The 137,706-nt window shown below is 48.3% G+C and overlaps 3 protein-coding genes and 1 long non-coding RNA gene across 6 annotated transcripts in view; 2 read left to right on the forward strand and 2 right to left on the reverse strand.

The window, feature by feature from the left end:
- LOC140420812 (uncharacterized) overlaps window positions 1-2,666 on the forward strand; it is a 20,894-nt gene extending 18,228 nt beyond the window's left edge. Inside the window, exon 3 of the long non-coding RNA XR_011946595.1 lies at window positions 2,413-2,666. This is a non-coding gene — a long non-coding RNA (uncharacterized lncRNA). The remainder of the gene's footprint in view (window positions 1-2,412) is intronic.
- A 5,184-nt stretch (window positions 2,667-7,850) lies between these two features.
- LOC140418085 (uncharacterized) lies at window positions 7,851-85,330 on the reverse strand. The gene is made up of 2 exons (XM_072501507.1): window positions 84,124-85,330; window positions 7,851-9,209 (listed from the first exon to the last, which is right to left on the reverse strand). Exons 1-2 carry the CDS (start codon window positions 85,295-85,297, stop codon window positions 8,389-8,391), a joined length of 1,995 nt encoding a protein of 664 aa, XP_072357608.1. The 5' UTR covers window positions 85,298-85,330; the 3' UTR covers window positions 7,851-8,388.
- Window positions 37,986-42,406, forward strand: LOC140420810 (uncharacterized). Of its 2 annotated transcripts, none has more exons than XM_072504862.1 (2): window positions 37,986-38,045; window positions 39,718-42,406. In XM_072504862.1, the coding sequence occupies exon 2, from the start codon at window positions 40,035-40,037 to the stop codon at window positions 40,791-40,793; it is 759 nt and encodes a 252-aa protein (XP_072360963.1). In that variant the 5' UTR covers window positions 37,986-38,045; window positions 39,718-40,034; the 3' UTR covers window positions 40,794-42,406. The 2 variants fall into 2 exon arrangements, with proteins under 2 accessions (XP_072360963.1, XP_072360964.1); XM_072504863.1 differs by lacking the exon at window positions 37,986-38,045 and adding an exon at window positions 38,455-38,577.
- A 31,938-nt stretch (window positions 85,331-117,268) lies between the features above and the next one.
- Window positions 117,269-130,603, reverse strand: LOC140420813 (uncharacterized). Of its 2 annotated transcripts, none has more exons than XM_072504866.1 (2): window positions 130,055-130,603; window positions 117,269-119,095 (listed from the first exon to the last, which is right to left on the reverse strand). In XM_072504866.1, the coding sequence occupies exon 2, from the start codon at window positions 118,989-118,991 to the stop codon at window positions 117,525-117,527; it is 1,467 nt and encodes a 488-aa protein (XP_072360967.1). In that variant the 5' UTR covers window positions 118,992-119,095; window positions 130,055-130,603; the 3' UTR covers window positions 117,269-117,524. The 2 variants fall into 2 exon arrangements, with proteins under 2 accessions (XP_072360967.1, XP_072360966.1); XM_072504865.1 differs by having other exon boundaries at window positions 130,043-130,603.
- Between the last annotated feature and the right edge of the window lie 7,103 nt (window positions 130,604-137,706).

Below are 137,706 nucleotides of genomic sequence, written 5' to 3' on the forward strand. Positions count from 1 at the left end.
CCACGCAGACACGGGGAGAATGTGCAAACGCCACACAGACAGTGACCCGGGACCGGGATCGAACCTGGGTCCTCAGCACCGTGAGGTAGCAGTGCTAACCACCGTGCCGTCCTTGAAGGAGCATTTGGATGAGCACTTGAAATGCCACAGCATACAAGGCTATGGAACAAGTGCTGTGGAAAATGGGATTAGAATAGATAGGTGCTTGATGACCGGTGCAGACTTGATGGGCCGAAGTGCCTTTCTGTGCTATAAAACTCTATGATTGTGAGGCTGGAGGAAATTACAGAGACGGGGGCGTGAGACCATGGAGGGATGTGTGAGTAGGAGAAATGTAAACATTTTATACTTCTTAACCCAGAACCTTTGGAGATCAGTGAGCATAGGGGTGAGGGTGAACAAGACTTGATGAGAGCTTTGGATGACCTCAAGGTTACAGGGACTTGGATTTGGATTTTGTTTATTGTCACGTGTACCTAGGTACAGTGAAAAGTATTTTTCTGCGAGCAGCTCAACAGATCATTAAGGACATGTAAAGAAAATAAAATAAAATAAAATACATAATAGGGCAACACAGGGCACACATTGTAACTACATAAACACCGGCATCGGATGAAGCATACAGGGGTGTAGTGTTAATGAGGTCAGTCCATAAGAGGGGTCATTTAGGAGTCTGGTAACAGCGGGGAAGAAGCTGTTTCTGAGTCTGTTCGTGCGTGTTCTCAGACTTTTGTGTCTCCTGCCCGATGGAAGAAATTGGAAGAGTGAGTAAACTGAGTGGGAGGGCTCTTTGATTATGCTGCCCGCTTTCCCCAGGCAGCAGGAGGTGTAGATGGAGTCACTGGATGGGAGGCAGGTTCATGTGATGGACTGGGCTGTGTTTACGACTCTGAAGTTTCTTGCGGTTTTGGGCCGAGCAGTTGCCATACCAGGCTGTGATGCAGCCAGATAGGATGCTTTCTATGATGCATCTGAAAAGGTTGGTAAGGGTTATTGTGGACATGCCAAATTTCCTTAGTTTCCTGAGGAAGTCTAGGCGCTGTTGGGCTTTCTTGATGGTTGCGTCGACATGGGTGGACCAGGACAGATTTTTGGAGATGTGTACCCCATGAAATTTGAAGCTGCTAACCGTCTCCACCTCGGCCCCGTTGATGCTGACAGGGGTGTGTACAGTAATTTGCTTCCTGAAGTCAATGACCAGCTTTTTAGTTTTGCTGGCATTGAGGGATAGATTTAAAAAAAAAAAATTTAGAGTACCCAATTAATTTTTTCCAATTCTGGGGCAATTTAGAGTGGCCAATCCACCTACCTTGCTCATCTTTGGGTTGTGGGGGTGAAACCCACGGAAACACAGGGAGAATGTGTAAACTCCACATGGACAGTGACCCAGAGCCGGGATCGAACCTGGGACCTCAGCGCCGTGAGGCAGCAATGCTAACCACTGCGACACCGTACTGCCTTGCATTGAGGGGTAGATTGTGTCGCTGCACCACTCCACTCGGTTCCCTATCTCCCTCCTATATTCTGACTCGTCGTTATTCGAGATCCAGCCCACTTTGTCGTATCATCAGCAGACGTTTAGATGGAGTTGGAACCACATTTTGCCACGCAGTCGTGTGTGTACAGAGAGTATAATAGGGGGCTAAGTACGCAGCCTTGCGGGAGGTTGAATGTGGTAGGCCGGCCAGGAATGCGATAGGATAGTTCAGTCTAGAGGTAAGAAAAGAACAGGTGAGTATTTCAGCAGCAGATGAACCGAGACTGGGATGGAGTCGGGCGAAGTTAATAAGGTGGAAATAGGCGGACTTGATGATGTGGATATGTGGTTGGAAGCTCATCTTGTGAAATATTTCACCATTAATTGGTGCAGGCTGGGAGGGCCGAAGGGTCTGTTCCTGTGCTGTAATTTTCTTTGTTCTTATAGTTGTGAACATCTGGTTCAGCCCCATACAGTTGTCAGGGAGAGGAATTGAGTCAGTGTCCAGGGAGTGGAGTTTGTAGCAGAGACAGGACCGTGGCTTCAGTCTTCCCAATATTTAAATAGGGGAAATTTCTACCTGAGTCAGGATGTTATGTGACCTCGAGAGGAACTTGGAGGTGGTGGTGTTCATGTCCACCTGCTACCCTGGTCCTTCTAGGTGGTAGAGTTTGAGGAATTTGAATATTCTGGCCAAGCTGAAGTTATATAAAATCCCTCTACTCCTTCACCTCTCTGTCCTGTGAAAAGACACAGAGCCTTGCATAGATCCAGACCGGGTGACACGCTACCTTCCCTAAAGGACATTAGTGACTCAGTTGCTTTTTTAAAACCGCAATCCAGCAGCTTTCATGGTCACTTTTTCAAAGTGCCTGCCCCACAAATTACCAGATTCGTTCAACTCAATTTCACAACCTGCCTTTTTTCTGTTTCAGTCAGTTTCACAGGGTGTAGAAGGGGAGGATTTGCAGTCAGGAAACTGAAACCAAACATCACATCGAGATCTGACAGAGCCCCATTTCTCGTGAACTGAATATCATCAGATTTTGAACACGGAAGGAAAAAGCACCGTTCACAGTGGGGAGAAACCGTACACGTGTTCTGTGTGTGGACGAAGCTTCAGCCAATCATCTGGCCTGTCGAAACACAGGTGCAGCCACAATGGGGAGAAACCGTGGAAATGTGGGGACTGTGGGAAGGGATTCAGTTACCCATCTGAACTGGAAACTCATCGGCGCCGTCACGCTGGGGAGAGGCCGTTCACTTGCTCTACATGTGGGAAAGGATTTACTGATTCCTCAAATCTCCTTAAACACCAACAAGGTCACACTGGGGAGAGACCATTCACCTGCTCTGAGTGTACGAAAAAATTTACAGAACTGTCCCGCCTGCTGACACACCAGTGAGTTCACACTGGGGAGAAGCCATTCACCTGCTCAGTGTGGGAAGGGATTCACTCAGTTATCCCATCTGCTGAGACACCAGCGAGTTCACACTGGGGAGAAACCGTTCAGCTGTTCCACGTGATAAAGGATTCACTCGGTCATCTGACCTTCTGAGACACCAGCGAGTTCACACTGGGGAGAGACCATTCATCTGCACTGAGTGTGGGAAGGGGCTGACAACCTCATCCACCCTGCTGAGACATCAGCAACTTCACAAGTAACTAGTGATTGGAATTTGCTGTTAATAACATCCAGGACTGAACCATGTTCATTGGGGCCTGCTTATGTGATGTTAATAATGTCCAACTCAGTTATAGGTGTTAAAATTATGAATAAAGTCAGATAAATCAGCCTTCTCTTAGGAAGCTGTGTGTTGAGTCTTTTTAATATTAGACACAAATTAGTTCCTTTTGAAGGGCTCCCCCTCTCCCGTCTCCTCCGTCCTCACCTGCAACAAGTGTGAGAAGCTTATGAAGCTTCTTTTTCCCTCCCTTTCAATAGCCCACTGGGACAAAATGTCTGTGAAGTTCCCTTGTCCAAGCACTGAACCCACATCTTTCTACAGTTTCTCTCCCATCTCCCCTCATGCCCTCTCAATTCATCTTGTCCATGAGACCCACTTCCTGCTCCATTGACTCTATTCCCACTAAACTGCCAACTTCCCCATGTTCACTGATATTGTTAACAGTTCTCTTGTTGAGATTTTTGGTTTGTGTTTCCTGTCTGCAAATCATCTCCCTCTAATCCGCTGTACACAGAGTTTATCAAAGTATTCCCTGTCAGTACAGGATAGAATTTAGAACAGATATTCCATTTTTTTATGGAACGTTCTTTCTCCTTTAATTCCCCAAATCTATAAATCCCTGTCCCACACACTGCTCCCCCTCTCTGCTCATTGTTCCAGATTCTTTGATCTCCTACTAATTTTCTCATCACCAAACTCTCTCTATTCTTGTCCTTAAAGTGATGACCCAGGTTGTGGTGACTCCAACTTCACTCTCATGATAGATAATAATTCTTTTCACAACAAATCAGCTTTAATTACTTTTAGTCATTGTGAATGTTTGGAAAGAATCATCTTTTCACAGTTGTGGAGAACAGAAATCTAGTGGTTAGTTCAGAGCTTCCTTCTCCCCATGTCTGTTCCAACAAGTCAGAGTCTGAATAAGATTTATACAGACTCACTCACTCAGTAAGGGATCAGTTCTCACTGAACTCTGACACAAACTGTGTCTGTCTGAGTTACATTTATACAAACTACTCAGTAAGTGGTCAGATCTCACTGAACTAAAACAAGTTATATTTGTAGAAGTTTAACATAATAAATTGCCCCACACGTTTCACAGAAGCAGAAGGACATATTCAGTCAGCCGACCAAACGTTTGGTCAAAGATGTCGGTTATGAGGAGTGGCTTAATCGCGGAAATTAAAGTGAAAAGTTAGAGAGGTTTCGGGAGGAGTTTCCGGAGCTTAGGCTCCAGGCGGTTGAAGGCACAGCCACCAATGGTGTAGTGTTTATAATTGGGGATGCAGAACATCCAGCAATGATGCTCCGTGTGTGTGGGCCCCATTGCTCAGGCTCAAGGCCCAAATCTGAACTTTCGGACAGTTTTACATCCCTGGTCACAAAAAAACCCAATTCTCCAGATAAACAACTTGAATGATCTTTGTTCATTACCCAAAATAGTTAGTAACAGTTCAGTCCTCCTGTGTACTCCATGGAGATTGATTTTAACAGAGTTAAAATCCTGGTTTTTAGTGTTATAACAAGAATATAAATCTGAATTAGAATTCATGCAGTGCAAGAGGCCCTTCGGGTCTCCAAAAGAGCACCCAACTGGGCCCAATCCCTCACCGTAGACTGGTAACCCCAACTAACCATTGGACACTTTGGGGAAATTAATCATAGGCAATCCACCTAACCTGCACATCTTTGGACTGGAAGGAAACCGGAGTTCCCGGAGGAAACCCACGCAGTCATGGGGAGAATGTGCAAACTCCACACAGTCACCCAAGGTTGGAATTGAACCCGGGTTCCAGACACTGTGAGGCAGCAGTGCTAACCCCTGTGCCAGGGCCATTTCAGTTGAGAATGAAATGAAAATCGCATATTGTCACAAGTAAGCTTCAATGAAGTTACTGTGAAAAGCCCCTAGTCGCCACATTCCGGCGCCTGTTCGGGGAGGCTGTACGGGAATTGAACAGTGCTGCTGGCCTGCCTTGGTCTGCTTTCAAAGCCAGCGATATTATAAAATATAGAAATACTGGCAAACTGAAAAGAACAAACATGGGGAAATATACAGCAGGTCAATCATCATTAGAAAGTGATAAATCAATGGTCACTGTTTGAGGTGGGACTCCTTCAGAATGAATACTTCCCACCACCAGCACCATCCCTCCCACTCCTCCCTGTGAACTGAACATTCCACTGACCACTCATCCACCCATTGCACCCAGTTCTGTTCATAGATCATTAATTTATTTGTCTTTCTTGATGTACAGACCCAGTTCACTTCGTACATTAATCTGCCTTTCATTGGCAGGCCTAAAAAAGGGGACTTCTCGCTATAAAACGTTCTCAGGGATATTGGGGCCGGCGTGGTTGAGAATGTTCAATGAGGCAAGGGAAAGAGGGGTGTTGTCCCCGACGATGTCACAGGCAACAATTTCGCTGATCCTTAAGCGGGACAAAACCCGGAGCTGTGTGGGTCCTACAGGCCGATCTCCCTGTTGCATGTAGATGCCAAGTTGATGGCCAAAATCTTGTCCTCCAGGATTGAGGATTGTGTTCCGGGCGTTATTGGGGAAGACCAAATGGGGTTTGTTAAGGGTAGGCAGTTAGTGGCCAATGTAAGAAGTATGTTAAATGTGATCATGATGCCCCCGGAAGGTAGGGAGGTGGAGGTAGTGATCGTAATGGATGCTGAAAAGGCTTCTGAGCGGGTAGAATATTATTATCTGTGGGAGGTACTGGGACGGTTCGGATTCGGGCGGGGCTTTGGTGACTGGGTCAGGTTAATGTATCAGGCTCTTGTGGCAAGTGTACGGACAAATAGGACAACTTCGGACTATTTTAGACTGCACCGGGGGACGAGACAGCGATGCCCCCTCTCCCCACTGTTGTTTGCGCTGGCTATAGAGCCATTGGCAATTGCTGAGAGCCTCAGGGTTTCGCTCTATGCGGATGATCTGCTTCTGTACGTTTCGGACCCAGTAGAGGGGATGGATTAAATCATGAAGATTCTCTGGGAATTCGGGTGGTTTTCTGGGTATGAGCTAAATATGGAAAAGAGTGAGATGTTTGTGGTCCAGGCGAGGAGACAGGAGAGGCAACTGGGAGAGCTGCCGTTTAGGTCAGTAGGGGGAAGTTTTAGGTACCTGGGCATCCAAGTGGTGCGGGAATGGGACCGACTGCATAAATTGAATCTGGCCCAGCTAGTGGACCAAATGAAGGACGATTTTCGGAGATGGGACGCGTTTCCGTTGTCTCTGGCCGGGAGGGGGCAAACGGTGAAAATGGCGGTCCTCCCGAGATTCCTATTTGTATTTCAGTGTCTCCCTATCTTTATTCTGCGGTCCTTTTTTAAGCGGATCAACAGAGTGATCACGGGCTTCGTCTGGGCGGGAAAGACCCCGTGGGTAAGGAAGGTAATGCTTTACCAGAGTCGGTGAGAGGGTGGGCTAGCGCAGCCACATTTTAGCAACTATTACTGGGTGGCTAATGTAGCCATGATCAGGAAGTGGGTGGTTGGGGGGGGGGTTCGTCATGGGTGCGTATGGAGGCGGCTTCTTGTAAGGGCACCAGTCTGGGGGCGTTGGTAACTGCGCCTCTGCCGCTCCCGCTGGCATGGTACTCCACAAGTCCAGTGGTGGTGGCGACCCTGAGAGTTTGGGGCCAATGGAGGAGGCATGTGGGAGCATCGGTCTGGTCCGAAATTTGTGATAATCACCGGTTTGTCCCGGGGAGTATGGATGGGGGGGTTCCGGTTATGGTGGAGAGTGGGGTTTGAGAGGATGGGGGATGTGTTCATAGAGGGGAGCTTTCCGAGTATGAGGGCGTTAGAGAAGTTTGGGCTGGCGAGGGGAAACAAATTCAGGTATCTGCAGGTGTGAGACTTCCTTCGTAAACAGGTGTCAACCTTCCCGCTCTTACCGCTGAGGGGGATTCAGGGCAGGGTAATTTCCAGAGGGTAGGTAGGGGAGGGGAGCGTCTCGGACATCTATAAGGAGCTTATGGGGTCGGAGGAGACGCAGACCAAGGAGCTGAAGCGTATGTGGGAGGAGAGCTGGGAGGTGAGGTAGAAGATGGTTTATGGACGGACGCGTTGAATAAGAGTCAACGCGTCCACAACATGTGCCAGGCTCAGCCTGATACAATTTAAGGTTGTTCACCGGGCTCACATGAGTGGCCCGGATGACAGATTTTTTGGGGTGGAGGACAGTGCACAAAATGCGTGGGAGGACCAGCGAATCATGTCCACATGTTTTGGACATGTCCAAAGCTTAGGGGATTTTGGAAGGGTTTGCGGACGTCATGTCCAAGGTTTTAAAAACAAGAGTGGCGCTGAGTCCAGAGGTGACGATTTTCGGGGTGTCGGAAGACCCGGGAATCCAGGGATAGAAAGAGGCAGATGTTCTGGCCTTTGCTTGCCTGGTAGCCCGGAGATGGATACTATTGGCGTGGAGGGACTCAAAGCCCCGAAGTCGGAGACCTGGCTTTCGGACATGGCTAGCTTTCTCTGTACGGAGAAAATTAAGTTTGCCTTGAGAGGTTCACTGTGAGGGTTCAGCCGGAGGTGGCAACCGTTCGTCGACTTCTTTGCGGAAAATTAATCGTCAGCAGACGGGCGGGGGAGAGTAGTTTGGGTTAGAGTAGGGGGGTAATAAGGGTGGGACCTGTACAAAAGGTAAACGGCTTTTGCACTATGTTTATGGTTTCATGTATATTGTTTATTTTGTTGTTGTTACTATACCAAAAACACCTCAATAAAATGATTATTAAAAAAAAAATCTGCCTTTCATTGTCTGTCTGCTTCAAATAGGCCCTGTCCTGTATGTGTTTAGCAAGGACCACTCCCGCCGTGGTAGATCACATTCATTCGACACGTGGGTCTGTCACAAGCAGCTTTTTAGAGACTTCCCGTGTCTCCAATTCCTTGGTCCAGAGGATGTTTGCTGGTAGACCTTGTTCAGGGAGATTACTTCATATGGATCACATTAACAGCCAGTAACAGGACATCAATCAATCTCCTCTCATCTTAGAGAAATCAGCACTTGTACACTGTGATGACACAAAGCGGATGCAGTTAAATCTTGTCAAAAATATTGAATTCCACTCCAGCTGTCATAATGAATATGGTTCAGTCCTGGATGTGATTAACAACAGCAACTACAACAGCAGACTACAACCCCTGCAGTCACGTGAACTCACTGGTGTGCAGGATGGAAGAGTGTGAATCTCTCCCCTCACATGGAGCAGGGGAAGGGACTCTCCCTCGTGTGAATTCGTTGGTGTTTCAGCCGGATGGATGGGTGAATGAATCCCTTCCCACATACAGAGCAGGTGAAAGGCCTTTCCCCAGTGTGAATTCGCTGGTGTGTCAACAGGTCCATTTTGCATTTATAACTTTTCTCACAGTCCGAACATTTAAAAGGTTTGCTGTCAGAGTGAACCCGTTGATGTGAAGTGAGCTGGGTTCGTTGAGTGAATCCTTTCCCACACTCGGAGCAGGTGAACGGTTTCTCCCCGGTGTGAACTCGCCGGTGTGTCATCAGAACCTTTTTGCTTTTAAAGCACTTGTCACATTCGAAACATTTAAAAGGTCGCTTGTCAGAGTGAACAAGTTGATGTGAAATGAGGGTGCTTATTTGACTGAATCCCTTCCCACACTCTGAGCAGCTGAACGGCCTTTCCCCGGTGTGAACTCGCTGGTGTCTCAGCAGGTTGGGTAACTGAGTAAATCCCATCCCACACTCTGAGCAGTTGAATGGTTTTTCCCCAGTGTGAACTCGTTGATGTGTCAGTAAATTCTTTTTGCTTTTAAAGCTCTTGTCACATTTGGAACAGTTAAAAGGTCTCATGTCTGAGTGAACCAGTTGGTGTGAAGTGAGGTGTGTTAGTAGTGTGAATCCCTTCCCACACTCGGAGCAGGTGAACGGTCTCTCCCCTGTGTGAATTCGTCGATGACTTTCCAACTCAGATGGGGATCTGAATCCCTTCACACAATACCCACATTTCCATGGTTTCTCCATGGGGCCGGTGTCTTTGTGTCTCTCCAGATTTGTTGATCAGTTGAATCCTCATCCACACACAGAACAAGTGTTCATATTCTCCTGCTGTGAATGTTGTGAGGTTATTTTAGGCTGTGTGCCTGGTTCAAGCTCTTTTCACAATCAGTTAATAATCTTTATTGTCACATTAACACTGCAATGAAGTTACTGTGAAAAGCCCCAAGTCGCCTCATTCCGGGAGTGCCTGCCTGGGTAAACAGAGGGAAAATTCAGAATGTCCAGCATGTTGGGACTTGTGGTTGGAAACTGCAGCATCCGGAGGAAACCCACACAGACACGGGAGAACGCGCAAACTCCGCACAGACAGTGACCCAAGCCGGGAATTGAACCTGGAGCTGTGAAGCAACAGTGCTACCCACTGTGCTACACTGGAACACTCACTTAGGTGTGTGTGCGTGTCGCTATGCCGATCATAGTCAGGTTTGATGAATCATGTGACTGTCAGACTTTGATGTTTATGTTTCCTGTCTGCAAATCTGTCCCTTCAAATACCCTGCAAAAATAAATTACAAAGTCATCAATGTCAGTACACAATAGAAATTCAGAGCGGGCAATTTTAGTTTCCATGGGGATTTCTTTTCCCTCTCCAAACATGTTTGCTTTATTAATTTACAGGATGTGGGCAACGCTGGCTAGTCCAATATTTATGCTCATCATTAATTATCCTTAAGAAGGTGGTGATGAGCTGCTTTTTTGAAATACAGCAGCCCCTGTGATGCAGGTGCACCCACAGTGCTATGAGGGAGTTCCAAACATTTGGTCTGATCAAACTAAAATAAGCAAAAATCAGCAATCAAGTGCCAATAAAAACGGAACCATTATATTGTTCCCAGTGTCTCTGAGACACTCTGTACCCTGAGGTACCCACCGGTTGTGGAAGGTACCAAGCATACCAGACAGTGAACACCTCATGCTACCTCTCCAGGGGCATGGACAAGACAACGGACAAGAGGTCGGCAGCCAGTGTAATCACCTCCATGTGTCCCATCCTGGATCTACACAATCCTGATTTAACCAGGTCCAGGAACAATTTCAGGAGCAGTTTCTCTAATATATCCACACAGCCTCCACATTGGAGAGACAAAGATTAGGAGCATTGGGCTGAACTGTAAACAGACATTGTGGATCAGCCTTGTCAGGTAACTGTACAGGGGCTGTAGCCTCTCACCCTGAATATATACATGGCTCATGTCTCCCTCTGGGCTGCAAACATCAGCTGCAGCCTGGGACTGGGTGAAACTGCAGAAAAACCTGTTGCCCAGGAAGCTGGACAGACTAGGACTTTTTTCCCTGGATTGTAGGAGACTCAGGGTGATCTTATAGAGGTCTATCAAATAATGAGGGGCAGAATCATAGAATTTACAGTGCAGAAGGAGGCCATTCGGCCCATCGAGTCTGCACCGGCTCTTGGAAAGAGCACCCTACCCAAAGTCCACACTTCTATCCCATCCCCATAACCCAGTAACCCCACCCAACACTAAGGGCAATTTTGGACACTAAGGGCAATTTAGCTTGGCCAATCCACCTAATCTGTATATCTTTGGACTGTGGTTGGAAACTGGAGCACCCGGAGGAAACCCACGCACACACAGGGAGAACGTGTAGACTCCGCACAGACAGTGACCCAAGCCGGGAATCGAACCTGGGACCCTGGAGCTGCGAAGCAATTGTGCTAACCACAATGCTACCGTGCTCCCCAGAGATAAGATAGATAGCCAACGGGCTGGATTCTCCGATTTTGGGGCTATGTCGATGGCCTGCAGCGGTTGTGCCGCACCCATGGCGCTGGCCGCGCACGGATCTGACATGCAAAATAATGCACCCCTGGACACCCCCTGGCCCCCCACTAGTCCCCACAGCCCTCACCGAAACCCCCCGCCTGCCAGCTGCACGGCTCCCACCCAACTGTTGGCGGCGCTGAACAGTCTGCAACCTCCATGCCGGGTTCCCGACCGCTGAGACCACCCGCCCACGGGGGTGGGAACTCAGCCCATCAGGGGCGGAGCATCGGGAGAGGGCCTTAAGGTAATGTCCTGAGGCCGTCCCAATGGTGTGCTCCTCGATGACACTGTTTTGGAGGGGGCAGAGCATCTGGAAATAGGCGCTGCCCCCAATTTCATCATAAAAAGGGATTCTCTGCCCGATCACGAAATCACTGTTGGGAAACGGAGAATCTCACCCAACATCTCTTACCAAAGATAGGGGAGACTAAAACTAGAGGGCGCAGGTTTAAGGTGAGAGGAGATACAAAAGGGTCCCGAGGCACATTGTTTCTCACAGCGGGAGTTGAGTGTCTGGAACGAGCTGCTAGATGTAGTAGTAGAGGTGGGTACAATTTTTGTTAATAATAATAATCTTTATTATTGTCACAAGTAGACTTACATTAATACTGCAATGAAGTTACTGTGAAAATAATAATAATAATCACTTATTGTCATAAGTAGGCTTCAATGAAGTTACTGTGAAAAGCATCTCTGGCGCTTGTTCAGGTACACTTCGGGAGAATTTCGAATGTCCAATTCACCTACCAGCAGGGGTGGGATTCTCCGACCCTCTGCGCCGAAATAGCGCTTGACGCGGGGGCGGAGAACTACCCAAAATAGGCTCCCAGCACGCGATTCTTTGGCGACCGGAGAATCGCCGCCAGTCGCGCGTGCGCAATCGACACAGCACCGGTCGGGGGCCATTGAAAGCCACCCCCGCGGCGATTCTCTGCGCTCGACGGGCTGAGTGCCCGCTGAGTTCCACCGACGTGGTTCATATTTACTTTTTCCACAGTAACTTCATTTGAAGCATACTTGTGACAATAAGCAATTTTCATTCATTTTCATGTGGTCCCAGCCGGCGGGACCTCGGCGTTCTGGATGCGGGGGAAGTCCTGATGGGGGGGCGGGCAGGGGGATCCGACTCCAGAGCGGGCCTCCACGGTGGCCAAGCCTGCCATCGGTGGCTCCGTGCCAGGCCCCTGTAGAGCGACGCATGTTGCGTGGGGGCCGACGCGAAGACGGCCGGCGCGAGCATGCGTACACCCGCGACCGTAACTGCAGGGCCCCGCCGACAGCCGGAGCCTTGAAGACTGAGAATCACCCCAGACTTTCTAGGAAAAAGTCTGGAGTGATTCCTGCCCGTTTTCCGGCGGGCGTGGGGACTTAATCCGCAGAAGGGAGAATCCCGCCCCACTTCTTTCAGGACTTGTGGGAGGAAACCCATACAGACATTTAAAAAAAAATTTAGAGTACTCAATTATTTTTTTTCCCAATCATGGGGAAATTTAGCGTGGCCAATCCACCTGCACATCTTTGGGTTGTGGGGGTGAAACCCACGCATACATGGGGAAAATGTGCAAACTCCACATAGACAGTGACCCAGGGCCAGGATCTGAAACCCATGTCGACATGGGGAGAATGTGCAGGCGCCGCAGAGACAGTGGCGCAAGCAGGAATCGAAACTGGGACTGTGAAGCAGTAGTGCTGACCACTGTGCTACCGTGCCGTCCATTTTTAGAAGCATTTAGACAAGTTATATTGGAAAGCTGGGTATAGAGGGTTATGGGCCAAATGCGGACAATTGGGACTAGCGTAGTGGTAAAAACTGGGCGGCATGGACAAGTTGGGCCGAAGGGCTGTTTTCATGCTGTAAACCTCTATGACTGGATTAGCCTCACCTCCCGGGCACTGGGACCCGGTTGGGAACAAGAACCTGAAGTCTGGTGCACGACCTTTGGTGTCATCAAGATTCGTGCGCATGCGCACTGTCCCCGCTGGTCGAACATGGCGGCTGGTAGCCAGGGCCTGTTCCCAGTTAAAATCCCCGAAGCTGCAAACCCGGGACCTGCAGGGTATGATTCGGGGTCTGAGGCTTTCAGCAGGTGTTCAGAAACCCTCCTCGTCCAGCTGCCCCCGCCATCGCTCCCGCCGTGTTACCAGATCCTTGCCCGCAGATGAGACAAAGCAACCTCTTACCCCATCACCATACCGGCACTGCGCATGCTCTAAACTGCCCGGCACTACGCATGCGCACTGCTCTCCATTCACATCCATTCGGAATACTCGGTGACAATCCCGCCATTGGATGTCCAAAGCAGTGAATTGTCGTTTGGTTTGTTGTGGAGATTGGGGCACTGAGCAAATCAATAAACTTCTGACTCAAATGCTGCAGACACGTCAATGTGCAGACCATTCATTATCCTCCAGAAAGGAGAGTTAGAATTGCCTATCTAAGTATTGAAAATCGAAGATTAATCATAGAATCCCGACAGTGCGGGAGGCCATTCGGCCCGTCGAGTCTTGGAAATAGGTCCCAAACCATCTATGCCTGTAACCCAGTTAACCTTTTGGAAACTAAGGGACAGTTTAGCTCGGCCAATCCACCTAACCTGCACATCTTTGGGCTGTGGGAGGAAACCAATCTGGAGGGGAAATCAATCTGTGTCTTCAACGCACATCGCCATGCAAGGGGTAAATGAATTACCGTGAAACACTTCGTCAAGCTGGCACAGAAGTGTCTTAAACAGATAATATTACTTCCAGGAAACAATATGTTAAACTATATTTTCGACAATATGCGTTTTTAAGATATAAATTGTTGAGCAGAGGTTAAGCGAAATTTTAACCAGCAGGGAATGCTGGGTAACAGTCCTGACACTGAATGGCTGCAATTTAAGAAGGAAGTGAAGCCATGGCAGAGGGTCCAGCAAAGGTTCATGAGAATGGTTCCCCTTCAAAGAGACACAAACCCAACATCTGTGATGGAACTATAGAATTCCTACAGCGCAAAAGGGGGCAATTTGGCCCACTGAGCTTGTACTGATCCTTTGGAAGTGCATCCTACCCAGGCCCACTCCTCCAACCAATCCCCATAACCCCACCCAACATGCACATCCTTGGATACCAAGGGGCAATTTTATCATGACCAATTCACCAGTCCATCTTTAGACTGGAAGGGAGCCAAAGCACCCAGAGGAAGCCCATGCAGGCATGGGGTGAAAGTGGAGACTCCACACAAGGTTATAGACACAAATATAAACTATGTTTCTCTCTCCACGCACACAGATCTGTGGAGCATTTTCAGAATTTTCTGTATTTCAGATATCCAGCATCTACAATATTTTGTTTTTATTTACTTTGGAGAGTTCTGAGAATGTGGAACTCGTTGTTAGAATGTTTGTGATTCCAGTCTGAGCTGGAAACCCATGAGGAAATCCCTTCTTATAAAGACAATTCATTGGCAAAGAGGAATGCTCGGTTCTCCAATTTACTGACACAGCGACAGGATCACATCACATGGAGAGCATTCAAATATTTGACATGTGCGAAGTGATTTTATCAGTTCTCTCAGCTGTTAAAAATCTAATTTTTAAATTTCAAATGGTTTGATCCACAGTCAGCACAATTGTATGGCAAGACACAGTTTAAATGTTTGGTTTATGGGGAAAAAATAATCATTTGGTCACACCCGCCTACTGAGAGTTCAGTAGATTTAACTTTAATCGCAGAGGATTGTTCTGCCTTTAATAACACCCGTGCAGAAATATGGTGGAGGGATATGTGCATTTGGTTGAATTGATTCAGTAAGCATTGAAACCATTGAATCACTACAGTGCAGAAGGAGGCCATTTGGCCCATCGAGTCTGCATCGATTCTTGGAAGGAGCACCCAAACTCAGGCATTGTCAAACTCGGGGGCGTGTCACGCGGGTGGATCACGGAGTCGTCCGTTGCGGCGCTCCCAATCACACAAATCTGCGCGCAACAGCCGCAGCAGCCGGCTTTTAACTATGCCGGCTGCAAGCGGCCTTCAAAAAAAAAATTCAGCCACACTGCGCATGCGTGCCCTATCATCGGTGCGCACGCACAAAACTGCGCATGCGCACTGATGATCGGGAACGCATGCGCAGTGTGGCCGCATTTTTCTTTATATGGTCGCAGCCTTTTTTTTTACAAGTTTGAGGGGCCAAAGGGACCATGGGGCCAAAGGGACCCAAAACCATTTCCTCCATTTTTGTCAGCAACAAACAAGGTAAGAGAAAATGGTGGGTCGCGCAGGTCAGCCGGTGTAGGCTGCAAAGGTCGGCCAGCGTGGGCAGCAAAGGTTGGCCGGCGTGGGTCGCGAATGTTGGCCGGCGTGGGTCGCAAAGGTCACGGGGAGAATGTGCAAACTCCACACGGACAGTGACCCAGAGCCGGGATCGAACCTGGGACCCTGGTGCCGTGAGGCAGCAATGCTAACTACTGAGCCACTGTGCTGCCCTCCAACCTGCCTTTGTGTTTTTGTAGGCTCTCATTCATTTTTTTCCTGTTTTAAATCAATTTCACAGGGTATCAGAAGGAGAGGATTTGCAGTCGGGAAACTGAAACCAAACCTCACATCAGGATCTTCAGGAATTTCTCAATTTATCATTACCTGAATATTATTGGATTATGAACATGGAAATAAAAGCACCGTTCGCAGTGGGGAGAAACTATACATGTGTTCTGTGTGTGGACGAGGCTTCTGCCGGTCATCTGGCTGATTGAAATGCAAACAAAGTTGCACTACAGGGGGAACTGGAAATGTGAGGACTATGGAAAGAATTCAAATACCCATACCAGCTGCAAATGTTTTGGCACAGTCACACTGGGAGAGTGTGGGAAGGGATTCAGTCCATTATCCCAGCTGCTGACAACCAGCGAATTCACACTGGGGAGCGACTATTCTCCTGCTCTGTGTGTATAAAGGAATTTTCTGTTTTACTGACCCTACTGAAACACCAGTAAAGTCACACAACTGAGAGACCGTCTGTTGTGTTCTGTGGTGTGACCTTTGTAACGATGTGCACAGAACATATAATTGATTAACTATCAAGGTGATTTATTAATAAACATGTGGAGAAGATAACTAAGTAAATTCTATACAGACAATGGCTACGAAATGAATTCAGTGAATTCTCCTGGAGCTACTCTTAAGTGCTTCTGTCTTTTTGTACATCTTAGGACCAACGACTGGATGTCTTGAGTCATGTGAAGGGGTTGGTTTAGCACATTGGGCTAAATCGCTGGCTTTTAAAGCAGACCAAGGCAGGTCAGCAGCACGGTTCAATTCCCGTACCAGCCTTCCCGAACAGGCGCCGGAATGTGGCGACTAGGGGCTTTTCACAGTAACTTAATTTGAAGCCTACTTGTGACAATAAGCGATTTTCATTTCATTGCATTTCATAGATCTCTATCGCCACCAGCTGGTTGAAGGTCGCATTACTAACTATATGCAGAACTGTGCACAGACACATCACTACACTGTTCACCTACTGTGTGAGAAGCAACTCATTGAGTCACCCTTCCTGCTGAAACACCAGCGAGTTCCAAAGTTACTGAATGTTGGTAGTTTCCAAATCACTAATTTCAGCGTGGCTACAATTTTGGAGCCTGAATTAATGTTTTAAAAAAAATTTAAAGTATCCAATCATTTTATTTCCAATTAAAGGGCAATTTAGTGTAACCAATCCACCTAGCCTGCACACCTTTTGGGTTGTGGGGGTGAGATGCAGACACGGGGAGAATGTGTAAACTCCACACAGAGAGTGACCCAGAGCCAGGATCGAACCTGGGACCTTGGCGCCGTAAGCCAGAATCAATGTTACTTTGTATAGTAAACTAACATGGTCAGAACAAATCCAGACAACATTTAAAAACAAAGCCAATTACTGTATTATCAGACACCATCCAGATTATTCAAATAAAGAGCCTTAATTGTGATGCAATTAAAGAATAAATATTTGATCAATAAATAGTAGTAGTAAGATGGGCCGGCTACAGGCAGTAAAGATTAATAGCTTACTGCGATTCTTGATTTTGTTTCAGTGCCTGCTGGTCTTTTTGCCCAAGGCATTTTTCAGGGGGGTGGACAGACTGATCTCCTCGTTTGTCTGGCAGGGAAGGTGACAAGGATAAGGAAAGTGGTACTGCAGAGGGGAAGGCAGGCGGAAGGGGGGACTAGGTCTCCCGAATTTGAAGTATTATTACTGGGCAGTGAATGCAGAGAAGGTTCAGGGATGGAATAGGGGGGGGGGGGGGGGGGCTTTGTGGGTGAGGATGTAGGCGGGTTCATGTAGGGGGTCGGGGTTCCGGGCGCTGGCAACAGCACCGCTCCCAATGGCCCCAGGGAAGTATTTGATGAATTCAGTGGTGGTGGTGATGCTGAAGAATTGGGTAAATGTTTTTAAACGAACAAACATAGAATCTTTGCACTTAAGAAGGAGGCCATTCGGTCCATTGACACTAATAAAGATTATTATTATTACCTCGGCATGGCTTCAAAGAATGTGGTCCAAAATCCGACCAGTTTTGGAGAGGACCAGGCTGTGTGGGTGTGGTTAGCTGGGCCCCTCTTGTATCGCTCACAGCTGTCTTCCACTTTCGGGAAGAACCCACTCATGCGTGTCCTGGTCAGGTGTGACCTGTGCACTACCTTCAGTTGCATCACAAGATGGTGGAGTTTACTTTGTATAAGATCTCACTCCAGAGTCCTCACCCCAGCCAGAGGCCTAGTTCCTCTTCTCACCTCTCTCTTGTTTCATCCAGTGGAGTCCATACTTCCTCGAGCAGTTGTCCGTATATGTCTGCACATGTTCCCTCCCCTGACTCATCCTGTGACATCAGTCTGTCTAGCAGGGTGTGCCTGGGTAACTAGGGTAATGACGGGGCCACCTTGCAGAAGAAATCTCATATCTGGAGGTATCAGAGCTCACTCCTTTTTGGGAGTTGGAACTTCTCTGATAGTTCCTCCAAGGTTGCCACTCTGCCATCCACTTACATGTCCTTGAACCTGAACACCCCATCTTCCCTTCTCCAAGCCTTGAATGTGGCGTCCATTCTGGCTGGGATGAATCTATAATTATTACAAATGGGAGCTGAGACCTACATGTCTTTCAGCTTGTAATGGTGCCTGAGGTGGTTCCAGGCTTTCAGTGATGCTACTACCACCAGCCTTGTCTAGTGTTTGCCGGGGAGAACGGGAGTGGGGCAGTGACCAATGCCTGCAGGGACGTCCCTACACACGAAGCTTCTTCGATCTGTACCCACTCCGACCCCCAATCAATTCATTCAAAGACTTTCTCTGCATCCAGGGAGATGATTGCCTCTGGTGCCTCCTCCCTGGATGGGGACATGACCACATTTAGCAGGTGTCTGAAGTTCGCTATCAGCTGTTTGCCTTTGACAAATTTGGTTTGATTTTCGGTGATCACTTCTGGGAAGCAACTCTTCAGTCGTCTTGCCAAAACGTTCGGCAGAACTTTTAGGTCTGTGTTCAGGAGTGAGACCCTCGCTGTCAAGGAGAGTCCTGCTGCACACACTGGAACAGACTTTGAGCTCACTGATTCCGTGACCCACCTATGCTGGGTCTTTGTCTTTCTTTGGAATCAGTGAGCTCAAAGCCTATGAGGAATTGAACAAATGAATGTGATATAAAATAGTTAGTTCAAATATTAGTTACAATAATGTAGATGTGAGCCAGCCTGATAGTAGTAAGTTCACAGTACGAAGTCTTACAACACCAGGTTAAAGTCCAACAGGTTTGTTTCGATGTCACTAGCTTTCGGAGCGCTGCTCCTTCCTCAGGTGAATGAAGAGGTCTGTTCCAGAAACACATATATAGACAAATTCAAAGAGGCCAAACAATGTTAGGAATGCGACCATTAGCAGGTGATTAAATCCTTACAGATCCAGAGATGGGGTAACCCCAGGTTAAAGAGGTGTGAATTGTATCAAGCCAGGACAGTTGGTAGGATTTTGCAGGCCAGATGGTGGGGGATGAATGTAATGCGACATGAATCCCAGGTCTCGGTTGAGGCCGCACTCATGTGTGCGGAACTTGGCTATAAGTTTCTGCTCGGCGATTCTGCGTTGTCGCGGGTCCTGAAGGCCGCCTTGGAGAACGCTTACCCGGAGATCAGATTGTTTGAGTTCACAAACAAAGGACAAAGGGATTGCGAAAGCATGGCAAGGATGGGGAAAAGAATGCCATCTAATAAGAGACCCAGGGTTAAGGAATGCGAAGTTAGCCAATCAGGATATATGGCCAGGTCAGGAGGTGTATAGGATGACGTATGAGAATCTTGTATGTGAAACTTGATGCCATTTGAATGAGGTTTGCAGAGATTTCTTTGTCTCCGATCTCACTCGGTTCTGGAGCTCCAGGAGACCGCTTGTGTGTTCTGAATCTCTGTGGTGCGAGTCAGCCTTGCAAGTTGGTTAAAAATAAAGAATACTATACCTACAAATTCATCTCGAGTTTTATTGAGACCAGACTGATGGGTAAAGAATTCAATATTGTCATTTGGTGCCGAAACCCGGAATTTCTCCAGACGGTCACCGGCCAGCTGCGAAATCAGAATTAGACTGATGTTGGACAAGGAAAGTGGAAATGGGCCCACAATGTGTGTAGCTGGAAAATGACCACATTGATTTTCCCGTCTTCTCATGGTCTGATTGGTCTGGTCACTCGCGGTTGGTACGGAAAGATTGTCTCGACGAAATCAAAGGTCAGTCTGGGGATTAGAAAATTAAAAATTCAGTCGATGTAGGTGCGACTGAGGGTTAAAAAAAAACTGATGGGATATCATAAGATTGATAGTTCAGTTTTGAGTTGATTGTGGAATTGATGGGACGTCAAAAAGATGGTTTACTTCCACGTGTGTTTTGGAACTGATGGGACGTTGGAAAGATCGTTTAGTTCCATGAGTGTTTTGGAAACTATAGTTGATTAAGCTAAAATTATATCCTTGGACTGTTGTGGCGAACAACGCAGTCTTGAGGACGAGTTCGAGATTATGGGGAATTGCTTGGATAACACGAGTGATCCAGGCAGTTCATTGCAAATATTATGTGATATTTATCCAGATCAAGCGAGGGATTTTAGAAAAATGTCAGCAACTTTAAGGAAGACATTGGGTGACGAATGGCCACTAGGGGGCACTAAAGATCTGGACATCATTAAGAAAATTCAGGGTGAAATCTGGAAAAAGAGCCGAAGTATGAAAGCAAAAGAGTTAATTGGATTATGGAGACAATATTGTCAAGAGGAGAGGGATAAGATCATGTTATCAAGTTGGCAAGAAAATGCCCTTAAAACGGGGATTCCAATTATAGAACATAGAACATAGAACAATACAGCGCAGTACAGGCCCTTCGGCCCACGATGTTGCACCGAAACAAAAGCCATCTAACCTACACTATGCCATTATCATCCATTTGTTTATCCAATAAACTTTTAAATGCCCTCAATGTTGGCGAGTTCACTACTGTAGCAGGTAGGGCATTCCACGGCCTCACTACTCTTTGCGTAAAGAACCTATCTCTGACCTCTGTCCTATATCTATTACCCCTCAGTTTAAAGTTATGTCCCCTCGTGCCAGCCATATCCATCCGCGGGAGAAGGCTCTCACTGTCCACCCTATCCAACCCCCTGATCATTTTGTATGCCTCTATTAAGTCTCCTCTTAACCTTCTTCTCTCCAACGAAAACAACCTCAAGTCCATCAGCCTTTCCTCATAAGATGTTCCCTCCATACCAGGCAACATCCTGGTAAATCTCCTCTGCACCCGCTCCAAAGCCTCCACGTCCTTCCTATAATGCGGTGACCAGAACTGTACGAAATACTCCAAATGCGGCCGTACCAGAGTTCTGTACAGCTGCAACATGACCTCCCGACTCCGGAACTCAATCCCGCTACCAATAAAGGCCAACACTCCATAGGCCTTCTTCACAACCCTATCAACCTGGGTGGCAACTTTCAGGGATCTATGTACATGGACACCTAGATCCCTCTGCTCATCCACACTTTCAAGAACTTTACCATTAGCCAAATATTCCGCATTCCTGTTATTCCTTCCAAAGTGAATCACCTCACACTTCTCTACATTAAACTCCATTTGCCACCTCTCAGCCCAGCTCTGCAGCTTATCTATATCCCTCTGTAACCTGCTACATCCTTCCACACTATCGACAACACCACCGACTTTAGTATCGTCTGCAAATTTACTCACCCACCCTTCTGCGCCTTCCTCTAGGTCATTGATAAAAATGACAAACAGCAATGGCCCCAGAACAGATCCTTGTGGTACTCCACTTGTGACTGTACTCCATTCTGAACATTTCTCATCAACCACCACCCTCTGTCTTCTTTCAGCTAGCCAATTTCTGATCCACATCTCTAAATCACCCTCAATCCCCAGCCTCCGTATTTTTTGCAATAGCCTACCGTGGGGAACCTTATCAAACGCTTTGCTGAAATCCATATACACCACATCAACTGCTCTACCCTCGTCTACCTGTTCAGTCACCTTCTCAAAGAACTCAATAAGGTTTGTGAGGCATGACCTACCCTTCACAAAGCCATGCTGACTATCCCTGATCATATTATTCCTTACTAGATGATTATAAATCTTGTCTCTTATAATCCCCTCCAAGACTTTACCCACTACAATTAGTGAAGGGGGGAACCAGAAAACTCTGGAGATTTTGAAAAAGGAGTGTGCATTCAAAAAACGCGCAAGTAAAGAGAGGGAGACACCTAGCGGGGCAGACTCGAGTAAAAAAATGGGCTATGTAGTTCAATGGCTGGCCTTGCATTGACAGAGGCAGATGGTGACCTAGAGAATTGGACCATGTCGGGTAGAGTCCCAACTGCACCAGTAGCATTGTCTGCACTAATTCCAGAACCACCAGGGTATCATAATTTATATTCAGTCACTGCTCCCCAGATTCAAATCATGCCAGCCTCTCAGTCCCTTCGGTTGATAGTTTGAGTCCTATTTCTGTACCTTCACCGTCTGTTAGAGAAGGGGAGCTCTGTTCCACAAGCCCAGTTAGCTCTAGGACCCGACCTCGGACAATGAGAGAGGGGCCTGATCCTATCCAGAAACAATTACGCATACCACCTAGATCCCTTAAGACCGATATGGTAGGACAGAAACGTATGAGAACAAAGAAAGAGGACGGGAATAGTTCTGAGGAGCCGGAGCTTCCCCTATTGGAAGGGAAGGACGTTGAAGTCTTTGAAGAGCCAGAGGAATCCGCTAAAGCGCCCCCTAGTGAGACTCTGAGACAGTTGCCGATTAGGAAAATACCCAACCCTGATGCTGCAACAGCAGCAGCCCAGCCCACGATAGACGTTTATTTCCCATAGAGACCCAGTGAGATGATGGCTATTCTGGCTGCAATCCCAGACAGGAAGAAATCTCCTGCTGCTTTCGTGGACTATCTGAGAACTACCATCTCAGTTTATCAAGCTGATTAAAGGGACCTCTGGACCCTAGTCCAGCAGGTTTTAACGCCAGCAGAGTACCACAGTCAGCTCAACCACTTGAATTATGCTAGCCACGCCGCACTTCAGCAAGCCCATGCTTTGGACGATGATAGACGGGCACAAATCCTGAATGCGTTGAATGTCACATTTCAAAAGCACATAAACATCTCTGCTATCTTAAACCTCAAACCTAAAAAGACTGAGGAGCCAGAGAAATTTCTGGAACGTTTTAATTAAATCTACTGTGGGCAGTCAGGCGACTTGCTGTACCAAAATGGTCAGAATTCTCCATAATATTGTGCTATGTCAATGCATTGCCTACCACCTTCCGTGGTTACTGCCGTGAAATGTAATAACATGAATTGGACTGAGAACGATCCTTCCCAGATGGCCCGGGCAGTCAGATTTTATTGAAAGGAAGGTGCAGGCCAGGAAGGAGGTTCAGTTACAAAGATTAAGACTGAGTATGTAATGAAAAATGATGATCTGAGACCCCAACCAGCGGCAGATACAGTGGCGTACCACTGGAACCCCAATATTGTGACCTTGGGTGGGTGGATCAACACGGGGGAGGATATCAAACCCACCTAAATGGATTCTCAGCCCCTCTTTATGGCCCACCGTATGCACCAACAGCTTTACAACTGCCGCCCCCTCTGAGGGGCCATTGGTCTACTGGGAAAAGAGGACGGGACAGATATAGAGGGAACAATACATGTTTTAATTGTGGCCGTACAGATCACTGGCATCAGGAATGCCCCTTTAAAAGACGGGCAGCAGAAGGAGACTACCCGACCCAAAGGAGGGGGTACCCAGCAAGGGGAGGACAGACGAGGTACACTGACTTCTCCCAGGCAAACCCTTTCCCAACACAAGATTGACTAGCTAATTTAGTCATAAGGACTCTCCAATCGGACAGGGAGCCTATTATCTCCCTGCAGATAGGAGATCAACATTACCCATTTGTAATCGACACTGGAGCAGCCATGTCTTTGGTGCATTCAGAACTTCGACTACCACTATCCGACCACACCCAGCATTTGTCGGGGTTCCAAGGACAGGTGTGTGAGTATCCTATTTCTGAACCTGTGACAGTCACTTATGAGAATAAGTCAGTTTGTGGTGACTACTGGATTGGACTGTAACTTGTTGGCCCAAGATTTACTGTGTATCTTCCAGCTACAGCTAGAGTGTGGAGACGAAGAGGTAACGGTTCAATCATGGAGGACGAGACAACAATGCTATATTTCTATCACATCCCAGTGGTGGACGTTAGACATTGAACATTCACTGCCCCACGCTACCCTGGCCTATGACAGAACCGGACAGAACAGGGAGTTGGAGGACAAATACCGGCCGTTAATTGGGACCGAATGGCCAGCCAAGATTACAGCCACAGTCATGGGAAAAGAAGGTACAGCCGATTTTGTAACAATACCACCACATTTATGGCTACAGTCAGCTTCTGTAGGCCCTCATATTACACGTCAGGTCCACGACCAGTACCATGCCAAGGATCTGGGGCCTATGGTAAGGAGGGCAGTGGATCATTCAGATCCAACAGAGTACGCACTTCAGATCGCCGGGTAAATATTTATACTGACGATACGCCTTCGGGGTAGTCCAAGACTTCGGACAGCTCTGGAAGAATAGGGGATTCCATACCTTGGCCGGCACGGAAATATCCCACCAGGGTTTAGTTAATGACCTACTACAGGCCCTCCTTATGCCCGCGCAGGTTTCCATCATTAAATGTACTGCCCATACAAACGGTAAGACCCCAGTTGACGTTGGTAATGAACGAGCAGATTGTGCAGCGCGGACAGCCGCGCAAATTCAGCAAGTGATGGTGCCTAGAATTTTAAGTCAGACTAAACGTTCTGCTATAAATAGGTCTGCCTCTGACAAGCCAGTGCCAACCATCCAAGACGTCATAAGGTTACAGGAGGACGCTCCTGAGCGTGATAAACAAATGTGGAAACGGTTAGGTTGTACATATGATTCTGTTTCTTCTTTATGGACCACGCCAGCACATCAGACTTGTATGTCTGATGTACTGGCTTTATGGGTCATCGAATGTGTACACTTTGCAACTCATTGTGGGGCTCAGGGGACTAGTGATTTGTTGCTGGACACTTGGTGGCACCCTAAAATGCAGGGTCTGGCCCAGAGTATCAGTAATCGGTGTTTGATTTGTCAGCAATATAACACCGGCAAAGGCATCTCTTGTGGTATGGGGCAAACCCCGTTGCCCAGTGGTCCCTTTGAGACGCTCCAAATGGATTACATTGAGTTGGAAAGGTGTCAATGTTATAAATATGTTTTGGTCATTGTGGATGTGTTCAGCAGATGGGTTGAGGCGTATCCGACTACCGATAATAAAGCTGCTACTTTGGTTAAAGTTCTGATGCGGGAAATCATTCCCCGGTACGGCATACCAGCTCAGTTAAGTTCTGATAACAGGCCTCATTTTATTGGACAGATTAACAAGGAGTTCTGCTCCCAGTTGGGCATACACCAGCAGTAACACTGTGCGTACAGACCGCAGGCGGCCGGGTTGGTTGAGAGACACAATCAGACCCTCAAAACTAAATTGGCTAAATTAAGAGCAGACACGGGACTGACATGGCTTAAGTTGCTCCCCGTTGCCCTCTTCCAGCTGCAGGTTACACCTGTGGGAGCGGCCCGGCTCTCTCCTGCCGGGATCCTTTATGGCGCACCCCTTAGAACTCCGTGGAACCTGCATGTTCCCAGACTGGTTCAGTTTCACCATATGACTGAAGAAATGACTACCTATCTTCTAGCCCTCACTAAGGTCCTCAAGGAGCTTCATGGCCAGGTCCACGTGGCTCACCCGTCACCGTCCCCATGACATAGCTCGCTTTCAGTGCAGCCTGGTAGTTATGTCATGGTCAAAAATTGGACTCGGAAAGGGTCAGAGCCACGAAGGGAGGGGCACTTCCAAGTTCTCCTTACCACCCCCACTGCAGTTAAAGTGGAGGGGGGGGGGGAAGTGTTTGGGTCCACCTCCACCACTGTAAAAAGGTCGGTCACTAACCTGCCTCCCTTCCCCAGCGCTGTTTTACAGGTGTGGAGCATGATGGGGTGGCAACGCTTCACCTGTGTAATCTTCGGCCTCGCCTCGCTTGGAGTGACATCGGCGACGGAAATGGAAAAGGGAAATATCATCTACATCTGTAACCCCAACCAAACTACAAGGACATTTCACTTATGCAGAGGTGACGTTCTTCGCTGCCCCCATATACGAGGACATGGTATCAACTCATGGAAGGTCATCAGGTTAACGGATAATGCAGGACTCATGAAGCAATTGCACTGGTCCCGTCGATGGGAAAGGAACATTGCATGGACATTGCCTTGTTTTTGGAGTACATGTAAATTTGATTTTGGATGTGTTAATTTGGTGCCATAAAGGTAAAGTCAGACCGTGCGGAGAGGGTAGGAAGAGGTTGGGAGAGAGAGAGGGGGACTAGAGAGAGGACGGAGCGTGTGAGAAGGGGAGTACAACTAGAACGTAGGTTATCAGGAGATATACTTAATTCATTTAGGACCCAGAATGAGGGAAACCTGGGCAGTATGAATCTTTTCCAGCAGATCTACCACCGCTTGTATGGCCAGGGACGGGTTGTCTGCTACCCGAACCCCGCATCGGTGTCTAGGTTATTTTCTGTTTCACTGCTTTGGGGCACTCCCCAAACGGTGGTTCATTGTCAGCGTTCCGAGCCAACGCCCGAGCAAGTCCTTACGATCCGGGTTCAGCACCACCGGCTATTTGCCTTCCCCTTCCTCGGGATAATTCCCACTCACAGTATGATAAACTGCAACAGTGGAGGGCGTACATACCTAGCCACTTCGCTCCCAATAGAGACTGCCGGTCGTACGAGAATTGTTTCAGCAGTGACAGGTATGGGTGTTTGCTGGTAGCGGTGGAAACGAATATAACATGTCCGTTCCCCACCTGTAGAACCTTGAATTGTATCAGGCTGAGCCTGGCACACGAGGACGAAGAGTTTACCCTACTTAGGGCATCTGCCCACAGCCCCTCCTCAATCTCTTCCCCCAGCTCCTCCTCCCATTTTCCCTTCAGCTCCTCTACCATCGTCTCCCCCTCGTCTCTCATTTCCCTATATATATCTGACACCCTACCATCACCCACCCATGCCCCCGAAATCACTCTGTCCTGGATCTCTTGCGCCGGGAGCTGCGGAAATTCCCTCACCTGTTGCCTCACAAATGCCCTCACTTGCATATAGCGAAATGCATTCCCAGGTGGCAACCCATATTTTTCTGTCAGTGCTCCCAGACTCGCGAATGTCCCGTCTAAGAACAAGTCCTTCAATTTCGCAATTCCTGCTCGCTGCCAAGATTTAAATCCCCCATCTATCCTTCCCGGGACGAACCTATGATTGTTCCTTATCGGGGACCACACTGACGCACCCGTCACTCCCTTATGTCGTCTCCACTGCCCCCAAATTTTCAGAGTTGCCACCACCACTGGGTTTGTGGTGTATTTCTTCGGGGAGAATGGTAACGGCGCCGTCGCCAGTGCTTTTAGACTAGTTCCCCTACAGGACGCCATCTCCAGTCTTTTCCACGCCGCTCCTTCCCCTTCCCTCATCCACTTACATATCGTTGACACGTTGGCGGCCCAATAATAATCACTTAGACTCGGCAGTGCCAGTCCCCCTCTGTCCCTACTGCGCTGCAGGAACCCCCTCTTTACTCTTGGGGTCTTTCTGGAACACGAAACAAAACCTCGGAAGGACCACCATTTTAACCGCCTGCACCCTGCCCGCCAACGACAGGGGCACCATGTCCCACCTCCTAAAGTCCTCTTCCATCTGCTCTACCAGTCGTGCCAAGTTAAGCTTATGCAAGGTTCCCCAGTTCCTGGCCACCTGGATCCCTAAATACCGGAAATCCCTTGTTACCCTCAACGGTAAATCGTCTATTCCCCTGCCCTGTTCCCCGGGGTGCATCACAAACAGTTCACTCTTCCCCATATTCAATTTATATCCTGAAAATTCTCCAAACTCCCTGAGTGTCTGCATTATCTCAGGCATCCCCTCCACTGGGTCCGCGACATACAACAACAAATCATCCGTGTATAATGACACCCGATGCTCTTCTCCTCCTCTAAGTACCCCCCTCCACTTCCTAGAGCCCCTCAGCGCTATGGCCAGTGGCTCAATTGCCAACGCAAACAGTAACGGGGACAGGGGACATCCCTGTCTTGTACCCCTATATAGTCGGAAGTGGTCAGATCGTTGCCTATTTGTAATCACACTTGCCACCGGGGCCCTGTACAGGAGCTGAACCCATCTAATGAACCCCTCTCCAAATCCAAATCTCCTCAGTACTTCCCACAGGTAGTCCCACTCCACTCTATCAAATGCTTTCTCTGCATCCATCGTCACCACTATCTCCGCCTCCCCCTCCGGTGGGGGCATCATCATCACCCCCAGCAGCCTCCGTATATTAGCATTCAATTGCCTCCCTTTAACAAACCCCGTTTGATCATCATGCACCACCCCAGGGACACAGTCCTCTATCCTCGTCGCCATCACCTTGGCCAAAAGCTTGGCATCTACGTTCAAGAGGGAAATAGGCCTGTATGACCCGCACTGCAACGGGTCTTTGTCTTTTTTCAGGATCAGCGATATCGTCGCCTCCGACATCGTCGGGGGTAGTGTCCCCCTTTCCCTAGCCTCATTAAAGGTTCTCGTCAGAAGTGGGGCCAGCAGGTCCACGTATTTCCTATAGAACTCCACCGGGAACCCATCCGGTCCCGGGGCCTTCCCTGCCTGCATGTTCCCAATTCCTTTTACCACCTCCTCCACCTCAATCTGCGCTCCCAGTCCTGTCATCTGCTGTTCCTCAACCTTCGGGAACTCCAGCTGGTCTAGGAAACGCATCATTCCCTCTTTCCCTTCCGGGGGTTGAGCCTTATATAGCCTCTCGTAAAATACCTTAAACACCCCGTTCACCCTCTCCGCTCCCCGTTCCATTTTCCCCTACTTGTCTCTAACCCCTCCGATCTCTCTCTTCCTAAGTTGTTGGGCCAGCAGCCGGCTCGCCTTCTCTCCATATTCATACTGCACTCCCTGTGCCTTCCTCCATTGTGCCTCCGCCTTACCCGTGGTCAACAAGTCAAAGTCCGTGTGCAATCTCCGTCTTTCCCTGTATAGCCCTTCATCTGGAGCCTCCGCATATTGCCTATCCACCCTCAAAATCTCCCTCAACAATCTCTCCCTTTCTTTACCCTCTTGTTTCCCCTTATGGGCCCTTATGGAGATCAGCTCCCCTCTAACCACCGCCTTCAGCGCCTCCCAGACCACTCCCACCTGGACCTCTCCGTCATCATTAATCTCTAGGTACCTTTCAATACATCCCCTCACCCTTACACATACCCCCTCGTCCGCCAACAGTCCCATATCTAATCTCCAGAGTGGGCGCTGTTCCTTTTCCTCTCCTACTTCCAGACCAGATCTACCCAATGTGGGGCATGATCTGAAATGGCTATAGCCGAATACTCCGTTCCTGCCACCTTCGGGATCAGCGCCCTTCCCAGGACAAAGAAGTCTATCCGGGAGCACACTTTGTGGACATGGGAGAAGAAGGAAAACTCTTTACTCCTTGGCCTAGTAAATCTCCAGGGATCCACTCCTCCCACCTGCTCCATAAAGCCCTTAAGCACCTTGGCCGCTGCCGGCCTCCTCCCGGTCCTAGATCTGGACCAGTCCAGCCCTGGGTCCAGCACCGTGTTGAAGTCCCCCCCCATTACCAACTTTCCCATCTCCAGGTCCGGGATGCGCCCCAACATATGCTTCATAAAGTTCGCGTCATCCCAGTTCGGGGCATTTACATTCACCAGCATCACCGCCTCACCTTGCAATCTGCCACTCACCATCACGTATCTACCCCCACTGTACGCCACTATGGTCTTCGCCTCAAACAATACCCGTTTCCCCACCAGTATTGCCACCCCTCTATTTTTTGCATCCAAGCCCGAGTGGAATACCTGTCCCACCCATCCTTTTCTTAATCTGACCTGATCCGCCAGTTTCAGGTGCATCTCCTGAAGCATGACCACGTCTGCCTTTAGCTTCTTTAGGTGCGCAAGTACCCTTGCCCTCTTAATCGGCCCATTCAACCCTCTCACGTTCCACGTGATCAACCGGGTTGGGGGGCTCTTTACCCCTCCCCCCCTCGTCGACTAGCCAGCCCCTTTTTTTGACCAGCTCCTCACCCGGTTCCCACGCACCCGCTTATCTCCCCGACGGTGCCCTCCCGTCCTAACCATCCCATCCCGTAACAGCTCCCCTTTCCCCTTAGCAGCAGCAACCCAGTTACCACCCCCCCCCCCCTCCCCCCCGCTAGATCCCTCTCTAGCTTAGTTGCTCCCCCATATTGCTTCCGGAAGTCAGCAAACTCTGGCTGACCTCGGCTTCCCCCGTTTATCCTTAGCCTCTCATTATGTGAGGCCCACTCCTTCCTGCGCCCCCTTTTCCCGCCACAATTTCCATAGCGCAGGAACAAAGCCCGCGCTTCCCTCTCGGCCCCGCCCCTGATGGCGCAGCTCCCTCTCTCCTTCCCCCTCCCCTTCCCCACCGGCGCCCACATTTCTTCGTGTGTCCCCCCTTCGAGGGGAAAGAAAATTTTCCCCCATCTGATTCACAGTCCCTTACCACCACCTCACTACTTCATTTCAAACACTCTTTCTCCAATCTAGTCCAACTTCTCCTCGTCAATAAATGTCCACGCCTCTTCTGCCGTCTCGAAGTAGTGGTGTTTACCCTGGTATGTAACCCACAGTCTTGCCGGCTGCAACATTCCGAACTTCACTTTCCTCTTGTGGAGTACCGCCTTGGCCCGATTGAAACTCGCCCTTCTTCTCGCCACCTCCGCACTCCAATCCTGATACACGCGGATCACCGCGTTCTCCCACCTGCTGCTCCGTGTCTTTTTCGCCCATCTCAGGACCATCTCCCTGTCCTTGTAGCGGTGGAACCTCACCACTATTGCTCGAGGTATTTCTCCTGCCTTAGGTCTTCTCACGAGGACTCGATACGCTCCCTCCACTTCCAGGGGGCCCGTCGGGGCCTCAGCTCCCATTAAGGTATGAAGCATCGTGCTCACATACGCCCCAACGTCGGCTCCCTCTGCCCCTTCGGGAAGACCCAAGATTCTTTAGTTCTTCCTCCTCGAGCTATTTTCCAGGGCTTCCAGTCTCTCCATACACCTCTTATGCAGTGCCACGTGCATCTCTGTCTTCACCACCAAGCCCTGTATCTCGTCCTCATTTTCGGCAGCTTTTGCCTTCACTCCACGGAGCTCCATCTCTTGGGTCTTCTGCGCCTCCTTTAACCCCTCAATCGCCTGCAGCATCGGCGCCAGCACCTCCTTCTTGAGCTCCTCCACACATCGCCGGAGGAACTCCTGCTGTTCCAGGGCCCATACCAACTGGCCTCCCTCCGCCGCCATCTTGCTTCTCACTTCCCTTCTTTGCCGCTGCTCCAGAGGATGCTCCGCAATCTGGCCACTATTATCTCTTCTGTCCATTCACATCCGGGTGGACTCCCTTCTCTGTCGCCTCACAGTGGGTTTAGCCTTCGGAAATTGCCATTGGGGCTCCCGATAAGAGCCCAAAGGTCCGTTAAAACGGGAGGTGCCGAAACGTGCGACTTAGCTGGTCATCGCCGCACCCAGAAGTCCCTGTTTTTCTAATTAAGGGTCAATTTAGGGACATGTCACAAGATGGCGCCGGAGCGAGGCGACTCTCTGCGAGCTCTCCCCAACAGATCCACTTTTTACGTAACTTATACTCGTTCTAATCTTTTAAAAATTAATTATTATGTATTTTATTTTATTCCCTTTTTTCCCCATGTACTTAATGATCTTTTGAGCTGCTCGCAGAAAAATACTTTTCACTGTATCTCGGTACACGTGACAATAAACTAATCCAATCCAATCCAATTTAGCGTGACCAATTCACCAATCCAGCACATCATTTTGGGTTGTGGGGGTGAGACCCAAGCAAACATAGGTAGAACATGCAAACTCCACATGGATAATGACCCGGGGTCAGGATCGAACCCGGGCCCACTGCACAGTGAAGTAGCAGTGCTAACCATTCCTCCCCCACAATTGGGATGACCAGCCCATCCCAGAAATGTTTCATTTTTGAGCTCCCCTTCGGGGATTTCCTGCCCCACTTTGTGTCTGATCTGTGCAGTCTCTCGTGCAGCCATCTTCTTCCTCAACTAGTGGGCCAGAAAGCGACTGGCTTTGTCCCCATATTTGTTGAAGGTCCCCCGTGTCTGGAAGAGCTGGCTCACTGCTTTCCCGGTTGAGATCAGCTCAAACTCCATTTGTAATCTTTTCCTCTCTGCTGATCGACTTCCAATACGGAGTCGACCGCTGCCTGGCTGCCCACTTCACCCAATCCCAATGTGCCCTATATGCTATTATCTCCCCCCTTACCACTTCCTTCAGCGCCTCCCACAATGTAGAAGAGAACTCCCCGTTCTGGTTACAGCTCATGTACTTGTTGATGGCTAGTACCATCCTTTCACAAAAATTCTTGTCGGCGACGAGGGCCGTGTCCAGCCTCCATGGGGACACTGAGCACAACTTGTCTCCAATCTCACATCCATATAATGTGGTGCGTGGTCCGAGATCACTATTGCTGAGCATTCTGCCCCTTGAAGCACCTATTTCCCCACCACAAAGAAGTATTTTCGGGAGCAGGCCTTGTGGACGTGCAAGAAGAAGAAGAACTTCTTCTCCCTCAGGCGGCTGAACATCCAAGAGTCTACCCCCCATATCTGATTCATGAGTTTCTTTGACATTCATGACCTTGCACATGTTTTGGGACTTGACCTGTCTACATTTGGGTCCAGGACACAGGTAAAGTCTCCCCCCATGATCAGTTGGTGGGAGTCGAGGTCGGGGATGTCTGCCATGTCTTCTTGATGAACTCTGTGTCATCCCAGTTCAGGGTGTACACATTTACCAGCACCACCGGGACCCTTTCCGGAACCCCACTCACCATTATGGACCTTCCTCAGGGTTCGTCACTGCGTTGGTCGCCGTGAAGGCTACCCTCTTGTTAAGTAGGATTGCTACCCCCCTCACCCTCGTGTCGAAGCTTGCTTGTTATGATTGTCCCATCCAGCTCTTCCTTACCCACGTTTGGTCTTTGGCTCTCAGGTGCGTCTCCTGCATAAAGATTATGTAGACCTTCAGGCTTTTCAGGTGGGTAAAGATTCGGAATCTTTAACCTGGTGGTTAAGTTCCTTCACGTTCCAGCTGACTATCCTGACGGGGGGGGGTGGTTTCTGTGTTCCCCCCCCCCCCCCTCCCGCTCCTTGGTCTACCCAATACCTCCCCAGTCCCTTTCAATCGAGCCATTTACCCCCTACTTTACCAGAGCCCTCCCCCCCCAACCCCCCCCCCCCCGCCCTACCAACCCCACCCGGACCCTCAGCCCAGTAACTTACCTTGCACCTTAATCTGCTTTGATCTAAAAGCAGGTGGGGGGGAGTCAACTCAGGCCAATTTGAAAGAGCAACTTGTCACTCACATCCAGTGAGTTCTCCCAGTGAGCCAGAGAAGACACAGCCAGCGTGAGGCACAACCAAGAGTGAGTTTGGGAATTTGAAGTTCGATGGGAATTTGAAGCTGGGTGGGGAGGAGGTGCTTTTTAACCCTGGTAAGTGACTGGTAAGTAGTTTTTCTTTTCATTGTCTTATTTATTTATTTTTTCTTTTGTTTTTTGGAATTGTAGTTGTAAAAGTTAACTTAAAGTTTAAGACATGGCAGGGGATCCCAGACCCGTGTCATGCTCCTCGTGTGCGATGTGGGAGCTCAGGGACAAGTCCACTGTCCCTGGCTCCTTCACATGCAAGAAGTGTGTCCAGTTGCAGAGACCGCCTGATGGCTCTGGAGTTGCGGATGGACTCACTTTGGAGCATCCGCGATGCTGAGGACATCGTGGATTGCACGTTTAGCGAGTTGGTCACACCACAGGTGAAAGTTACTGAGGGAGATAGAAAATGGGTGACCAAAAGACAGAGCAAGAGTAGGAAGGCAGTGCAGGTATCCCCTGCGGTCATCTCCCTGCAAAACAGATATACCGCTTTGGATACTGTTGAGAGAGATGGCTCACCAGGGGAAGGCAGCAGCAGCCAGGTTCATGGCACCATGGCTGGCTCTGCTGTGCAGCAGGGCAGGAAGAAGAATGGCAGGGCTATAGTGATAGGGGACTCAATCGTAAGGGGAATAGACAGGCGGTTCTGCGCACGCAATCGAGACTCCAGGATGGTATGTTGCCTCCCTGGTGCAAGGGTCAAGGATGTCTCGGAGCGGCTGCAGGACATTCTGAGGGGGGAGGGTGAACAGCCAGTTGTCGTGGTGCACATAGGCACCAACAATGTAGGTAAAAAACGGGACGAGGTCCTACAAGCTGAATTCAGGGAGTTAGGAGTTAAACTAAAAAGTAGGACCTCAAAGGTAGTAATCTCAGGATTGCTACCAGTGCCACCAGCTAGTCAGAGTAGGAATGTCAGGATAGAGAGGATGAATGCGTGGCTTGAGAGATGGTGCAAGAGGGAGGGATTCAAATTCCTGGGACATTGGAACCGGTTCTGGGGGAGGTGGGACCAGTACAAACCGGACGATCTGTACCTGGGCAGGACTGCAACTGATGTCCTAGGCGGTGGGGGGGGGGGGGGGTTTGCTAGAGCTGTTGGGGAGGGTTTACACTAATGTGGCAGGGGGATGGGAACTGATACAGGAAGTTGGAAGGTAGTAAAACAGGGACAGAAACAAAAGGCAGTAAGGGGGAAAGTGTAAGGCAGAGAAGCCATTGTCAAAAATCAAAAAGGGCGACAGTACAGGGTACAGTGACTGAGGGGAGCTCAGTGAATTGGCCCAGTAATACTAAAAAGAATAAACCGGGAAGTAAAAACATAAATGGTAAGCGACGCGGCAGGTTGGTACATGAAGATATGGGTTCAACGACAAGGAAAATTAGGAGAAAAGTTGAGAGGAAATATAAGTTAGGAGAGGTTACTGATCGACCTGTTAAGATTTAAAACAGAGGTTTAAAAGCCAACATGAGTATACTTTACCTGAATGCTCATAGTATTCGGAATAAGGTAAATAAGTTGATGGCGCAAATCATCGTGAATGACTATGATTTAGAGGCCATTACTGAAACATGGTTAAAGGATGGTCACGAATGGGAGTTAAATATCCGAGGGTATCAAACTATTCGGAAGGACAGAGTGAGTGGATGGTAAGGTGTAGCTCTGTTATTTAAGGATGACATCCGGGCAATAGTAAGGGATGACATCGGTGCGATGGAAGATAAGGTTGAATCCATTTGGGTGGAAATCAGGAACAGTAAGGCAAAAAAGTCACTGATAGGAGTAGTCTATAGGCCACCAAATAGTAACATTATGGTGGGGCAGGCAAAAAACAAAGAAATAACTAATGCATGTAGATATGGTACAGCAGTTATCATGGGGGATTTTAATCTACATGTCGATTGGTTTAACCAGGTCGGTCAAGGCAGCCTTGAGAAGGAGTTTATAGAATATATCCGCGATAGTTTCTGGAACAGTATGTAATGGAACCTATACGGGAACAAGCGGTCCTAGATCTGGTCCTGTGTAATGAGACATGATTGATTAATGATCTCATAGTTAGGAAGGAGCGAACACAATATGGTGGAATTTAAAATACAGATGGAGGGTAAAATCAAACACTAGTGTTTTGTGCTTAAACAAAGGAGATTACAATGGGATGAGAGAAGAGCTAGCTGAGAGAGACTGGGAGCAAAGACTTTATGGTGAAACAGTTAAGGAACAGTGGAGACCCTTCCAAGCGATTTTTCACAGTGCTCAGCAAAGGTTTATACCAACAAAAAGGACGGTAGAAAGAGAGAAAATCGACCGTGGATATCTAAGGAAATAAGGGAGAGTATCAAATTGAAGGAAAAAGCATACAAAGTGGCAAGGATAAGTGGGAGACTAGAGGACTGGGAAATCTTTAGTGGGCAACAGAAAGCTACTAAAAAAGCTATAAAGAAGAGTAAGATAGATTATGAGAGTAAACTTGCTCAGAATATAAAAACAGATAGTAAAAGTTTCTACAAATATACAAACAAAAAAGAGTGGCTAAGGTAAATATTGGTCCTTTAGAGGACGAGAAGGGAGATTTAATAATGGGAGATGAGGAAATGGCTGAGGAACTGAACAGGTTTTTTGGGTCTGTCTTCACAGTGGAAGACACAAATAACATGCCAATGACTGATAGAAATGAGGCTATGACAGGTGAGAACCTTGAGATGATTGTTATCACTAAGGAGGGCAAGCTAATCATCATAGATTATCATAGAATTTACAGTGCAGAAGGAGGACATTCGGCCCATCGAGTCTGCACCAGCTCTTGGAAAGAGTACCCTACCCAAGGTCAACACCTCCACTCTATCCCCATAACCCAGAAACCCCACCCAACACTAAGGGCAATTCTGGACACTAAGGGCAATTTATCATGGCCAATTCACCTAACCTGCACATCTTTGGACTGTGGGAGGAAACCGGAGCACCCGGAGGAAACCCACGCACACACGGGGTCCCGGATGTGCAGACTCCGCACAGACAGTGACCCAAGCCGGAATCGAACCTAGGACCCTGGAGCTGTGAAGCAATTGTGCTATCCACAATGCTACCGTGCTGCAGTTTTGATCTCCTTACCTGAAAAAGGACGTACTGGCGCTGGAGGGTGTGCAGAGGAGATTCACTAGGTTAATCCCAGAGCTGAACGGGTTGGATTACGAGGAGAGGTTGAGTAGACTGGGACTGTACTCGTTGGAATTTAGAAGGATGAGGGGGATCTTATAGAAACATATAAAATTATGAAGGGAATAGATAGGATAGATGTGGGCAGGTTTTTTCTACTGGTGAGTGAAAGCAGAACTAGGGCCATAGCCTCAAAATAAGGGGAAGTAGATTTAGGACTGAGTTTAGGTGCAACCTCTTCACCCAAAGGGTTGTGAATCAAATGGAATTCCTTGCCCAGTGAAGTAGTTGAGGCTCCTTCATTAAATGTTTTTAAGATAAAGATAGATAGTTTTTTGAAGAATAAAGGGATTAAGGGTTATGGTGTTCGGGCCGGAAAGTGGAGCTGAGTCCACAAAAGATCAGCCATGATCTCATTGAATGGCGGAGCAGGCTCGAGGGGCCAGATGGCCTACTCCTGCTCCTAATTCTTATGTTCTTACCCCTTTTTTCTCGCTCTCAGAAGACCCGGCGCCCCCCCCCCCCCGCCTCCCTTTGCTCCCGTTTACCAGCATGTTCGCAAGCATGGTAGCCAGATTCCTCCTCGCCAACCAACTTCCCAAGCATCTTTGATATGTACTCGCTTGGGCCCTCTGGTAGCCTGGTGATCCGGAGGTTCTGACGGCGGGACCTCTTTTCCTCCTCATCTATTCTGGCGTTCCAGAGTCCTTTGGGTCGCTGCCAATCTCGTTATTACAACGTCAAACTGAGGTAACCACCTTCTTCACCTCATGGATTGTAACACCATGGGCCTCCAGCCGTCATGCCACCCTGTCCATCAGCCCATGTATGGGGCCTGCACGGCCTCGATTCCGCTCTCCATGGCCGACTTTAGGTCCTCCTTTACTGCCTCTCGGAGCTGTTGGAGTTCAATTGAGATGAACTCCATCAGCCTCTCCATTGAACATGAAAGGGTCATCTGGACTCGAAACGTTCGCTCTTTTCTCTCCTTACAGATGCTGCCAGACCTGCTGAGATTTTCCGGCATTTACTCCTTTAGTCTGTGATATCTCTTCTCTCTCAGCTGATGTGCTGCTGAACCACCTCATTCCTGCCTTTCTCTCTCCAACTATTCCGGGAATATCATACCTTGCTGTAATAGCAGGGGAACGTTGTAAATGATGAAGATGAACAACATCTACACACCTTGTGGTCTTGAACCCACATTCCTCTCGCTGGGGCTGGAGAGCCCCCCATCTACAGACCTTGTGGTCTTGTACCCGCATTCATAGAACATAGAGTGCAGATGGAGGCCATTCGGCACATCAAGTCTGCACCGGCCCACCTAAGCCCTCACTTCCACCCTATCCCCCTAACCCCTCCTAACCTTTTTGGACATTAAGGTCAATTTAGCGTGGCCAATCCACCAAACCTGCACATCTTTGGACTGCGGGAGGAAACCGGAGCACTCGGAGGAAACCCACGCAGACATGGGGAGAACGTGCAGACTCCGCACAGTGTGGAGGGATCGAACCTGGGACCCTGGTTCTGTGAGGCCACAGTGCTAACCACTATGCTACCGTGCTGCCCAGCTACCCGCATTTCTCTCGCTGGGGCTGGACAGCCAACCCCACCCAATGCCAGATCTTTTCAGTGGGGAATAGTGCGCGTGCGCAGCTCCTCCCAGTGTTGGTATATGCGCAGTGCGGGGCCGTGCTGCTTGTTTGCTGCTCTCTGCAGTCGGTAAGTTTATTTGGTGTCGGAAAGGGAGCGGTGGATGCAATGGGCGGGTGGGAAGGCTTCATAAGCACGCAGCGTCGGCCCTAAACATCGAATATGGAGGCAGCGGCCCCGTTTCTTAAAAAGTGGGTTGCCAGCTGTGGGTCTTCTCCCGATCGGAAACCCAGGTTAACGGTCGCCATCTTTACAGGAGGCAGAGTGCGACAGGGTGCATGCGCAGCCAGCCTGGCCTGGGGAACCAATCAGAGAGAGCTTGGAGAAGCCCCACCTCTTCATTCACTCTGATTGGTTGGCGGACCAGCCGCCCGCTGTCAGTCATCCAGACCCGCACCATCTATTGGTCCTGATTTGAGGGGGCAATAATGAGGTTGTGAACTTTGATCTCTGGGATGGAATTAAGCCCTGGGAGGTGGGCGGGGAGGATGCAGAAACAGCCGTGATGGCCTCAAACCCCCAATCAGAAGTTGCAGCTCCCGTGGTTCCACATCCGGAGATTTCCGCTTAATGTGCGGCCATCTTGGTGAAGTAACGGCAGGTGGGTCTTAAAGGTCCCAGTGACCAAGGGAGAACATTTAAAAAATATATTTTTTTATTGGTGTATGGTGTATTGCTAAGGTGTGCTCTGTGCACTACTTTGAGCTGCACCAGGCTGAGCCCGGTTCAGAAGGAGGTGGAGTTGATTCTGTGCTGCGCCTTGATCCAGAGTGCCCCCCCCCCCCCCATCTCAATGCCCATTTCCTCCCCCCCCCTATCTCCATGCCCATTTCCTCCCCCCCCCCCCCCCCATCTCCATGCCCATTTCCTGCCCCTATCTCCATGCCCATTTCCTCCCCCAGTTTCCGTCTGGTGACCAGGAGAGAACATGATTGATTCACTGGCAGCTGCAAGGTTTGTTTATACAGGCTCAAACCCGGATTGACAACTCGTAGCAGGGACCAAAGGATATCAGAGATTGGTGTGAAATCAAAGGATTGTTGTAAAACAGAAACAACAATAACTATTATTTATATAGTGCTTTCGCAGAAAGCATGCCAGTGACCTACCAGGAAAATTATAAAACAAGATGTGACATAAGGAGATTTGCAGGCTGGTGACCAAAATCTTGGGGAAATGGGTAGGCTTTCAGGAGAATCTTAAATGAGGAAAGTTGAGGTGGAAAAAGGGAATTCTAGAATTGGGACCGTAGACACTGAAGACATGGCTGCCAGTGGTGTTATAGGGAATGCTCAGAAGGCCAGATTTAGAGCAGTGCAGATACCTCGGGGTATGTTTGGGTTGGACGAGATTACAGAAATAGAAAGGGATGTGGCCATGGAGGGATTTGTAAACAAGGATGAGAATTTTAAAATCAAGACTCGGAGACAAGCATATCAGGGAGCACAGGGATAAAGGGGGAATGGTACTTGCTGCGAGTAAAGAGAAGTCAGCAAACATTGGATGGTTTCTTGAATCTGAGAGATAAGACCTTGCTATCTCTAGTTGTACAAGGTATTTAAAAACATAGAAATAATCCAACACTTAATTTGTATTTCAGCACAGGGAGAGTGTGTTGTAAGGGCATTTTCACCTTTCTCGGAACAAGAGGGGAAAAAAATGTTCCATAGAAACTTGAATTGTCTGTTCAAAATTTCAATCTTGTACTGACAGTGATGTCATTTGTTAACCTCTTTTACAGGATATTGAAACAAAGCTTCACATGAGGATTCCAGTCATCAGATTCTGCAATTCATCGTCTTTGACTGTGGATGGGGAACTGGGAAAAGATTTCAAACATCAGTGTGACTGGGAAAGCACCCGAACACATCCTCGCTCTCTCTCTCTCTCTCTCTTTCCCCCCCCCCCCCCCAAGTGAGAGTATTCCACTGAACTGACAGTGGAAAGAACTTTCACCAGTTACACAGCTGGGGGAAAAAAACACATTACACAATTCCCAGCAAGGAAAAACTAAATGAGGCTTGCTCGATCACCCAACCTGGAGAGACAGAAGGACACATGGAGAAACCTTGGAAATGTGCAGAGTGTGGGAAGGGATTCAAATTCCCTTCCCAGTTGGAAACTCATCGACGCACTCATACAGGGGAGAAACCATGGAAATGTGGAGACTGTGGGAAGACGTTCAATTACCCGTCTCGACTAAAAATCCATCGATGCAGCCACACAGGGGAGAGGCCTTTCACCTGTTCTGTGTGTGGGAAGGGATTCAGTCAGTCATCCAACCTGCTGACACACCAGCTTATTCACAGTGAGGAGAGGCCTTTCATCTGCCCTGACTGTGGAAAAAGGTTCACACAATCATCCAACCTCACTGCCCACCAACGTGTTCACACTGGGGAGAAGCCATTCACCTGTTCTGTGTGCGGGAAGGGATTCATTCAGTCAGCTACCCTGATGACCCACCAGCGAGTTCACACCGAGGAGAGGCCGTTCAGCTGCACTGATTGTGGAAAGAGATTCAGGCATTCAGGCCACCTCATTGTACACCAGCGAATTCACACTGGAGAGAGACCATTCACCTGCTCCAAGTGTGGGAAAGGATTTGCTGATTCATCCGGCCTTCTGACACACCAGCGAATTCACACAGGAGAGAAACCATTCACCTGCACCGCATGTGGGAAGGGATTTGCTCACTCATCCAATCTGGTAACACACCAGCGAGTTCACACTGGGGAGAGACCAATCATTTGCACTGTGTGTGGGGAGGGATTCACTCAGTCATCCCAACTGCTGAGACACCAGCGAGTTCACAAGTGACTCTAGGGATTGGATTCTGCTGTTATTTATAAGATTTGCGATTCTTCTGATTTATGGGGATCACTTGTTTATAATAACCCTCCCAACAGAAACTCTCATCAGGTTTTAGAGATTTAACCACATGACAAGAAAGAACACTTAAAATGGTGAATTCAGAAAGTTTATTAAAAAGGTAACAAGTTAAAGGTAAAAAGCAAATGATCAATTAGCAGTAATTAACAGTAAGACGAGAAAGCTTAACTTTTAACAATGAACAGATTTCCTGCCGCCCTTCTCAGGCCAAGTCATGAAATAATGACTGAAAAACATTGATAACAACTCTCACCACCACCTCTCCATAAACATCTTTCTTCTGCCTTACTACCCATATTTTTGTACATCTCTCTCTGCCTTTCTCTCTGTCTCTCCTTGCCTCTCCCTCGTTGCCAAAATGGTTTTCGAGACTCCGTTTTTTATCTTACAAATAGAAAGCCCACCTTTGTGAATTGTTAGAAAATAGCCAATTGGCCTATAACTTATCAATAATGAAATAAGGATTAGCCCATTGGTTTTTAGCTAATTACATATGTTGTCTCAGCTTTAAGACAATGCTACGTATCAAACTATCTCTTATTGTGAGGTAGGCTGAGTGCTGACCAGCTGGTTAACAAAAGCTGCCTGACATTTAAAGTTGAGACCCCTTAAACAAGTCGTCCTAGTCAAGTTTTTTTTTTAATAAACATTTTATTGAGGTATTTCTTTGGCATTGTAACAGCAACAATATAAACAATGTACATAAAAATATTAACATAGTGCAAATACCGCCTCCCTCTCCCACAGGTCCCACCATTACTTAACCTCCTAATCTATGCTAGCCTAATCCCCCCCCCCCCCCCCCGCCTTCTGCTGACAATTAATTCTCTGCGAAGAAGTCGATGAATGCTCCTAGTCAAGGTTAACAAATCATATTATCTCTTTTTATTCTGTGACCTGTGAAATACCCAATATTCCTATTCCACTGCACTTCAGGACTTTGTATTAATAATCAAGTATTAATAATGTGTTTGTAATTATAAAAATGTTAGAAGCTTGTGTTCCAAATTACATTTCTTGCCTTTCTAACATATCTATTAATGAATTACTTATTCTTTAATTGCCTCACAATCATGGTTGTCTATTTAAATAATTTAGCTGGTTTCAAATAATACTGGTTTCATTTTCATTAAAATGGCTTCCATCAGGGCAGCACGGTGGCACAGTGGTTAGCATTGCCGCCTATGGCGCTGAAGACCCGGGTTCGAATCCTGGCCCTGGGTTACTGTGTGGAGTTTGCACATTGTCCCCGTGTCTGCGTGGGTTTCACCCCCACAACCCAAAAGATGTGCAGGTTAGGTGGATTGGCCACGCTAAATTGCCCTTCATTTTTTTTAAAATGGCTTCCATCAATTTTAGCAGAAAATGCTTAAGAACATATTAATTTAAACTACAAAATGGTAGTCAGACTAGAATAGTGATTTTGAAACTATAAACAGACTGGATGGGCCGAATGCTTGATTTCTGTTTCCTGTATCCTTTGTAATTACACTCCTGAAGGGTCTGTGACGTGGAAATTATAATAAAAACAAATTCTTCGAGGTTCGATTGAAGGACATTTATTTGACACAAATATTTGCGGAGAGGGGAGTGGTCTGGTTGCACAGCCATTCCACAGCACTCTGAGTTATACACTTGAAAACCATTATATTTATAGTGTGAAATAATCAACTTTGAAGAGATAAACCTTGGGAACATACGCAAGAGAAAATAATTTGAGTACACGTTTTGTTGTCCTTCGGAAGAAAAACTTATTATCATAATAAGGCTGAGTCCAAAATATTAAGCAGTACTTTGTTTACGTTACCTGACCTACTTATTTTCATTCAAAAGCAGTGTTAAACAATAGTCAAGCATTCCCAGCATGCTTTAGCAAGTGCCTTTCTTGTAAAATATAGCCACGCAGCTAGATAAAATAAATACCCTTAAGCGGGCAATTAATCTGCCCAAGTCCCTTCTACACTTTTATGGGCTCCATCCTTACCCCACCACTGATGTTAATCTGATTGTCCTGTAATTGCTGTGTTTCTGAACGGGTGTACATTTACAATCTGTCATTCCTTTGGCACCATGACTTTGTAAGAAGGATTGGAACATTGCAGCCAGAGCCTCTGTGTCTTCCAGGGAAGCAGTCCCTCCATGTCAGACTGGAGTGTTAGCCTAGATAATGTGCTCAGGTTGATTAATATTTCATGTTGCTATTGATGTGGATCATGAACATTTTGAATGAAAACAAATTGTAAAAAAAAATTGATGTGGATCATGAGGAAACAATGGACTCTGATGATGTTATCCAATTCCTGTGTAATGATGTCATGAAAACTATCCAATCACAGCGAGCCCTAGTGGTGAAAACTGTTTTGTTCCAGATGGAGACAAATCCATTGCTCATAGATCAGCAAATTAAAGTAATGGGAAAGAAAGTGAGGCAGCACATGAACATCAGGAATAATATTATACATTATGAAGATAAACAATATCTACAGTATCTGCTCAGCCTGGTGCAATACATGTCCTAGGATATTGGAGCAGCAATGAACAGTCAGGAGAATATTGGATACAGAAGCACAACAGCATTATATTATTTCCCCATGTAATCTGTCTTAGAATTCTCTTCATCAACCAGATCATCAAGAATTCCAAGAGGAAAGTGGAGGCAGTAATTACCCAGGATGTTGTTCTGAGGTTTAAAAAAAATAAATTTAGAGTATGCAATTAATTTTTTACAATTAAAGGGCAATTTTAGCCTGGCCAATCCACCTAACCTGCATATCTTTTGGGTTGTGAGGGTGAAACCCACCCAAACATGGGGAGAATGTGCAAACTCCACATGGACAATAACCCAGAGCCAGGACCAAACTCGGCGCCATGAGGTAACAGTGCTAACCACTGTGTCACTGTGCTGCCCCAGTTCTGAGAGTTACACATCTCCCACCAGGGCGGATCACCTAGGGTGGCAATAGACCACTCAGTGTTAACTTTCTGTTGTTGCCTTTGTTCCAGATGTTGTTCAATTATAGAGGGATGGGATTGGGGACAAAAGATTTCTCGCATTCCCTGGAGGGTAATTTTTACTCTAATTTCTCGATAATTGTGGCCATTATAAGCACCGATACATCATCCTCAGTTTGATTGATGTTGTTCACAGCATAGGACTGAACATGTCCACATATGTGTCTTAAGTGGTAGGTGTCTGCATGGGTAGCTGTGTCTGGAGTGTCACCACACAATTGGAAAACATTCCACAATTTGCATCTGCAACACCTCAGTTGTTTGACTTCCACTGGCTTTTCAACCACAGTAGGCATCACTCTCGCCTGTGATCCAGCTATATAATTACCTCGGATAAATTATATACCTGAGAAAGGTAATTTTTCTATTACAACTACCACCACTTTTCACAGGACTCTCCAACCTTACCTTACATAATAGTACACTACTCTTTTCCCCATGAATTTCACATAGAATCATAGAATTTACAGTGCAGAAGGAGGCCATTCGGCCCATTGAGTCTGCACCAGCCCTTGGAAAGAGCACCCGACACAAGCCCACACCTCCACCCTAGCCCCGTAACCTAGTAACCCCACCCAACTGCTTTGGACACTAAGGGCAATTTAGCATGGCCAATCCACCTAGCCTGCAGATCTTTGGACTGTGGGAGGAAACCGGAGCCCCCGGAGGAAACCCACGCAGACACAGGGAGAACGTGCAGACTCCGCACAGGCAGTGACCTAAGCCGGGAATTGACCGTGCATCTCTGGAGCTGTGAAGCAACAGCGCTAACCACTGTGCTACCATACTGCCCAAAACATTGATTCTGTATAACCTAGATTTTCCATTTGAACAATTTCAATGAAGTAGGCAAATTACTGAACAACACTGGAAGCGGTCGGGGAAGTTAAAGCCATTGTATGTAGAAACACTTTTACTTCAACCACAATTGGTGAATTTTAGTGCTCAAAATGGATATAATAAACCTCACATTATCAAGAAGGCATCAGTGGAGAACAGTTTTAATTAATTACCACAAAGGAACAAAATGTTTTTCAACTATATTCCCAAATCTGAAAAAGTAGGAGGCGATTTGTAGAGTGCAAACCTTTCTTGCCACCTTTTCTGGCAATACCTCCGAAGTACGTATCTCCTCATCTCTCATCATTAACGATTGACTTGCTCTGTATATCTTAAGATCTTAGTCACCTTACTTCCTCCACCTTGTAAGTAAACCTTACCCTCACAAAAAAAATCCTTAAAAAGATCCGGCACCCGCTTATCCACCAACCTCTGAGCAGCCTGGACACTCTGCTGCACCTCTTCCACTGGAACCATGTTTCTTTCCCAATTTAATAAACCTTATCTTGATTTACTGAGTTTGTCTTCACTGTACTTTTCTTGAACCACCAACACTGTGACTTCATGTGTCCAACTTTATTATAAAATGAAAACATTTAAGTTTAAAATAACATCTTTCTTCTACTATCATAGATTTCCTTTTTAACCTGAGGCAAACCCTCCTTAATATATCTAATTAGACCTCCTTTGCCTTGCCCACCTGCGGATTTCTTATTTCCCAAGTTTCTATCTTTCACAGATTGAAATTGACTTTGTTTTGTAAACTAATTCAAAATCATCTGCCGTTTCTGCTGCCAGTCTAGTAGTTTTACCTCTTGCTCTTCCACGAGTTCTCACTACTGTGGGAAGTGAATCTTTAAAATCCTCCAAACTAATCACATCCCGATGAGCGTCATACGTTTGGTCTATTTTTAATATTCTTATCTACCTTCAAAATTATGTTGTTGAACTCTTTCAAATTCTATATATGTCTGAGCTGATTCTTTCCTTAGATTTTTAAATTATATCTGTCGGCATCTGACACTAGGTTATACGCACTTATAATCCTCTGGTCAGATCCCATTTGGAGTATTGTGAGCCGTTTTGGGCCCCTATCTAAGGAAGGATGTGCTGGCCTTGGAAAGGGTCCAGAGGAGGTTCACATGAATGATCTCTGGAATGAAGAGCTTGTCATGTGAGGAGTGGTTGAGGACTCTGGGTCTGTACAGGTTGGAATTTAGAGGATGAAGGGTGATCTTATTGAAACTTACAGGATACTGCGAGGCCTGGATAGAGTGGAAGTGGAGAGGATGTTTCCACTAGTACGAAAAACTAGAACAAGAGGACACAGCCTCAGACTGAAGGGACGATCTTTTAAAACAGGAATTTTTTCAGCCAGAAGGTGGTGAATCTGTGGAACTCATTCCTTTTGAAAAGCCATCTCTCTTCTGCCGTCTTTCCTTTTATTCAGACATTGCCAATCTTTTTTTTACCTCTGCCAAAGCTACTCTCCTTTTATTTTATTTCAAATCTTCACAGCTCTATTTCTTACTGTTTGTCTTTTTCCTAAATTTCTAACTTTCATTTGTTATTGAATTCTAGCTAATTTTCACTTCCGGTTGTGGCTACGCGGAACTAAGTCGCACGTTCGGCAGCTCCCGCTTGGAACGGACTTTTGGAACGGACCCCAACGGCATTTTTTCGACATTTCCCGGTGTGGGAAGAAGACTGCAACATTCCCTCGACAGTGTATGGCTTGGACCAGGAGCGGGGCGACTAAAAAAGTGGTGGTGAAGCCAAAGAGAGTGTGAGGGATGAAGAGCAAGATGGCGGCGGGCGTGGACCAGGCAGCGTGGATGCAGTGGGCGCAGGAGCAGCAGGAGGTTATCCAGCGTTGCTTCAGGGAGCTCAAAGCGGACCTGCTGGAGCCAATGAAGGCTTCTATTGATAAGCTGCTGGAGACCCAGACGGCTCAGGGGTTGGCGATCCGCGAGGTCCGACAAAAGATCTCTGATAACGAGGACGAGATCTTGGGCCTAGCGGTAAAGGTGGAGGTGCACGAGGCGCTCCACAAGAAATGGCAGGAACGGTTCGAGGAGATGGACAATCGGTCGAGGCGGAAGAATCTGCGGGTCCTGGGCCTCCAGGAGGGGCTGGAGGGGTCCGACTTGGGGGCCTATGTGGTCACCATGTTAAACTCGCTGATGGGAGCGGGGTCCTTCCAGGGGCCTCTGGAGCTGGAAAGGGCACATAGAGTGCTGGTGAGGAGGCCCAAGGCTAACAAGCCGCTGCGGGCGGTGTTGGTGTGGTTTCATCGGTTCGCTGATCGGGAGTGCGTACTCAGGTGGGCCAAGAAAGAGAGGAGCAGCAGGTGGGAGAATGCGGCGGTTCAAGTATATCAGTACTGGAGCGCGGAGGTGGCGAAGAAGAGGGCCGGGTACAACTGGGCGAAGGCGGTGCTGCACAGGAAGGGGGTGAAGTTTGGCATGCTGCAGCCGGTGCGTCTGTGGGATACCTACAAGGACCGGCACCATTATTTTGAGTCCCCGGAGGAGGCATGGGCCTTTGTTCAGGCCGAGAAGCTGGACACAAACTGAGTGTCGGGCGTGGGGATTGTCGGGGATTGCTGTTGTTGTGTTACATTTTGAGGGGGGGGGTTCTTTGTTCTTGTTCTGTTTTGGTTCGGTGTGGGTGGTTAGGGTGGGTTGGGCACTGTTTTGGTTGGGGCTGTCGGGTGGGCTCTTGGACGGTTGCAAGTAAACGGAGTATGGGGTGGATGGCCAGTAGGGGGGATGGGGCCCCGCGGGGGAGGGTGAGGCCCGAGTCGGGAGTGAGGGGACTGGGCCTGTAAAAGGAGCTGCGACAGAGGAGGCGGGTCCGGGCAGGTGGAAAAGCGTGGCTTTTTCACGCGTTGAAGGCAGGAGGGGGCGGGGCCGGAGCGTGGAAGCGTGGGTTTTTTCCCGTGCTTGGGATGGAAGGGGAGGCAGAGTGCCTGCTGGTGGGTAATGGACAGGGAGGGGAAGTCCCACAATGGGAGGAGTCGAAGGAGAGGCGGGAGTGGCCGGGGTCAGCAGGAGTCAGCTGACTTGCGGGAGTGCAATGGGGGGAGCAATGCAGCTAGGAGGGGTCCTAGCTGGGGGGGAACCGGGTTGCAGCTGGTATGGTCAAGGGGGAGCTGGAGCGAGTAGAGGGTGTTGGGATGGAGGTCTGCTGCCGTGGGGAATGGGCCGTCGTGGGGCGCGGGCGCGTGGCTGGCCGAGCAGGGGTTATGGCTAGTCGGCGGTGGAGGGGGGGGGGGTAGCCCCCTGATCCGGCTGATAACCTGGAATGTAAGGGGGCTGAACGGTCCGGTTAAGCAGGCCCGGGTGTTCGCACACCTGAAGGGGCTGAAGGCGGATGTGGTCATGCTCCAGAAGACACACCTGAAGGTGGCAGACCAGGTAAGATTGAGGAAGGGGTGGGTAGGCCAGGTGCTTCATTCAGGGCTGGATGCCAAAAATCTGGGGGTGGCGATCTTGGTGGGAAAGAGGGTGTCGTTCGAGGCGTTGAGCATTGTGACAGACAATGGCGGCAGGTACGTAATGGTAAGTGGTAAGCTGCAAGGGGAAAGGGTGGTGCTGGTCAATGTGTATTCCCCGAACTGGGACGATGCGGGTTTTATGCGGCGCATATTGGGTCGGATCCCGGACTTGGAAGTGGGGAAGGCCTGATAATGGGGGGGACTTTAACACGGTGTTGGAGCCAGCACTGGATCGCTCCAGGTCTAGGACGGGTAGGAGGCCGGCGGCGGCTAAAGTGCAAAGGGGCGTTGGTGAGGGTAGACAGGAGGTATGCGGAGGTGCCGGAGGAGGGACTGTTGAGAGAGAGGCATAGCCTCCAGGCCAAATTCGACCTGTTGACCACCAGGAAGGCGGAGTGGAGAAAGGCCCAGGGGGCGATTTATGAATATGGGGAAAAGGCAAGTCGGATGCTGGCGCATCAGCTTCGGAAGTGGGATGCAGCTAGCGAGATTGGGGAAATTAAGGATAGGGGGGGGGGGAGTGTGCGGAGTGGGGTTGGCATCAATGGGGTCTTCAGGGACTTTTATGAGGAACTGTATTGGTCCGAGCCCCCACTGGAGGAGGGAGGGATCGGCCGCTTTCTGGACCAACTGAAGTTCCCGAAGGTGGAGGAGGGACTGGTGGCGGGAGTAGGGGCTCCGATTGGGTTGGAGGAGCTGGCCAAAGGGATAGAGAGCATGCAGGCGGGGAAGGCACCGGGGCCGGACGGTTTCCCGGTCAAATTTTACAAAATATATGTGGATCTGTTGGGCCCGTTGCTGGTTAGGACCTTCAATGAGGCAAGGGAGGGGGAGGGGGGGCTTGCCCCCGACGATGTCCCGTGCACTGATCTCCTTGATCCTGAAGTGGGACCAGGATCCCCTGCAGTGTGGGTCTTACAGGCCGATTTCATTGTTAAATGTAGATGCCAAGGTGCTGGCGAAGGTTTTAGCCACGAGGATTGAGGATTGTGTGCCGCAGGTCATCCACGAAGACCAGACGGGGTTCGTGAAGGGGAGACAGTTGAACGCGAATGTGCGGAGGCTCCTGAACTTTATTATGGTGCCGGCAAGAAAGGGGGAGGCAGAGATAGTGGCAGCGATGGACGCTGAGAAGGCCTTTGATAGGGTAGAGTTGGGGTACTTCTGGGAGGTGCTGAAGAGGTTCGGGTTTGGGGAGGGGTTCGTCACGTGGGTTAGGCTGTTGTACGAGGTCCCGATGGCGAGTGTGGCCACGAACAAGAGGAGGTCTGAGTACTTTTGGTTGCATCGTGGGACGAGGCAGGGGTGTCCCTTGTCCCCCCTGCTCTTCATGCTGGCGATTGAACCCCTGGCTATGGCACTGAGGGAGTCGAGGAACTGTAGGGGGCTGGTGCAGGGTGGGGAGGAGCATATGGTGTCGCTCTATGCAGACGACTTGCTGCTATATGTGGCGGACCCGGTGGGGGGAATGCCGGAGGTAATGAGGATCCTCAGGGAGTTCGGGGATTTCTCAGGGTATAAGTTCAACATGAGGAAGAGCATGTTGTTTGTGGTTCACCCAAGAGACCAGGAGAGGGGGATTGGCGAGCTACCACTAAAAAGAGCGGAGAGGAGCTTCAGGTATTTGGGGTCCAGGTGGCCAAGAGCTGGGGGGCCCTGCATATACTTAATTTCACGAGGCTGGTGGAGCAAATGGAGGAGGAGTTTAAGAGGTGGGATGCGTTGCCGCTGTCCCTGGCGGGTAGGGTGCAGTGAGTCAAGGTGACAGTGCTCCCAAGGTTTTTGTTCCTGTTCCAGTGCCTCCCCATTTTTATCCTGAAGGCTTTCTTTAGGCGGGTCAACAGGAGCATAACGGGTTTTGTGTGGGCGTGAGGGACTCCGAGGGTGAGAAGGGTGTTCCTAGAGCGGAGTAGGGATGGGGGGTTGGCACTGCCCAACCTCTGTGGGTACTACTGGGCCGCCAATGCGGCGATGGTGCACAAGTGGATGATGGAGGGGGAGGGGGCGGCATGGAAAAGGCTGGAGTTGGCATCTTATGAGGGTACGAGTCTGGAGGCGCTGACAACGGCGCCGCTGTCGCTCCATCCAATGACGTATACGAGCCCGGTGGTGGCGGCTGCCCTCAAAATTTGGGGGCAATGGAGGCAGCACAGGGGGGAAGCGGGGGCCTCGGTGTGGACCCCGATACGGGGGAACCACCGGTTTGTCCCAGGGAGAATAGATGGAGGAAATTTTGTGGTGGCACAGGGCAGGGATACAAAGGTTGGGGGACCTGTTTGTGGACGGGAAGTTCGCGAGCCTGGGTGAGCTGGAGGAGAAGTACGGGCTCCCCCTGGGAAACACCTTTAGGTATCTGCAGGTAAGGGTGTTTGCCAGGCGGTACAGGACAGGGTGCTCTCCGGGGTGTGGGTTCGAGAGGGGAAGATCTCGGCAACATACCAGGTGATGCAGGAGGAGGAGGAGGCCTCGATGGAGGTGCTGAAAGGTAAGTGGGAGGTGGAGTTGGGGGCGGAGATTGAGGAGGGGACGTGGGCAGATGTCCTAGGGAGGGTGAACTCTTCCTCTTCATGCGCGAGGCTCAGCCTCATACAGTTTAAGGTGCTGCACAGGGCACACATGACCGGGACAAGGGTGAGCCGGTTTTTTGGGGGTGAGGACAGGTGTGTTAGGTGCTCAGGGAGCCCAGCAAACCACACCCATATGTTCTGGGCATGCCCAGCGCTGGAGGAATTCTGGAAGGGCGTAGCGAGGACAGGGTCGAGGGTGGTAGGATCTAGGGTCAAACCGGGCTGGGGGCTCGCAATATTTGGGGTTGCAGAGGAGCCAGGAGTGTAGGAGGCGAAAGAGGCCGGTATTCTGGCCTTTGCGTCCCCGGTAGCCCGGTGAAGGATTCTTCTTCATTGGAAGGATGCGAGGCCCCCAAGTGTGGAATCCTGGATCAACGATATGGCGGGGTTTATTAAATTGGAGAGAGTGAAATTTGCCTTAAGGGGATCGGTGAAAGAGTTCTTCAGGCGGTGGCAACCGTTCTTGGACTTCCTGGCAGAACGGTAGACAATGGTCAGCAGCAGCAGCAACCCGGGGGGAGGGGGGCAGGTTCCATTTTATTTTTGTTTGTCGCTATTGGATGTTCTGAGGGGGTGTATATATTTGTTATGTTTGCCATGTGTTTCGGCAGGTGTTAATATATTATTTATGTACAGGGGGGAGGGGGCACTGAGTTGTTTTTTTTTGTTTTGCATTTAATTCAATTGGGTTACTTTTACATTTTGTTGTTGATATTTTGTGAAAACTTTAATAAAAATTAGTTTTTAAAAAAAGAATTCTAGCTAATTTTAATGATTCAGGCTGTGTCTCTGGCAAATTTAAATGCGGAATTATTGTTTGTATTATATCTACCTTTCTCACACCTTCAGGTAAAGTTAACTGCAGCTTGTCTGCCAAACCCAAAAGCTTTATATTGATAATAATCAATTCATTAGTGTCACAAGTAAACTTGTATTAACACTGCAGTGAAGTTACTGTGAAAATCTCCCAGTCGCCTGTTCGGGTACTCTGAGGAAGAATTTAGAATGTCCAAATCACCTAACCACGTCTTTTTGGGACTTGTGGGAGGAAACTGGGGCACCCGGAAGAAACCCACGCAGATACGGGGAGAACGTGCAGACTCTGTACAGACAGTGACCTAGTCGAGAATCAAACCCGGGTCCCCGGCGCTGTGAAGCAACAGTATTAACCACTGTGCTACCGTGCAGACCATAGTCACCCTTTGTAAACCAGCCCAAGTGACCTCTTCCACATCCAGGAAAATGTTTGCAACCAGAAGAATAATTTCCAGTCACTCCCTATTTAAACTACCACCTGAAAGAAAGCACCAATTCCGCACACATTCACTGCCTTTAAGTTCAATAATCCCAAGCCAAACAAGGAATTATACTTTTAAACCCCAGTCTAGAGCCCGCAATTTTATTACGATCGCAGACACAACAGTTGTGAGGATACTAGACAGAAAACCCAATATTTAATTTAATTTGTAAGATTGCGAGGAGAGGATACTTTGCTCCAGGAGTAATTTCATGTACAAATTGAGATATGGTGTATTAAAACAAACTTTATTACAACAGTATTAATAATTTTACCATTATAAATACAAATTGTTGCGGGAGGGGTCGGTATGGGAGCGGATGGAGGTGGCCTAATGTAAAGACATGTGTTTGGGGGCACTGTTAAAAGCGCCTCTGCCGTTCTCACTGGCCAGGTACTCTACCAGCCCGGCGGCCCTCAGGGTGTGTGGACAGTGGCGGCAGCACTTGGGGCTGGAGGGAGCCTCGGTTTGGACACCGATTTATGGAAATCAGCAGTATGTTCCAGGGGGGCTGGATGCGCGGTTTCAGGGGTGGCAACCGACAGGGATTGAGCAATTTTGGGATTTGTTCATCGACAACGGCTTTCTGGCTTGGAGATGTTGGAGGAGGAATTTGTGCTGCCCATCGGTATTGGGTTGTGATATTTGCAGGTGAGAGACTTTGGTTGGAGGCAGGTATTGTCCTTTCCTCACCTGCCGCCCCAGGGTTTACAGTATAAGGTGGTGCCAAGAACGGTTAGGAAGGTGTCGGAAGGTGAACGGGAAGGTGTCGGAAATTTATAAGGAACTGATGGACTGAAAAAAAAAGAGGAACTGATGGACTGGGAGGGAACCACAATAGGGGTAGTGAAGGGCAAGTGGGAGGAAGAGTTGGGTAGGGAGTTGGAGGCTGGGTTGTGGGAGGATGCCCTGAGGACAATTAATGCATCCTCGTCGTGTGCTGGGCTTAGCCGTATCCAGTTCAATGTGGTACACAGGGCACAAATGACTGTAGCTAGGATGAGCAAGTTTTTTGTAGGGGTGGAGGATAGGTGTGGGTGGTGCGCAGGTGGCCCGCGAACCATGTCCACATGTCTGGGTGTGTCCAACGCTTGTGGGATTCTGGCTACATTATGTTGCAGGTCCTGAAGGTGAAGGTGGTTCCGAGTCCAAAGGTGGCGATCTTTGGAGTGTCGGGGGACGCGGGAGTCCAGGGGGTGAGAGAGGCCGATGTCTTGGCCTTTGCCTACATGGTAGCCCGGATATGAATGGTAGGCCTAACATACGATGAACGTCTGAGGATCCTGGGATTATATTCATTGGCGTTTAGGAGGTTGAGGGGAGATCTAATAGAAACTTACAAGATAATGAATGGCTTAGATAGGGTGGATGTAGGGAAGTTGTTTCCATTAGCAGGGGAGACTAGGACCCAGGGGCACAGGCTTAGAATAAAAGAGAGTCACTTTAGAACAGATATGAGGAGAAATTTCTTCAGCCAGAGAGTGGTGGGTCTGTGGAATTCATTGCCACAGAGGGCAGTGGAGGCCGGGACGTTGAGTGTCTTTAAGACAGAAGTTGATAAATTCTTGATTTCTCGAGGAATTAAGGGCTATGGAGAGAGAGCGGGTAAATGGAGTTGAAATCAGCCATGATTGAATGGTGGAGTGGACTCGATGGGCCGAATGGCCTTACTTCCGCTCCTATGTCTTATGGTCTTATGGTTCGAGCCCCCCCCCACTGGAGGAGGGAGGCATGGGCCGCTTTCTGCACCAACTGAAGTTCCAGAAGGTGGAGGAGGGACTGGTGGAGGGATTAGGGGCCCCGATTAAACAGCGAGCGATGCCGAGGTTGTGAGTTCGATCCTCACCTGGAGCAAAATTTTTAATATAGGATGTTGGTTCGCACAGTTAGTTGGACAAGTGATTTGGAGCGACGCCAGCAGCACCAGTTCGATGTCTGGACCGGTTGAGCTTCTTGGGGGCGGCAACTCCACAATAACTGGAATGTGTGCATCGTGGTTCACAGTGACAGTTCAAGGTCACAGGTTCTATACTTAGCTGGGTCACTGTCTGTGTGCCCACTCCATGTTCTCCCATGTCAGCGCTCATTTACTCCAGGTGTTCTGGTTCCCCTCACGAGACACAAAAGATGTCCCATGAGCCGAAGAGGATATTGTGTATTATCCAGCAGTGTACGCGAACTGGTACCGCAATGTGGCAACTCGGAGCTTTCCACAATAACTTTATTACAGGTTAATATAAGCCTACTTGTGACAATAATGATTAATATTAATTGCATGTGACCAGGATTCTAAGATTAACCGCAATCATTTTTATTAGTACCGATAACTATAATTAAATCTGCACCAACTGCAACTCGTTAACTATGATCAAATTCCCATCCCCGCCACCAGGCCCCTCAACTCCCCCGCACCAGTTACACACACGGCACAAACAAACAAACACAGAGAGAAAAAGAGGGGTGTCAAAAAAACGACTCAAGTAAAAATGATTCGACATTTGGCATAATGTGCTCCAGTGGCGCAATCGGATAGCACGCGGTACTTATACAGCAGTGCGATGCCGAGGTTGCGAAATCAACCCTCACCTAGAGCAGAAAATCTAACATAGGAAGTGATTTCGCACAGTTGGCTGGACAGGTGCTTTGTGATTTGGAACAACGCCAGCAGCACCAAAAGAACAAAGAACAATATGCACAGGAACAGGTCCTTCGGCCCTCCAAGCCCATGCCGACCATGCTGCCCGATTAAACTACAATCTTCGACACTTCCTGGGTCCGTATCCCTCTATTCCCATCCTATTCATGTATTTGTCAAGATGCCCCTTAAATGTCACTATCGTCCCTGCTTCCACCACCTCCTCCGGCAGCGAGTTCCAGGCACCCATCACACTCTCTGTAAAAAAGTGCCTCGTACATTTACTCTAAACCTTGCCCCTCGCACCTTAAACCTATGTCCCCTGGTAATTGACCCCTCTACCCTGGGGAAAGAGGGGTCTAGCCTCTGACTATCCACTCTGTCTATGCCCGTCATAATTTTGTAGACGTCTATCAGGTCGCCCCTCAACCTCAATCATTCCAGTGAGAAAAAAACGAGTTTATTCAGCCGCTCCTCATAGCTAATGCCCTCCATACTATTTGCTTTTTTAAAAAAAACATTTTTGAAAAGGTTTCACAAAATATCAACAACAAAATGTAAAAGGAACCCAATAAAATTAAATACAAAACAAAACAAAACCTAGTGCCCCCAGTATAGAAAAATAAAAATAAAATAGAACCCACCCCCCCCCCCCCCCCTCCCCCCCCGGGTTGCTGCTGCTGCTGCCCATTGTCTACTGTTCTGCCAGGAAGTCCAAGAACGGTTGCCACCAACTGAAGAACCCTTGCACCGATCCCCTTAAGACAAATTTCACCCTCTCCAATTTAATAAACCCCACCATATCGTTGATCCAGGATTCCACGCTTGGTGGCCTCGCATCCTTCCACTGAACAAGAATCCTTCGCCAGGCTACCAGGAACGCAAAGGCCAGAATACTGGCTTCTTTTGCCTTCTGCACTCCTGGCTCCTCTGCAACCCCAAATATTGCGAGACCCCAGCCCGGTTTGTCCCTGGACCCTTGACACATTCCTCGATACGCCCTTCCAAAATTCCTCCAGCACTGGGCAAGCCCAGAACATATGGGTGTGGTTTGCTGGGCTCCCTGAGCTCCTAACACACCTGTCCTCACCCCCAAAAAACCTGCTCAACCTTGTCCCGGTCATGTGTGCCCTGTGCAGTACTTTAAACTGTATGAGGCTGAGCCTCACGCACGAAGATGAAGAGTTCACCCTCCTTAGGGCATCTGCCCACGTCACCTCCTCGATCTCCTCCCCCAACTCCTCCTCCCACTTACCTTTCAGCACCTACACCGAGGCCTCCTCCTCCTCCTGCATCACCTTGTATGTTTCCGAGATCTTCCCCTCTCCAACCCACACCCCCCGAGAGCACCCTGTCCTGTACCGTGTGTGGCAGCAGCAGTGGGAATTCCACCACTTGCCGCCTGGCAAATGCACTTACCTGTAGATACCTAAAGGTGTTTCCCGGAGGGGAGCCCGAACTTCTCCTCCAGCTCACCCAGGCACACGAACTTCCCATTCACAAACAGGTTCCCCAACCTTCTTATCCCTTCCCTATGCCACCCCGAAAACCCTCCAACTATTGTCCCTGGGTCAAACCGGTGGTTCCCCCCTATTGGGGTCCACACCGAGGCCCCCACTTCCCCCTTGTGCCGCCTCCATTGCCCCCAAATTTTGAGGGCAGCCGCCACCAACGGGCCCGTGGTATACCTCATTGGAGGGAGCGGCAGCGGCGCCGTTGCCAGCGCCTCCAGACTCGTACCCTCACAAGGCGCGTCTCCAGCCTCTTCCATGCCACCCCCTCCCCCTCCATCATCCACTTGTGCACCATCGCCGCATTGGCGGCCCTGTATTACCCACAGAGGTTGGGCAGCACCAGCACCCCCATCCCTACTCGCGCCCACACAAACGTCGTTATGCTTCTGTTGACCCGCCTAAAGAAGGCCTTCGGGATAAGACTGGGGAGGCACTGGAACAGGAACGAAAACCTTGGGAGCACCGTCATCTTGACTGACTGCACCCTACCCGCCAGGGACAGTGGCAACATGTCCCACCTCTTAAACTCCTCCTACATTTGCTCCACCAGTCTCGTGAAATTAAGTCTATGCAGGGCCCTCCAGCTCCTGGCCACCTGGACCCCCAAATACCTGAAACTCCTCTCCGCCCTTTTTAGTGGGAGCTCGCCAATCCCCCTCTCCTGGTCCCCTGGGCGAACCACAAACAACTCGCTCTTCCCCATGTTGAGCTTGTACCCTGAGAAATCCCCGAATTCCCTGATGATCCTCATTACCTCCGGCATTCCCCCGACCGGGTCCTCCACATATAGCAGCAAGTCGTCCACATAGAGCGACATCCCCTGCTCCTCCCCACCCCGGACCAGCCCCCTCCAGTTCCTCGACTCCCTCAGTGCCATAGCCAGGGGCTCAATCGCCAGCACGAAGAGCAGGGGGGCCAAGGGATACCCCTGCCACATCCCTCGATGCAACCAAAAGTACTCAGACCTCCTCTTGTTCGTGGCCATCGGGACCTCGTACAACAGCCTAACCCACCTGACGAATTCCTTCCCAAACCCGAACCTCTTCAGTACCTCCCACAAGTACCCCCACTCTACCCTATCGAAGGCCTTCTCAGCGTCCATCGCCGCCACTATCTCCGCCTCCCCTTCCCTCGCCGGCATCATAATAACCCTCAGGAGTCTCCACACATTCGCGTTCAACTGCCTCTCCTTCACGAACCCCGTCTGGCAACCGGTGACGAGTGGTGTCCCGCAGGGTTCAGTTTTGGGGCCACAGCTGTTCTCTTTATATATTAACGATCTAGATGACGGGACTGGGGGCATTCTGGCTAAGTTTGCCGATGATACAAAGATAGGTGGAGGGGCAGGTCGTATGGAGGAGGTGGGGAGGCTGCAGAAAGATTTAGACAGTTTAGGAGAGTGGTCCAAGAAATGGCTGATGAAATTCAACGTGGGCAAGTGCGAGGTCTTGCACTATGGAAAAAAGAATAGAGGCATATTTTCTAAACGGTGACAAAATTCATAACGCTGAAGCGCAAAGGGACTTGGGAGTCCTAGTCCAGGATTCTCTAAAGGTAAACTTGCAGGTTGAGTCCGTAATTAAGAAAGCAAATGCAATGTTGTCATTCATCTCAAGAGGCTTGGAATATAAAAGCAGGGATGTACTTCTGAAGCTTTATAAAGCATTAGTTCGGCCCCATTTAGAATACTGTGAGCAATTTTGGGCCCCACACCTCAGGAAGGACATACTGGCACTGGAGCGGGTCCAGCGGAGATTCACACGGATGATCCCAGGAATGGGAGGCCTAACATACGATGAACGTCTGAGGATCCTGGGATTATATTCATTGGAGTTTAGGAGGTTGAGGGGAGATCTAATAGAAACTTACAAGATAATGAATGGCTTAGATAGGGTGGATGTAGGGAAGTTGTTTCCATTAGCAGGGGAGACTAGGACCCGGGGGAACAGCCTTAGAATAAAAGGGAGTCACTTTAGAACAGAGATGAGGAGAAATTTCTTCAGCCAGAGAGTGGTGGGTCTGTGGAATTCATTGCCACAGAGGGCAGTGGAGGCCGGGACGTTGAGTGTCTTTAAGACAGAAGTTGATAAATTCTTGATTTCTCGAGGAATTAAGGGCTATGGAGAGAGAGCGGGTAAATGGAGTTGAAATCAGCCATGATTGAATGGTGGAGTGGACTCGATGGGCCGAATGGCCTTACTTCCACTCCTATGTCTTATGGTCTTAGTGTTAGAATGGAGGGACTTGGGACCGCCAAAACCGGGGTTGTGGGTGAGCGACCTGGTGGAGTTTCTCAGGCAAGAAAAGATAAAGTTTGCCTTGAGAGGATCTGTGGAGGGGTTTGCCCAGAGTTGGCAGCCGTTTATCAACTTTTTCAAGAAAAATTAAGATGTCAGCTGGGGTGGGGGTGGGGGGTTAAAATGGGATGGGAGTTGGGAAATGGGAGGAGGGCCGGGTGAGGGGAGCAGGTTTGTGGGGTATTTTGTTGAGTTAGTTATTTGCAGCCCAGTTGGCTTGATTTGATTTTTGATTATGTCTGTTGTGCTAATGTATAAATGCCTCAATAAAATATTTTTCAAGAAAATAAATAAATACAAATTGTTTTCAATTACAAGCTAAACAATGCTTAACAATACAATGAAACAATCCTAACCACTATCTTTATCTCCCCTCAAACAACACCCATCTCAGGACAAAATCCACTTTTAAATACAATCAGCAGACTCGGGAATACTTACTGTAAAGATATGACTTCGATAAAACACTTTGAGAAAGTGATATCCTTCAGGAACCAGTTACAGATTCTTGCTTGTCTCAACTTACTGTTTAAGCTGCCAGCCTTTGAAATTGTTCTTATCCTGTTCACAGGCAAATTTTTAACTCACTGTCTTGAGATCAGCAGCTTCTGGTCTGTCCACAGTCAAATCTCAATCCCAATATAAAACAAAACTTTTTAAACTGCAGAAACCAGAGGGTGGCACGGTGGCGCAGTGGTTAGCACTGCTGGCTCATGGCGCCGAGGACCCCGGTTCAATCCGGCCTCCAGGCCACTGTCTTTGTGGAGTTTGCACATTCTCCCCTTGTCTACATGGGTCTCACTCCCACAACCTAAAGATGTGCAGGGGAGGTGGATTGGCCACACTAAATTGCCCCTCATTTAGAAAACAAATTGAGTACTCTACACTTATATAAATAAATAAAAAATAAACTGCCTCAGCCCCTGGATCCTCCCATTACCTACATCAGTGTTTTTCAAACTTTTTTGCCCGGGACCCATTTTTAGCAACTGGCAAAACTTCACGACCCACACCTGTCGATCTTCGTGACCCACGCCTTTCGACCTTCGCGGCCCACGCCTGTCGACCTTCGCGATCCATGCCTGTCGACCTTCTCGGCCCATGCCTGTCGACCTTCACCGCCCATGCCTGTCGACCTTCACGGCCTATGCCTGTCGACCATCATGGGTTTAAAATGGCTGGCCTACATCCTCCTACTCAGCTGAACACAATGGGGTTGATTCTCCGTCAGCGGGATTCTTCATTGCGCCGGCAGCGCTTCCATGCCTACGGGTTTCCCAGCAGCGTGGAGTGGCCACAGTGGGAAAATTCCATTGGCAGGTGGCAGAAACAGTATTGCGCTGCCAGTGAGGACACACCACCTCGGAAAATGCAGTTGGCAGACTGGAGAAGCCCACCCAGTATCTTTAATTATCTGCTTCCCAGGGAACCTCTTAATATAAACCAAAAGTCTATTCTCCCAAACTTTTTGATTTGATTTATTGTCACACGTACCAAAGTACAGTGAAAAGTATTTTACTGCGGCCAAGGGAATGTACAGAGTAGACAAAAAAAGAATAATCCACAGAGTACAGACAAATATACTTTAATTGCATCTCTGTCTCCAAAATGTCTATTGTCCTTCAAACCAGGATTGTTAAAAACATGACTGCAGCAGTCACACCCTAACACAGGCTTTTAACCCTTACTGCGCTAAGTACCCATAATAGAATATATCTGAAAATACTGCATTCATCACTGGGATGTCTGTATCGGTTTCTTTTTTGTGGTTCTGTGTATGAGTGCATGTTTGGTGTGTATGTCTGTATGCATGTGTCTGTAGTTGTTTGTTTGTGAGAGAGAGAGATTGTATGTGTGGGTCTGTAAGTGTATGTGTGTGAGAGAGTTTGTATGAGTGCATGTCCCTGTGTGGTTATCCTTGTGCGAATGTTCCTGCGGGTGTGTGTGAGAGAGAGAGAGAGAAATAATTTGCATGTGTGTATCTGTGAGACACAGAGTTTGTATTTGTTGCTCAGGGTATGTGTGTTCTTCGAGACAGTGAGTTTGAATGTATGGGTATTTATGTTTATGGGTATCTGTGTGTACAGCTTCATATTCGCTGTGACATAAACTTTCCTCCCTCTGTGGAGACTGGGTCCGCTGAGAATCCCATCGAGTGATGTGAATGGAACAATTTGGACACCCTTTACCGAGTGTGAAACCACAGGCTGACCATATGCTGTGTAAAACCTGACATCTTCACAACCAGACCCCCATCTCCCCTTGAACAACACGGAGAGTTGCTCATTTTGTTATTCATTTGTTTGCCCTCCGTTTACTCTTGCACAATTCACATATCCTCCAACACCCTTTGGCCTCCACTTTAAAAACTTCCATTGGTCTGACACCAATACGTGACTGTTCATTGAACCTAATTATCATAGAATTTACAGTGCATAAGGAGGCCATTCGGCCCATCAAGTCTGCACCGGGTCTTGGAAAGAGCACCCTACCCAAGGTAAACACCTCCACCCTATCCCCATAACCCAGTAACCCCACCCAATACTAAGGGCAATTTTGGACACTAAGGGCAATTTATCATGGCCAATCCACCTAACCTGCACATCTTTGGACTGTGGGAGGAAACCGGAGCACCCGGAGGAAACCCACGCACACACGGGGAGGATGTGCAGACTCCGCACAGACAGTGACCCAAGCCGGAATCGAACCTGGGACCCTGGAGCTGTGAAGCAATTGTGCTATCCACAATGCTACTCTGCTGCCCAACAGACAGCAAACCACCAATAATTTCCTTCCTGCTTCTCTACCCAATTCTTTTTTTCCCCAATTATGGGGGGGGGGGGGGGGGGCATTTTAGCATAGCCAATCCACCTACCCTGCACATCTTTGGATTGTGTGGGACATGCGGACACGGGTTCTCTTGATTTCTCAGTTAAAGCTGGTATCAGTCTCAAGGCTCACTTTGGTTTCTGGTTCCTTCCTGATTAAAGAGGCTATTAAAGGATTAGTTGTCTTTGATGTGGAGTATGTTTTGTGAGGGCCACGAAGAATCCAGCACGAGTTGAAGGATAGAAAGAAATAACATTTATTTTCAATAACATATATATACAACAGAAGCAGCAACTTCCTTGCTGCTCACTCTCCTCTAGCCGGTTCAAAACTGGCCAGCTTTATTTATGCAGGGGATCTGCTAATGATTTCTCCGCCCCCCCTCATTGGGGAAGCTCATACTCCCAAAGGTTTGTGGGATTGCCATTAGTCTCCAGCCAGTGGTAAGCCGGCAGGTTCTAACATCCCTCCCCCCCAAAGTCCAAGGAATCCACCGAAGACCCTGTAGAAATGAGCTCCAGGGGCGGGGAATCTTTGGAAGGGATGGTCTTCTGGACCCAACGTGGTCTATATGCTTGCGCTGGAGATGACCCTGGGCTTGCACCTGGTAAGAGATAGGGCCCATTTGCCGAAAGATAACCCAAGGACCCACTGGGCACCACCAGCAAAATTCCGAACGAACACTGGATCACCGGACGCAAACTGCTGAATCGGCCGATGCCGAGAAAAATCACGTCCCTGCCGTTCTTGTGTTCGGCGTACTTTTGCGCCAAAGTCCAGGAAAACCATGCTGAGATGGGTGCAAAGTCTCCAGCCCATTAGGTGTTCCGCGGGAGCTACCCCAGTCACCTCATGTTTGGTGGTCCTATATGAAAACAAAAAACAAGCCAGTCTCGTGTCCATCGACCTGGAAGACTGCTTCTTTGGGCCTCGTTTGAATGTCTGCTAACCCATTTGAAGCCGGGTGGTATGGGGTGGTGCGGATATGGCGTATGCCGTTCATCTTCATGAACCTCGCAAACTCCTCACTTGTGAACGGAGTGCTGTTGTCCGTGACCAGCACCTCGGGGAGGCCATGTGTACTGGCAAGCAAACGCATCTTCTCGATTGTTGCGCAGGACGTTGTGCCTACCATCTTATGCACCTCTAACCATTTAGATTGGGCATCAATGAATGGAAGGAACATGGATCCTTGAAAAGGGCCGGCGAAGTCCGCATTCAAGCGCGCCCAAGGCCGCCCTGGCCATTCCCAGTGATGTAGGGGCGCGGCCGGCAGAAGCTTCTGATGCTCCTGGCAAATGGAGCAGTTTTGGGCCACCTTCTCAATGTCAGTGTCGAGGCCTGGCCACCGGACATAACTCCGGGCCAACATTTTCATTTTGGTTACACCCGGATGCCCATTGTGCAAGTCTCTTAGTATCAGCTCCTGTCCTTTTTCCGGGACAATCGCACGCGCCCCCACAAGAGGATGCCGTCTCCCACGCTAAATTCTGACAGCTTGGAGAAAAATGCCCGCAACTCGCCTGGGAGCTGTCTATGCTGTCCACCATACAGGACTATGTGCCAAACCTTTGACAGGACTGGCTCCGTCTGGGTCCACTCACAGATCTGTGATGCCGTGACATGCTAGGTGTCCATAAAATGTAGGGTTGCAACCACCTCACCAGGCCTGGGGGTCGACATGGGGCCGGTCGATAAAGGCAATCAGCTCAGTGCGTCGGCATTCGCTATCTGGGTTCCTAGTTTGTGCTCCAGAGAATACTCGTAGGCAGCGAGCAACAAAGCCCATTGCTGGATCCGTGCGGAAGCAATGGGCAGTATTGGATTATCCTCTCGGAAAAGTCCCAGCAGAGGCTTATGATCAGTCACGATAGTGAAGTGGCGGCCATACACGTACTGGTGGAAGCGTTTTACCACAAAGACCACCGCCAAGCCCTCCTTCTTGATCTGCGCGTATTTCTTTTCTGCTGCAGTCAATGTGCGGGAGGCGAAAGCTATCGGCCGCTCAGCCCCGTTCTCCATCTTATGGGACAGGACAGCCCCAATACCATACGGGGATGCATCACATGTGATGATCAAAGGCTTTCCAGGATCATAGTGGGTTCGTAACCCAGACGACGACAATTGTTGTTTTATCTTCCGGAGAGCGGTTTCTTGTGGCTGACCCCAAACCCAGGTGTGATTCTTCTTTAGCAGAAGGTACAACGGGGCCAGCGTAGTTGCCAGATTGGGGAGGAACTTCCCGTCATAGTTTACGAGGCCGAGAAAAGAACGAAGATGCGAAGTGTCAGTCGGGGCGGGGGCCTGTTGAATCACGCGCACCTTCTCTGCGACGGGGTGCAACCTTCGCGGTCCACCGGATAACCTAGGTAGACTACTTCCTTCACCTGAAAGATGCACTTTGTGCGACGTAAACGGACTCCAGCCTCTGAAAAGCGTCTAAGGACAGCCTCCAAATTCTCCAAATGTTCCTGCTCCGACGTCCCTGTAATCAAAACATCGTCTAAGTAGACAGCGACACGCGGTAAACCTCTCAAAGTGCCCTCCATGACGCGTTGAAAAATAGCGCAGGCAGAGGATACCCCAAAGGGCAACCGTGTGTGTATTAATCATTTCATATGGCCGAGAGGCAGGGTCCAGCTCCAACTGAAGGTAGGCGTGACTCATATCTAATTTCGTAAATGAGAGTCCGCCTGCAAGCTTCGCGTAGAGATCCTCTATGCGAGGCATTGGATATCGGTCGAGCCGGGAAGCCGTATTCACTGTAAGTTTGTAGTCGCCGCACAAGCGAACTGTGGCATCTGGCTTCATTACAGGTACAATCGATGCTGCCCAGTCAGCGAAACGGACGGGCCTGATAATACCCAAAGTCTCCAAATGAGGGAGCTCCCCTTCTACTTTCTCGAACAAGGCGTAAGGGAGCGGGCGCGCCCGGAGATAGTGCGGCGTGGCTCCTGGTTCAATTTGGATACGGGCTACGGCCCCTTTTATTTTCCCCAAACCGGGCTGGAATACATCCGGGTACTGTCCTAGCACCTCAGTCAACCCTCCAGAAACTGTTTGGAGGATGTGCTGCCACTGCACACGCAAATGGCGCAACCAGTCCTGACCCAACAGGCTGGGCCCGTGGCCGTGCACCATGATAAGTGGGAAACGCCCCTCCTGGCATCCATAAACAGGGTTCATCGTAGTTCCTGCAATGTCCAATGGTTCCCACGTATAGGTGGCCAACCTGGCCTGTGTGTCGGTTAATGTCAGGGTCTGTATACCCTGCTTGATGCGGTCGAATGTCCTCTGGGTGATCACGGAGACCGCTGCGCCAGTGTCCAACTCCATCTCAAGCGGGTGACCACTGACCTGTACTGTAACCTTAATCGGGGCCACACGGGGAGCTGCCACACAATGCAGCTGCACGCAGTCATCCTCCGTCTCCACGTCCTCGGGAGCAGACGCCGTAGATTCATCCAAATGGAAGGTACGGCCCCTGGGCTGGCCCCAGTTTCTGTCGGAATGATGGCGCCTCTGGCCCCCCCCAGGACTGGCGTCCGCGACGGGGTCGGCGCCCACAAGTCTGACATGGACATGGCCCCTCATCCATTGGTTCTGGAGGAGGCTCCCTTCGGGGAGGAATGTCCGACGGCCACTGGTGTCGATCCGGACGTCTCCTCGCCCAAGGAAGCAGACGGACGGAAGGGGTTGCGCCCCAAGGCATGCACCTCCATTCCCTGTAACTCCTGCACTCCCCGTTCTGCGCTCTCTTGGGACAATACTAATTGAATGGCCTGCTGAAAAGTCAATGTTGGTTCAGCTAACAACTTTCTCTGGGTGGCCGCATAGTTAATACCGCAAACCAAACGGTCGCGTAACATTTCTGACAAGGTCTCACCATAGTCACAGTACTCTGCAATCCTGCGTAGCCTGGATAGAAAATCATCAAGGGATTCTCCAGGGGTCCTCTCAGCGGTATTAAACCGGTAACGCTGGACTATCGTGGACGGGGTAGGGTTAAAATGTTGCCTCACTCAGTTCACAAGTTCATCAAACGTTTTGGTGTCCGTCGCAGCTGGGTACGTAAGGCTCCTAATCATCCCAAACGTACGCAGGCGGTGAGCAATATGACCACCTGGCGCTCATTTTCAGGGATGTTGTTTGCCCTGAAATAGTAACGCATCCGTTGTGCGTACTGGTTCCAGCTTTCCAGCGCAGTGTCAAAAGCATCCAAACGTCAATACAGAGGCATGGTGTAATGGAAAACAACTTCCAACCTGTATCCAACAAAAATCCAGGGTGGTGGTTTCAGCAGTGTAGACAGCTATTCAATGTAACCCTAGTCGCCAGTTTTGTGAGGGCCACGAAGAATCCAACACGAGTTGAAGGATAGAAAGAAATAACATTTATTTACAATAACATATATTTACAACAGAAGCAGCAACTTCCTTGCTGCTCACTCTCCTCTAGCCGGTTCCAAACTGGCCAGCTTTATTTATGCAGGGAATCTGCTAATGATTTCTCCGCCCCCCCTCATTGGGGAAGCTCATACTCCCAAAGAATTGTGAGATTGCCATTAGTCCCCAGCCAGTGGTAAGCAGGCAGGTTATAACAGTGTGAATAAAAGTTTGTATGTTTGTATATGAGGTTAACCATTCATGATTCGCGCTGAGGACCCGGGTTCGATCCCAGCCATGGGTCATTGTCCGGGTGGAGTTTGCACATTCTCCCCTTGTCTGAGTGGGTTTCATCCCCACAACCCAAAGATGTGCAGGGTAGGTGGTTTGGCCGTGCTAAATTGCCCCTTGCACAGATTAGTGAGGGCAGAATGAAACACTAACCAAGAACAAGGGGCGAAATTCTCCCCCAACGGCGCGATGTCCGCCGACTGGCGCCAAAGACGGCGCCAATCAGACGGGCATCGCGCCGGCCCAAAGGTGCGGAATGCTCCGCATCTTTGGCGGCCTAGCCCCAACATTGAGGGGCTAGGCCGACGCCGGAGGGATTTCCGCCCCGCCAGCTGGAGGAAATGGCGTTTGTTGCCCCGCCAGCTGGCGCGGAAATGCGGCGCATGCGCGGGAGCGTCAGCGGCCGCTGTCAGTTTCCCGGCGCATGCGCGGGAGCGTCAGCGGCCGCTGAAAGTTTCCCGCGCATGCGCAGTGGGGAGAGTCTCTTCCGCCCCCGCCATGGTGGAGGCTGTAGCGGAGGCGGAAGGGAAAGAGTGCCCCCACGGCACAGGCCCGCCCGCGGATCGGTGGGCCCCGATCACGGGCCAGGCCAACGTGGGGGCATCGCCCCGCGCCCCCCTCAGGACCCCGGAGCCCGCCCACGCCGCCTGGTCCCGCCGGTAAATACCAGGTTTGATTTACGCCGGCGGGACAGGCAATTTCTGGGCGGGACTTCGGCACATCCGGGCCGGAGAATTGAACGGGGGGTCCCGCCAACCGGCGCGGCCCGATTCCCGCCCCCGCCCAATCTCCGGTACCGGAGACTTCGGCGGGGGCGGGAGCGGGATTCACGGCGGCCAACGGCCATTCTCCAACCCGGCGGGGGGTCGGAGAATGACGCCCCAGGTTTCAGTTCTGGAAAGATAGAATTGAAAAGTGGGGAGTTAATGTTAAACATATACTGATCCTTGGTTAGACCCACACAGAGAACTGTGCACAGTTCCGGTTACAATATCATAAACAGAAATCTGTGTCAATAAGCATGTGGAAAGGACTGACAGGCTGAGTCTCCAATCGCTGGATAACAAAAGGCTGAGGGAGTGTCCTAATCAAGCTCTTTAACATAATGAAAGGTTTTGATGTGGAGGATACAGAGAGAATGTGCTCTTCTGTGGGGAAGAGCAGAACTGGAGACGATCAATATCAGAAAGTAACCGAGAAATCTAATCGGAAATTCAAGAGAAATACAGATGTTCTGGCAAACCTCTATGGTATATCGGCTGGGTGTGTCAGCCTGTCATATGGACAGTGACCCTTTCATCAATCTTGACACCCACAACACTCAAGGACCCTGTAGCTCCCTATTGCAGTAAGACCCCTTCCACTTAGACAGGGAGCTTTATGAGGTCATGGTGAAACCTCTGCATAAATATGGTTTCCATAAATATTTACAATTTGTTGGAGTCTCTCAGCTGGTCAGATATTCTGTGATGTGAAGGTGGATGAGACTCTGCTCTTCAACCAGACTCCAGCTACAAGCTTAGTACCATGGAGATGCCCTTTAAAGATTGTTGATGTGGGTTCTGCTTTGGGGAGCCCTCACCATCATCTCCTCACTCACCCCACTGTCGGCCCAGTCTTTTCCCTCACTTTTCTCTCACTTCTTCATTCTCAATCACCCACTGGACAGAATCCTGCCACTCTCTGTCTGTCACCCTGACAATCATCCCACCGTCTCCTCAAAACCATGAGAATCCTCCCTTTAGAATTCATCCAATCAGTGGGACTCCTCATCATCCCCAAAGTGTGAGGCTCCGCACACACTCCTGTAAGCTGTGTGACTACTCATCACCCCCAAAATATGAGACTCCGAACCAATCCCCAAACTGTGAGACTTCACTCTCAAATAGTGGGGCACTCACTCAGTATTGCCCCCCTGACAGTGCAGCACTCCCTCAGTACTCATCCACTGACTGCAATTCCCCCTCGGTACTGACCCTCCAACAGTCCAGTGCTCCCTCAGTTTGAGTATTCCGATGTGTCTACTCTTTTTCTCAGATTCTATTCTCACGAGGGGATCGGTGAATGTCAGACGTCCTGTGACTCGCAACTCTACCGAAGGCCCTGTGTCTCTCAGCTCGAGCAGAGGCCCTGTGACTCTCAGCTCGACCAGAGGCCCTGTGACTCTCAGCTCGACCAGAGGCCCTGCGACTCTCAGCTTGAGCAGAGGCCCTGCGACTCTCAGCTTGAGCAGAGGACCTGTGACTCACAGCTTGACCAGAGGCCCTGTGACTCACAGCTTGACCAGAGGCCCTGTGACTCACAGCTTGACCAGAGGCCCTGTGACTCTCAGCTCGGCCAGAGGCCCTGTGACTCTCAGCTCGACCAGAGGCCCTGCGACTCTCAGCTTGAGCAGAGGCCCTGTGACTCACAGCTTGACCAGAGGCCCTGTGACTCTCAGCTCGGCCAGAGGCCCTGTGACTCTCAGCTTGAGCAGAGGCCCTGTGACTCACAGCTTGACCAGAGGCCCTGTGACTCTCAGCTTGAGCAGAGGCCCTGTGACTCACAGCTTGACCAGAGGCCCTGTGACTCTCAGCTCGACCAGAGGCCCTGCGACTCTCAGCTTGAGCAGAGGCCCTGTGACTCACAGCTTGACCAGAGGCTCTGTGACTCTCAGCTCTACCAAAGGCCCTGTGACTCTCAGCTCTACCAAAGGTCTTGTGTCTCTCAGCTGAACCAGAGGCCCTGCGACTCTCAGCTTGACCAGAGGCCCCGTGACTCACAGCTCGACCAGTGGCCCTGTGACTCTCAGCTCGACCAGAGGCCCTGCGACTCTCAGCTTGAGCAGAGGCCCTGTGACTCACAGCTTGACCAGAGGCCCTGTGACTCTCAGCTCGACCAGAGGCCCTGCGACTCTCAGCTTGAGCAGAGGCCCTGTGACTCTCAGCTCGGCCAGAGGCCCTGTGACTCTCAGCTCGACCAGAGGCCCTGCGACTCTCAGCTTGAGCAGAGGCCCTGTGACTCACAGCTTGACCAGAGGCCCTGTGACTCTCAGCTCGGCCAGAGGCCCTGTGACTCTCAGCTTGAGCAGAGGCCCTGTGACTCACAGCTTGACCAGAGGCCCTGTGACTCTCAGCTCGACCAGAGGCCCTGCGACTCTCAGCTTGAGCAGAGGCCCTGTGACTCACAGCTTGACCAGAGGCCCTGTGACTCTCAGCTCGACCAGAGGCCCTGCGACTCTCAGCTTGAGCAGAGGCCCTGTGACTCTCAGCTTGACCAGAGGCTCTGTGACTCTCAGCTCTACCAAAGGCCCTGTGACTCTCAGCTCTACCAAAGGTCTTGTGTCTCTCAGCTGAACCAGAGGCCCTGCGACTCTCAGCTTGACCAGAGGCCCCGTGACTCACAGCTCGACCAGTGGCCCTGTGACTCTCAGCTCGACCAGAGGCCCTGCGACTCTCAGCTTGACCAGTGGCCCTGTGACTCTCAGCACGACCAGAGGCCCTGTGAGTCGCAGCTCGATCAGAGGCCCCGTGACTCTCAGCTTGACCAGAGACCCTGTGACTCTCAGCTTGACCAGAGGCCCTGTGACTCACAGCTTGACCAGAGGCCCTGTGACTCACAGCTTGACCATAGGCCTTGTGACTCTCAGCTCGACCAGAGGCCCTGTGTCCCTCAGCTCTACCAAAGATCCTGTGTCTCTCAGCTCGAAAGGAGGCCCTGTGACTCTCAGCTTGACCAGAGGCCCTGTGACTCACAGCTCGACCAGAGGCCCTGTGTGTCTCAGCTCGACCAGAGGCCATGTGACTCGCACCTCGACCTGAGGCCTTGTGACTCTCAGCAAGTCCAAAGGCCCAGTGACTCTCAGCTCGACCAGAGGCCCTGTGCCTCTCAGCTCAACCAGAGGCCCTGTGACTCTCAGCTCGACCAGAGGCCTTGTGATTCGCAGCTTGAGCAGAGACCCTGTGACTCTCGGCTCGGCTAGAGGCCTTGTGACTCTCAGCTCGACCAGAGGCCTTGTGACTCTCAGCTCGACCAGCGGCCTTGTGACTCTCAGCTTGAGCAGAGACGTTGTGACTCTCAACTCAATCAGAGGTCCTGTTACTCTCAGCTCGACCAGAGGCCCTGTGACTCTCAGCTCGACCAGAGGCTCTGTGACTCTCAGCTCGACCAGAGGCCCTGTGACTCTCAGCTCGACCAGAGGCCCTGCGACTCTCAGCTTGAGCAGAGGCCCTGTGACTCTCAGCTTGACCAGAGGCTCTGTGACTCTCAGCTCTACCAAAGGCCCTGTGACTCTCAGCTCTACCAAAGGTCTTGTGCCTCTCAGCTCAACCAGAGGCCCTGCGACTCTCAGCTTGACCAGAGGCCCCGTGACTCACAGCTCGACCAGTGGCCCTGTGACTCTCAGCTCGACCAGAGGCCCTGCGACTCTCAGCTTGACCAGAGGCCCCATGACTCACAGCTCGACCAGTGGCCCTGTGACTCTCAGCTTGACCAGAGGCCCTGTGACTCTCAGCTTGACCAGAGGCCCCGTGACTCACAGCTCGACCAGAGGCCCTGCGACTCTCAGCTTGACCAGAGGCCCCGTGACTCACAGCTCGACCAGTGGCCCTGTGACTCTCAGCACGACCAGAGGCCCCGTGAGTCGCAGCTCGATCAGAGGCCCCGTGACTGTCAGCTCGACCAGAGACCCTGTGACTCTCAGCTTGACCAGAGACCCTGTGACTCTCAGCTTTACCAGAGGCCCTGTGACTCACAGCTTGACCAGAGGCCCTGTGACTCACAGCTTGACCATAGGCCTTGTGACTCTCAGCTCGACCAGAGGCCCTGTGTCCCTCAGCTCTACCAAAGATCCTGTGTCTCTCAGCTCGAAAGGAGGCCCTGTGACTCTCAGCTTGACCAGAGGCCCTGTGACTCACAGCTCGACCAGAGGCCCTGTGTGTCTCAGCTCGACCAGAGGCCATGTGACTCGCACCTCGACCTGAGGCCTTGTGACTCTCAGCAAGTCCAAAGGCCCAGTGACTCTCAGCTCGACCAGAGGCCCTGTGCCTCTCAGCTCAACCAGAGGCCCTGTGACTCTCAGCTCGACCAGAGGCCTTGTGACTCGCAGCTTGAGCAGAGACCCTGTGACTCTCGGCTCGGCTAGAGGCCTTGTGAGTCTCAGCTCGACCAGAGGCCTTGTGACTCTCAGCTCGACCAGAGGCCTTGTGACTCTCAGCTTGAGCAGAGACGTTGTGACTCTCAACTCAATCAGAGGTCCTGTGACTCTCAGCTCGACCAGATGCCCTGTGACTCTCAGCTTGACCAGAGGCCCCGTGACTCACAGCTCGACCAGAGGCCCTGTGACTCTCAGCTCGACCAGAGGCCTTGTGACTCTCAGCTCAACCAGAGGTCCTGTGACTCTCAACTTGACCAGAGGCCTCATGACTCAGCTTGAGCAGAGGCCTTGTGACTCTCAGCTTGAGCAGAGACGTTGTGACTCTCAACTCAATCAGAGGTCCTGTGACTCTCAGCTCGACCAGAGGCCTTGTGACTCTCAGCTTGAGCAGAGACGTTGTGACTCTCAACTCACTCAGAGGTCCTGTGACTCTCAGCTCGACCAGAGGCCTTGTGACTCTCAGCTTGAGCAGAGACGTTGTGACTCTCAACTCAATCAGAGGTCCTGTGTCTCTCAGCTCGACCAGATGCCCTGTGACTCTCAGCTTGACCAGAGGCCCTGTGACTCACAGCTTGACCTGACTGAGGCCTTGTCACTCTCAGCTCGACCAGATGCCGTGACTCTCAGCTCGACCAGAGGCCCTGTGACTCTCAGCTCGATCTGTGGCCCTGTGACTCTCAGCTCGACCAGAGGCCCTGTGACTCTCAGCTCGACCAGAGGCCCTGTGACTCTCAGCTCAACGAAAAGCCCTGTGACTCTCAGCTCGACCAGAGGCCCTGTGTCTCTCAGCTCTACCAAAGATCCTGTGTCTCTCAGCTCGACAGGAGGCCGTGACTCTCAGCTCGACCAGAGGCCCTGTGACTCTCAACTTGAGCTGAGGCCTTGTGACTCTCAGCTCAACCAGAGGCCCTGTGACTCTCAGCTCGACAAGAGGCCCTTTGACTCTCAGCTTGAGCAAAGGCCCTGTGACTCTCAGCTCAACCAGACGCCCTGTGACTCTCAGCTCAACCAGATGCCTTGTGACTCTCAGCTCGAGCAGAGGCCCTGTGACTCTCAGCTCGACCAGAGGCCCTGTGACTCTCAGCTCGAGCAGAGGCCCTGTGACTCTCAGCTCGACCAGAGGCCCTGTGACTCTCAGCTCGACCAGAGGCCCTGCGACTCTCAGCTTGACCAGAGGCCCCGTGACTCACAGCTCGACCAGTGGCCCTGTGACTCTCAGCTTGACCAGAGGCCCTGTGACTCTCAGCTTGACCAGAGGCCCTGTGACTCACAGCTCGACCAGAGGCCCTGCGACTCTCAGCTTGACCAGAGGCCCCGTGACTCACAGCTCGACCAGTGGCCCTGTGACTCTCAGCACGACCAGAGGCCCCGTGAGTCGCAGCTCGATCAGAGGCCCCGTGACTGTCAGCTCGACCAGAGACCCTGTGACTCTCAGCTTGACAAGAGACCCTGTGACTCTCAGCTTTACCAGAGGCCCTGTGACTCACAGCTTGACCAGAGGCCCTGTGACTCACAGCTTGACCATAGGCCTTGTGACTCTCAGCTCGACCAGAGGCCCTGTGTCCCTCAGCTCTACCAAAGATCCTGTGTCTCTCAGCTCGAAAGGAGGCCCTGTGACTCTCAGCTTGACCAGGGGCCCTGTGACTCACAGCTCGACCAGAGGCCCTGTGTGTCTCAGCTCGACCAGAGGCCATGTGACTCGCACCTCGACCTGAGGCCTTGTGACTCTCAGCAAGTCCAAAGGCCCAGTGACTCTCAGCTCGACCAGAGGCCCTGTGCCTCTCAGCTCAACCAGAGGCCCTGTGACTCTCAGCTCGACCAGAGGCCTTGTGACTCGCAGCTTGAGCAGAGACTCTGTGACTCTCGGCTCGGCTAGAGGCCTTGTGACTCTCAGCTCGACCAGAGGCCTTGTGACTCTCAGCTCGACCAGAGGCCTTGTGACTCTCAGCTTGAGCAGAGACGTTGTGACTCTCAACTCAATCAGAGGTCCTGTGACTCTCAGCTCGACCAGATGCCCTGTGACTCTCAGCTTGACCAGAGGCCCCGTGACTCACAGCTCGACCAGAGGCCCTGTGACTCTCAGCTCGACCAGAGGCCTTGTGACTCTCAGCTCAACCAGAGGTCCTGTGACTCTCAACTTGACCAGAGGCCTCATGACTCAGCTTGAGCAGAGGCCTTGTGACTCTCAGCTTGAGCAGAGACGTTGTGACTCTCAACTCAATCAGAGGTCCTGTGACTCTCAGCTCGACCAGAGGCCTTGTGACTCTCAGCTTGAGCAGAGACGTTGTGACTCTCAACTCAATCAGAGGTCCTGTGTCTCTCAGCTCGACCAGATGCCCTGTGACTCTCAGCTTGACCAGAGGCCCTGTGACTCACAGCTTGACCTGACTGAGGCCTTGTCACTCTCAGCTCGACCAGATGCCGTGACTCTCAGCTCGACCAGAGGCCCTGTGACTCTCAGCTCGATCTGTGGCCCTGTGACTCTCAGCTCGACCAGAGGCCCTGTGACTCTCAGCTCGACCAGAGGCCCTGTGACTCTCAGCTCAACGAAAAGCCCTGTGACTCTCAGCTCGACCAGAGGCCCTGTGTCTCTCAGCTCTACCAAAGATCCTGTGTCTCTCAGCTCGACAGGAGGCCGTGACTCTCAGCTCGACCAGAGGCCCTGTGACTCTCAACTTGAGCTGAGGCCTTGTGACTCTCAGCTCAACCAGAGGCCCTGTGACTCTCAGCTCGACAAGAGGCCCTTTGACTCTCAGCTTGAGCAAAGGCCCTGTGACTCTCAGCTCAACCAGACGCCCTGTGACTCTCAGCTCAACCAGATGCCTTGTGACTCTCAGCTCGAGCAGAGGCCCTGTGACTCTCAGCTCGACCAGAGGCCCTGTGACTCTCAGCTCGAGCAGAGGCCCTGTGACTCTCAGCTCGACCAGAGGCCCTGTGACTCTCAGCTCGACCAGAGGCCCTGTGACTCTTGCTCGACCAGAGGCCCTGTGACTCTCAGCTTGAGCTGAGGCCTTGTGACTCACAGCTTGACCAGAGCCCCTGTGACTCTCAGCTTGACCAGAGGCCATGTGACTCGCACCTTGACCTGAGGCCTTGTGACTCTCAGGTTGAGCAGAGGCCCTGTGACACTTAGCTCGACCAGAGGCCCTGTGACTCGCACCACTACCAGAGGCCCTATGACTCTCAGCTCGACCAAATGCCCTTTGACCTCCAGCTCTGAGGCCAATGTCTTAGCCTGCCATTTAGAGACGATGCTCGTTGCCGGGGTGAGGTTGTGCAACAGAGGGAGACAGTGGCACTATCCATGCAGGGCATCCACCCAAATGTCCAGTGTCAAAGGCCCCGACATATACACCTCTATATGAGAGCCTTGAATCCAGATGTAGAGCCAGACAATGGTGGCACCATCTAGATGGGCAGAATGGGAGAAGGACAGACATCAAGCCAAAGGGAATAGAGGGGACGAGAGGAGTGGCACAAAGAAATGCTGCAGAAGAGGATGTCTGTCTGAATATGGCAGCCCCGAGAGTGTGAAAGTCAGCACGGCCGACTGCACCACATGGGATATCCATCACAAAGTGAACACCCTACAGCCAACTCTCCAGGACGGGAAGCTCAGAGGTGGTACCGAAGGGGCCGAGGAACAACAGGGCCAGAGAAGGCCAGACAAAGAGTGAGACAACCAGGGATCTCCAGTGAACCTTTACACCACGTCCAACTAGAGGGTACCAAATGGCAAGAGGGTGTAGGAGAAAGAGGAAGATAACAGAGCAGTGTGAGTGGCTATCGGAGGAAAGCCTGACAAAGCGGTCCCACTTACACCGCAGCAGACAGACGTCATTCACAGGCTGTGCAAAAAACAGAACAAACTCATTTGCTAGTCAGAGGGCGAGGCAATTCCAAAACCCAAACCCGATCCCAGGAAGAGAGCGAACCTAAACACTGGAGAGATCCCGAACTCGGCCCCGGAGAGATCCTGAACTCGACCCCCAGAGAGATCCCGAAGTTGACCCCCGGAGAGACCCTGAATATGATCCTCAGATCCCGACCTCTAGCCCCAGAGAGATTCAGCCATCCCAAGTAACCAGCACGTCCACCAAGATGTTGCCTGGAATGGAACATTTAAGTTGTGAATAGAGGTTGGATAGGCTTGCGTTGTTTTCACTGGGCAGAGAAGACTGAAGGTAGACCTGACTGAGGTGTAAGATTATGAGGGACATGGATTGGGTGGATAGGGAGCAGCTGTTCCCCTTAGTTGAAGGGTCAGTTACGGGGGGACACCAGTGCAAGGTGAGGGGCAGGAGGTTTGTGGGTATTTGAGGAAAAACCGTACCCAGAGGGTGGTGACGGTCTGGAATGCACTGCCTGGGAGGGTGGTAGAGGCAGATTACCTCACATCCTTTGATGAGTATTTGGTACGCCAAAACATTCAAGGATGTAGGCCAAGTCAGGTATGCAGGTCACGTGTCTTTCATGCCTTGGTGCAGACTTGATGGGCCAAAGTGCCTCTTCTGCATTATATTATTCTGTGATTCCATCGATCTGATTTTCATTCATCATTGTCTCCCCTCCCACCATCCCACCCCACTAGAGCTCTCTGTTCCAATGTCCATCGGCACACTGTTTACCCCTGTCCTGCCATTAACATGTTCTGATTTCTTAATGTGCCACTATGAGCACCCGTCTTAGTCATTAACCCCACTATTTACATTCTCTTTGTCTTTTTTATCCATGATATCATTGTCATACGTTAGCTACCTTTAAGACTTATCTAGATAAACACATGAACACATAGGGTGTAGAAGGCTACAGGCGGTTGGTCTAGATAGGACATGTGATCGGCGCAGGCTTGGTGGGCAGAAGGGCCTGTTCCTGTGCAGTACTGTTCTTTATTCTTTGTTCAATTGCCGTCTTTCACTAGCCCCTTATCCAGCCCTACTGCTCCATTCACCCCATGGAGAAAATGTGAAATGTGGGAAGGGATTCAATTGTCCAACCCAGCTGGAAATTCATTGGTGCTGTCACACTGGGGAGAGGCTGTTCTCCTGCTCTGACTGTGGGAAGAAATTCACTTGGTTATACAACCTCCAGAAACACCTATTGACCCACACCGAGGGGAAACTATTCAGCTGCATTTCCTGTGGAAAGAGTTTCTGGAAATCATTCATCCTCATTTCACACCAGCGAGTTCACACTGGGGAGATGCTGTTCACATGCTCCCAGAGTGGGGGGAGATTCACCCAGTCATCCATCCTTCTGACATACCAGCAGGTTCACAACAGGGAGGCCATTCACCTTCTCCAATTGTGGAAAGAGATTTACTCAGTTTTCCCTTGTGCAAGAACACCAGCAGGTTCACAATCTGGAGAGGCCGGTCACTTATGGAAAGAGATTCAGTCAGTCATCCAACCTGGTGATGCACCAACAAGTTGACAATGGAGAGAAACGGTTCACCTGTCCTGTATGTGGGAAATGAATCCATGAGTCCTCTGACATACTAAGTCATCAGCGAATTCACACTGAGGAGAGGCTGTTCAGCTGTACTGCCTGTGGAAAGAGATTCAGGTCTTTATCCAACCTCAATATACAACAGCGTGTTCACGCAGGGACGCCACCTTTCACCTGCACCCAGTGTGGGAAGGGATTCGCTGGGTCATCCAAGCTGCGAGTTCACCGGTAACTGCAGGGATTGGATTCTGATGCTGTTAATCACATCCAGGACTGAACCACATTCATTCTGACAGTTGAGGTTTGTTTCTGTTGATGCTAATAATCCCTGTAACTGGGCTGGAGTTTAATATTCTGGATCTATAGCTGATTGTGTTTTCTGGGCTGCAGTGTCCCTTTAAGAACCGCTGTCAGTGACTTTTCCCATAATTCAGGTGCTCTCATCAGAAATTAATTTCCAAGATGCTGACCTTTTACTTCAAACCTAAATTGATCTTTGGTACGAAATCTACAATTCATTGTCTGAGAAATTCCAATGATTAACATCTCCAAGTAGAAGATTAATCCTGGCTGACAATTCTTACTGACTTGCACATTACGCACAGTGACACGTCCATTATCCAGCAGAAAGAAGGCAAATGGGAATTGGTGGAGAATCGAGAGTTCCCAAATGTCACACTCCTACCTGTTACAGAAAACACAGGACAGGCCTGTTGTCTCTGCCAAGGACATAATAATAGAACATAGAACACAGAACAGCACAGCACAGACGGCCCTCGATATTGTGCCGAGCATTGTCCGAATCCAAGATCAAGCTATCCCACTCCCTGAATTCTGGTGTGCTCCATGTGCCTATCCAATAACCGCTTGAAAGTTCCTAAAGTGTCCGACTCCACTATCACAGCAGGCAGTCCATTCCACACCCTAACCACTCTCTGAGTAAAGAACCTACCTTGGACATCCCTCCTATATCTCCCACCCTGAATCTTATAGTTATGCCCCCTTGTAACAGCTACATCCATCCGAGGAAATAGTCTCTGAATTCCACTCTATCTATCGCCCTCATTATCTTATAAACCTCTCTTAAGTCGCCTCTCATCCTCCTCCGCTCCAAAGAGAAAAGCCCTAGCTCCCTCAACCTTTCCTCATAAGACGTATCCTGCAAACCAGGCAGCATCCTGGTAAATCTCCTTTGCACCCTTTCGAATGCTTCCACATCCTTCCTATAATGAGGTGACCAGAACTGCACACAATACTCCAAATGTGGTCTCACCAGGGTCATGTATAGTTGCAGCATTACCCCGCGGCTCTTAAACTCAAGCCCCCTGTTAATAAACGCGAACACACTATAAGCCTTCTTCACGGCTCTATCCACTTGAGTGGCAACCTTCAGAGATCTGTGGACACGAACTCCAAGATCTCTCTGTTCCTCCACATTCCTCAGAACCCTGCCGTTGGCCCTGTAATCCGCATTCAAATTTTTCCTACCAAAATGAATCACCTCGCACTTATCAGGGTTAAACTCCATCTGCCATTTTTCGGCCCAGCTCTGCATCCTATCAATGTCTCTTTGCAGCCTACAATAGCCCTCCACCTCATCCACTACTCCACCAATCTTGGTGTCATCAGCAAATTTACTGACCCACCCTTCAGCCCCCTCCTCCAAGTCATTGATAAAAATCACAAATAGCAGAGGACCCAGCACTTATCCCTGTGGTACACTGCTGGTAACTGGTCTCCAGTCTGAACATTTTCCATCCACCACCACCCTCTGTCTTCTATGCGATAGCTAGTTACTTATCCAATTGGCCAAATTTCCCGCTATCCCACACCTTCTTACTTTCTTCATGAGCCGACCATGGGGAACCTTATCAAACGCCTTACTAAAATCCATGTATAAGACATCAACTGCTTTACCTTCATCTACACACTTAGTTACTTCCCCAAAGAATTCAATCAAATTTGAGAGGCAAGACCTACCCTTCACGAATCCATGTTGACTATCCCAGTTTAAGCTGCATCTTTCCAAATGGTCATAAATCCTATCCTTCAGGACCTTTTCCATTATATTCCCGACCACCGAAGTAAGACTAACTGGCCTATAATTACCAGGGTCATTCCTATTCCCTTTCTTGAACAGAGGAACAACATTTGCCACTCTCCAGTCCTCTGGCACTATCCCCGTGGACAGCGAGGACCCAAAGATCAAAGCCAAAGGCTCTGCAATCTCATCCCTTGCCTCCCAAAGAATCCTTGGGGATATCCCGTCTGGCCCAGGGGACTTGACACCCCTCAGGTTTTTCAAAATTGCTAATACATCCTTCCTCAGAACATCTACTTCCTCCAGCCTACCCGCCTGAATCACATTCTCATCCTCAAAAACATGGCCCCTCTCCTTTGTGAACACTGAAGAAAAGTATTAATTCAATGCCTCTCCTATTTCTTCTGACTCCATGCACAAGTTTCCACTACTGTCCTTGACCGGTCCTACCCTCACCCTGGTCATTCTTTTATTTCTCACAGAAGAGTAAAAAGCCTTGGGGTTTTCCTTGATCCGACCCGTCAAGGACTTCTCATGCCCCCTCCTAGCTCTCCTAAGCCCTTTTTTCAGCACATTCCTTGCTACCTTGTAACCCTCAAGTGACCCTACTGAACCTTGTTTTCTCATCCTTACATACTCTTCCTTTTTCCTCTTGATAAGACATTCAACCTCTTTTGTGAACCATGGTTCGCTCACACGGCAATTTCCTTCCTGCCTGACAGGGACATGCCTATCAAGGACACGCAGTATTTGTTCCTTGAACAAGTTCCACTTTTCATTTGTGCCTTTCCCTGACCGTTTCTGTTCCCATCTTATGCTCCCTAATTCTTGCCTAATTGCATCATAATGACCCCTCCCCAATTATACACCTTGCCCTGCCGTATGGCCCTATCCCTCTCCATTACAATAGTGAAAGACACTGAATTGTGGTCACTATCTTCAAAGTGCAAACAAACAAATCTAACACTTGACCTGGTGCATTACCCAGTATCAAATCCAATGTGGCCCCCCCTCTTGTCGGCCTATCCACATATTGTGTCAGGAAACCCTCCTGCACATACTGTACAAAAACTGCCCCATCCAAAACTGTTCGACCTATCGAGATTCCAATCAATGTTTGGAAAGTTAAAGCCACCCATGACAACTACCCTGAGTAATAATCACTTGTCACAAGTGGGCATCAATTAAGTTACTGTGAAAAGCCCCTAGTCGTACATTCCGGCGCCTGTTCGGGGAGGCCGGTACGGGAATTGAACCCACGCAGGTGGCATTATTCTGCATTACAAGCCAGCTGTTTAGCCCACTATGCTAAACCAGCACGTCTCTAGCGCAGGCCCTAAAGCAAGACATTTCTAACCCTGTTACGTTTGGAACTCATGACTCATATGCAAAGCAAAATAGAAAGTATATCACAGTGCCAAAGGCTGCTCTCCCCTTTGAGAACGGATTGGTGATGATTTAACCTGAAGGTCACCACACCTCAGGCGATGGACAAGGTTGAGAAGTCAGGGCTTTATGAACAAGCTCTTGAGCAAAAAGATTTTGAAATGATCCATACTTACTTCCCACACTCTGGCTCACACCAGTAAGCCATTCAAAGGAACTACCACCACCAGCTTGGAGATCAGCATCCTCCTGATCCGGAACTAGTAAACCATTGAAATGTACAGCAGATGGCGTATAATGTGGATAAGTGTGAGGCTAGCCACTTTCCTAGCTAAAACAGGAAGGCAGATTATCTGAATGGATATACATTTGGAAAGGGGTGAGAGTATGGGTGTCCTGGTACATCAGACACTGAAGGTAAGCATGCAGGTGCAACAGGCAGTGAAGAATGTTGACTTTCATAATGAGAGGATTCGAGTACAGGAGGAGGGATGTTTTGTTGCAATTATACAAGGCGTTGGTGAGAGCACACCTGGAATATTGTGTGCAGTTTTGGTCTCCTTATCTGAGAAAATAAATTCTTGCAATAGAGGGAGTGCAGAGACAGTTTACCAGACTGATTCTTGGGATGTCAGGACTGTTGTTTGAGGAGAGATTGAGTCAGTTCGGATTATATTTGCTGGAGTTCAGAAGAATGAGGGGAAATCTCATAGAAATCGAAAAATTCTAACAGGACAAGACAAAGTAGTTGCAGGAAGGCTTTTTCCAATGGCAGGGGGGTCGAAAACCATGGGTCATGGTCGAAGTCTACGGGATAAACCATTTAGGACTGAGATGTAGAGAAATATCTTCATTCAAAGAATCGTAAGCCTGTGAAGTTCATTACCACAGGAAGCAGCGGAGGACAATAACAATTGTTTTTAAGAAGGAGTTAGGTATAGCTCTGCGGGGGGAAGTGGGACCAGGTTACTGGGTTTGATGATCAGTCATGAGCATAATGAATGGCGGAGCAAGCTCAATGGGCCAAATGGCTCCTACTTTCTTTGCTTCTGTTCTGAGGCGACTGTCACCACCTGCCCCGGAGATCAAAACCCCCCTGATCGGGGACCTGTAAACCATTCCAATGAGACTGTGACCTCCAGCCCCGGAAATCAGCATCTCCCTGATCCTGGGCCAGTAACCAGTTCTCACCTGCTATGGGTGGTATGTCGGGGTAGCACGGTGGTGCAGTGGGTTTGCCCTGTTGCCTCACGGCGCCGAGGTCCCAGGTTTGATCCCAGCTCTGGGTTACTGTCCATGTGGAGTTTGCACATTCTCCCTGTGTTTGCGTGGGTTTCACCCCCACAACCCAAAGATGTGCAGGCTAGGTGGATTGGCCATGCTAAATTGCCCCTTAATTGGAAAAAAATTAATTGAGTACTCTAAATTTATTCAACAAAAAAAAAAATGGGTGGTATGTCTTCTCTGCCCAATTAGTTTATGTATCATATCTAAATGTTTGAAATTCACCAATGAATGCAGCTCCCTTTTTGGGTAATCTGTGAGTCCCAGACTAAAACCTTACACTTGTCCATGAGAGTAACTGAAGGTGTGAGAACTGCAATAATCTACAGTAATGATGAGGTATTAGTTGTGGCTCAGTGGATACATTTTCTTCTCTGAGTCAGGAGGTTGTGAGTTTAAATCCATATCCAGAAACATCAGCATCAAATCCAGGTGATATTCTGGTTCCACGCCCAGGGAGCCCCACGCCAAGACAGCCCAGTGCCGAGTGAACTCGGCACTGGTGGAACACCATGCCAAGGGAGCCCCACAGCAAGGGAGCCTGTGCCACGGGAAATCTCCCCTGAAGAAGCCCTGAACTTTCAGAAGTCCGTCTTTCAGATGTGACCATCAACTGTGGCCCCATCTGCCCTTTCCATTAGGTGCAACAGTTCCCAAAATGTTATTCTAAAGACAGGGTAGATTTCCCTGGTTTTACTGTTTTATTTTAATCACTCAATCAGCATCACTGAACAGATTATCAGCTCAGAATCACATCTCCCTTTGTGGGATCTTGTCGTGCACAATTAGCAACTGCATTTCCGACATTCCAACAGTGACTGCACTTCCAAATAACTTTATTGTCTGTGAAGCACTTTGGGACGTCCCGAGGTTCTGAAGTTGCTATCTAAATACAAACCTTCCATTAACAAACCTCAGTCTGAGTCCCCTCAATGTGCTGAGTGAGTGAATTAAATCTTTCTTCACAAATCACCAGCCTGCAAGTCATGTCATAAACATTGTTTATTGGTTACAAAGCACAACTCCAATACATCTGGGCACAGGTTCACTCTAGACATGTCTAAATGTATCCAGTGGTTCAGCACTGCTGGGGGAGATATATTATGAAAGCATGGACACAGGTGCCACCGGCTATTCCGTGATTCACTGTAGATCAGCACTAATGGATACGGAGTATTCATTACAGCACAGACCAGAGTCTGAGGTACAAATTGGTAAGTTACAGAGTTACATGTTACAGAGCAGTCACAGGATGCATGTTATAAAATACCACAGGAGTCTGAAGCCTTCAAGGTTGAATGGACTGCTCACATTTGTTATCAGAAGAAGGAATAATCAACAGGAGATTGTGGGTGGGAGGGAGAGAAGCATAACCATAGATGTTCCTCACATTAGTTTACCTCAAATGTTAAGCAATTACCTTTAACTAATTTGAAATAGTACAATTCTGTAGATCATTATTATTCAATGATATGTATACATATTAAACTGTGCCTATTGCTATGCACTTATACTCACTCCGTCTAACTTTAAGAACAACTTGCATTTGATGCCTTTCTCACATTATCCTTTGTTTTTGAAATTAAAGTGACTCATGAAATAAATAATCTTTAATCTTTATTTTCACAAGTAGGCTTACATTAACACTGCAATGAAGTTACTGTGAAAAGCCCCTAGTTGCCTCATTGCGGTGCTTGTTCGGATACACAGAGGGAGAATTCAGAATGTCCAAATGACCTAACAGCATGTCTTTCGGGACTTGTGGGAGGAAACCAGAGCACCCAAAGGAAGCCCACGCAGACACAGGAAGAACGTGCAGACTCCGCACAGACAGGGACCCAGCCAGGATATGAACCTGGGACCCTGGTGCTGTGAAGCCACAGTGCTAACCACTGTGCTACCGTGCTGCCATGATTCTGTCGATTCGGCAGTACTCCATCTTGGAAGAGGCCTGGAAACGCAATATAATTCAGGACGGGTTGCCCCTGTGTTGTGCTCCCTGACATAACTCATGGCCAGCTGACAACAAGCTCTGCCTGCAAGAACATGCCCCCCCCCCCCCAAAGGCTCAGCAAAATTACGCTCCGTTAACACCAAACACTGTTATGACAATTCACTGCACTGATTTAAGGTTTGGGACTATGCTATTGATGCAGAGTTAACAGTCCATCAAGGTCTAAATGTGTATATACGGTCCATGTAAAAAGGATTAAATATCTAATTGGAGCCTCTAAAAGCAATCTAACTGATTAGAATAGGAAGGTATGGATATATTCTGTCTTCATGAACCTAGACAGCTGGTCTCAGCCATTCAAGGGTAGCTATAAATGCTATTTCAGCAGCTTCAAAGGGCAGACAGGCTAACAGATGTGTCTGGCGCACATGACTGTTTTCATTTCTATACGGCATAGGATCCTCCTCGAACATTTGGAATAACAATGTCATCAGTCAAATATCTGAGGTTCGTAACAAAGATGATTTGTTAAAGAAGGACTGAGATACAGGACAGTGGGAAGGTCAATAAGGGTCTGACACAGTATATAACCTTTGTGCTTGTAAGCAGAGACAAGACTGACCAACTCCTTGAGTGAAGGAATCGCAGGTTTCTCTCCTGGCCATAAAAGATCTTCAATAAAGCTTGTGAACAGATCTACCTACGCCTGATCCTTGAGTACATTTTTGAATCTAACAACACAATGATCGGTTCTCACATGATTGAGAGATGGTGTGGGGAACACACCAAGTCCAGTCGGGATTTTTGACATCAGGAATAAAACCTGTTAGATTGAAAATGTTTCAGTCATGAGTGTGATTGACAGCAGCAACAACTGCAAAATCCAACCCCTGTAATCGCTTGTGAATTCGCAGATGTTTCTGCAGGCTGGATGACTGAGTGAATCTCTTCCCACACACAGAGCAGGGGAATGGTCTTTGCCCGGTGTGAACTCTCTGGTGTCTCAGCAGAATGGATGACTGAGTAAATCTCTTCCCACAGGCAGAGCAAAGGAACGGTGTCTCCCCAGTGTGAATTTGCTGATGTCTCATCATAACATGGCTACTTTTAAAACTCTTCTGACAGTCGGAACATCGAAAGGGTCTCTTATCTGTGTGAACAAGTTGATGTGACGTGAGGTGAGATAAACGAGTGAATCCCTTCCCACACTCAGAGCAGGTGAACAGCCCCTCCCCAGTGTGAACTCGCTGGTGTGCAGTGAGGTGGACTGATCGCCTGAAGCCAGCCCCACACTGTGGACATTTGAATGGCCTCTGGTCAATGTGAACACTTTGATGGGACATCAGTTCATTGGAACTTTTAAAACACTTCTTGCAATCTGGGCATTTAAAAGGTCTCTCATCAGTGTGAACTCGCTGGTGTCTCAGCAGGTTGGATGGATTGGAGAATCCCTTTCCACACACAGAGCAGCTGAACGGTCTCTCTCCAGTGTGAATGCGTTGGTGTTTCAGCAGGTTGGAGGATCCCCTGAATCGCTTCCCACACACAGAACAGCTGAACGGTGTGGAACCGGTGTGAATACGAAGGTGTTTTGTCAGCGAATGTGGGCTTTTAAACCTTTTCTCACAGTCAGAGCATTTAAACTCTCTCTTTTCACTGTGAATCCGCTGGTGTGGCAGCAGCTGGGATGACCGAGTAAATCCCTTCCCACACACGGAGCAGGTGAATGGCCTCTCTCCAGTGTGAATACGCTGGTGAGGCAGCAGCTGGGATGACCGAGTGAATCCCTTCCCACACACAGAGCAGGTGAATGGTCTCTCTCCAGTGTGACTGCGCCGATGAGTTTCCAGTTCAGACGGATAATTGAATCCCTTCCCACAGTCCCCACATTTCCACGGTTTCTCCCCACTGTGAATGCGCTTGTGTCTCGACAGCCCAGCTGATTGGTTAAAGCCTCGACCACACACAGAACACCTGTATGGTTTCTCCCGAGTGTGAACGATGCTTTTTCCTTCCATGTTCAAAATCCAATATTATTCAGGTGACGATGAATTGAGTGACTACTTTAGGCCTTTATGTGATGTTGGTTTGAGCTTGCTGCCGGTAAATCCTTTTCTTCTCAACCCTGCAAAGTTAATTTAAAACAGCAAAAGGAACCAAAATTAAGAATGCAGATTATGAAATGGAGCTGAATCAATCTGGCAATTTGTGGCACCATCACAAGGAAAGAGTGATCAGAAAAACTGCTGGATTGTTGGAAAAAAAAGTGTAGGGAACCGGTCACCCAATCTGGGCCTGCACAAGAATCTGACCTCTATGGGAGGAGAGAGGGAGGAATTCTGTCCACCAACTACAAGGCACAAGTCAGCAAGTGTGATTGAATACTTGCCTGGATGAGTGCAGCTCCAATGACACTCAAGCTCAATGCCATCCAGGAAAATGCAGCCGCTTGATTGACACCCCTTCCACCTTCACTCACCCCACCACCGATGTAGAGTTGCAGCACTGTGTGTACCATTTGCAAGATGGATGGCAGGAACTCACCAAGGCGCCTTCGACTGAACCTTCCAAACCTCGGACTACTACCAACTACAAGGACATGGGCAGCAGATACATGGGAACACCACCACATTAAAGTTCCCCTCCAATCTAGGCCATCCTGATTTAGAAATATAGTTGCTCCTTTACTGTCGCTGGCTCAAAAAATTCCAGCTTCCTTTGTCTCATGTCCCCGTCTCCAGATCAGTCAGTTACAAAGTCTGAATCCTCTGTCCAGTGTCCCCCCCTGCACCTGTAAGTTACAGAGCCTGCAGCCTCTGTCGAATGTCCCCATCTCCACCTGTAATTTACAGAGCCTGCAAATGTTCCCTCCTCCACTTGTGAGTTTTTGCACCTGCAGCCTGTGTCTAATGTCCCCTCCTACAGCTGTAAGTTACAGAGCCTGCAGCCTGTCTAATGTCCCCTCCTCCACCTGAGTTACAAAGCCTGCAGCCTATCAAATGTCCTCTCCTCCACATGTGAGTTACTGCACCTGCAGCCTGTGTCTAATGACCCCTCCTCCACCTGTGAGTTACAGAGCCTGCAGCCTCTGTCTAATGTTCCTTTATGCTGGCAGCACTGGCTTCCTGGAGCCACATCGAGCGCGCATGCTCCACAAGGAAAATAGGAGGCGGGGCCTCCTTGCGCATGCGCGATGCAGTCCTTCTGCTGGAGACAGGCCACGTTCACAGGCGCGGCTAATCGGGCCGTCCGTAATGATTTGATTACTGTTAAGGTTGATGAATGGTTCCTTGAAAGATTCAGTAAAGCGCATGCGTAGTCGCCATCTTGAGAGGGGCTGTGAGACGCATGCGCACCGGCCATATTTGTCAGTGGCAACGCGAGGCAGGGCGCAGCCATCCAGGAACAGGAAGAGAAAATATTTATCTCCTAAACTGAGTGAAAATCCTTATGGAAACTCCTTTTACTGCGGGTTAGCAAAGGAAGATTTTCAGGCGGGAAACTCAAACTAAGCATCACATCAAGATCTGAGAGATTCACTGGATTCATCAAGGGTAACATAGTGGTTAGCACTATTGGTCCATAGTGCTAGGGTCCCAGGTTTGATTCCCGGCTTGGGACACTTTGAGTCTGTGCAGAATCTGCACATTCTCCCCATGTCTGCGTGCGTTTCCCCCGGGTGCTCACGGTTTCCTTACACAAGTCCCGAAAGATGTACCATCAGGTAATTTGGACATTCTGAATTCTCCATCTGTGAAGCACGGACAGCATGGTAGCATAGTGGTTAGCACTATGGCTTCACAGCGCCAGGGTGCCAGGTTCAATTCCTGGCTTGGGTCACTGTCTGTGCAGAGTCTGCATGTTCTCCCCGTGCCTGTGTGGGTTTCCTCCGGGCGTTCTGGTTTCCTCCCACAAGTCCCGTAAGATGTGCTATTAGGCAATTTGAACATTCTGAATTCTCTCTCTGTGTACTCGAACATACTCAATGTAAGCCTACTTGTGACAATAAAGATTATTGTGCACCCGAACAGGTGCCGGAATGTGGCGACTGGGGGCTTTTCGCAGTAACTTCATTGCAGTGTTAATGTAAGCCTACTTGTGGCAATAAAGATTATTATTATAATCATTCAACATTTTGAATGTGGATGTAGAAATGTCTGTCTGTAAGATCTCAGATGTCAGAGTAAATGGACACTTTCCTGTTAAAATTGAGTTCAATTACACTGATCCAATTGGAAAAGGTATAGAATTTGCTATTATACTATTATGTATTTTAAAAAAAATTTAGAGTACCCAATTCATTTTTTCCAATTAAGGAGCAATTTAGCGTGGCCAGTCCACCTGTCCTGCACATCTTTGGGTTGTGGGGGCGAAACCCACGCAAACACGGGTAGAATGTTCAAACTCCACACAGACAGTGACCAAGAGCCGGGATCGAACCTGGGACCTCAGCGCCGTGAGGCAGCTGTGCTAACCACTGCACCTTCGTGCTGCACTCTATTATGTATTTTTAAAGTAAATTTACGGGATGTGGATGTCACTGGCTAGGCTGGCATTTATTGCCCACCTCTTTTGTCCATGAGAAGGTGCGAATGAGCGGCCTTCTTGAACCGCTGGTATGGGTGGTGCAGGTACACCCACAGTGCAGGCAAGTTAACATGTTTGTTCAAAAAAACTAAATTAGCATTCCAGGCAGCTAAAACTGGTCAACCACTGACCTGCATACATAGAAAATAGAAACAGGAGGAGGCCATGCGGTCTTTCGAGCCATTCATTATGATCATACATAGAACATTCAGTGCAGGAGGCGGCCATTTGGCTCATTGAGTCTGCACCGACCCACTTAAGCCCTCACTTTCACCCTATCCCCGTAACCCAATAACCCCCCTAAGCTTTTTTGAACACTAAGGGCAATTTAGCATGGCCAATCCACCTAACATGATCATGGCTGATCATCGAGTTTGACACCCTGATCCCACCTCCCCTCCCCCCATATCCCTTTAGCCCCAAGAGCTTTATATAATTCCTTCTTGAAATTAGACAATGTTTTGTCTCAGCTACTTTTTGTGGTATTGAATTCCACAGATTCACAACTCTGGGTGAAGTAATTTCTCTTCATTGCAGCCCATTATCCTCAAACTATGACCCCCCTAGTTCTTGACTCCCCCACCATCGGGAACATTTTTTCTGAATCTACCCTGCCTAATCTTGTTAAGAATTTTATAAGTTTCTACGCGATCCCCCCTCACTCTTCTAAACTCCAATGAATATAATCCTAACCGATTTAGTCTCTCCTCATATGACAGTCCGCCAATCCAGGAATCAGCCTGGTAAACCTTTGCTGCACTCCATCCATAGCAAGAACATCCTTCCTCAGATAAAGATGCCAAAACTGCACACAATATTCCAGATGTGGCCTCACCAATGCCCGATATAATTATAGTAAAACATTCCTATTCCTATACTCAAATCCTCTCGCAAAAGGCTTTCTTTCTCACTATCAAGCAACCAACATGTTTGTGTCATCTACAAACCTTTATTCATAACACTACATAAAGTCTGATATGAACTAGGAATGAAGAACCCAGTACTGAACCCTGTGAATGCCCCCCCCCCCCCCTCACTGGAGGCAGCCTTCCAGCCACAAATAAATAACCAGCGACCGTTATTCATCACATCTGTTATTGATCCAATTTTAGATCCAACTTGTAACTGGTCCTTGGATCCCACAAGCTTTATTTTGCTGACCAGTCTGTCATGTGGAACCTTGTAGACGTGGAATGTTTTCACTTGTGGGAGAATCCAAAACTAGCGTCCAGAAATGCAAGATCATTATTCATCAATCCAACAGGGAAATAAGTTTATTCAGTGAGTGGTTAGAATGTGGAACTGGTTTGGTTGTGGCAAAAAAGCTGAGATACTTTCACAGGAAACTAGATGAGTACATGAGAGTAAAGGGAGTAGAAAGATAAACTAAGACTGAGCTGGGATGGATGGAATGGGAGGAGCGGTGTGTGGAGTATAAACCAGCAGAGACTAGTTGGACCAAATGACCTGTTTCTATTCTGTATATTCTTTGTAATTCTATGTAAACTCTTTTTATAGAGTATGAGGAGTATTGACAGACAGGAAACTAAAAACAATATTCAACTTTAGTCACAATCACTCAATTCGTGACCTGAATTTCATCAGCCTTTGAATGTGGAAAGAGAAATGTTTGGCTGTTCTATTTGTGGGAAAAGATTTCAAAGATCAGTGTGACTGCAAAAGCACCAAGACACACACACATACCTGAGTGCGAATGTTCCAGTGAACTGACTGGAAAGAGCATCAACCAATTACACAGCCTGAAACACATCACTCCATTCATAGCGGGGAGAAAGTTCAGGTATTCTCTGTGTGGATGAGATTCAACTGATCAGCCAACCTGGAGAGACACTAGGACTCCAGCACCATGGAGAAACCATGGAAATGTGGGTACCATGGAAGGGATTCAAATACCCAGCCCTGCCGGAACCTCATCATCGCACTCACCCTGGAGAGAGGGCATTCATTTGCTCCCTGTGCGGGAAGGGATTCAATTGATCATCTGACCTTCTGACACACCAGCAAACTCACACCGGGGAGAGGTCATTCACCCGCCCAGAGTGTGGGAAGAGACCATTAATTTGCTATGAGTGAGGGAATGGATTCAGTCAGTTACCCACCTGTTGACACACCAGTGAGTTCACACTGGGGAGAGACGATTCAATTGCTCGGAATGTGGGAAAGGATTCACTCAGTCAGCCCACCTGCTGACATACCAGTGAATTCACACTAGGGAGAGACCGTTTACCTGCTCTGTGTGGGAGGTTATCCCGCCTCACTGCACCCACTGGTTCACATTGATAAGAGACCTTTTCAATGTTCTGCCTGTGGGAATAGCTTTAAAAGCTGGTGTGAAGTGCTGACAAACCAACGCATTCACTGTTTAAAAATAAATTTAGAATACCCAATTCATTTTTTCCAATTAAGGGGCAATTTAGTGTGGCCAATCCACCTACACTGCACATCTTTGGGTTGTGGGGGTGAAACCCATGCAAACACGGGGAGACTGTGCAAACTCCACATGGACAGTGACCCAGAGCCGAGATCGAACCTGGGACCTTGGCTCCGAAAGGCAGCAATGCTAACCACTGCACCACCGTGCTGCCCTCCAACACATTCAAACTGAGGAGAGGCCATTTACCTGCTCTGAGTGTGGGAAAGGATTTGTCCATTCTAACAACCTTCTGATACACCAGTGAGTTCACACAGCATCGAGTGGCAAACAATTCATTCAGTCATCCCACCTGGTGAGACACCAGTAAATGACTGCAAGGATTGGTTTTGCTGTTATTGCTGCTATTAATCGCATCCAGGCCTGAACAATATTCATTCTGACTGTTGAGCGTTTGTTTCTGCTGAGGTTAACAGCTGGACTGAAATTTAGATTTCCGGTCACATATCCAATAAATCAGTTTGTTTATTTTTTCAAATTAATTTTTCAAAACTATTTTTATTCAAGGCATTTAACAAATATGTACAGAATAACATGAAGAACAACAAACACATCAACCCAATAAACCACAACCCTCCAGCCCCCCTGACACCAATTCCCAGTCATGTCCCACCCCATTTTAACCCCCATATCCCCCCCCCCCTTACTAACCCCTCAATTCTTCTTGAAGAAATCGATGAACAATTTCCACCTCTGGGTGAACCCCTCTACTGACCCCCACAAAGTGAACTTAACCTTTTCCAACCTCAGGAATTCCACCAGGTCGCTCACCCACTCTCCCGCTTTCTGCGGCTCCGGTCCCACTGCTTCAGCAAAATACATCTCCGGGCTATCTGGGGAGCAAAGGCCAATTCATCGGCCTCTCTCCCCATCCCTGGTCCCCCAGGTCTTCCGACACACCAAATATCGCCACCTCCGGACTCGGGGCCACACCACACCCAGCGCCTCGGACATAACGTCCGAGAACCCCTGCCAGAACCCTGCAGTCTTGGACACACCCAGAACATGTGGACGTGATTTGCGGCCCCCTTCCCCCCTGCCCATGCACCACCTACACTTGTCCTCCACCCCGGCAAAGAACCTCGCTACCGTCATGTGGGCTCTATGCTCCACTTTAAACTCGATGCGGCTTAACCTCACACACGACAAAGACACGTTCATCCCCTTCAAGACCTCAGCCCATGTCCCGACCCCCACCTCCTCTCCCAGCTCCTCCTCAAGGGCACCCTCCTTCTCCATCAATTCCTTATAAATATCCAACACCTTCCACTCCCCTATTTCGCCCTCCGACAAGAGCTTGTCTTGGAACCAGAGGCACCAGCCCTGGGAAGGAAGACACCACTTTTATCATGAAGTCCCACACCTGCCGGTACCTAAAATAATTCCCCTTGCGCAACTCATGCCATTCCTCCAACTCCTCCAGCCCTGCAAATTTGCCCCCCTGTAAACAAATCCCTGAAGTACGCAATTCCATCTGCTGCCATCCCCGGAATCTCGCATCCAACCTCGCCGGCACAAACCTATGGTTATCGCAAATCGGCGGCCACAACGACATCCCCTCCAACCCCAAGTGCTGCCTCAACTCCCCCTGAGCCGACACCACCACTGTGCTCGTGGTTGGCCTGCCTGGCGAGAATGGTAACGGTGCTAACAACAAAGCCCTCAAACTCGTTCTACCATACGATGCCACTTCCACCTGCCCCCAGACCGACCTCACCTCCACATCCCATTTCCTCACTATTGCAATATTTGCCACCATTCAGCTTCATTTTGAAACATTGTTGTAGATTTTACTTTCCCACCTGAATGTTTCACATTTTCTGGCTGGAGCTCAGAAAGGACAATCTGGGAAGAGGATCAGAAAGCAGGGACAGAACTTCAGCTTGGACACAAGCACGAGGATCATCCACATCTTATCTCTATTATATAGAATCAAACCAGCGTTCATTCACCATCTCGTTATCTGACATTTTCATTTTGTACAGTTTATACTGATCTCCATGGCAACACATTGTGATTCACTCATTTCTGAATTGTCAAATGCAGATTTGTTTCTCCCAGTTTATCCAGAATATCATCTGCACATTCCCAATTAGCTTCCCAGTCCCACCCACATCTCCGATTGTGTCATGAACAGCATTGCTATGGGGAACGTTGGAAATGTCCACCGAACAGAATCCTGTACCTGGAAGTACCTGAACATATCTGAACCCACAAGTTCATCTTTCTCCTTCAACTCCTCCAAGCTGGAGCCCTTTATCTTTCCAGCCCCCAAATGTGGCATCCAATTTCGCTGGCTCAAACAAATGATTCGTATGGATAGGGCCCATCTTGTCACTGCCCCCAGTTTTAAATGCTGACTGAGTTGCTGCTATTTTTTCAAGGTGGAGACGACCACCGAGTTTGAAGAATATTTCGTCGGAGAAAACGGCAGAGGCACCGTCACCAGCACTTCTAAGTGAGCCTCTTTGCAAGACTCTGCTTCCATCCGCAACCCGGTAGCTTTCTGTCACCACACCACCCCAACAACTCCTCCGCATTGGTTGCCCAATAATAAAACTTTGGCAGTGCCAGCCTCCTCCCACCCCCCTCCCACCGCCTATCCCTCTGCAGGAACCCTCCACCGAACCTGAGGTGTTTCCTCCGCCCATAGGAAACACGCTATGAGCCGCTTCATCCCCCGGATTAACGGCTTAGGTAGAAAAACTGGGAGGCATTGAAACAAAAAGAAGAATCGCGGCAAGATGTTCATCTTAATGGATTGAACCTGGCCCGCCAGCAACAATGGGAGGCTGTCCCACTTTTGTAGGCCCACGCCCAATCCCGAGCCACCTGAACCTCCAGATATCGGAAACTAAGAGCCAGACGGAATGGCAGACCCCCCCCCCCCCCCCCCCCCCCACGAAGGGCTAACCATAAATACTCTCTCTTCCAAAACTTTAATTTAAACCCTGAGACAGAGCCGCCACAAAGTTCCTCCGAACTGGCACCAGATCCCTTTCATGAAGCAAGAGGTCATCTGCATACAGTGATACCCTGTGTTCCAATCCATCCCCAGAATTCCCTTCTACTTATCCAAGGTCCTCAAAGTGATAACCAATGGCTCAATCACCAACACAAATAAAAGAGGAGTCAGAGGAGACGCCTGCCTCGTTCCTTCTATGCAGCCAAAACGATTCCGAACTCATGGTGTCAGTGCACACACTAGCAGACGGAGCTTCGTATAATAGCCGCACCAACGACACCAATCCAGGACCCAGCCCAAACCTCTCCAGAGCTGCGAAAAGATAACTCCTCTCAACCCTATCAAACACGTTTTCTGCATCCAGAGACATGATTATCTCTGATTCCCGTCCCACTGCCAGGTAGCCGCCATTGTCACATTGGATGACAGTTTTCTGCCCTCCACAAAGCCTGTTTGATCCTCCCCACTACGTCCGGGATACAAAGCTCCAACCTTAACAGCTCCTGATGTTCCTTCCTGGCCTCCCTATCTATGTATGCCTTGTATGAGATGATCACCCTCCCCATCACCAACTTAACGCCGACCACAAAGTAGAGGGCGGACCATTCCATTCTCGTTCAATTTCACGTACTTCTTTATGGCCTGAGCAATCTTATTGACGTCCCACATCCAGCCTCCATCTGTGCGCCCGGCCCGCCTCTAACATCAAGTCCACCAAGTGGTCGGAAATAACCATCGCCTTTTTCACACCAGGGAGCAGTGTCCCACCCAGGACAAAAAGTCAATCCTTGAGTAAACCTTGTGTACTTGTGAATAAAACAAAACTCCTTACCCCCCCGGGTGCATAAACTGCCATGGGTCCGCCCCTCCTGTCTCCTCCATGAATGCAGCTAACACCGTCACAATTTCCGAAGAGACTAACGACCTCAGCCTGGAACAAACCGACTTCAGATCCAACATGCAATTAAAATCCCCCCTCAAAATCAATTGGTGTGTATCTAATGCAGCCAGCAAACATCCCATAAACTTAATATTGTCCCAATTTGGGGCATAAACATTCACCAACACCACAGCCTTCCCTCCAGTGTACCGGTATCCATCACATAATGACCCCTCTGATTGGCCAGGACCGACGCCACCTAAAGACAAACCTCTCGCTGACCAAATTTGCGACCCCCCCCCCGGGTCAAACCCTCAGTAGAAACCCTGGCGCACCCAGGCCTTCCGTATTCTGGTCTGGTCCCGACCCACAGGTAAGCTTCATGCAGGAACACCACTTTGGCCCCCAAACCCTTTAAATGAGAAAAAATAAACAGTTGCCCTCTTCACACCCGCCCCCACTCCAAGCCCCACCCAGGCACCACATGTTCCAGGTGACTAAGCTCGTGTGGGGTCTCTCGTCCCCCTCCTCCTCGAGTCAGCCATCCTCAGCATGGTGCAATACTCCTGCACAAATTCCTGGATCCGGGCCCACCTAAGATGGCATCCAGCCCCACCCCTGGTAGGGCAGCGCAGTGGTTGCACTGGGACTACAGCGCTGAGGACCCAGGTTTGAATCCTGGCCTTGGGTCACTGTCCGTGTGGAGTTTGCAGATTCTCCCCGTGTCTGCGTGGGTTTCTCCCCCACAACCCAAAGATGTGCTGCTTAGGTGGATTGGCCATGCTCCGGTGGCTCATTCGGCCCTGGCTTCTGCCGGAGCACCCAAAAAGCTCTATCCAGCTTCAAAGGGGAAAACAACTCATCCCCTCCCATCAGCCGAGAGAACATCACGGGGCAGCACAGCAGCATTGTGGATAGCACAATTGCTTCACAGCTCCAGGGTCCCAGGTTCGACTCCGGCTTGGGTCACTGTCTGTGTGGAGTCTGCACATCCTCCCCGTGTGTGTGTGGGTTTCCTCCGGGTGCTCCGGTTTCCTCCCACAATCCAAAGATGTGCGGGTTAGGTGGATTGGCCATGTGAAATTGCCCATAGTGTCCAAAATTGCCCTTAGTGTTGGGTGTAGTTACTGGGTTAGGATGGAGGTGTGGACCTTGGGTGGGGTGCTCTTTCTAAGAGCCGGTGCAGACTCGATGGGCCAAATGGCCTCCTTCTGCACTGTAAATTCTATGAAATCTCCCCAGTTGGCCTTGAGCCCTCCACTCCCTCTGGCATCCCCACCAACCTGAGGTTCAACCTGTCTCAAGATCTTCCATTTTTAACCTCAGGCCCTAGTTGCTGTCCGGCACGAGCAGCAACTCTGCTTCCAACAAGGCAAATCACCCTATATGCTGCAACAAGGTTTCCTCCACACCTTTCAACATCTCACCTTACGCTTTCACCACATTCAAGGTCTTTATAAGCTGTTCGCGAATCGGGCCCAAAGCCTCTTCATCAGTGGCTTTAAATGAGTTCTTTATCTCCAGGCCCTTCCGCTTGAAATGCCTGTCCATCTGCTTACCGAATTTTCCAGTTCCTGTGCCATCACCACAGCCAGCGTGTCCAATGTACTGGGCAGGGCAGCCATCTTCCCTCCTTCAGGTTCTTTCAACGGGCTACCCTCCTGAATATTCTTCGCATTGGGCTTCTTTGTCGACGCTTTTGACTTGCCTCCATCGGGCGATTGTCCAACTCAACTAACTGGGTTTGAACACCAAAATCCCCCTTGAAAAATGGGTAAAAGGGATCAGAAACAATGACCCTGCCAGGAGCCACCTTCCGTGTGTCTTGCTCTCACATGACGTCACTGGATGTCCGCTGTCAGAATAGATGGCAAATTTCAACTGCTGGTTTGAAGTGCAGTGAACACAGCAAGAACGTCAACTTTCTGGGTTTGAATATTGTGATGGAGGTTTGAAAAGGAGATTACGGTCAGCAAATGGAATGCTACATGCAGCTTCACTTTGATACTGTTCTTGTTCATAAAGAAGTGACCATTTGACATATAAAGTGTATACCATTGGCGTGGCTTTAACATGTCCACCAGATACAGGCTTCTTCATCTATCAAGCCTGTGGCGTTCCAACATGCTGCAACATATACTGTGAAGCAGGGAGCTCTTTGGGTAGAGGTCGGCGAAAAAGGAGGGTGTGGCCATTTTGAATATACCAGGACAATAAAGAGGATTGTGGGCAGGTAGAGTTTGTGATGGATTGGGATGCCCAAATGGAGGGGATGAAGTTAAGAGGCTAGTGACTTGGAATGTACGGGGGTTGAATGGTCCAGTGAAGTGAGTGTTTGCGCACCTGAAAAGTTTAAAGACGGAGGTAGTTTGTCTGCAGGCGAAGGACCTGAGGTTGAAGAAGGGGTAGATGGGTCAGACGTTTCATTCGGGGTTCAATTCCAAGTCGAGAGGGGTTGCGATCCTATTTAGCAAGAGGGTGGTGTTTGTGGTGGCCAGTGAAGGGCGGGACCCAGTGGGTGATGGTGAGTGGTATTTCAGAGGGAGCAGGGTTTTGGAGGGAGCACCGGTTGTGTTGGTAAATGTCTATGTGCTCAACTGGGATGATGCAGAATTTATTATGAGGATCGTAGTGGCCACCCCGGACCTGGATTTGCATCAATTAATAATGGGGGGTGATTTCAACTGTATGTTCGTTTCTCGGATGGATAGGTTGAGTCCAAAGTCACCTGCCAGGTTGGGAATGGTGAAGGGGGTGGGGGTGTTCATGGACCAGATGTGGGAGATTCAGACATCCGGAACGAAAGGAGTTCTCCTACTTCTCCCATGTGCATTGGGTATAGATTATTTTGTAGGAGGGAAATCGGTGCTCCTGGGATACTAGGCAAGGAAAATGCTGGGATTGTGGTCTTGGAATACGTGCCGCACCACATGGATGCAAGGCTTGGTGCGGGCGGGGCACAGAGGCCCTCGTGGAGGATGGATTTAGTGATGACACTGGAGAAAATTAATGCGGCATTTGAGACCTTTTAGAGGGGGCTGTACAGATTGGAGCCTCGATGGGTGGAGGACAAGATGGGATGTTTTTTGGATGGGCCGGTGTTCCCAGTAGTAGAGAGGTGGAAAGGACAGGACTGGAGGCGTCGCTGGGGTTAAAGGAGTCAATTGGGTCGATGCAATTGGGGAAGGAGCTGGAGCAGGATGGCTTCTGGGTTGATTTTTACAAATAGTTTGCGACGGAGTTGGCCCCACATCTTTTTGAGATGTTTAATGATTCATTGGCATGGGGGAAGCTGCCAGCCATGTTGGCTTAGGCATTGATTGCTTTAATCCCCAAGTAGATTAGGACCCGGTGGAGTACGGGTCATACAGGCCCACCTCCCTATGAAACACAGACATGAAGGTGTTGGCTATGGTGTTGGCTATCCAGATGGAGATGTGTATGCTGGAGGTGGTCTCAGAAGATCAGATGGTTTTGTGAAAGAGCAGCTGTTGAGCAATATTAGGCGTTGTTGAATGTGGTTGTGACTCCGTGGAAGGGTAAGGTGCTGGAGCTTATTGTGTTGATGGACACGGAGAAGGTTTGATAGAGTAGAAAGGAAGTATTTCTTCTAGGCCCAAGGAAGTTTTGGGTTCGGGACTATGCTTATTTCCTGGGTGCGGTTACTGTATGCGGCCACTACTGCTAACGCAAAGGCTAACTCGATGAGTCCTGGAGATGTTCGGTCGTATAGGGCAGTCATTTACAAAGCCTGGGTCACGACCCATGGGTGGGTCATGTGCGGATGTCAGGAGGGTCAGTTCATAATATGTTCATAAGATATAGGAGCAGAATTAGGCCATACGGCCCATCGAGTCTGCTCCGACATTCCACCATGGCTGATATATTTCTCATCTGCTACCTACAATGCTACAGACCAAGAGCTGGATTGCGAAATCAGCCAGGGCATCTCCTCCCCAGAACACATGACCTAGGAGCAGGAGTAGACAATTTAGCTTCTCGAACTTAAATACCCTCAATGTAACCATGGCTGATCCCATCCTATCCTCAACTCCACCGTCCTGCTGAGAGTTTGGCTGATGATCGATAAATGAGAATATGGCTCAAGCAGGCTCAAGCTATAGAATGACGTAGTCTGGCGCTCGAATCAAACTTTAGGGGAAAAACAAAATGTTAGATAAAGCTTTGTGTGAAGGAATGCCAAGACAGGCTGAGGTCACTTGTTTTTGAACCAGACAAATTGCAGTAACGGCCTTGGGAATGGGTGCACTAGGCTTAAAGATAATTATAATTGAGGGGGGCTGAATTATAATTGAGCTGAGAGCACAGATAGGAATGCGAGGGAGCTGCCCTCAGAAATGAGCCAAAAACTGTACAAGAACTGCTGTTAGATGTATTGGCTTGGGCTTGCTATTGTGACTCTTGAGAGACACAGTGGTCCTAGCCCCGGCGTGGAGAAATAAACAGCTGTTAAAGTTACGAGGTGTTCGACTGATCATTTCATCCGAACTGGCTGCAAAAGAATCCTCACTGCCCGTTCTCCATAACCCTTCAACCCATTACCTATTACAAATTTGTCTAGCTCCCCCTTAAATTTACTCACTCTCCTCCATTCTTACCCATTCGGCTTCCGGTTCCTTTATCCATCCCTGTACTCTTTCCGCTGTTGCTGCCCAATGTAATTGCACCTGATTTAAATGAGGAAGCGATTCCCAATCCCTCGCCAATCAAATCTATGCATGGAGAGGGGTTCCGACTATTGGGCCGCCATTTTGAGCAGGCGGCCCGATAGCGCGACACCACAGCTGCCTTCCTCCCCCCCAACTTCAAACAGATTTAAGTGCTGTCAATTTCCAGCTGACCACTTCAAAATCACTCAAACGTGAAGGGAGGTGATTGGAAAGCACTTAATTATATTTGAAGTGGCCCTGGGCCTTCCAATCAAAACTTGATGTTTATAAACATTGTGAGCACTTCAGAATTACTCGACAGTGAAGGGAGATGAATGGAACAATTCTGACAGCTGCTTGTGCAAAAGCTGTCAATCACAGCCTAGTATAATCAATATCAAAGAGAAACGAATGAATGGCTTGCAGCTCAAACATCTAAGAGGGTTTAAACACAGCTAAATGATTTTCACTTCCAGGAATTAATTGCATGTGCTGCTTCCAGTGATGAGCCAGCATGTGTATTGCCCAGGTTAGTGTTAAAGCAGTAACGTTTTTCACTGCCTCTCTCTGGACAGCTCTTTCGCTTCCAGGCAGGGGGTCTCTCTTCTGGGGGTTCTCCTTATTTAGGGGCCTCTGTAGGGGGTCTCCTTATTTAAGCAGTCTCTTGTGGAGGGTGGCCCTCAGATAGACTTTGTGGGGGAACATCCATTATGAATTATTCCCTTGGCCACTGCAGGGTCCTCTGTGTAAGGGCCATGCTTGTCACAACCTGTAGTGATTCTCGTCCATATGATTCCTGGCCCAGAGGATCAGGGAATTGATGACTCCGCCGGTCATGGAGTCATCCATCGCGACGTTCTCGATCGCGATAATTAATGCGCAATGACTGCAGCAGCAAGCTTGTACAAATGCTGGCTGCGACTGGCTTTAAAAATGATGGCTGCGACCTGCTTTCAGAATGCGGGCATGCTGCACATGTGTGCCCGGTCATCAGTGTGCATGCCCGGAGCCCAGCGAGAAACACCGCCTCCTCCTGACATCAGCGCGCTGACCAAGGAGAAGTTTTAAAAAAATATTCAATGCAGTCTTCCTGCCTGAAGCAACGGCAGAGAGCAAGTCACGCGACCCGAACACGTGCTCTGGCCATGATTGCGATTCCTCCATTTTGTCAGCAGCAAGCAACAGGACAGTAAAATTTAAAATGGATCATTTTGTAATAAAGAAGAGAGGACCAGAGATACAAACAGGCCAGGATCTCACAAATAAACCTGATGGAGAGAGTGACTCGGGAGAATCCACATCAGGACAAAGCAGTAGTGGTGTGAGCTGTTCAGGAGAGGCCATAATAGGACAAAGCAGTGGTGGTGTGATTATCTGATTATCAACCTGTACAGAAATGTATCATTGAATGACAAAGCAAGTGAGATCGAGAGGACCAAGCAAGCTCACCTGTCGCATTAAAGGGAAGCGAAAATCGTGCATTGTGAAGTTCGGGTGGCATGGGTCGCGAATGTCGGCCGGCATGGGTCGCGAAGGTCGGCCGGCATGGGTCCAGAAGGTATGCTGGCATGGGTTGCGAAGGTTGGCTGGCATGGGTCCCGAAGGTCAGCCGGTGTGAGTCCTGAAGGTTGGCTGGTTGGTAAAAATGGGTCCCTGGAAAAAGTTTGAAAAACACTGGTGTAGGGCACGAGGCAGGGGTGCCTGCTGTCCCCGCTGCTGGTTGCACTGGCTATCGAACCTTTTGCCATTGCGCTCAGGTCATCGCGAGTGGTGGCCTATTGTAAGGGAGGCAGAGATGACTTATTTCCAAACTATTGGAATGCATGGAGGGGATAATGGGCACATTGGGGAAGTTTTCAGGATAAAAATTCAATGTGGTAAAAAGTGAAGTATTTCCAGCGAGTGTCCAGGGCACTATTTTAGTGCTCTATCATTCAGGCTGGCCAGCAATAGGTTCAGATATTTATGTATTCAGGTGGACCATGACTGGGCCTCGATGCAGAAGTGGAAGCTGGCCGGCTTGGTGGAGGGAGTGAAAGGAGATCTGAAGAGGTGGCATGCCCACCTGCTATCACTGGCTGGGAGGGTGCAGACGGTCAAGATGAACGCCTTCTGAGGGTTTAGTTTGTTATCCAATGCAACCACCCATCCCGGCCCAATAAAGGCGTTCATCCGAAAAATGGACAGATTAATATCGACATTTGTATGGGACGGCAAGACGCCGTGGAATTGGAAGTTTTTTTTACAGAGGAGTTGGCGGGTGGGGGATGTGCAGGTGGAGGAGGCTTTTTGTGTGGGGGAGTGTTTGAGGGCCCTGGCTATGGCCTCCCTCCAATTCTCCCTGAATAATTATACCGTGAGCCAGGTGGTGGCATCATCGCTGAAGGTTTTGGAATTAGTTGAGGCAGCACTTTGGCAGGGGGGGTGGTGTGGGGGGTTTGTTGGTACTGGCCCTAATATGTGGTAATCACAGATTCACTCCAGGATGGATAAATGTGAGGTGCAGACATTGGCAAAGAGAAGGGGTGGAGCGGGTGAGGGACCTGTTTGTGGAAAGGAAGTTTGTAGGGTTGAGACAGTTACAGGAGAGCTAGGAGTTGCTGAGCGGGAGTGAGTTTAGGTTGATACAGGTGCGGGACTTTGTGAGGAAGGAGTTACCATTGTTTCCTCAATTGCTGGAACATATCTTGCTGGATAGGTTATTAACGTAGGACAAGCTGGGGGATGGGAGGATTGCGGCCATTCATGGGTGGTTGGTGGACACGGAGAAGGCGCCAGTTGAGGAAGTAAAGCGAAAGTGGGAGGAAGAGCTGTGAATGGAATTGGGATGGAGGGTTTGGAGTGAAATTATGCACCAGGTAAATGCGACATCGTCTGTGCTAGGATGAGCCTGGTACAGTTTAAAGTGGTGCATAGGGCTCATATGACACGGGCACATATGAGTAGGTTTTTCCCGGAGGTAGAGGACAATTGTGAGTGATGTGGAGGAGGGCGGTGAATGATGTCCACATGTTTTGGTCATGCCCGAGATTAGTGGGTTTCTGGAGCCCAATTCTTGAAGCACTGTCAGAGATCATCAGGCTGAAGATGGCGAGATGTCCGCGTTTGGCGACATCCGGAGTGTGGGAGCTGCCGGAGCTACTGGAGGGGAGGGGGCCGATGTGGTGTTCTTCACCACTCTGATTGCCTGGTGTCGAATTCTACAAGGGTGGAAGTCAGTGAAACGACCCAGGCTGGGGGATGTGGTGGAATTCCTCAAATGGGAAAAATATTAAGTTTGTAGTCAGAGGGTGAGAGGCGGCATTCTTTGTTAGGTGGAGGATGTTCCTGTCCCTCTCTGAGGACTTGGTTGTCACCAGTGGGTTGGAGGGGCAGAAGGGGAGCCTGGGGAGGGGGGGGGGGGGGGTTAAGGGGAGAAAAAGGGGGAAAGTCTGTCAAACTGTGTGGATTGTGGTATGTTTTTGGAGAGATTGTGTGTACTTTGTTTACTTTGGTTTGGAATTAAAATATAAAATAAATACATTAGTTCTTTCCATACGATGTACCTGGAGTGAGAGACAGAAGAAGAGAAAAACAGTGAGTGCAGAACTGAAGTCAGAGATCAGGGGAAGAGAGGGGGTGGGAGGAGAGATAAAGAGAGAAACAACTGTCAGTAGAATTTAATTCTGCATGATTCAGTCAGCTTTGGTGCAAAGGTGAGAAATGGAGCTGACAGGAGCACAGGGAGTTTGAGAATTTAAAACCAGCTGTGTGCTGCAAGTTCAGATTGAGAACCTCGAGGACTCATGTTTGCAGCTCCAGGCCCTTTTCCTGGGGACAGGGCCCACCGTCTTGACTCAGCGGGTTTCAGAGCACATGCAAAGCCATCTTGGTTAGAGAATGGAGAATGGGCTGGACTTCCAGGTCCCAATGACCAGGGGAGAAAATGATTGACTCATTTAGGCTCACTCTGCACACAGGAGCTAGAAAATTGATTCCACACAGAGTGGAGGAAGGATAAAGCTGAGAGTAGAGGTAAGAAATCGTAGTATGTTTGGGTTTCAGCACAGCGAGGAAGGAGTGCAGGACAGGGATTTACAGCTTTGTGGGAAGGAGAGGAAAAATTGTGGCATAGAAATTAGAATTGTGTATGTGTATTTCTAGCCTGTACTTGCAGTGATGAAATTTGTAAACTCCTATCATAGGGTGTCAGGAGGGGCTTTCTCCAGTGACAAACCTGGGTAAACAGCTGCGACCTTTATGGCTTCTATAAAAATGAAGCCTATGCCAATCATATACCACTTTGATACCCAGATACTGGAATCTACCTCTGGCCTGGCAGAAGGGCAATACCCCCAGATTGGCTCCCCTCCCTGGGGCATTAACCAGAAAGTACTCACTTTTCCCCAGGTTTAACTTATGGCCCAAGAAGGAGGCGAAGCTCCTCAGCAATTTCATAATCCCATCTATAGAGGGGACCGGATCTGTGATGTACAGGAGCAGGTCATCAGCATAAAGTGACACCCTATTTTCCCTCCCCCCCCTCCACTCCGATTAACCCCCCTCCATCCCCCAGAAGCCTCAGTACTATTGGCAGAGGTTCTACCCCAGAGCGAAAAGGAGTGGCCGCAGTGGGCACCCCTGTCTTGAACCCCTGTTTTTGAAAAATTCATTTACGGGATGTGGGCGTCGCTGGTTGGCCAGCATTTATTGCCCATCCCTAGTTTCCCTTCAGAAGGCGGTGATGAGTTGCCTTCTTGAATCGCTGCAGTCCTTGAGTTGTAGTTACATCTATTACGGAGGGAGTTCCAAGATGTTGCTCCAGCGATCGTGAAGGAACGGCGATATATCTCCAAGTCGGGGTGGAGAGTGACTCGGAGGGGAGCCTCCAGGTGGTGGGGCTTCCAGGTATCTGCTGCTCTTGTCCTTCTCGTTGGTAGTGGTCATGGTTTGGATGGTGTTCAGAGGGAAGTATCCCGAGCTTGTCGTTTCAGTGCAAACGCTAGCCATGGGGCTCTTGTACAGCAGCCGCAACCATGAAACAAATTTCTGCCCAAACCCAAACCTCTCAATGAGGTACGTCCGCTCCACTCTGTCGAATGCTTTCTTTGCATCTATAAATATAATCACCCCTGTCTCCAGGGCCAAAGAAGGCAACAGGACAACGTTCAGAACGGGCCGTATATTAGACGACAGCAGCTTTTCCTTCACAAATCCTGTCTGGTCTTCTGCCACTGCATCCGGGACACAGGGCTCTCACTGCAAAGCCAGCACCGTAGCCAGTACCTTGGCATCCACTTTCAGCAGCGAATGGGCCTGTAAGAACCACACTCCTTGGGGTCCTTATCTTTCTTTAAAACAAGGGAGATGGAGGCCTGTGAAAATGTATCCAGCAGGAAACCACGAGCCAAAGCATAGTTGAGCATATCTACTGTCAATGGAACTAGCTGGTCTGAAAAGTTTTTGCAAAACTCAACGGGACACCCATAAGGGCCTGGAGCCTTGTTCGTCTGCACAACCAATTGCCCCCAGCACCTCCTTCAAGCCTAGTGGGGCCACAAGCTCCACCCTACTCTCAATCTGTCTCGAAGCCCTGCCATATGTGACAGACCTTCCAGCAGTTCTGACCGATTCAGATTCCTATAGAAAGCCTTAAATGCCGCATTGACTTCCCTTGGTGCTATTACTAAGCCACCGCTTGAGTTCCTGTCCTGCATAATCTCCTGAGCGGTTGTCTGCCGCTTCAGTTGGTGTGCCAACAGACGACTGCCTTCTCCCCGTGCTCATATACGAGGCCCCTCGCATATCATAGCCATTTGACCGCCTTTCCAGCGGATACCAAGTCAAACTGCTTCCTGGGGCAGCAGTCTCGGAGTAGTGACGGTCTGTTTCCAAGATCTCTCCTACCAAACGCTGCTGTTCCTCCCTCACGGCCTCGTCAAAGTGCACATTATACGAGATCATCTTCCTCTTAACACTGGCTTAAGTGCCTCCCATAGTGTGGAGGGAGAGACCGATCCATTACAATTAAGCCTAATGTACTCATCAATGGACATGGCTGTACGATCGCAGAATCCTTTCTCAGCCAGTGACACGTCTAATCTCCATGGAGTCCGCTGGATGTGATCTACCCCAAGGTCAAGATCCACAAAATGTGGAGCGTAGTCAGAAATTACTCTCCCCGAATATTCCACCTTTCTGACCCTTGGGAGCAAAGACTTATCAAACAAAAAATAATTTATACTTGAGCAGACCTTATGTATATATGAATAAAATGAGAATTCCCGATCATGTAGATGCAGGATTCTCCATGGGTCCGCTCCCCGCATCTGCTCCATGAAGGTTCAAAGCACTGTCACCATCCCCGAGAGAGCCAGAGATTTAGGTCTTGATCAGTCCATTTTGGGTTCCAGCACACAGTTGAAGTCTCCCCATAAGACCAGTCAATGTGAGTCCAAATCAGGGATGAAGGCTAACAACACTTAGATAAATGCCACATCGTCCCAGTTAGGGGCATATATATTTCCCATAACTACCAGAATACCTGCCAAGGACCCACTCACTATCACATCCCTACCGATAGGGTCAGCCACAACCCTGGTGGTCAAAAAAGGCACTCGCTTATTAGTCAAAATTGCTGGGCCTCAGGCTCCACATCGAAGGATCAAGGGGCTGGTTTAGCACAGGGCTAAATCGCTGGCTTTGAAAGCAGACCAAGTCAGGCTAGCAGCACGGTTCAATTCCCGTACCAGCCTCCCCGAACAGGTGCTGGAATGTGGCGACTAGGGGCTTTTCACTAACTTCATTTGAAGCCTACTTGTGACAATAAGTGATTTTCATTTCATTTTCAATTGTGAAGTATCTGAATGCACCAGGGTAACTGTGTCACGAAATCAGAAAGTAGAGTGAAACCCTTTACATTTTCAGCTGGTTATCAATCTTCTTACAATGTGAGTTTACTTATATTCTTCTGGAAATGGGCTCCACATTCTTGGCACTTATCAGTTGAAGAAAATCAAAAAGCTGCAGATGCTGGCTATCTGAAGGAAAACAGTGAATGCTGGAATTCTGAACAGTGTCTGCAGAGAGGGAAGCACAGTTTTCATTCCAGGTCTGTAACCTTCCATCAGAAAGGCTACTGTTTCTGTATTTTATCCCTTTCTCAGTTCCATTCCTGGAAAATTACATCAAGCAATTGGAGACTGACACAGACTCAAACAATCTGCAGCAGAAGGTGTGCAATATTGTGGGATGTTTTACAGGCTGGATGGGCTATATATACATAGAGTACAGCGAGTCATTGTGATATCTGCTTATATTCTGATTTCTTATCGGTATGCCTAAAATGCTCCACTCATTTCATTGATCCTTTTTTAAAAATAAAGTTAGATTACCCAATATATTTCCCCCCAATTAAAGGGCAATTTAGCGCTGTCAATCCAACTACCGTGCGCATCTTTGGGTTGTGGGGGTGAGATCCAACTGACATGGGGAGAATGTGCAAAATCCAGTGACCCGGGGTCGGAATCGAACCTGGGATCTCGGCCCGGTAAGGCAGCAGTGCTAACCACTGCGCTACCGTGGCGCCCTTTCAGTGATCTTGTCTCATCAATTTACAATGATATTTCATCATTTAAAAACAGGCCGACACAACTAAGGTTTAAAAGGACAAAATTTGTCAATGGATTTCTACCAATGTGTGAACAAGTGTGCATATATAAAACAATATTTGAGGCCATTTTACGTTGGCAGGAGACGCAATGGTGAAACAAATGACCGCATCCACCATTCTCATTGTCACAATTCTCACCCACCCTCTCACAACACTCCCATCCCTCACAATTCTTAACTGCTCAGCTACCCTTCCCCGCATTGTCCAGCCCAGGTCTCAGTCTGGGGTCTGTGTTGTGTGCCTAGTTGAGGCTTCAACTGATCGTACAATTGTCCCATCTGGAGAGACAAAAGGAAACCCACCTGAGGGAAGGTCACGGAGAAACTAGAGAAAGAAATAAGTCCAGACTTGAGACAGGGGAACATTAGAGACAGGGTGTTCCGGTGAGCTAGTGGAAGGGAGGGAAGCAGCAGAGGCAGCTGATCGGATTACATAAGAACGTAAGAACTAGGAGCAGGAGTAGGCCATCTGGCCCCTCAAGCCTGCTCCGGCATTCAATGAGATCATGGCTGATCTTTTGTGGACTCAGCTCCACTTTCCGGCCCGAACACCATAACCCTTAATCCCTTTATTCTTCAAAAAACTATCTATCTTTACCTTAAAAAACATTCAATGAAGGAGCCTCAACTGCTTCACTGGGTAAGGAATTCCATAGATTAACAAGCCTTTGGGTGAAGAAGTTCCTCCTAAACTCAGTCCTAAATCTAGTTCCCCTTATTTTGAGGCTATGCCCCTAGTTCTGCTTTCACCCGCCAGTGGAAACAACCTGCCCGCATCTATCCTATCTATTCCTTTCATAATTTTATATGTTTCTATAAGATCCCCCCTCATCCTTCTAAATTCCAACGAGTACAGTCCCAGTCTACTCAACCTCTCCTCGTAATCCAACCCCTTCAGCTCTGGGATTAACCTAGTGAATCTCCTCTGCACACCCTCCAGCGCCAGTACGTCCTTTCTCAGGTAAGGAGACCAAAACTGAACACAATACTCCAGGTGAGGCCTCACTAATGACGAATGTGATATAAAATAGTTACTTTAGAGATACGAGTTAATGTAATGTAGAAATAAGCCACTTTGATTCTGGCAGTTAGGGACAAAGGGGTTTGAGACCGCATGGAAAAAGCAGGAAGAGGTGTGTCTATGAGAGTGATGCTGCATTGATAGGGGCCAGAGAAAGGGATTGGAAGTGAGCCAATCAGAATAGATCGAACAGGTCAGGAGGGACATAGGCTGACCTATGTCCGTCGAGTATGTGAAACTTGATACCATTTGAATTGATTTGCAGAGATCCCTTTGTTTCTTTGTTCATTCGCTTTCTGGGATATAGGAAACTGGATGTCTCTTATATTTCTATGAAATGAATCAAGCTTGCAAGCTAAATAAATAACTTCTTTTTACGTGCGAATCCATCTCAACTTTTATTGAGGCCAGACTGACAGAGAAAGAAATTTGGGGATCAACATTTGGTGCCGAAAACCGGGATTTCTCAGGGCGATCCTGATCCAACTGCGAAATCAGAATTAGACTGATTATGAACAGGAGGATGGGGAACAAAGGGCCCTCAATGTAAAACTGGAAAACGACCGCGCATTGATTGTTCCCCTCTTCTTATCGTCTGATTAGTCTGGTCCCTCGCGGTTGGCACAGAAAGACCGCCTCGACGAAATCACAGGTCAGTCTGGGGATTAGCACTTTAATTGATGGGATTTCATATTGTTGTTTCGGCTTGGGTTAGGGTTTTGGGCTGATGGGACTTTAGTAATGAAGGTTCAGTCTATTATATGGGTTCAGAGGCTGATGTGACTTCATTAATGAAGGTTCAGTCTATTATATGGGTTCAGAGGCTGATGTGACTTCATTAATGAAGGTTCAGTCTATTATATGGGTTCAGAGGCTGATGTGACTTCATTAATGAAGGTTCAGTCTATTATAAGGGTTCAGAGGCTGATGTGACTTCATTAATGAAGGTTCAGTCTATTATATGGGTTCAGGGGCTGATGGGACTTCAATAGATGAAGGTTCAGTCCAGTATAACTGTTTTTAAATCTGAAGATGGTTCAACTCTATGTGTGAGTGTTTTAAATATATAGTTGATTAAGCTAAAATTGTCTCCTTGGACTGTAAAGTTCCGAGGTCTAGTTGAGATTGTGAGGAATGCTGCATATTGGTTGAAGCAGAAGTCTCTCAAAGGGTTAACAGCAGCAGGCGGAGTTGAAAACAGACAGTGCTTCTCACTCAGGCTTTGAGATAACAGCAGCAGCCGTAGTGTAATCGGATACCTTTCCTTTGAGTCAGTGAACACCAGCAAAGTTACGTTTTGAATTAATTAAAGGAAACCAGTGGGTTTCTCCACCTCTTTGATAAAAGTTATTATTTTCGAAAGCAATTGATTGAAATTGCCAGAATCTTAAGTTTTACTTACTTGAAATAAGGTTTATCTCATTTCATCTGGAGATTAATAGAAACTTAAAGAAGATCATGGACACCATTTTAAAAAGTGTTAATCTGGAGATGATAGTTGATTTTGCTAATACTTATGTGTATGTAAAAGAAAAAAAAAACTTGTTAAAAGAAAAATTGTTAAGATAAAGAAATAATTAAGTTGCAAATGTTATACAAATTTGTGTTAAGCAAATTGTAAATTTAGTTCTGAGTTGAGATCAGAGCTAAGCTTGCAAGTTGCAGTAATTCAATTTGAATTTTCAAACATTTTTAAGTTTTAAAAAAAAGAGAGCAAATAGAGAAAAGAAGGACACAGATCTTGAATGCGTTGAATAGCACATTTCAAAGGCCCATAAATCTTTCTGTTATCTTAGACCTAAAACCTAGGAAGATTGAAGAGCCAGAGGAATTTCTGGAGCATTTTAATGAAATCCACCGGGGGCAGTCAGGCGATTTGCTGTATCAAAATGGTCAGAATTCCCCTCAATACTGTGCTATGTTAATGCATTGCCTACCACCTTCTGTGGTTACTGCTGTGAAATGTAATAACATGAATTGGACAGAGAACGACCCTTCCCAGATGGCAAGGGCAGTCAGATTTTACTGGAAGGAGGGTGTAGGCCAAGAAGGAGGCTCAGTTACAAAGGTTAAGACTGAGTATGTAATGAAAAAGGATGATCTGCGACCCCAACAAGCGGCAGAAATGGTAGTTTACCAGCAGGAGCCCCAATATAGTGACTTTGGGTGGGTGGATCAGCGAAGAGGAGGATGAGACAACAGTGCTATATTTCTATCACCCCCCAGCGGTGGACGTTAGACGTTGAACAGTCACTGCATCACGTTACCCTGGCCTATGACAGAACTGGACGAAACAGGGAGTTGGAGGACAAATACCGGCCATTACTTGAGACCGAATGGCCAGTCAAGGTTACAGCCACAGTCACGGGAAAAGAAGGTACAGCCGATTTTGTTACAATATCACCACATTTATGGCCACAGTCAGCTTCGGTAAGCCCTCATATTACACGTCAGGTCCATGACCAGTACCATGCCAGGGATATGGGGCGAATGGTCAGCATCTTACCGCAGCTCGTCAGAATAGGTATGAGATATACCTTTTGAACAATCCACGTCTGACATTTAAATACTGTACCACTATCAATCCAGCCTGTTTTCTTAGTGGTCCCCCTGTCCATGAAGACGCACCTGGCCACGACTGTTTAGCCTTGATTCAGGAAACTACCACAATAAGGGGCGATTTGTGTGACATTTCGTCAGAACAACCTGACATGATTATGTGTGGTCAAATATCCCACCGGGGTTTAGTTAATGACCTACTGCAGGCCCTCCTTCTGCCAGCGCAGATTTCCGTTATTAAATGCGCTGCCCACACGAATGGTACAACCCCAGTTGACGTTGGTAATGAACGAGCAGATCGTGCAGCGCGAACAGCCGCACAAATTCAGCAAGTGATGGTGCCTAAAATGTTAAGTCAGACTAAACGATCTACTATGAATATGTCTGCTTCTGACAAGCCAATGCCAACCATCCAAGACGTCATAAGGTTACAGGAGGACGCTCCTGAGAGTGATAAACAAATGTGGAAACGGTTAGGTTGTACATATGATTCTGTTTCTTCTTTATGGACCACGCCAGCACATCAGACTTGTATGTCTGATGTACTGGCTTTATGGGTCATCGAATGTGTACACTTTGCAACTCATTGTGGGGCTCAGGGGACTAGTGATTTGTTGCTGGACACTTGGTGGCACCCTAAAATGCAGGGGTTGGCCCAAAGTATCAGTAATCGGTGTTTGATTTGTCAGCAATATAACACCGGAAAAGGTATCCCTTGTGGGTAGGGGCAAACCCCGTTGCCCAGTGGTCCCTTTGAGACGCTCCAAATGGATTACATTGAGTTGGAAAGGTGTCAATGTTACAAATATGTTTTGGTCATTGTGGATGTGTTCAGCAGATGGGTCGAGGCGTATCCGACTATCGATAGTAAAGCTGCTACTGTGGTTAAAGTCTTGATGAGGGAAATCATTCCCCGGTACGGTATACCAGCTCAGTTAAGTTCAGATAATGGGCCTCATTTTATTGGACAAATTAACAAGGAGTTTTGCTCCCAGTTGGGCATACGCCAGCAGTTACACTGTGCTTACAGACCGCAGGCGGCCGGGTTGGTTGAGAGACACACTCAGACCCTCAAAACTAAATTGGCTAAATTAAGAGCAGACACGGGACTGACATGGCTTAAGTTGCTCCCCGTTGCCCTCTTCCAGCTGCGGGTTACACCTGCGGGACCAGCCCGGCTCTCTCCCGCCGAGATTCTTTATGGCAGGCCTCTTAGAACTCCTTGGAGCCTGCAGGTTCCCAGACGGGTTCAGTTTCATCAGATGACTGAAGAAATGACCGCCTATGTTCTAGCCCTTACGCAAGTGCTCAAGGAACTCCATGGCCAAGTCCGCGCGGCTCACCAGCCATTGCCCCCAGTACCTAGCTCACTTTCAGTCCAGCCCGGTAGTTATGTCATGGTCAAAAATTGGACTAGGAGGGGGTCGGAGCCGCGATGGGACGGGCCCTTCCAAGTTCTCCTTACCACCCCCACAGCAGTTAAAGTGGAGGGGCGAAGTGCTTGGTTCCACCTACATCACTGTAAATTGAGTCCATCTCCACTACTGTAAAAGGTCGGATACTAACCTGCCTCCCTTCTCCAGTGCTATTTTACAGGTGTGGAGCATGATGGAGTGGCTACGCATCGTCTGTCTGATATTTGGCCTCACTTCGCTTGGCGTGTTATTGGCGATGGACATGGAAAAGGGGAATATTATGTATCTGTGTAGCCCCAACCAATCTACAAGGATACATCACCTATGCAAAGGTGATGTTCTTCGCTGCCCCCATATACGAGGACATGGTATCGACTCATGGAAGGTCATCAAAGTTAAGGAGAATGCAGGAGTCATGAAGCAGCTGCACCGGTCCCGGCGATGGGAAGGGAACATTATATGGACATTGCCTTGTTTTTGGAATACATGTAAATTTGATTTTGGATGTGTTAAGAGTGGTACAATAAAGGTAAAATCAGGCTGTCAGAAGAGTGTAGGAAGAGACCATGAGAAAGAGAAAGGGACTAGAGAGAGGACGGGGCGTATGAGAAGGGAAGTACAGCTAGAACGTAGGTTACCGGGAGATACACTTAAGTTAATTAAAGGCCAAACTGAGGAAAACCCGGGTAGTATGAATCTCTTCTACCAGATTTACCACCGCTTGTATGGCCAGGGACGGGTTGTCTGCTACCCAAACCCCGCAACGGTGTCTAGGTTATTTTCTGTTTCACCGCTTTGGGGCACTCCCCAAACGGTGGTTCATTGTCAGCATTCCGAGCCATTGCCCGAGCAAGTCACTCTTCCTTACGATCTGGATTCAGCACCACCGGCTATTTGCCTTCCCCTTCCTCGGGATAATTCCCATTCACAGTACGATAGGCTGCGACGGTGGAGGGCGTACATACCTAGCCACTTCACTCCCAATAGGGATTCCCGGTCGTACGAGAATTGCTTCAGCAGTGAAGGATATGGCTGTTTGCTGGTAGAGGTGGACACAAATATAACATGTCTGTTTCCCACCTGTACGGACAGGAGGTGCCATATCACCCAGGCGTCTGGCCAATGCGTTTGTTACAACACCACTTGCGTTCCATTGAACGCCGGCCTCCAGCTCCTCTGTGGCTGGGTGAATGTCTCTCATATCACTGTTGGGACGAGGGCTTTCCGCATTGCTGGGCGGCCCGAATGGCATTTCAAAGTTGGATAAACTGGGAGGTGTGGGGGGTCCCTTGGCTGTCAGTGATCGGAATTATTTTATTTGCGGCCTTACCATCTTGGGAAATGAAACCTTGGGAGCCCTCGGGGCAATAACCAAGGAGTTGTCTCAGCTACGGTTGTTTGCAATGCAGAACCGGTATGCTCTTGACTATCTTCTGGCCCGTGAGGGTGGGGTATGCGCCATAGTACAGGGCAAGTGTATCATGGGTGTTCAGGACTTGACCGCTAACATTACTAAATTTATGGATCGCATACGGGATCACTTGGACGGGATGCAGGATCCTGACTCTTGGGGTAACTGGGGATTTGGAGGATGGAAGGACTGGTTGATAAATATGGCCATGTATCTAGTGGTAGCTATCGGCTGCATCTTTGTGGGCCTGGCCATCCTTAAATGTGTGATGGGTAGAATGTGGGGTGCACTAGATCAGATCACCGCCCCAATCACCGGAAATTTTTTTTTAACTGTTAAAATCCATGAGGGTGAGGCAGATGAAGGGGGGCTAAGACAGGAATTGGAAATGCAGCGACAGATCTTTTTAGATGAGGAACCGTAGCTATGGATTGGATAGTTCGGTTATCATGGAATGATAAAAGGAGGGAATGACGAATGTGATATAAAATAGTTACTTTAGAGATACTAGTTAATGTAATGTAGAAATAAGCCACTTTGATTCTGGCAGTTAGGGACAAAGGGGTTTGAGACCGCATGGAAAAAGCAGGACGAGGTGTGTCTATGAGAGTGATGCTGCATTGATAGGGGCCAGAGAAAGGGATTGGAAGTGAGCCAATCAGAATAGATCGAACAGGTCAGGAGGGACATAGGCTGACCTATGTCCGTCGAGTATGTGATACCATTTGAATTGATTTGCAGAGATCCCTTTGTTTCTTTGTTCATTCGCTTTCTGGGATATAGGAAACTGGATGTCTCTTATATTTCTATGAAATGAATCAAACTTGCAAGCTAAATAAATAACTTCTTTTTACGTGCGAATCCATCTCAACTTTTATTGAGGCCAGACTGACAGAGAAAGAAATTTGGGGATCAACACTAACACCTTATACAATTGCAGCATAACCTCCCTAGTCTTAAACTCCATCCCTCTAGCAATGAAGGACAACATTCTATTTGCCTTCTTAATCACCTGTTGCACCTGTAAACCAACTTTTTGCAACTCATGCACTAGCACAGCCAGGTCTCTCTGCACAGCAGCATGTTTTAATATTTTATCACTTAAATAATAATCCCTTTTGCTGTTATTCCTACCAAAATGGATAACCTCACATTTGTCAACACTGTATTCCATCTGCCAGACCCTAGCCCATTCTCTTAACCTATCCAAACCCCTCTGCAGACTTCCAGTATCCTCGGCACTTTTTGCTTTACCCCTCACCTTAGTGTCGTCTGCAAACCTGGACACATTGCCCTTGGTACCCAACTCCAAATCATCTATGTAAATTGTGAAAAATTGTGGGACACCACTAGCTACTGATTGCCAACCAGAGAAACACCCATTAATCCCCACTCTTTGCTTTCTATTATTTAACCAATCCGCTATCCATGCTACTACTTTCCCCTTAATGCCATGCATCTTTATCTTATGCAGCAACCTTTTGTGTGGCACCTTGTCAAAGGCTTTCTGGAAATCTTGATATACCACATCCATTGGCTCCCCATTATCTACTGCACTGGTAATGTCCTCAGAAAATTCCACTAAATTAGTTAGGCACGACCTGCCCTTTATGACCCCATGCTGCGTCTGCCCAATGGGACAATTTCCATCCAGATGCCTCGCTATTTCTTCCTTGATGATAGATTCCAGCATCTTCCCTACTTCCCTAAGCTCACTGGCCTATAATTACACGGTTTCTGCCAACCTCCTATTTTAAACAGTGGTGGTAATTAATAATCTTGGTAAATTATCACAAGTGCATTTGCAATTTCCCTAGCCATCTCTTTTAGCACACTGGGATGGATTCCATCAGGGCCAGGAGACTTGTCTACCTTTAGCCCCATTAGCTTGCCCATCACGACCTCCTTAGTGATAACAATCATCTCAAGGTCCTCACCTGTCATAGCCTCATTTCTATCAGTCACTGGCATGTTATTTGTGTCTTCCACTGTGAAGACCGACCCAAAAAACCTGTTCAGTTTCTCAGCCATTTCCTGATCTCCCATTATTAAATCTGCCTTCTCATCCTCTAAAGGACCAATATTTACCTTCGCCACTCTTTTTTGTTTTATAGATTTGCAGACACTTTTACTATCTGTTTTTATATTCTGAGCAAGTTTACTCTCATAATCTATCTTACTCTTCTTTATAGCTTTTTGAGTAGCTTTCTGTTACCCCCTAAAGATTTCCCAGTACTCTAGTCTCCCACTAATCTTTGCCACTTTGTATGCTTTTTCCTTCAATTTGATACTCTCTCTTATTTCCTTAGATATACACGGTCGATTTTCCCTTTTTCTACCGTCATTCCTTTTTGTTGGTATAAATCTTTGCTGAACACTGTGAAAAATCACTTGGAAGGTTCTCCACTGTTCCTCAACTGTTTCACCATAAAGTTGTTGCTCCCAGTCTACCTGAGCTAGTTCTTCTCTCACCCCATTGTAATCTCCTTTGTTTAAGCACAAAACACTAGTGTTTGATTTTACCTTCTCACCTTCCATCTGTATTTTAAATTCCACCATATTGTGATCGCTCCTTCCGAGAGGATCCCTAACTATGAGATCATGAATCAATCCTGTCTCATTACACAGGACCAGATCTAGGACCGCTTGTTCCCTCGTAGATTCCATTACATACTGTTCGAGGAAACTATCGCGGATACATTCTATAAACTCCTCCTCAAGGCTGCCTTGACCGACCTGGTTAAACCAATCGACATGTAGATTAAAATCCCACATGCTAACTGCTGTACCATTTCTACACGCATCAGTCATTTCTATGTTTATTGCCTGCCCCACCATAATGTTACTCTTTGGTGGCCTATAGACTACTTCTATCAGTGACTTTTTCGTCTTATTATTCCTGATTTCCACCCAAATGGATTCAACCTTAGTCTCCACAGCACCGATGACATCCCTTACTATTGCCCAGATATCATCCTTAAATAACAGAGCTACACCACCTCCCTTACCATCCACTCTGTCCTTCCGAATAGTTTGATACCCTCGGATATTTAACTCCCAGTCGTGACCATCCTTTAACCATGTTTCAGTAATGGCCACTAAATCATAGTCATTCACGATGATTTGCGCCATCAACTCATTTACCTTATTCCGAATACTACGAGCATTCAGGTAAAATATACTTATGTTGGCTTCTCATTTACCTTATTCTGAATACTACGAGCATTCAGGAAAAGTACACTTATGTTGGCTTTTATACCTCTGTTTTGAATCTTAACACCTCGATCAGTAACCTCTCCTAAGTTATATTTCCTCTTAACGTTTCTCCTAATTTTCCTTGTCGTTGAACCCATATCTTCATGGAACAACCTGCCGCGTCGCTTACCATTTATATTTTTACTTCCTGGTTTGTTCCTTTTAGTATTAACTGGGCCTATTCACTGAGCTCCCCTCAGTCACTATGCCTTGTACTGTCGCCCTTTTTGATTTTTGACTATGGCTTCTCTGCCTTACACTTTCCCCCTTCCTGCCTTTTGTTTCTGTCCCTGTTTTACTACCTTCTGACTTCATGCATCAGTTCCCATCCCCCTGCCACATTAGTTTGAACCCTCCCCAACAGCTCGAGCAAACACACCCCCTAGGACATCGGTTCCAGTCCTGCCCAGGTGCAGACCGTCCGGTTTGTACTGGTCCCACCTCCCCCAGAACCGTTCCAATGCCCCAGGAATTTGAATCCCTCCCTCTTGCACCATCTCTTGAGCCACGCATTCATCCTATCTATCCTGACATTCCTACTCTGACTAGTTCGTGGCACTGGTAGCAATCCTGAGATTACTACCTTTGAGATCGTACTTTTTAGTTTAACTCCTAATTTCCTGAATTCAGCTTGTAGGACCTCGTCCTGTTTTTTACCTATATTGTTGGTACCTATGTGCACCATGACAGCTGGCTGTCCCCCCCCCCCCCCCCCAAGAATGTCCTGCAACCGCTCCGAGACATCCTTGAGCCTTGCACCAGGGAGGCAACATACCATCCTGGAGTCTCGATTGCGTCCGCAGAACCGCCTGTCTATTCCCCTTAAGATTGAGTCCCTTATCACTATAGCCCTGCCATTCTTCTTCCTGCCCTGCTGCGCAGCAGAGCCAGCCACGGTGCCATGAACCTGGCTGCTGCTGCCTTCCCCTGGTGAGCCATCTCTCTCAACAGTATCCAAAGCAGTATATCTGTTTTGCAGGGAGATGACCCAATCTTGGTGACAAAGAAGCTTCATGAGCTCCTCACTCCTGGTTGTTGGAGGTGAGGATGGAGGAGACAGGGGAGAGGGAGAGCCCTTCAAAAGGATCAACTTGTGTGAGATATTAAAAAGACTCAACACAGAGTGGAATTAACACCAAGCCGATTTATTTGACTATAACCAGAAAATTAACTGCTTCCCACACTGGGGGCAGATGATCGGTTTCTCCCCAGTGTAAATTCGCTGGTGTTTCAGCAGATGGGATGGCCGAGTGAATTCCTTCCTATACTCAGAGCAAGTGAGCCGCCTCTCGTCATTGTGAACTGGGCTGAAGTTTATTAACATCAGCAAAAACATTTCTCAATGGTTTAACCCTGGATTCAAGGAACAGTAAAATCCAATCAGTGTTGTTCCTTGTGAACTTGCTGGTGTTTCAGCAGGTTGGATGTCTGAGTGAATTCCTTCCCACACTTGGGGCAGGTAAATGGTCTCTCCCCAGTGTGAATTCGCTGATGCCTCAGCAGATGGGATGGCCGAGTGAATCCTTTCCCACACTCGGAGCAAGTGAACTTCCTCCCCTCATTGTGAACTTTTTGATGTTTCATGAGCTGAGATGATCGCCTGAACCCAGTCCCACACTGAGAGCACCTGAACGGTCTCTCATCAGTGTGAACACGCTGATGGGACATCAGATTCCTGGAACTTTTAAAGCACTTCCCGCAATCTGGACATGTAAAAGGTCTCTCGTCAGTGTGAACTCGCTGATGGATAATCAGGTTACCAGAACTTTTGTAGCATTTCCCGCAGTCTGGACATTTAAAAGGCCTCTCATCAATGTGAACCCGCTGGTGATTCAGCAGAATGAAAGAATCAGTGAATCCCTTCCCACACTTGGAGCAGGCAAAAGGTCTCTCGTCAGTGTGAATTCGCTGGTGTCTGAGCAGATATCGTGATTGAGTAAAGCCCTTCCCACACTCAGAGCAGGTGAACATCCTTTTCTGAGTGTGAATTAGCTGGTGTGTCAGCAGGTTGGATGACTGAATGAATCCCTTCCCACACTGAGGGCAGGTGAATGGTCTCTCCCCAGTGTGCGTTCTCTGGTGTACGGTGAGATGAGTTGATCGTCTGAACCCAGTCCCACAGTCAGGACACCTGAACGGTCTCTCGTCACTGTGAGTGCGCTGATGTTTAATGAAGTCAGATGATGTAATGAACCCAGTTTCACATTGAGAGCACCTGAATGGTGTCTCATCAGTGTGAACACGTTGATGGGACATCAGTTCCCAGAACCTCTTATAGCACTTCCCACAATCTGGACATTGAAAAGGTCTCTCGTCACTGTGAACCTGCTGGTGTGCAATCAGGTGTGAGGATCTAATGAATCCCTTTCCACACTTGGAGCAGCTGAATGGCCTTTTCCCAGTGTGGGTGCACTGGTGTGTCAGCAACTTGGATGAATACAGGAATTTCTTCCCACACTTGGAGCAGGTGAACAGTTTCTCCCTCGTGTGAATTCGCTGGTGTTCATTAAGTTGAGATGATCGCCTGAACCCAGTCCCATAGTGAGAGCACCTGAACGGTCTCTCGCCAGCATGAACACATTGATGGGACATCAGGTTCCCGGAATTTTTATCGCATTTCCTGCAGTCTGAACATTTAAAAGGTCTCTTGTCAGTGTGCACTCGCTGGTGTGTCAGCAGGGTAGATGACTGAGTGAATCCCTTCCCACACTCTGAGCAGGTGAATGGTCTCTCCCCAGTATGACTGCGTCGATGAATTTCCAGCTCTGATGGGTAATTGAATCCCTTCCCACAATCTCCACATCTCCATGGCTTCTCCCCACTGTGTCCGGTGTTTTTTCCTTCCATGCTCAATAACTGATTCACGTTACGACAAATTGAGAAACTCTGTCAGATGCTGATGTGATGTTTGGTATCAGTTTCTTGACTGCCAATCCTCTCCTTCAAATACTCTGTGAAATTGGTTTAAAACAGAAAAAAGGGAGTGAGAGAGAACCCACAAAAACAGGTTGTGAAATTGGGCTGAATGAATCTGGTAGTTTGTGGGGCCGGCACTAGGAAAAAGTGACCATGAAAACAGCTGGATTGTTGTAAAAATACTAATTTCCTTCAGGGAATGGAACCTGCCCCCGGACTGTATCTACAGACTCGAGCTTCTGTGGATGGGAGAGAGGGAGAGATAAATAAATAGAGGAGAGAGAAAAGTGCATGAAGCAGGAGAATTGGGTCTAGCGGTAATTTGAGGGGTTGATCATGAGACACAGGAATTCCATACTCCCAGAACACCTTGATCCACTACAGAATGCACACCGCCACAACCGGACCACAGCAGACACCATCTCCCTGGCCTGACACGCATCCCTGGAGCATCTCAACAACAAGGACTCTGACATCAGACTCCTATTTATTGATTACAGCTCCGCCTTCAACACCATAATCCCAGCCAAGCTCATATCAAAACTCCAAAACCTAGGACTTGGCTCCTCCCTTTGCAACTGGATCCTCAACTTCCTGACCCATAAACCACAACCAGTTAGGATAAACAGCAACACCTCCCCCCTGGAAATCGCCAATACTGTGGTCCTGCAGGCTGCGTACTTAGCCCCCCACTATACTCCTTACACACACACGACTGTGTGGCGCAATTTGGTTCCAACTCCACCTGCACGTTTGCTGATGACACTACATTGTAGTGCGTCGGATCTCAAACAACTATGAGTCAGAGTACAGTAACGACAAAAATATCTCCCTCAATGTCAGCGAAACTAGGGAGCTATTCATTGACTTCAGGAAGTGAAGCATCGTACACACCCTGTCTGCATCAACATAGTCCAGGTGGAGATGGTTGACAGTTTCAAATTCATAGGTGTGCACAACACCAACAATCTGTCCTGGTTCACCCACATGATCGCTCCAACCAAGCACAACAGCGCCTATACTTTCTCAGGAAACTAAGGAAATTCAGCATGTCCACATTGACTCTTATCAATTTTTACAGATGCATCATAGAGAGCATCCTCTCTGGCTGCGTCACAGCCTGTCATGGCAACTGCTCAGCTCAAGACGGTAGAAAACTACAGAGAGTTGTGAACACAGACCAGTCTATCACCCAAACCCACCTCCCGTCCACTGATTCTGCCTACACCTCCTGCTGCCTTGGGAAAGCGGACATCATAATCAAAGACCCCTCAAACCCGGGTTATTCTCTCTTCTAACCTCTTCCATCAGGCAGAAGATACAAAAGTCTGAGAACACGCACTAACAGATTCAAAAATAGCTTCTTCCCCGCTGTTCCAAGTCTCCTGAATGACTCTCTTATGGATTGAACTGTGTAGTACTACACTCTGTATGGTTCACCTGATGTCTGTGTCTATGTATTTTCATTGTGTATTTATGTATATGTATGTCCTATATTTTTTCATGTATGGAACGATCTGCCTGGACTGTACGCAGAACAATCATTTTCACTGTACCTCGGTACACAGACAATAAACCTAAATACACTCCAGTATCTGTGGGAGAGAAACAAGCTTAACATTTCAGTGTATAGAGAATCAATTCTGGGAAATACAAATGATGCTGAATTTGATGTTAGTATTAAATCAGAAGAAAAAGAGAAAGGAACTATAGAGTAGGAAAAACAAGCCGCGACTGTGAAACATCCTGTGGGATGACAAAGAACATAAGAACTAGGGGCAGGCACAGGCTATTCAGCCCCTTGAGCCTGTCCTGCCATTTAATGAGATCATGGCTGATCTGTGGCCTAATCTCATCTTGGCTTCAACTCCACTTTCCTGCCCATCCTCCATTACCCTTCAACCCATTACTAATTAAAATCTGTCCATCTACTTACATTTACCATTATTGGTAAATCAGTAGCACATGGTCAGGGGATGGGCAGCAGGTGGAAACCTCATTTAGACACAGTTGGCAAATGTCACAGTAAACTCCTAAACATAGTTACAATGCACCCATTATTAGAGACAGAGGAAGTGAAATAATTGCAAAGAGGTGATCAGGGAGAGCAGAGGTGAAACAGAGTAATGAATGGACATGGATTCAGATCCACAGTAAAGGAGTCACACCAGCCCCAGAGACATGGAACATCTTATAGCTAAAAGTGAACAGAATTAACTTGTCGATCAATGATCAAAAGTAATAATCTCTGAAACAATTTCCTTGTTTTCAATGTTAAAATCTCCTGCTGGAGTCTGCAGCTGGAAAGATATCCGAAACTCAGAGAAAAACTTCCCAGTTGAGAAAATACCCGGGGGGGGGGGGGGGGGGGGGGTGCAATTGTTGATGTGTGATGATGTCACAGACCCAAACACAGAACATCTGCGTCTGTGCAAACCAGTAGTCACCACACATTAAAGATGTATATTAACGATCTGGAAGAAGGAACTGAGGGCATTGTTGCTGGGCTTACAGATGATACAAAGTTAAGGAGAGGGAAAGGTAGTGTTGAAGAGGCAGGGTGGCTGCAGAAGGACTTAGATAGGCTGGAAGAGTGGGCAAAGAAATGGCAGATGGAATACAATGTGGAAAAGTGTGAGGTTATGCACTTCGGTCAGAAGAATAGAGACATGGACTATTTTCTAAATGGAGAAAGGCTTCAGAAATCTGAAGCACCAAAGGATTTAGGAGTCCTAATTCTGGATTCTCTTAAGATTAACATAAAGGTTCAGTTGGCAGTTAGGAAGGCAAATGCAATGTCAGCATTCATGTCGAGAGGGCTAGAATACAGGAGCATTGCATAAGGTTGCATAAGGCTCTGGTCAGACCCCATTTGGAATATTGTGAGCAGTTTTGGGTCCCATATCTAAGGAAAGAGGTTCAAAAGAATGATTCCCAGAATGAAGAACTTGTCAAATGAGAAGCAGCTAATGTTTGTACTTGATAGAATTTAGAAGGATGATGGGAGGATCTAATTGAAACTTACAGAATACTGAGAGGCCTAGATGGAATGGATGTGGAGAGGATGTTTCCACTAGGAGAACCTAGAACCCGAGAGCACAGCCTTAGACTGAAGGGATGATCCTTTAAAATAGATGTGGAGGGATTTTTTCAGCCAGAGGGTGGTGAATCTATGGAACTTATTGCCGCATAAGGCTGTGGAGTCCAAGTCACTGAGTATCTTTAAGACAGAGATAGATGGGTTCTTCTTTAATAAGGGGATCGGGGTTATGGGGAGAAGGTAGAAGAATGGGGATGAGAAACATATCAGCCATGATCAGCAGAGCAAACTGGATGGGCTGAATGGCCTAATTCTGCTCCTAACTCTTACATTCTTATTATCAGGATGGGAGGGGTCTTAAGCAGGTGCAGAGGAGATTTACCGGAATGGTTCGAGGGAGGAGGAATTTTAGCTGTCAGGTTAGGTCAGAGGAAACTGATTTGTTCTCCTTGGAGCAAAGGGGATTGAGGGGACCTTTGATTGAGGTGTTTATAAGTCCTAGGATATAAGAACATAAGAACTAGGAGCAGGAGTAGGCCACCTGCCCCTTCGAGCCTGCTCCGCTATTCAACGAGATTGTGGCTGATTTTTTGTGGACTCAGCTCCACTTTCCCACCCGAACACCATAACCCTTTATTCCTTAATTCTTCAAATAACTATCTATCTTTATCTTGAAAACATTTAATGAAGGAGCTTCAACTGCTTCACTGGGCAGGGAATTCCATAGATTCACAACCCTTTGGTAAAGAAGTTCCTCCTAATCTCAGTCCTAAATTTACTTCCCTTATTTTGAGGCTATGCCCCCTAGTTCTGCTTTCACCCACCAGTGGAAACAATCTGCCTGCATCTATCCTATCTATTCCCTTCATAATTTTATATGTTTCTATTAGATCCCCCCCGCATCCTTCTAAATTCCAACGAGTACAGTCCCAGTCCAACCTCTCCTCGTAATCCAACCCACTCAACTCTGGGATTAACCTAGTGAATCTCCTCTGCACACCCTTCAGCGCCAGTACGTCCTTTCTCAGGTAAGGAGATCAAAACTGAACACAATACTCCAGGTGTTGTCTCACTAACACCTGATACAGCATAACCTCCCTAGTATTAAACTCCATTTGCCTTCTTAATCACCTGTTGCATTTGTAAACCAATTTTTTGCGACTCATGCACTAAGACACCCAGGTCTCTCTACACAGCAGCACGTTTTAATATTTTATCATTTAAAGAATAATCCCTTTTGCGGTTATTCCTACCAAAATTTGTCAACATTGTATTCCATCTGTCAGAGCCCAGCCCATTCACTTAACCTATCCAAATCCCTCTGCAGACTTCCAGTATCCTCTGCACATTTTGCTTTACAACTCATCTTAATGCCGTCTGCAAACTTGGACACATTGCACTTGGTCCCCAACTCCAAATCAACCTTGTAAATTGTGAACAATTGTGGGCCCAATACTGATCCCTGAGGGACACCACTAGCTACTGATTGCCAACCAGAGAAACACCCATTAGTCCCCACTCTTTAAAACACCCAATAATCCCCACTCTTATTATTATTTAAATGATAAAATATTAAAACATGCTGCTGTGCAGAGAGACCTGGGTGAGCTAATGCATGAGTCGCAAAAAGTTGGTTTACAGGTGCAACAGGTGATTAAGAAGGCAAATGGAGTTTTGTCCTTCATTGCTAGAGAGATGGAGTTTAAGACTAGGGAGGTTATGCTGCAATTGTATAAGGTATTAGTGAGGCCACACCTGAAGTATTGTGTTCAGTTTTGGTCTCCTTACCTGAGAAAGGACGTACTGGCGCTGGAGGGTGTGCAGAGGAGATTCACTAGGTTAATCCCAGAGCTGAAGGGGTTAGATTACGAGGAGAGGTTGAGTAGACTGGGACTGTACTCGTTGGAATTTAGAAGGATAAGGGGCGATCTTGTAGAAACATATAAAATTATGAAGGGAATAGATAGGATAGATGCGGGCAGGTTGTTTCCACTGGCGCGTGAAAGCAGAATTAGGGGGCATAGCCTCAAAATAAGGGGAAGTAGATTTACGACTGAGCTTAGGAGGAAATTCTTCACCCAAAGGGTTGTGAATCTATGGAATTTCTTTGCCAGTAAAGCAGTTGAGGCTCCTTCATTAAATGTTTTTAAGATAAAGATGGATAGTTTTTTGAAGAATAAAGGAATTAAGGGTTATGGTGTTCGGGCCAGAAAGTGGAGCTGAGTCCATTGAAGATCAGCCATGATCTCATTGAATGGCGGAGCATGTTCGAGGGGTCCGATGGCCTACTCCTGCTCATACTTCTTATGTTCTTTGCTTTCTATTAATTAACAAATTCTCTATTCATGCTACTACTTTACCCTTAACGCCATGCGTCATTATCTTATGCAGCAACCTTTTGTGTGGCACCTTGTCAAAGGTTTACTGGAAATCCAGATATACCACATCCATTGGCTCCCCGTTGTCTACCGCACTGGTAATGTCCTCAAAAAATTCCACTAAATTAGTTAGGCATAACGTGCCCTTTATGAACCCATGCTGCATCTGTCCAATGGGACAATTTCCATCCAGATGTCTCGCTATTTCTTCCGTGATGATAGATTCCAGCATCTTCCCGACTACCGAAGTTAAGCTAACTGGCCTATAATTTCCCGCTTTCTGCCGACCTCCTTTTTTAAGCAGTGGTGTCACGTTTGCTAATTTACAATCTGCTGGGACCACCCCAGAGTTTAGTGAATTTTGGTAAATTATCACGAGTGCATTTGCAATTTCCCTAGTCATCTCTTTTAGTACCCTGGGATGCATTCCATCAGGGCCAGGAGACTTGTCTACCTTTAGCTCCATTAGCTTGCCCATCACTACCTCCTTAGTGATAACAATCGTCTCGAGGTCCTCACCTGTCATAGCCTCATTTTCATCTGTCACTGGCATGTTATTTGTGTCTTCCACTGTGAAGACCAACCCAAAAAAACCTGTTGAGTTCCTCAGCCATTTCCTCATCTCCCATTATTAAATCTCCCTTCTCATCCTCTAAAGGACCAATATTTACCTTCACCACTCTTTTTTGTTTTATATATTTGTAGAAACTTTTACTATCTGTGTTTATATTCTGAGCAAGTTTACTCTCATCATCTATCTTACTCTTCTTTGTAGCTTTGTTAGTAGCTTTCTGTTGCCCCCTAAAGATTTCCCTATCCTCTAGTTTCCACTAATCTTTGCCACTTTGTATGCTTTTTCCTTCAATTTGATACTCTCCCTTATTTCTTGAGATATCCATGGTCGATTTTCCTTTTTTCTTCCGTCCTTCCTTTTTGTTGGTATATATATTTGGTGAGCACTGTGAAAAACGCTTGGAAGGATCTCCACTATTCCAAAACTGTTTCACCATAAAGTCTTTGCTCCTAGTCTATCTTAGCTAGCTCTTCTCCCATCCCCTTGTAATCTCGTTTGTTTAAGCACAAAACATCAGTGTTTGATTTTACCTCCTCACCCTCCATCTGTATTTTAAATTCCACCATATTGTGATCTCTCCTTCCATAAGGATCCCTAACTATGAGATCATTAATCAATCCTGTCTCATTACACAGGACCAGATCTATGAAAATGAAAAATCTAGGATTGCGTGTTCCCTCGAAGGTTCCATTACATACTGTTCCAGGAATCTATCACGGATACATTCTATAAACTCCTCCTCAAGGCTGCCTTGACTGACCTGGTTAAACCAATCGACATGTAGATTAAAATCCCCCATGATAACTGCTGTACCATTTCTACATGCATCAATTATTTCTTTGTTAATTGCCTGCCCCACCGTCGTGTTCCTATTTGGTGACCTCGCGACTACTTTTAGCAGTGATTTTTTTCGCCTTACTATTCCTGATTCCCACCCAAATGGATTCAGCCTTATCCTTCATCGCACCGATGTCATCCCTCACTCCTGCCCGGATGTCATCCTCAAATAACCGAGCTACACCACCCACTCTGTCCTTCCGAATCGTTTAATACCTTTGGATATTTAACTCCAAGTCGTGACCATCTTTTAACCATGTTTCAGTAATGGCCACTAAATCATAGTCATTCATGATGATTTGCGCCTTCAACTCATTTACCTTATTCATTAATACTATGAGCATTTAGGTAAAGCACCCTTATGTTGGCTTTTATACCTCTGTTTTGAATCTTATCACCTCTATCAGTAACCTCTCCGAAGTTATTTTTCCTTTTAAAGTTTCTCCTAATTTTCGTTATTGTTGAACGCACAGTGTGTCCAGGGCCCATGACATCTCGGATCGTGTCTTCAGGATCCTTAAGGGGGAGGGCGAGCAGCCAGAAGTCGTGGTGCACATTGGTACCAACGACATAGGTAGGAAAAGGGGTGTGGATGTTATAAATGAGTTTAGGGAATTAGGCTGAAAGTTAACAGCTAGGACAGACAGAGTTGTCATCTCTGGTTTGTTGCTGGTGCCACGTGATAGCGACGCTTGGAATAGGGAGAGAGTGCAGTTGAACACATGGCTGCAGGAATGGTGTAGGAGGGAGGGCTTCAGGTATTTGGATAATTGGAGTGCATTCTGGGGAAGGTGGGACCTGTACAAGCAGGACAGGTTGCATCTGAACCAGAGGGGCACCAATATCCTGGGAGGGAGGTTTTCTAGTACTATTCGGGAGAGTTTAAACTAATTTGGCAGGGGACTGGGAACCGGATTTGTAGTCCAGCAACTAAGGTAGTCGATGTTCAGGACATCAATGCATGTAGTGAGGCAGTGTGGTTGGCAACACTGACAAAGGAGAGTACTTGCAGGCACAGAGATGGGTTGAAGTGTGTATACTTCAACGCAAGAAGCATCAGGAATAAGGTGGGTGATCTTAAGGCATGGATCTGTACTTGGGACTACGATGTGGTGGCCATCATGGAAACTTGGATAGAAGAGGGCAGAAATGGTTGTTGGAGGTTCCTGGTTATAGATGTTTCAATAAGATCAGGGAGGGTGGTAAAAGAGGTGGGGGTGGCATTGTTAGTTAGAGATAGTATAATCGCTGCAGAAAGGCAGTTCGAGGAGGATCTGCCTACTGAAGCAGTATGGGTTGAAGTCAGAAATAGGAAAGGAGCAGTCACCTTGTTGGGAGTTTTCTATAGACCCCTAAATAGCAGTAGAGATGTGGAGGAACAGATTTTGGAAAGGTGCAGAAGTCACCGGGTAGTAGAAATGGGTGACTTCAACTTCTCAAATATTGAGTGGAAACTCTTTAGATCAAACAGTTTGGATGGGGTGGTGTTTTTGCAGTGTGTCCAGGAAGCTTTTCTAACACAGTATGTAGATTGTCCTACCAGAGGGGAGGCCATATTGGATTTGGTACTTGGTAATGAACCAGGGCAAGTGATAGATATGTTAGTGGGGGAGCATTTTGGAGATAGTGACCACAATTCTGTGACTTCCACTTTAGTAATGGAGAGGGATAGGTACGTGCAACAGGGCAAGGTTTACAATTGGGGGAAGGGTAAATATGATGCTGTCAGACAAGAACTGAAGTGCATAAGTTGGGAACATAGGCTGTCAGTGAAGGACACAATTGAAATGTGGAACTTGTTCAAGGAACAGATACGACTTACCTGATATGTGTGTCCCTGTCAGGCAGGGAAGAGATGGTCGAGTGAGGGAACCATGGTTGACAAGAGAGGTTGAATGTCTTGTTAAGAGGAAGAAGGAGACTTATGTAAGGCTGAGGAAACAAGGTTCAGACAGGGCACTGGAGGGATACAAGATATAAGATAGCCAGGATGGAACTGAAGAAAGGGATTAGGAGAGCTAAGAGAGGGCATGAAAAATCTTTGGTGGGTCGGATCAAGGAAAACCCCAAGGCTTTTTACATATATGTGAGAAATATGAGAATGACTAGAGCGAGGGTAGGTCCGATCAAGGACAGTAGCGGGAGATTGTGTATTGAGTCTGAAGAGATAGGATAGGTCTTGAACGAGTACTTTTCTTCAGTATTTACAAATGAGAGGGGCCATATTGTTGGAGAGGACAGTGTGAAACAGACTGGTAAGCTTGAGGAGATACTTGTTAGGAAGGAAGATGTGTTGGGCATTTTGAAAAACTTGAGAATAGTCAAGTCTCCCGGGTCTGACGGTATATCTCCCAGGAGTCTATGGGAAGCAAGAGATTAAATTGCAGAGCCGTTGGCAATGATCTTTTCGTCCTCACTGTCAACAGGGGTGGTACCAGGGGATTGGAGAGTGATGAATGTTGTTCCCCTGTTCAAAAAAGGGAACAGGGAAATAGTGAACACTGCTTGATTAGGGATAGTCAGCATTGATTTGTGAGGGGTAGATCTTGCCTCACAAGTCTTATTGAATTATTTCAGGAGGTGACCAAGCACGTGGATGAAGGTAAAGCAGTAGATGTAGTGTACAGGGATTTTAGTAAGGCATTTGATAAGGTTCTCCATGGTCGGCTTACGCAGAAAGTAAGGAGGCATGGGATCGTGGCAAATTTGGCCAGTTGGATAACGAACTGGCTAATCAATGGAAGTCAGAGAGTGGTGGTTGATGGCAAATATTCAGCCTGGAGCCCAGTTACCAGTGGCGTACCGCAGGGATCAGTTCTGGGTCCTCTGCTGTTTGTGATTTTCATTAATGACTTGGTTGAGGGAGTTGAAGGGTGGTCAGTAAATTTGCAGACGATACGAGGATTGGTGGAGTTGTGGATAGTGAGGAGGGCTGTTGTCGGCTGCAAAAAGACATAGAAACGATGCAGAGCTGGGCTGAGAAGTGGCAGATGGAGTTTAACCCTGAAAAGTGTGAGGTAGTCCATTTTGGAAGGACAAATATGAATGCGGAATACAGGGTTAACGGTAGGGTTCTTGGCAATGGGGAGGAGCAGAGAGATCTTGGGGTTATGTTCATAGATCTTTGAAAGTTGCCACTCAAGTGGATAGAGCTGTGAAGCAGGCCGGTGGTGTGCTCGCGTTCATTAGCAGAGGGATTGAATTTAAGAACCGTGAGATGATGATGCAGCTGTACAAAACCTTGGTAAGGCCACATTTGGGGTACTGTGTGCAGTTCTGGTTGCCTCATTTTAGGAAGGATGTGGAAGCTTTGGAAAAGGTGAAAAGGAGATTTACCAGGATGTTGCCTGGAATGGAGAGTAGGTCTTACGAGGAAAGGTTGAGGCTGCTAGGCCTTTTCTCATTAGAACAGATAAGGATGAGGGGAGACTTGATAGAGGTTTACAAGATGATCAGGGTAATAGATAGAGTAGACAGTCAGAGACTTTTTCCCCGGGTAGAGCAAACTATTACAAGGGGACATATATTTAAGGTGAACGGTGGAAGATATAGGGGGGAATGTCAGAGGTAGGTTCTTTACCCAAAGAGTACTGGGGGCATGGAATGCACTGCCTGTGGAAGTAGTTGAGGCAGACACATTAGGGACCTTCAAGCGACTATTGGATAGGTACATGGATTACGGTAGAATGATGGTGTAGATTAACTTGTTCTTAATCTAGGACAAAAGTTCGACACAGCATCGTGGGCCGAAGGGCCTGTTCTGTGCTGTATTTTCTATGTTCTGAACCATATCTTCATGTAATAACCTGCTGCTTCACTTTCCATTTTTATTTTTACTTCCCGTTTTATTCCTTTTCGTATTACTTTGCCTATTCACTGAGCTCTCCTCAGCCACTGTACCCTGTCGTGTGGCCCTTTTTGATTTTTGACTATGGCTTCTCTGCCGTACATTTTTCCCCTTACTGCCTTTTGTTTCTGACCTCATTTTACTTCCCTCCCCCTGTCACATTAGTTTAATGTTAGATAAGGCTGATAAAGAAAAGCTGTTTCCATACACTGATCATAGAAGGAATGCAGACCCAAATTTAGATCTTAGATAAGTCAGAAGGATGTGTGAAGAAATGTTACACCGTGAGTGCTAATGATCTCGGACCTCAATACTTGCATTCAGAGGCTGAGAATATCGGAGTCCTGATGAATCAAGTGACTGTCAGAATTTGATGTGATGCTTGGTTTGAGTTTCCCGTCTGAAAATCCTCTCCTAATGTCCTGTAAGAAGGAGTTTATAGAACAATCCATCAGTGTCAGTTCAGGATAGAAATTGAGAAGCGACAAAATGTATCTTCGTTTAAGATTTGTGTGTGTAAATCCGCCCCTTCTAATCCCCCGTAAAATGTTTCCAAAATCCATCAGTCCAATGTAGAAATTCTCAATATTGTTTCCTCCTGCTGTTTGGAACAGGCGACCGCGCATGCGCCCTGCTGCACAGCCGCTCCCCCGCGCCCAGCAGAGGGAGAGATCCCGCCATTGCTGGTCAGTTTGCTGTTGTCGTGAGGCCGGTAGTTTCTGATTCAGGATCTGTGGCCTGCACTGAATGTTTATGAAGCCTCCATGCCCACTCCACAAGCTTTATTCTTCCTGTCGACCTACTAATGGTGTTATTTTGCTGCAGCCACCATTTTCTCACACGCGCTCCGCGGCTCAGCTCACAGACCAGCACTGCGCATGCGCAAGGCATTACAGGGCGCATGCTCTGATCACGCTCTGTAATGGGAATGTGCGGAACAATTCTGAATGCTGGGTTGGAGCTCCGCCATTGGTACCTAATATTGTTGCAGCCAATATTATTTAGTTTTCCGATGCGATGATGAACACGATAACAATTATTCAGTCCAGTGATATAACAAAGCGCAAGGGTCTACCAGTTCTGTGCTGGATATAATTAATAACAGAACAAGTCATAGCGTCATTAGAAGGAAGCCACTAGCCCATCGTCTCTGCAGCAGCCCTTGGAAGGAGCACCCTACCAATTTCCACACCTCCACCCTATCCCCGTACCCCCACCTAACCTTTTTTGGACACCAAGGGCAATTTAGCATGGCCAATCCACCTATTCCTGCACATCTTTGGACTGTGGGAAGAAACCGCACAGACAGTGACCCAAGCCAGGAATCGAACCTGGGACCCTGGTGCTGTTAAGCCATAGTGCTAACCCCTATGCTACCGTGCTGCTACCCCTCACAAATACACAACATTTATACTCTCAACTCTAAGAACAAGCCTATTGTGGATCAGATCCTTTGACGCTTTAAAGGCAGAGTGTTAAATGGCTAAAATAAATTCATAGCACACTTGAAGCACCCGAATCTGGCTCGTCGTAGCTGGCTTGTAACACAGCAGCGTGGGTTCAATTCCTGTACCAGCCTCCCCGAACAGGAATGGTGGCATCGAGGGGCTTTTCACAGTAACTTCATTGAAGCAATAAGCGATTATTATTAGATGTGCATTTTGAGTGCTATAGTAAGAGTTTGGTGACCGAGGGAGTATAAGGCTTCACTTTTATCTAAAGTTTAGTCTTTCTTTTATTTAGTTAATTAACTTAAAAGTTGCTGTTTGGTTGAGAAGAAGGTGAATTTTCAATCAGCTTTAAACAGGCTTCTACTTGTAGGCACTTGCAGCTGGAGCTTGTTAATTAGTTAATTGGATTAGGCCAGTTTTCAGAGGCAAGATTCACAGTATAAAAGTGATCCCCTACAGTGCAGACTTTGTTTGCACTGAGTGCTGAATTTGGTGCATTTTGAGTGCTATAGTAAGAGTTTGGTGACCGAGGGAGTATAAGGCTTCATTTTTATCTAAAGTTTAGTCTTTCTTTTATTTAGTTAATTAACTTAAAAGTTGCTGTTTGGTTTAGAAGAAGGTGAATTTTCAATCAGCTTTAAACAAGCTTCTGCTTGTAGGCACTTGCAGCTGGAGCTTGTTAATTAGTTAATTGGATTAGGCCAGTTTTCAGAGGCTAGATTCACAGTATAAAAGTGATCCCCTACAGAGCAGACTTTGTTTGCACTGAGTGCTGAATTTGGTGCATTTTGAGTGCTATAGTAAGAGTTTGGTGACCGAGGGAGTTAGGCGAGGAGGGAGTAAGGTGCTCCTTTCATTTTGTTTCTGACATTTCCGCAAAGAGTGAGAAGAGAGCCAGGAGTTTACAGAAAGTGTAGCTGACTGGGAGCAGAGTCGGAGGGCGGAGATCTAGTTAGTCCACAGGGCAGCTATATTCTGTCAGGTAAGAGGGGATGGAGGCTAGGCCAGTTGCATACTCCTCCTGTAGGATGTGGGTGGTGAGGGATACCACCGGTGTCCCCGCTGACTATACCTGCGGGAAGTGCACCCAACTTCAGCTCCTCAAAGACCGTGTTAGGGAACTGGAGCTGAAGATGGATGAACTTCGGATCATCCGGGAGGCAGAGGGGGTGATTGAGAAGAGTTACAGGGAGGTAACCACACCCAAGGTACAGGACAAGAATAGCTGGGTTACCGTCAGAGGGAAAAAAACAAACAGGCAGACAGTGCAGGGATCCCTCGTGGCAATTCCCCTTCAAAACAAGTATACCGTTTTGGATGCTGTTGGGGGGATGACCTACCAGGGGAAGGCCCTAGCGGCCAGGTCTCTGGCACTGAGTCTGGCCCTGGGGCTCAGAAGGGAAGGGGGGAGAATAGAAAAGCAATAGTTGTAGGAGATTCAATGGTTAGGGGAATAGATAGGAGATTCTGTGGTCGCGAGCGAGACTCCCGGAAGGTATGTTGCCTCCCGGGTGCCAGGGTCATGGATGTCTCGGATCGTGTCTTCAGGATCCTTAAGGGGGAGGGCGAGCAGCCAGAAGTCGTGGTGCACATTGGTACCAACGACATAGGTAGGAAAAGGGGTGTGGAGGTAATAAACCAGTTTAGGGAGTTAGGCTGGAAGTTAAAAGCCAGGACAGACAGAGTTGTCATCTCTGGTTTGTTGCCGGTGCCACGTGATAGCGAGGCTAGGAATAGGGAGAGAGTGCAGTTGAACACGTGGCTGCAGGAATGGTGTAGGAGGGAGGGCTTCAGGTATTTGGATAATTGGAGCGCATTCTGGGGAAGGTGGGACCTGTACAAGCAGGACGGGTTGCATCTGAACCAGAGGGGCACCAATATCCTGGGAGGGAGGTTTTCTAGTACTCTTCGGGAGGGTTTAAACTAATTTGGCAGGGGAATGGGAACCGGATTTGTAGTCCAGCAACTAAGGTAGCCGATATTCAGGACGCCAAAGCGTGTAATGAGGCAGTGGGGAAGGGAACACTGACAAAGGAGAGTACTTGCAGGCACGGAGATGGGTTGAAGTGTGTATACTTCAACGCAAGAAGCATCAGGAATAAGGTGGGTGAACTTAAGGCATGGATCGGTACTTGGGACTACGATGTGGTGGCCATCACGGAAACTTGGATAGAAGAGGGGCAGAAATGGTTGTTGGAGGTCCCTGGTTATAGATGTTTCAATAAGATTAGGGAGGGTGGTAAAAGAGGTGGGGGGTGGCATTGTTAATTAGAGATAGTATAACAGCTGCAGAAAGGCAGTTCGAGGAGTATCACCCTAATGAGGTAGTATGGGTTGAAGTCAGAAATAGGAAAGGAGCAGTCACCTTGTTAGGAGTTTTCTATAGGCCCCCCAATAGTAGCAGAGATGTGGAGGAACAGATAGGGAAACAGATTTTGGAAAGGTGCAGAAGTCACAGGGTAGTAGTCATGGGTGACTTTAACTTCCAAATATTGAGTGGAAACTCTTTAGATCAAATAGTTTGGATGGGGTGGTGTTTGTGCAGTGTGTCCAGGAAGATTTTCTAACACAGTATGTAGATTGTCCGACTAGAGGAGGGGCAATATTGGATTTAGTACTTGGTAATGAACCAGGGCAAGTGATAGATTTGTTAGTGGGGGAGCATTTTGGAGATAGTGACCACAATTCTGTGACTTTCACTTTAGTAATGGAGAGGGATAGGTGCGTGCAACAGGGCAAGGATTACAATTGGGGGAAGGGTAAATACGATGTTGTCAGACAAGAACTGAAGTGCATAAGTTGGGAACATAGGCTGTCAGGGAAGGACACAAGTGAAATGTGGAACTTGTTCAAGGAACAGGTACTACGTGTCCTTGACATGTATGTCCCTGTCAGGCAGGGAAGAGATGGTCGAGTGAGGGAACCATGGTTGACAAGAGAGGTTGAATGTCTTGTTAAGAGGAAAAAGGAGACTTATGTAAGGCTGAGGAAACAAGGTTCAGACAGGGCATTGGAGGGATACAAGATAGCCAGGAGGGAACTGAAGAAAGGGATTAGGAGAGCTAAGAGGGCATGAATAATCTTTGGCGGCTAGGATCAAGGAAAACCCCAAGGCCTTTTACACATATGTGAGAAATATGAGAATGACTAGAGCGAGGGTAAGTCCGATCAAGGACAGTAGCGGGAGATTGTGTATTGAGTCTGAAGAGATAGGATAGGTCTTGAACGAGTACTTTTCTTCTGTAGTTACAAATGAGAGGGGCGATATTGTTGGAGAGGACAGTGTGAAACAGACTGGTAGGCTCGAGGAAATACTTGTTAGGAAGGAATATGTGTTGGGCATTTTGAAAAACTTGAGGACAGACAAGTCCCCCGGGCCTGACGGGATATATCCAAGGATTCTATGGGAAGCAAGAGATGAAATTGCAGAGCCGTTGGCAATGATCTTTTCGTCCTCAATGTCAACAGGGGTGGTACCAGGGGATTGGAGAGTGGCGAATGTCGTGCCCCTGTTCAAAAAAGGGACTAGGGATCACCCTGGGAATTACAGGCCAGTTAGTCTTACTTCGGTGTTAGGCAAAGTAATGGAAAGGGTACTGAAGGATAGGATTTCTGAGCATCTGGAAAGACACTGCTTGATTAGGGATAGTCAGCACGGATTTGTGAGGGGTAGGTCTTGCCTTACAAATCTTATTGAATTCTTTGAGGAGGTGACCAAGCATGTGGATGAAGGTAAAGCAGTGGATGTAGTGTACATGGATTTTAGTAAAGCATTTGATAAGGTTCCCCATGGTAGGCTTCTGCAGAAAGTAAGGAGGCATGGGATAGTGGGAAATTTGGCCAGTTGGATAAGGAACTGGCTAACCGATAGAAGTCAGAGTGGTGGTGGATGGCAAATATTCAGCCTGGATCCCAGTTACCAGTGGCATACCGCAGGGATCAGTTCTGGGTCCTCTGCTGTTTGTGATTTTCATTAATGACTTGGATGAGGGAGTTGAAGGGTGGGTCAGTAAATTTGCAGACGATACGAAGATTGGTGGCATTGTGGATAGTAAGGAGGGCCGCTGTCGGCTGCAAAGAGACATAGATAGGGTGCAGAGCTGGGCTGAGAAGTGGCAGATGGAGTTTAACCCTGAAAAGTGTGAGGTTGTCCATTTTGGAAGGACAAATATAAATGCGGAATACAGGGTTAACGGTAGAGTTCTTGGCAATGTGGAGGAGCAGAGAGATGTTGGGGTCTATGTTCATACATCTTTGAAAGTTGCCACTCAAGTGGATAGAGCTGTGAAGAAGGCCTATGGTGTGCTCGCGTTCATTAACAGAGGGATTGAATTTAAGAGCCGTGAGATGATGATGCAGCTGTACAAAACTTTGGTAAGGCCACATTTGGAGTACTGTGTACAGTTCTGGTCACCTCATTTTAGGAAGGATGTGGAAGCTTTGGAAAAGGTGCAAAGAAGATTTACCAGGATGTTGCCTGGAATGGAGAGTAGGTCTTACGAGGAAAGGTTGAGGGTGCTAGGCCTTTTCTCATTAGAACGGAGAAGGATGAGGGGCGACTTGATAGAGGTTTATAAGATGATCAGGGGAATAGATAAGAGTAGACAGTCAGAGACTTTTTCCCCGGGTGGAACAAACCATTACAAGGGGACATAAATTTAAGGTGAAAGGTGGAAGATATAGGAGGGATATCAGAGGTAGGTTCTTTACCCAGAGAGTAGTGGGGGCATGGAATGCACTGCCTGTGGAAGTAGTTGAGTCGGAAACATTAGGGACCTGCAAGCAGCTATTGGATAGGTACATGGATTACGGTAAAATGATATAGTGTAGATTTATTTCTTCTTAAGGGCAGCACGGTTAGCATTGTGGATAGCACAATTGCTTCACAGCTCTAGGGTCCCAGGTTCGATTCCGGCTTGGGTCACTGTCTGTGCGGAGTCTGCACGTCCTCCCCGTGTCTGCGTGGGTTTCCTCCGGGTGCTCCGGTTTCCTCCCACAGTCCAAAAATGTGCGGGTTAGGTGAATTGGCCAATGATAAATTGCCCTTAATGTCCAAATTGCCCTTGGTGTTGGGTGGAGGTGTTGAGTTTGGGTAGGGTGCTCTTTCCAAGAGCCGGTGCAGACTCAAAGGGCCGAATGGCCTCCTTCTGCACTGTAAATTCAATGATAATCTATGATTCATCTAGGACAAAGGTTCGGCTCAACATCGTGGGCCGAAGGGCCTGTTCTGTGCTGTAGTTTCTATGTTCTATATGTTTATGTGCCTGCTGATGTGTCAACCAGACGATCGAGTGAATCCAATTTCACATTCCGCTCATGAATTCTCTTTTTACAGTGAGTTTCAAGCTCAGATTTGAATCTGATCTTTTTGGCAACAAGTTGCTCATCCACAGAAGAGAGAAAAACACAATTCTAAATAAAAAGATTCAGGAATTCGAAAGATGTCTGTTAGCATCTATGGAGGAAGTTCTCCTTCTGACCTGTTGCATTTTATCATCAGAACTGTGCTGAATCAGTGAACCAACTTGAAAAATTAACTTAAAATTGATAAGCTACTCGGTTTTGAGAACAAACCATCAAAACAAACCATGAAGACGTTTATTTTAATGACAACAAAAACGCAAATGCTCAGGTTTTGCTAGTTGCCTGCAAGGAAGTTCTGCAGAATTCTCCATTCGCTATGGTGCTTTTTTGTGGTTGTTGATCTGTCGAATGTGTGAATTGTCTACTGATGCACATCCAAGTGTAACTTGCCAATTGGCCGGTTCAAAGATAAAATCACCATTAAGAAAGTTCAGGGATCTGAGCAGCAGTGACCAGAGATTTCACAGCCAAGTAATTGATTTTGGATTGTAAATGTTCTGAAACGATTCTATACGTAAACCTGTGGTTGTGTGCATTCCTGATTAGAAAGAATGGCAGCTGATCTTGATAAGAATATTCCAGCTGTCCCCTTATTTTCTTCAATGGGCAACTACCTCATCCCAGGTACCATTTCCATATTTTACTTAGCCATGCATATGCATATTCCACTTTGTAAGAGACACAAATTGGTCTTGGACGCCAGGAGATGCCAAATTGGGCATGGACTCCAAGATGCCAACAATTGTTGACTTCAATGGAACAGGTGTAGAATCCAAATGAATTGGAAGATGGTGGCAAACAAACTGGACCGAAGGTGAAAATCCATTGCTGTGGAAGGTATGGCTGTGCTGGACTACCTATACCAATCACCAAGAGAAATCTAGTATGGTGGCATAGTGGTTATGCCAGGGATCCAGGTTAAATTCTGGCCTTCGGTGGGTGACTGGAGTTTGTGCTTTCTCCACCTGTCTGCATGGGTATTGTTCCAGAGTCCCAAGATATGCAGGTTAGGTGGATTGACCATGATCAACTACTCCTCAGTGTCTCGGGATATGTAGGTTGGGTCACAGATTGAGCAGGGGAGCAGTCCTAGCTGGGGTGCTGTTTCAGGCTGGTGCAAACTTGGAGCCTGATGGTCTCCTTAAATGATCTGTA

This window comes from Scyliorhinus torazame, chromosome 5 (assembly GCF_047496885.1).
Source record: "Scyliorhinus torazame isolate Kashiwa2021f chromosome 5, sScyTor2.1, whole genome shotgun sequence".
Taxonomy (NCBI): domain Eukaryota; kingdom Metazoa; phylum Chordata; class Chondrichthyes; order Carcharhiniformes; family Scyliorhinidae; genus Scyliorhinus; species Scyliorhinus torazame.

Coding starts and splice junctions, on each gene's coding strand:
- LOC140420810 (XM_072504862.1), top strand. CDS start 40,035: ATGGAGAAACCTTGGAAATGTGCAGAGTGTGGGAAGGGATTCAAATTC.
- LOC140418085 (XM_072501507.1), bottom strand. CDS start 85,297: ATGGAAGGAAAAAGCATCGTTCACACTCGGGAGAAACCATACAGGTGT. Junction 9,210..84,123: donor TGTCAATCACACTCATGACT/GAAACATTTTCA, acceptor GATTCAACTGAT/CAACAAATCTGGAGAGACAC.
- LOC140420813 (XM_072504866.1), bottom strand. CDS start 118,991: ATGGAAGGAAAAAACACCGGACACAGTGGGGAGAAGCCATGGAGATGT.